At 35.7% G+C, this 144179-nt stretch overlaps 1 protein-coding gene and 1 pseudogene across 1 annotated transcript; one reads left to right on the top strand and one right to left on the bottom strand.

Moving 5' to 3' along the window:
- Positions 1-41305: 41305 nt before the first annotated feature.
- Positions 41306-100554, top strand: LOC148940915 (dynein axonemal intermediate chain 7 homolog). Its single transcript, XM_089105107.1, has 7 exons — positions 41306-41402; positions 44426-44579; positions 54058-54290; positions 56886-57133; positions 96220-96315; positions 98467-98688; positions 100423-100554. Exons 1-7 carry the CDS (start codon positions 41306-41308, stop codon positions 100552-100554), a joined length of 1182 nt encoding a protein of 393 aa, XP_088961233.1.
- A 13-nt stretch (positions 100555-100567) lies between these two features.
- LOC148940914 (UDP-N-acetylglucosamine transporter pseudogene) lies at positions 100568-101443 on the bottom strand (annotated as a pseudogene).
- Between the last annotated feature and the right edge of the window lie 42736 nt (positions 101444-144179).

The following is a 144179-nucleotide window of genomic DNA, read 5'->3' as shown; positions in this document are numbered from 1 at the left end:
AACTTAGTCTATCAATCCCCGTAATGATCTTTTAAAAGATACAAAAACTACTTATTTAACACAAAAATTCCGTTTTTAATGACCACCAAGTAAAGAAAAATCACACGGAGTTAGGCAACTGAGTCTCTCAAACCCCTTAAAGCTCTTTTAAAAGATACAAAAACTACTTATTTAACACAAAAATTTCGTTTTTAATGACCATCAAGTAAAGAAAAATCACACGGAATTAGGCAACTGAGTCTCTCAAACCCTGTAAAGCTCTTTTAAAAGATACAACAAATGACCACAATGTAAAGAAAAATCACATGGAATCCGGCAACTGAGTCTCTCAATCCCCGTAAAGCTCTTTTAAAAGATACAAAAACTACTTATTTAATACAAAAATTTAGTTTTTAATGACCATCAAGTAAAGAAAAATCACACGGAATTAGGCAACTGAGTCTCTCAAACCCTGTAAAGCTCTTTTAAAAGATACAAAACTACTTATTTAACACAAAAATTTCGTTTTTAATGACCATCAAGAAAAGAAAAATCACACAGAATTAGGCAACTGAGTCTCTCAAACCCAGTAAAGCTCTTTTAAAAGATAAAAAAACTACTTATTTAACACACAAATTTAGATTTTAATTACAATCAATTAAAGGAAAACCACACGGAATTAGGCATCTGAGTCTCTCAAACCCCTTAAAGCTCTTTTAAAAGACAAAAATACTAATTATTTAACACAAAAATTTCATTTTTACTGACAATCAAGTAAAGAAAAATCACAAAGAATTAGGCAACTGAGTCTCTCAAACCCATTAATGCTATTTTAAAATATAAAAAAACTAATTATTTAACAAAAAAATTTCGTTTTTATTTACCATCAAGTAAAGGAAAAACAAACGGAATTAGGCAACTGAGTCTCTAAAACCCCTTAAAGCTCTTTTAAAAGACACAAAAACTACTTATTTAAAAAAAAAATTTAGTTTTTAATGACCATCAAGTAAAGAAAAATCACACGGAATTAGGCAACTGAGTCTCTCAAACCTCTTAAAGCTATTTTAAAAGATATAAAAACTACTTATTTAAAACAAAAATTTCGTTTTTAATGACCATCAAGTAAAGAAAAATCACACTGAATTAGGCAACTGAGTCTCTCAAACCACTTAAAGCTCTTTTAAAAGATATAAAAACTACTTATTTTAAAACAAAATACAAGCAAGCAAATAACACGGGAATTCCTATACACGCAAGCAAATAACTGAGTTATTTTTACGTCACAATGTTTCAACTTAAAATCATTCTAATTATAGCATCCCATTTCTCATATTTTAATTACCTGTTACGCTTTCTTAACCATCGGAAGTTTAACCAACGTAAATTAAGTTATAGACAATACTGGTTTAATCTCTTGACAAAGAGTGTAATGACCTGTTTACCTACCAGAAAAACCTGTTTGGTACGGGGGTGTTGTAGAATAACATGGTATTTCCTATATGTCTGTTAGAATAACATGATATCTGCTATATGTCTGCGCAAATCCAGACGAGCAACTCTACTAATATGAAATTCCATATATGAAAGGGGCTGTCCCCTCCTCAACGCCTCGCTCTTTACGCTAAGGTTTTTCATCGTTTAAAAAAATAGAGTCGTGAGAAAGTCACACTTTAGCGTAAAGAGTGAGGCATTGAGGAGGGGACAGCCCCTTTCATATACGGAATCATTTCTGTTCGTTTTAAGTTTTAATGTTTCTCCTTACTTTCAGTTTAAAAAACTTGTTTTTTTATTTAATAGGGGGTAAGAGAGACTCTGCTTCCTGATTCCATGTTGGTTTTTTTCATTACTTGGCACTCATATAAAAACATGATTTTCTCTTAGATATTTGATTCTTGTATCCTTTAAATAAAGTTTACAGGATTTGAGACACTCTGTTCACTGATTCCATGTTTTTTTTTTATTTACTCGGCGTTCGCTAAAAAACGAAGATTTTTCCGTTAAATAAATAGTTCCATATTAAGTCATGGAATAATACATTGAATTCAACCATGAGCTCAACCAACTATTCGTTGATTTCCGTCAGGCATTTAACCTGATATGGCGCGAAGGACTCTGACAAATCCTCCTTCACTACGGGATCCCTTATTAGATAGTCCAAGTAATAAAGAGTCTGTACAACCAGTTCTGAGGCCAATTAATAACCATTGATGGGCTGTCAGAAGAGTTCACAACTTCGTCAGGGCTACTCCAGGGTTGGATCTTATTACCACATCCCTTCAACCTCTTTCTAAATGTCGTTCTGTCACTGATGTAGTCGGAATATGGTGCAACAATAGGGGGGCTGCTGATAGACCATCTTGCCTACGCTGATGATATTGTTGAGCTAGCCAACTCTACACAAGAACAGCAGGCACAAGCTGATAAACTCGATGACACCACAAAGCCGTTTGGTATGGAGATTAATTCTAGCAACACCAAAGTCATGGTAACCACGAGACGTAAACTAGACAACCTGCCCGTTATCATCATAGGTGGGAGACAGGTTGAAATAGTTGACCACTTCCTGTACCTTGATAGCTAATCTCCTCAGATAATTGCCATAGCTCTGACGTGAAACATCGACTTGCACTTGCTAGCTCTAGCTTCCGAAGACTAGCCAACCTCCGGAAAAGCAACCACCTAGCCAATAAACTCAAAATGCGCCTATTCAACATTTTAGTAATTCCCATAGTTATTTATGGATGCAAAACATGGACTCTGACAACCGAAGACGAAAGAAAAATTCTAGGTTTTGAGATGAGATGCCTCCGTCACATTGCTAGAATCAAATACACTGACCGAATCGCAAATGTGGAAGTACGCCAAAGGCTCAAGTCCACTGAAACTGTTCTAACTAAAATCAAGAAGCAACAACTGCGCTGGTTCGGCCACGTCAAGCGAGTGGAGCGAAGCTGACTCCCGAGAATCGCCCTTGAAGGATCCCTCCATGGCCTTCGTCCACGAGATAGACCACAAAAACGATGGATGGAGAACTTCCACTTCGACAATGTCAAGATAGCCCAGTTGTCAAGTATTGCACCAGATATAGCAACGTACCGAGCCCTTACGCGTGATCTAGAAAGAGGAGTGGCCCAAAACGTCCCACGAGGATGGCCGGGACCTAAGTAAGTAAGTAAACAAATAGTTCCATGTGTTCTTTTCTTTACTTGGGGTTCATTAAGAAAAAGAATCAACTGTTTCTGTTAATTAAAAAGTTTTTATATCTTTTAAATAGCTTTATGGGGTTTAAGAGACTCTTTTCCCTATTTACATGTGGGTTTTTTCCTTACTTGGCGTTCGTAAAAAAAAGCAATATTTTCTGTTAAGTAAATAATTATTGTATCCTTTAAAAGAGTTTTACGGGGTTTGAGAGACTCTGATCACTGATTCCATTCGGGTTTTTTCATTACTTGGCTTTTATTAAAAAACGAAGATTTTTTTGTCAAAAAAATAATTCTTGTATCTTTGAAAATAAATTTACAGGGTTTGGGAGACTCTGTTCCCGGATTTCATGTGTTTTTTCTCTTTACTTATCGTTCATTAAAAAAGCAAAGTTTTTTATTGTCACATTAATATTTTTGTATACTTTAAAATGTAATCAGATCAAAATTCAAAAACCGCTAATTGCTTTGTAAACTTCTTTTCCTTCCAATTTAAAAGTGCGTAAGTAAAACAGAACCACTTAATCTATTAATCTAAAATCATGAAACCCACAAAAGTCAATTAAAAATGTCCACTCTTGCAAATTAAAATAGCCATTAAAGAAACAATGTATCTTACCTGAAGAAACTTTGTAACACCTTTATTGCCCGGAGTGAATGTTCGACTGCAATAAACAGTAATCTGTCTTAAAGCAAAAAGAAAACGGTCACAATGGTATGAGAGAAATATCAGTTTAATTAAATGTGGCGCGACAGGCGGTCAACAATACAGCTTATATTTAGAAACCTTAATCACCAAACTGTCAAGAGAAGGTAGAATTTATTAGACAAAAAATAGCCGCGGGAGAAACAATGAATCAAATGTATTCAACTTGCATTGTCTGAAAAAAGTTTTATCTCAATAAACTATAAGTTATCTTGAAAGTTGGTGACATGAAGTTAGCAATAAATATAAAAGTATTAATTTGTTTGACAGGTGAAATTCCGAGAGGTCAGAATCATAGTAATTAATTACGCGGAATTTAAAGCTGTCGAATTATGTGTTTCTTAGTTCTATAGGAAATAGGGGTGTCACATCTCAAGTGACACCTTAATGTAACCCTAGGCAAATTCGAAAAGTATAGTAGTTAGGTTTAGCAGCTAAGGAGTGAGTCAATTTTTCAGTCTAGAGACAGTCAGTTAAGAGTTACAAGTGAGTAAATTCCCACTCTTATGTAAGTCCAGGACCAGTGTTTTCTGAAGACATTGAGAGTCTGACAAGTGTAACATCGTACTTTTAATTTGTATGGAACCCAGTTTGTATATGCTTGAAAGTTGCGATACGTTTAGTTACTATAGTGTTCTTACCAGTATATTGAAGTGCCCTTATATTTGACGTTCCTGAACAGTCCTGTACTAGTCAAGTGAGTAAAAATAAATCCATTACTTTCTTATTTGCGTCTGATTCATGTTAGTATTTCTCAGAAAGTTAGCCTTTTGTGTCTCCGAATCACTCTCTACGGAATCTGATCCTTATGATCTAATGCAGAGGTAATAAAGAGAAACGTATCAGTGCGGCGACCCTAGATGCTATAGCTATGCCTTGTGGTAAGGTTCTTTAACAGTAGAATCGAGAGTCATTCGAGAAGAATTTATATAGTAACAACCGTTAAAATTTTTCCCCCAACTCAACCTATTCAACCCCCGTTAGAACTGGCGCGGCACTGTTTAACAGAGAAAAGCACAAAGACTAACCATATCAAAAAAATTAAAGTATATACAATTTACTGAGAGACATTACGCATACATAGAGAAATTTCCATATTTTGTAAGCCAATAACCCTTAAGCTAAACACTAATATGGCATCCCTAAGAATATATTACATAGAAGACAAGTAGTAGGCCCTCCCCTTATAAATAAGAATAAAGTAAAAAAGTGTCAAATTTATAGTGTTATTTTATAACTTTATCTTAAACTTTCTCAAAATTTACCAATATGTTGGTTGATCACGGCGAACAATTGTTAAAGCAAAAACTTATTGCTAAATCAGTCAAAATTACCAAATCCCTCCACCCGTACGACGGAAATTCAGTTGTAGAAGAGTTTAATATTCAATTAGCTCAATTTGTAGAAATGACCAAAACGCAGCTAAAAAAAATGGTGGGTATGCTGCTCATGAGATTCAAAGGGCAAGCTCTAACCTTCCTGAAACAAATTGAGAACACTAAAGACGAGGATAATAATCTCCCATTAAAATCAATAGAAAAATTGCTAAAAGCGCTTTAAGACAGATTCGTTGAAACTAGTTCAACAAATAAACTAAAGCATGGAACCGTTTGTTTTGATCAACCACAAAATGTGAGGGAATATTTACATGACATGAGGGTCTCAACAGAGGCAAAATTTGGAAAAGGGCCTAGCAGTTTATATGATAAAATTATACTACATGCCTTCAAACAAGGGCTGAACCCGAAACTGTATAGCTTGTTAGTATTTATAAATATAGAAACGTTGGACCAGGCGGTTCAAAAAGTGGAAAAAATGGTAGAAATTGACGCGATTGTGGCACAACACAAAAAATTAGCAAAACATAACGTAGGAGAATCAACTCCAGGGCGATCACGGGAGGTTTCCCCCCATATCTTCTTAGGGGCAATTCACCAAAACAGAATCAAAATAGACCGCCTACCTCAACGAGACAGAGAACTGCACTTTTCGTACCTACCAATATGGCAAACTACGTAAACAGTTCACCGTTGATTATATGCTATACTTGTAATCGCCCCAGCAATATTGCTAGGGAGTTCTGTTCTAGAAACAGTTACAGCCCCGCAACCCACAATTTTAATAACCGTTGGTTCGGGAGAACGAACTTAAATGCCAATGTGACAGGAAGGTATAGAGGATTACTCCGCAACCCCTACAAACCCTCATATACACCAGGCCCTCCCCCCTACAGAAAAAATAATTACCGCTTCCCTTACCCAAATACTCGGCAAAGCACGTACTAGTATAGTCAGAGGACAGTATATCATACTAGATTTAATAGGAGTACAAGGAATAATAGCGGACATTTTTTGCTGTCAGTAATTTTCCCGTCGGTGCGAAAGGAACAAACGCCGCGAGCCGTAGGGACAAGAAATTCCAACACGCGGAACAATACTTAGCAATCTTGACAGTGAAACGCCAATCAGTTAGCTAGGGAAGTGTCCCCTGAACCCCTATTGAAGACACCAAAATACCATATTAATCCACAGGAAACGAATCAGGCCCCCAAAACAATTAACTGGGGTTCGGGGAGCCAGATTTTTTAGAGGTCCCAAACAGTAATAGTACCTACCTTAAGTGATGATAATAATGCGTTACCTTTATTTGATAATTTTGACGTCGCAAATATTCATTTTAAAGCACTGGTGGATTCCGTAGCCACAGTAAACATAATAAGCTCTAATGTGTTCAATAAGTTAACGGCAGATATTAAGCAAGGAAAGTGTTTTATTATCCCCAATTTAACTAGTGTCACGGGACATAAGTTAGAGGCAAAAGGCTCAATTCGCCTAGAAGTGACAAAAGATAATAGAATTTTTCCAACTAACTTAATAATATACAAGAATTTTCCTTATGAGGCCATAATAGGTGCTAATTTTTTAAAATCTAATAAAGTACTATTAGATGTAGCCAATGACAGACTTCTATATCCAGTCGATCCTTCTCCCCGACGAGTGGAGAAAGAAGACGCAAAAGTGAAGCGAATAAAGTCTTTTGTACCCCATTTCTCGTCTTGTAGGAGAGCAAACTCTAGTGACTCAATGGATTGAGTCCATAAAGGCAAAAATTGGAGAAATGACGAAATATAGGCAAAAAGAAACTAAGAAAATATCCGAATTATGGAAGTAGGTAATAAACCTCAACGCGGTTTACTCCCGACCAACTTAACTAGTGGAAGACTCGACGCAACAAAGCACCAATCTTAACTTAATAAAAAATAAGTTAAAAGAGAAATATTATGGGTTTACTGTACGAAAAACGAAAATTCCTCCCAAAACACTGCAAAGCGTCCAGATTTCACTAATGATTGAACCAGTAAATGATAAATCTGAAATTTGGTTTGCGTCTCCGTCAGAAGAAATCCCTGAGGACCTGTTATGTGAAGAAAAGCTCATATCCTATGAACAAGGGGAAGGTTTTATTTGGTTAACAAATACCCATGAAAATTATAAGATTACAATAAAAAGGGAACATGTCTCGTTAAAATACAAGCTATTTCTGAACGCAAATTAGACAGATGGAAAAATTACAAAAGATACTTAGTTAATAATATTAATACCCCAAGGGACAGGTACCCCCTAAAAAGGTCCTAATGCTTAGAAAAATTTAATCTAGACCAAATCCAAGGCTCAGAATTAAAAGGAAAATTATGTTAATTATTGTTGAATTTTAAAGATGTATTCTCCACTTCTCAGGAAGATATTGGATTAATATCATTCTATGAACACTTTATCCAAGCTACAGGATTGCCTGTGGCAAAACAGCCCTACCGTATTCCCTAACAGCACAAAAACTGGTTAAAGATTAAAATCCATGAATTAGAAACAAATAATAATATACGCATAAGTATAAGTCTGTATTCGGCTCCTATGATATTAGTTCCAAAAAAAACAATGATCTTAGACTCGTAGTTGATTATAGAACCCTAAATAAACAGGGAGTTAGTGATAAATTTCCCCTGCCGTGGAACGACGAATTCCTCGATTCTATCTCGAACAAAAATAAAATCTTTACCTCCTTGGATCTTACGCAAGGGTACCACAAAGTAAAGATAGCAGATGACGACATTTATAAAACGGCATTTTCTACAACTGAATGGGGTTCTTACAAATATTTAAGAATACCCTTCGGATTTAAAACAAGTTCAAGCCCATTATGTAGACCTCCTTTGCACTTGCTGCGAGGCTTAAACAATATCATTCACTTTATAGATGATGTAATATCTGTAGGAGAAAACGCGGAAGATCATTTAGCAACGTTAGCTAAAGTTTTGAGAAATTTAGAGAAGGCCACTTGAAATGCTAACGTGAAAAAGTAAATTTATTTCAGCCGAAAATCAAATTTTTGATGTAGTAGTGACCCAAGGTCAACTTTCCCCAGATCCGGAGTAGATAAAATGTGTAGAAAAATCTTTGACCCCCGCGGACATTAAAACAACTACGAGGAATCTTAGGTTTGTGTGGTTGCTTCATAAGATTCATACGCAATTACGCCCAGATTGTGAAACCCTTAACCGAATTAACCAAAGGGAACCCCTAAAATATTACCTGGTCTAAGGAAGCCCAAACTTCCTTAGATTGCTCAAAAAGGCACTTACCTCTGAACCAATATTATCATTGCCCGACTTCAAGGACGGACAATTTTTAGTCATGACAGACACCTCTTCAAAGGGTGTTGGGGCAATCCTTTCCCAAATAATAAATGATCAAGAGAGAGTTATATGCTATTCAAACAGAACCTTGTTGCAAGGTGAGAGCAACTATTCTGCCACGCAATTAGAATTACTGTCCGTGATTCACCACTTGGATAAATTTAGGCATTACTTAGTTGTTACATTTTTAGGCATTAAATTACCAAAATTCGCTCAGACCACAAAAGCTTACAATACTTACATTTGTTCAAAAATCCACAGGAATTATAGCTAGATTGATAATGAAAATCCAAGACCTAGATTATGAATTTGAATATTTGAAGGGTAAACAAAATGCCCGTTGCAATTATTTGAGTAGGTTCCCGAAAAATATCCTTTCAGATAACGAAGTTGAAGAAATATATGCAATCAACCCTAAACGTACACGCAAATACAAGAAGCATAAATCCAAGATTTAAATAAATGAAAACGAAAATAACCACTGTCCCTTGTCGTTAGCAAATATAAAAAGCAACCAAAATAAAGTGTAGCCCTTATAAATTATTTTGTGAATGACCATGGATTACTGGGTAAATTCAAATAGCTCAGAAAAGAAATAGATAATTTTAATTACGATTTAGACGAAGAAATCCTTTGCAGGATTGTCAAAAATGAAACTAATAGAAATCAAACTTCAATAATCCCCGTGTTACTCTGAAATTTTGTAATACCTACCTTCAAATTCGTTCATTTTGATAAAGGTGGACACTCAGGAATAACGAAAACTTTTCACAAATTAAAACATTATTTTTTCGTTCCGTCGGACTTGTCTAAACTTAAAGACTAAAAATGGGTGCGAATCATGCAACCTGAGAAAAATTCCCAAAACTTATCCCCAACCCCCAATGGGAAGAATCTCAATAGCAAGGTTCCCATTCGATATTATTTCTTTTGATTTATATGGAACTAGCGGAGGCTTGGCTGTTTCCAACAAAGGTCACACGTGTGTTCTCAGTGTAATTGACCATTTTTCAGAACTTACTTTTAAAAAAGGGTTAAAAATCAAAGCGCGTACGCCACAAGCAGGGCGTTGGCGAAATTATTTTTGAATTTTGGGATACTAAAAACGGTATTAAGCGATAATGGAAGCAGTTTTGTTTCCAAAGTAACCAAGGATTTAATGACCTTTCTTAACATAGACAAATTAGTATCATCCCCCTATCACCTAAAAGAAATTGGCAAAATAGAAAATCGCCACAAAATATTTTCGAATGTCTTGATTATTTATACAAAAGATAACAGGAACGACTGGAAGCCAATTCTTACCATATTTAACCAACATGATCAACACTGCGTACACAGAAATAACCAAAGAAAGTCCTTTTATTTATTATTCTGCCGTGACTTTAAAATACCTATGAAGAGATTATTGAATCAAGACAGTATTACAATAACACAGAAGATTAAAAACACTAATTTATAAATAGAATAAGAAAGACTTACAAGATAGTTAGGCAAGAACTAAAATAATCTAAAATGAACCAAGAACAGAAAACTTACCGAGCGTTAAGGGAGATATAAATTTTAAAGTAGGAGATTACGTGTACCTAAGAAACAAAGTAAAAGCCGAAGACAAAAAACTATCCAATAAACATACCGGTCCGTACAGAATAATAAAAATATACGATAATGGTTTTACTTTTAAAATGACGAGCCCCGCTACTGGGACAAATTATAAAGCACATGTTAGCTGGCTGAAACGATCTATGTTTCCAGAAAGATGGGTGTCGCAACCCACGACCACTGATTCATCAGACGTGGAAAACAATTCCCCTAAGTCGAGATTGGCAGAATTTAAAACCATTTAATTTCAAACAGGGCCGCTTTGAAAATGATAGTGATGAAGTGAACTTCTATGAATTCCTAGCCATGAAAAACCTAGTTGTCCCCAAAAGAACATCCAAAACACCATATAGGATACCGGCGTCAAGGCGCCCAAAAGGTCGTCCTCAGAAAGCTTGGAGGAATTAGATTATACACTTTCCCTAAAGACTCAATTTTTCCCAGATAGGATTTCTACCCCTCGTCCCCCAAAGAGATTCTCAGATGACATGGTGTCACCAGTGACCCTTATAGAGCGACCTCTGCCACTACAGAATGAATTAAATAGAGCCATAGAACCCCCGGTAACATAATACAGAAAATTTCTCCCAAGGACCTAAATAAGAAAAACCTAAGAGAAGCCATGGATATAATAAACTTTCCTATAAAAACAAGGCAAAGCACCTTGCCTTAGAGCCCACAAACCCCTGAAGACGTCAATCCAGGACGGTGCCACGATATAACCGTATCCAAAGTTAAGCCAAAGGAATGGACCACTTGGAGAGAAGCCATGGTGCGGAAAAAGCCCCATCCCCCGGAAGACATGGCATTTAAACAATGGAGGCACCCTGCAAAATCAATTGACTCTTCCCAAAGTTCCAAGAATCTTTCAACTCTCCCGAGTCAAGGGTTCATACAAGAGGAATCCGAAAATAAACCTTCCACTTTGAGAGGAGAAGAAATGTATGAAGGACAAGCAGGTGCCATTCCACCCCAAAATCCACCGCTAGAAGCCCTAATGACGAATCATCGGAGACCAGCTCTACAGGATATGACAGTGAATGAGGTCAGAAAGGACCCCAAGACAGAGGAAAATAAAAATCAAATTCAGCTGTGGCCCAGGCAAAGGAAGCTAAGCTAAAAGGTCAAAAATTCCTATTAAAACATTACAAAAAGTTTGATCTGATATTGTATCTTTTTCGACTATTAAAAAGGGCACTAGCCATTTCAATTTACAATCATATGAGCCCTTTTCGAAGTTTCTACGACAACGCTTTCTATAAAAACCTTGTATGCCCCAGGGGATAACTTACAACTCTTGCCCTGAGGGTTGTGGAGGGGGGAGGTTGTCATCCTCAAAGACCTAATTTCAAGAACTTTAAACTATGTATAACAAAATGGCTATCTCAAAATTTTGATTGGATGTGTTCGGGAAAAAGGTGGGCGTGAGAGGGGTGTTAGTTGCCCTCCAATCACTGTCGAATATTAAAAAGGGCACTAGCCCTTTGAATTTCCATTCGAATGAACCTATTTTGAAGTTTCTACGACAACGCTTTCAATAAAACCTTATATGCCCCAATGGCATAACTTACAACCCTTGCCCTGATTGCTCTGGGGAAGTGTTCTCCTCAAAAATATAATTTATATTTAGAAATAATTTACGCTGAACAAAATGGCAATCTCAAAATTTTGATTGAATGTGTTTGGGGAAATGGTTAGCGTGGAAGGGGCATTAGTTGCCTTCCAATCACTTTCGACTATTAAAAAGGGCATTAGCCGTTCCAATTTCCAATTGAGTGAGCCGTTTTCCAAGTTTCTACGACAATTCCTTTGATACGAAGTGCTCTGGTATGGAAAAAAAGAAAATAAACAATACATTATGCCAACATCGTTCTTTGCTTAGGCTGCGCAATTGCGCTTCTTATGAAAAGGTGGGTGTGAGAGGGGGGTTAGTTGCCCTCCAATCACTTTCAACTATTAAAAAGGGCACTAACCCTTTGAGTTTCCAATGGCATGAGCCTTTTCTGAAGTTTCTGCGACAACACTTCCTATGAAAACCATATATGACCGCAGGGCACAACTTACAACCCTTGCCCTGAAGCTTGTGGGAGAGAGTCTTCCCCAAAAACATAATTTCTATTTGGAAATCAACAATGCTTAAAAATGCCTATATCAAAATTTTGATTGGATGTGTTTCGGGAAATGGTGGGCGTGGAAGGGTTGCTAGTTGCTATCCAATAACTTTCGACTATTAAAAAGGGCACAAGCCACTTCGATTTACAATTGAATGAGCCTTTTCTAAGTTTCTATGACAACTTCTTCGAAGTGAAGTGCCCTGGTCTAAAGGAAAAAAAAATAAGTAATACAACGTGCCAACATCGTTCTTATATGCCCCGAGGGCATAACTTAAAACCCTTTCCCTGAGGGTTTTGGGGAATGACTTCCTCAAAAACATATTTTCTATCTGGAAATCAACTACGCTGAACAAAATGGATATCTCAAAATTTTGATTGGGTGAGTTTCGGGAAATGGTGTGCGTGGAAGGGATTTTTGTTGCCTTCCAATCCCTTTCGACTATTAAAAAAGGCACAAGCCACTCCAATTTCCAATTGACTGAGCCCTTTTTGAAGTTTCTACGACAACTTCTTCGATACGAAGTGCCCTGGTCTAAAGGAAAAAAAAAATACATTGTGCGAACATCGTTCTTATATGCCCCCAAGGCATAACTTAAAACCCTTGCCCTGAGGGTTGTGGTTGAGTGACCTCCTCAAAAACGTATTTTCTATCTGGAAATCATTTACGCGGAACAAAATGGCTATCTCAAAATTTTGGTTGGATGTGTTTGGGGAATGACGGGCTTTGGGGGGGGCTGGTTTCCTTCCAATCACTTTCGACTATTAAAAAGGGCTATAGCCGTTCCAATTTCAAGTCGAATGAGCCGTTTTCCATGTTTCTACGACAACTCCTTCGATACGAAGTGCCCTGGTATGAAAAAAAAAGAAAACAAAAAAATAATAGTACAATATGCCAACATCGTTCTTTGCTTAGGGAGCGCGATTGTGCTGCCTATGATACAAGAATTTTTAGTTAGCACTAAATTTTTTTTTCTAGTGAACGCAAAATAAAGAAAAAACACATGGATGACGAAACAGAGTCTCTCAAACCCCGTAAAGCTCTTTTAAAGGATACAAGTATTATTTATTTAACAAAAAAATCTTTGTTTTTTTAATGAACGCCAAGTAAAGAACAACACACCGCAAGGAATCAGGAAAGAGAGTTTCTTCAGCCCCGTAAAGTTCTTTTAAAGAACACAAGAATTATTTAGTTAACAGAAAATCTTCGTTTTTTAATGAACGTCATATCAAGAAAAAGAACACATGGATTGACAGAACAGAGTCTCTCAAACCCCTTAAAGCTCTTTTAATGGATACAAGAATTATTTATTTAACAAAAAATCTTTATTTTTTTTAATGAACGCTAAGTAAAGATTAAGACACTTAGAATCAGTGAACAGAGTTTCTCAGACCCTGTAAATTTCTTTTAAAGGATACAATAATTATTTATTTAGCAGTAAATCTTCGTTTTTAATGAATGCCAAGTAATGAAAAAAACCTCATGGAATCAGGGAGTAGAGTCTCTCAATCCCCGTAAAGTTCTTTTAAAGGATACAAAAATTATTTATTTAACAGAAAATCTTCGTTTCTCAATGAGTGACAAGTAAATAAAAAACCACATGGAATGAGAAAGCAAAGTCTCTCAATTCCCGTAAAGCTCTTTTAAACTGTACAACAGCTATTTATTTAATAAGAAAATTTTCGTTTTTTAATGAACGCCAAATAAAGAAAAAAACACATGGAATCTGGGAACAGAGTTTCTTAAACCCCATAAAGCTGTTTTAAAGGATACAACAATTATTTATTTAACAGAAAATCGTCGTTTTTTAATGAACGCCAAGCAAAGAAAAAATAATGCATGGAATCAGGGAACAGAGTTATTCCAGCCCCGTAATTTTCAGCACGCGGCGTTGAATTTCTTACAACAATTTCTACTAAGCTAAGGAAAGCACAGAAAAACCCAGTAGACAATTGGAAGCTAAGCCTAGCGATTGATGCGTAAGAGTTCATTCGAAAAGCTACTAATACTGAGTTAAAAAAAGCATTCAATCCGTTTCCAGTACCTCATAACCCCCTCCCCTCCCCCAAATCTTTGTTTGTGAAAAGTATTAAGATTTTCCACTCCTCTCCCTTCATTCAACCTAGAAAAGTTCGAGATATACACGTTTTGAAAAATTCTATACGTAGTGTCTTTATGGAGAATGCTTCAGAAATTTGAAATTAAACAAATCTAGTCCTACTGCTTTCGGTCCTAGGATTTCGTAGATCCTAAATTGAAAACAAAGGCAATTCTTACAAAGAGATATGTTTTGAAATTACATTTAAAAATGAGCATTTTAATAAGTCTTGACGAAATCGAAAGCATCCATTTATCAAAGAATTTGTAGCCTCTGTGTTAGTCATTAAATTAAAATTCAAGATTCTAGTTACTAGTTCTAATTACTAAGATTCTAGTTACTAGGGTTGCTTCTAAAGTAGATACATCTCACTGCGAACAATTCATTGCTATATTTTTCTATTTATATATATATATGTATATATATATATATATATATATATATATATATATATATATATATATATATATATATATATATATATATATATATATATATATATATATATATATATATATATATATATATATATATATATATATATATATATATATATATATATATATATATATATATATATATATATATATATATATATATATATATATATATATATATATATATATATATATATATATATATATATATATATATATATATATATATATATATATATATATATATATATATATATAATATATATACTTATATGTATATATACTGTAATATATATATATATATATATATATATATATATATATATATATATATATATATATATATATATATATATATATATATATATATATATATATATATATATATATATATATATATATATATATATATATATATACATATATATATATATATATATATATATATATATATATATCTCTACTCTCTCTCTCTCTCTCTCTCTCTCTCTCTCTCTCTCTCTCTCTCTCTCTCTCTCTCTCTCTCTCTCTCTCTCTCTCTCTCTCTCTCTCTCTCTCTCTCTCTCTCTCTCTCTCTCTCTCTCTCTCTCTCTCTCTCTCTCTCTCTCTCTCTCTCTCTCTCTCTCTCTCTCTCTCTCTCTCTCTCTCTCTCTCTCTCTCTCTCTCTCTCTCTCTCTCTCTCTCTCTCTCTCTCATCTCATCTCATCTCATCTCATCTCATCTCATCTCATCTCATCTCATCTCATCTCATCATCTCATCTCATCTCATCTCATCTCATCTCATCTCATCTCATCTCATCTCATCTCATCTCATCTCATCTCATCTCATCTCATCTATCTCTCTCTATATATATATATATATATATATCTATATATATATATATATATATATATATATATATATATATATATATATATATATATATATATATATATATATATATATATATATATATATATATATATATATATATATATATCTTCCTAACTGTTCAAATATAGTCTTGTATAAATAAAACAATGGAAAGAATTGTTGGGCTTTTCCTAAATCTAGTAAAATCTCATCAGAGTCAAATGACGATTGTATTTTATTTGACAAATTAGTTTAGAATATGTTTCGATTATTGATGCTATGGTCTCTGGTTTACTGTTCATTAAATATAAACTGTTCTTGTAACCAAAATTTTCAGATTGGAAAAACTTATAGAACTGTAATTCTCTATGTGAGCAAATTTTGTTGGTTCTTAGATTTTACAATTTGATATGAATGAGAATAGTTCATAATCTTCTGAAGATTAGCATTAGTCATGGTTGACAAAGGCTGCTCAAAGCTTTTGTCTTTTAGTGTATATTAAATAAAAAAAACAAGTTTTTTTAACTGAAAGTAAGGAACGACGTTAAAACTTAAAACGAACAGAAATTATTCTGTATGAAGGGGGCTGTCCCCTAATCAACACCTCGCTCTTTACGATAAAGTTTTTTTATTGTTTAACAAAAATAGATTTGTGAGAAAGTCAAACTTTAGCGTAAAGAGCGAGGTGTTGAGGAGGGGACAGCCCCTTTCATATACGGAATAATTTCTGTTCGTTTTTAGTTTTAACGTCGTTCTTTACTTTCAGTTAAAAAAACTTGTTTTTTTTATTTAATTTTTGAACGTTTTTGAATTAATGCAGGTTTTGATTTTGGCTCACCGTACATGAATAATTAAAACAAAATTTGCATATTATATTTGGTTAAATGGCTTTCTCGAAACTTGTTTAATTTTATTTACGAACGTTTTTATTAGTAATAAATATACGTAACTTAGAATTAACTTACGTAACGAACTTCTATATTCATAAATTTTTAACACGTATATTAGGGGGTTCGCCCCCTAGTCAATACCCTGCTCTTTAAACTATAGTTCGAATTTTTTTTTTCAGTTCTTTAAAAATGACCTCTTAATCACAATCAGTTGATCAGTTGAAAAACTTGTTTTTTTTTTATTTAATTGCTGATCTTTCTCTTTAATAATGCTGGGAAATCCGGCGCCCCCTTCATAGCAATGTCCCTTCCCCCATGCACACGTCCGTCCTGGCACGTTCCGTCCCGCTAGCCCCCCCCCCTCTCCTTCCACCCCCTAACACACAAAAATCTCCTCTGAAAAAGTCTGTATACTTCCCAATAACCAATACTATATGTTAACATTGAGTAAAGTTCATAACTTTCAGCCCTCCCCCTGGGGACTTTGGGGGATCAAGTCATCCTAAAAGACATTTTTATCATATTTTCGACCATGCTGAACAAAATGGCTATCACAAAATTTTGATCGGGTGACTTTGGGAAAAAAATGAGCGTGGGAGGGGGCCTAGTTGCCCTCCATTTTTTTGTTCACTTAAAAAGGACAATAGAAAATTTAATTTCCGTTCGAATGAGCCCTCCCACGATATTCTAGGACCACTGGGTCGATACAATCACCCATGGGAAAAAAAAAAACAAACAAACAAACAAACAAACAAACAAATAAACACGCATCCGTGATCTTTTCTTCTGGCAAAAAATGGAAAATTTCACATTTTTGTAGATAGGAGCTTGAAACCTCTACAGTAGGGTTCTATGATACGCTGAATATAATGGTGTGATTTTCATTAAGGTTCTATAACTGTTAGGGGGTCTTTCCCCTTTTTTCGAAAATCAGCCAAATTTTCTCAGGCACGTAACTTTTGATGGGTAAGATTAAACTTAATGAAACTTATATATTTGAAATCAGAATTAAAATCTGATTCTTTTGACGTATCTATTGGTATCAAAATCCCGTTTTTTAGAGTTTCGGTTACCATTGAGCCGGGTCGCTCCTTACTTACAGTTCGTTACCACGAACTGTTTGATTTTACCGTGAATGTCTGAAATCTGGTTAAGTCGACATTCACCGGTGAATGTCCAAAATTCCTTTTATTCTGCTTGGATTCAAATAGCTTTGCGAGTCAGCTTTTTCAGGCTTATGTAAGCTACGATGATAAAAGTTAAATTTGGGTTAGGTTAAATTATGTTAGCTTAGGTTAGGTAAGATTTGGTTATAAATATCAGAAGTGGGCTAAATACCTAAGCTAAACTAACCCAATCAAACTTAATCTAACCTAACCTGCCATCATCAAACCTTGCATTAAATTGAAAAAGTTGACTGGCAACACTGACTAAATCCAAAGAGAAAAAAGGTATTTCGGACATTTGCCGCTGAATGTTAACATTCATGAATTTCGGATGGTCACGACATTATATACATTATAAACAGAAAAAACGCCATTGTTTTTTGTTTTTTTTTTGTGGTAAAGATATGGTAGCCTTTCTCGTTTCTTCAAATGATTAACAAAACCTCTTGACTAAAAAAAGGTTCTTGAGCTGGCTTTGTAGGATCTGAGATCCAACCGTGGAGGAAGTATCTCCAGGTAACGATCATTATGTAGTGCTGCCTCAGATTTGGAGGATGTGAGTTCGATATATGAACTAAATATAAACTTTGGACGACAAAATGAGCCTGATATAAATGGAAACTGGATGTTTTATAGTAACCGAGAATTGTTCATTGTAATAAAAACAATTAATATACAACAAGAACGAGATGAGAGCTTTGGTTTAATTCTCTTTGTGTTATGAAATATTCAATGAGTATTGGCTTTGCTTGAAATGTCGTCGTAAGAAGTCACCCCCCTTACCAGAAGTTTGAATAGGATCCTCGGAATCGACGAATAAAAAAATTTAGAATATACATTCTAATTAAGTTCAAAACTGGGACCCCACATATCTTTGTGTTCCATGGAATGGTGATGCGTATTTTCTTTTCTATTTTTGAACCACGGACCCAATCATTCGGTTTTAGCAGGAAAGTTTTATTAAGCTGTTTGAAATCCATAAATAATTTTCTTCTAAGACATTCAGCTAAAACTGAATCGCGTCTACTAATACCCCTCCGTCAGTGTTAGATCTGCTGAGTATAAAATGTGCCACGTGTCCAAGTACACCTAATGTGAAAGGTAGGTATATATTATATATTTACCAGGATAGATGATATGATGATTTTAACGATTTATCTGTTTGAGTTGAAGTTGGCTGAGATATTATATTCGTTGGGTGGTATCTGTATTTTGTTTCGACTGGGTATCCACGTGTTAGCATTAAGATATATCTTAAGGCTTTTAAGCCATTGCTTAGCAATCTTCGAAGCATTGCCGAAGGCAACAGTCATTTTTGAACTTCCAATTTTGATCCACTGAATTTGGATATTAACAATAATAATAAGTTCTTTAGTATTACTGTGTGTTCTAATTTTATTTAGGGATTTCTTCCCCAATTAGAGCAACGAGTAATTCGGTGACACTATTAGATAAAAATAATTTATTCAACTAAAATCGACTGCATTATTATCCTGCATGTGCATGCCCTATCATTTTTGCCATTCACTCTTTTGAGTCAATTAAATAAAAAAAACAAGTTTTTTTAACTGAAAGTAAGGAACGACGTTAAAACTTAAAACGAACAGAAATTATTCCGTATATGAAGGGGGCTGTCCCCTCCTCAACGCCTCGCTCTTTATGCTAAAGTTTTTTTATTGTTTAAAAACATAGAGTTGTGAGAAAGTCAAACTTTAGCGTAAAGAGCGAGGCGTTGAGGAGGGGACAGCCCCTTTCATATACGGAATAATTTCTGTTCGTTTTAAGTTTTAACGTCGTTCCTTACTTTCAGTTAAAAAAACTTGTTTTTTTTATTTAATTTTTGAACGTTTTTGAATTAATGCAGGTTTTGATTTTGGCTCACCGTACATGAATAATTAAAACAAAATTTGCATATTATATTTGGTTAAATGGCTTTCTCGAAACTTGTTTAATTTTATTTACGAACGTTTTTATTAGTAATAAATATACGTAACTTAGAATTAACTTACGTAACGAACTTCTATATTCATAAAGTTTTAACACGTATATTAGGGGGTTCGCCCCCTAGTCAATACCCTGCTCTTTAAACTATAGTTCGAATTTTTTTTTCCAGTTCTTTAAAAATGACCTCTTAATCATAATCAGTTGATCAGTTGAAAAACTTGTTTTTTTTTTATTTAATTAATGATCTTTTTCTTTAATAATGCTGGGAAATCCGGCACCCCCTTCATAGCAATGTCCCTTCCCCCCTGAAAACTTCCTTCATGGAAAGATCCTTCCATAAAGCCCCCGACCCTCTCCTTCCCCCACCTACCAGAAAAAATCACCTCGGAAAAAGTCTGTATACTTCCCAATAACCAATACTATATGTTAACATTGAGTAAAGTTCATAACTTTCAGCCCTCCCCCTGGGGACTTCGGGGGATCAAGTCATCCTAAAAGACATTTTTATCATATTTTCGACCATGCTGAACAAAATGGCTATCTCAAAATTTTGATCGGGTGACTTTGGGAAAAAAATGAGCGTGGGAGGGGGCCTAGTCGCCCTCCATTTTTTTTGGTCACTTAAAAAGGGCACTAGAACTTTTAATTTGCGTTCCAATGATTCCTCCCACGATATTCTAGGACCGCTGGGTCGATACGATCACCCCTGGGGAAAAAAAAACAAACAAACAAACAAACAAACAAACAAATAAACACGCATCCGTGATCTTTCTTCTGGCAAAAAATGAAAAATTCCACATTTTTGTAGATAGGAGCTTGAAACCTCCACAGTAGGGTTCTCTGATATGCTGAATATGATGGTGTGATTTTCATTAAGGTTCTATAGCTTTTAGGGGGTCTTTCCCCCTTTTTTTGAAAATCAGCCAAATTTTCTCAGGCGCGTAACTTTTGATGGGTAGCACTAAACTTGATGAAAGTTATATATTTGAAATCAGCATTGAAATCTGATTCTTTTGATATATCTATTGGTATCAAAATACCCGTTTTCTAGAGTTTCGGTTACCATTGAGCCGGGTCGCTCCTTACTTGCAGTTCGGTACCACGAACTGTTTGAAACCAAAATTAATTTACAGCACTGATATATCATGGCAAAAGATTAAATCAAATTGTAGGATTGTGCCGATTATAAACTCTCTTGTTAGTCAGCTGATGATCTTAATTACCCGCCGATTGATTTCTCCTTTGGTGTTAATGTGGTTATTTTAGGTTTTGTACATAGAATTGCAGAACTGCGAAAACAAGATTCTTTGACACAGCCTAGAAGTTTCAGATTTCCATGTAAGTATGGTCTTTAGTACACTTTTTAAAAGTCAAAAGTGAGTAGATTAAATAATTAAAATTAAAAACAAATGTTTGTAGGATATGTCAGATTAACATTCTGCAGTGAACTTTGTCTATAATTAATCATCTTATTTTTCAGATTGTGGAAGAAGAGTTTTCAATTGGTTTAGGGGTCGAAAATTTTTTCAATGATGAAGCACAAATTCGACTTCATTCATTCAGAAGAATTGGAGTCTCTGTTAGGTTTCCGACATGTCTTGTTAACAAAAAGATTCCGTTTGTTCTTAGAATATTTTGGCAGAAGAGGTCTCACCAGTGGGATATGCCAAGGATAAATGAAGTTAAAACATGGCCTACGATTTCTCAATCAGGTAAGTTACTGGGAACTTGAACTATTGGCGTATTTTCTTCTTCTAACCGCAGCTTAAATTTTTTTTCTATTTTATTATCTCCACCCCCCCTCGTTCTCACAAGTTAAAAACCTTCTGTGATCAAGATACGGCTACATCGCCGATTTAAGCAACCAATGCGCACATTTTTGTTGTACGTTTATTCACCGAATATCTTTTCCCGACGGTTTGCCACACAAGCATATGTTTTGACCGCCTGTGACTACACCCCTTTCCAAGTAGTACTCTGTGGAAAAATATAGTTGCATTTATAAATTGCTTTTATTTTATAGTTATAATTTCTTGGATTTAATCATTCCCTGTGCACCATGGTCCTCCAACAACAAAGTAAGGTTTACGTCTGAGATTATACATAATCTTTTATGGTTTTGATTTAATGTAATTTTTTTGGTTTTTCTCGTTTTTTTTTTAAAATTTTGCCTCACCTCAAAAACCAATGGAATCCAAAAAAACACTAGCATGCCCACTGAATTTGCTCTTGTCTATATGCTGCGGTTTTGTTAACTGTTCAAAAATTAAATGATCTTATTATTATGAATTTTGGAATGACACAAAGTTAATAAAAAATGCAGAGTTTTAAGAATTACAGATGGTACTTTTTTGAGTCCTGACGCTTACCATTTACGACTCTGAAGCTTCTGCAAATCACAAAATAATGTTTAACTTCTTGGAGCATGTTCCAGCAATGCAATGATTACACGAATCTGCCAGGACGTCATAAAAAAACTAAAGTTAGCTGAAACTGTTTCGACAATTTAGAGCTAAATTCTCCCATGTGTTTTACTATATACAGTATGGTAGAACAATAAATAATCAGAAATGATATGACGTAACTTATCTTAATATTTTCTAATTTTTGTGAAATTATTAAGTTTAAGTATGTGCAAAAGTCATTTGTGTTTCACTGGTATCTATTCAGGCATCTATAGCTTTAATCCATACAATTTTAGGGTTACGATCTTACTAGCTCGTGAGGTTGATTTCACCTCTGTTATACTGAGGGCATGAAATGTTTAGCAGATACGTAATCTCCCAAATACGCTATTGCATACAAATAGGGACTTTCCCTTTTAGAAGTTTGTCTAAAACATAAGTTACGTACGTTTGTGAAAAAACATGTTATTTTGATTCTGACGGCGCAAATACTGCATCCTAATACAAAATCTTAGGTGAGAAAAGATTTGTAAATCAGTGTTGATATAGTCCAAAGCAATGGTATAACACCATAGAAGTGCATAGCAGGATGTACACAGAGTATAAAATAGTGATTTGAAAGCATCATTTATATTATATCCATTATAGGTTTTATGCATTAAAAGATTAATAGATTAGTATAATAAAAGATATTACAATATAACGGATTAAAAGTATAAACATTAAAAGGATTAATTTAAAAGGATAAGGTAAAGACTAAGATTAAAAGGATAAGTTTCCAGTTACAAAATTTTTGGTACTTTTGTCTTATAGCCACCACACTCAAGATCTTGTATCGCGAACATGAGACAATAACCGGTTTTCATGGTCTTTATACCAGACAATATTAGGTTCGACTCGGAGGGAAACTACATTGTATCTATTCTTTAATTAAATATCTATTTGGTATTTGGTTAAGTTAGCTTAGGTTACGTATTTAATATAATGCAGTCTGGGTGGCCCCCCTTCCATAATTCTTTGTTGTAGTTTTCATAATTTTGTTGATAAACTATTATATTTTCATCATATTTTGTTTTATTTCATTAGCGTTAACCAAACTTCACTTTTCGACAGTACTTGAGTGTGGTGGCTATAAAACACAAGTACTGAATTCTTATTAGGGGCGGCTAATAAGTCTTTCATCCAACGTTTAGGCAGGGAAAATAAAGCCCTGGCCCTGAATTGCCAGCCAGAGCATCGATTTTCTATTCTACCATAGGGCTATTTTGAACATAAAGAAAATAAATCATTTTTTGGACTTTTGTTAAGAGCTATTGGATTAGGGGAGAAAAAATTCCGGTATGGTTCAAAAAGGAGGAATGGATTCAATTTATATTGAATGATAGAAACTTTCGGGAAATGAAGATGCTGGAGTGGATGGTTGGTTTGGTACCAAAGATATCATTTTTTCATGTATTTATTTATTTTGGAGTTACTGATTTGTTTTGTTTTTGAACAAAACAAATATATTGAAGTGAATTAATATATTGGCCTTGGGCCCATGGCCTATGCACCTTTTTAGCATAAATCAATATTGTATATTATTATTCCATAGGACTATAGGAACTATCTGTTTGGTAAACTAATGTGCCTAGAACTGATAATTTGGTAAACTTACCAGCTTATCATAAGCAGCGCAAAGCACTGCCTAAATAAAGAACGATGTTGGCACAATGTATTATTTTTTTCCCTTTAGACCAGGGCACCTCGTATCGAAGGAGTTGTCCTAGAAACTTCAAAAAGGGCTCATTCAATTGGTTTGGAATGGCTAGTGCCCTTTTTAATAGTCGACAGTGATTGGAAGGCAATTAACACATTTTCCACGCCCACCATTTCCCCAAACACATCCAATCAAAATTTTGAGATTGCCAATTTTTTCAACACAATTGAAAGTTCTGGAAATCATGTCTTTGAGCAGGACACTCCCCCCACAGTCTTCAAGGCACTGGTTATAAGCAATGCCTTGGGACCATATAAGGTTTTTATTGAAAACTTTGTCGTAGAAGCTGGAAACAGGGCTCATTCGATTGGAAATTCAAAGCGCTAGTGCCCCTTTTAATAGTCGAAAGTGATTGGAGGGCAACTAACACCCCTCTCACGCCCAACTTTTTCCCAAACACATCCAATCAAAATTTTAGATAGCCATTTTGTTCAACTTAGTTAAGAGTTTCGGAAATTAGGTATTTAAGGATGACAACCCCTCCCCCACAGCCCTCAGAGCAAGGGTTGTAAGTCATGCCCTGGGGGCATATAAGGCTCATATAAAAAGCGTTGTCGTAGAAACTTCGAAAAGGGCTCATTCGAATGTAAATTGAAATGGTTAGTGCCCTTTTAATAGTTGAAAATGATTGGAGGGCAACTAACCCCCTCTCACGCCCACCATTTCCCCAAACGCATACAATGAAAATTTTGAGATAGCCATTTTTTCAATGTAGATGAAAGTTCTGGAAACTATGTCTTTGAGGATGACAACCCCCACCCCTCATAGCCCTCAGGGTAAGGGTTTTAAGTTATGCCCTGGGCCGTGGGGGCATATAAGGTTTTTATGAAAAGTGATGCTGCAGAAATTTAAAAATTGCTCATTTGATTGGAAATTGAAATGGCTAGTGCCCTTATAATAGTTGAAAATGATTGGAGGGTAACTAACCTCCTTCTCACGCCTATCATTTTCCCAAATATATCCAATCAAAGTTTTGATATAGCCGTTTTGTTCAACTTAGTTGAAAGTTTTGGAAATTAGATTATTGAGGATGACAACCCCCCACAGTCCCCAGGGCAAAGGTTGTAAGTTATGCCCTGGGGGCATATAATGTTTTTACAGAAAGCCATGTCATAAAGATTTCAAAAACGGCTGATTCGATTGGAAATTGAAAGGGCTATTGCCATTTTTAATTGTCGAAAGTAATCGGAGGGAGAATCCCCCCACGCCCATCATTTCTCCAAATACTCCTGATCCAAATTTTTATATGGCATTTTTGTTGAACCTAGGTGACAGGTCTGGAAATATCGTCTTTGAGGATGACAATCCTCCCCCCAAAGCCACCAGGAAACGGGTTATAATCTCTGCCCTTGGGGTAATTAAGGTTTTTACAGGAAGTTTTTTCGTAGTAGGTACAAAATGGCTCACTTGATTGGAAACTGAGAAGAATGGTGCTTTTTTTATTAGTAGAAAGTGATCAAAGGGCAAATGCCCCCGATGCCCATAATTTCCCCGAACACTTTCAATCAAAATTTTGAGCTAACGATTTTTTCCCCGCATCAGAAAGGTCTGGAAATTATGTCTTTGAGGATAACAAAACCCCCAGCCCTCAGGGTGACGGTTGTAAGTTACGCCTGGGGAAAAATAATGTTTTTTTTAGAAACCATGGTCATACAAACTTCGCAGGGGGCTCATTGGATTGGTAAGCAGACACTCTGGTGTTCTTTTTAAGAGTCAAAGTAATCTGAGGGTATCTACCCCCCCCCCCCCACACACACACACACAAACACAGGTCGTATTGTCCCAAAATGCATCTAATAGAAATTTTGAGATAGCTATTCTATTTAAAATGATCTAAATATCATATAACAAGGCCTTTGGGGTTGAAACAATCCCCAGAGATTAGGGTCAATGGTTTTAAGCTATACCCAGGGTATATTTAAGATCTTTATGGAAGGGATGGTTCTTTAAATTTGGAAGAGCCTCAGCCTTTCTCCCTGAAAAAGACTATGTCTATATAAAACGAACATAAATTAATTAAAATTTTTTTTTAACAAAACAAGTTCTTAAAAAAAGTAAAGAACTCCATTAAACCAAACTGAACAAAAAGGGAATCAAACAATCTAACAAGAATACAACTACAACAAATCAGTGTCAATAAATAAATGAAACCTAAAACAAACAGAAATTAAAATAAATAAGAGTCAAACTCAAAACGAGCAGAAATTCATATGAGTAGGGTTTTAAACCCCAAGCTTTCTAAAAGCCAGAATATAGTTTCTACTTTACTGAAAAAATTCCTTTAATTGTTTTCACTTTTCTAACTTAAAGAATCCAAAAATCTATTAAGATTTTAAGGAATAAATATCAGCATATGTAGCCTATATTAAACTGGCAATGCAGAATTTTTCAGTAAATTCATATGAATTTTTTCAGTAAAGTACAAATTATGTTCTGGCTTTTAGAAAGATTGGGGCTTAGAACACTACTCATATTAATTTCTGCTCGTTTTGAGTTTGAATCTTTTTTATTTTAATTTCTGTTTATTTTGGGTTTCATTTATTTATTGATACTGATTGGTGGTAGTTATGTTCTTGGTAGATTATTTTATTCTATTTTTGTTCATTTTTGTTTAATAGAGTTCTTTACTTTATTTTAAGAACTTATTTTGTTGAAAAAGTTTTTTAATTGATTTTGAAAAAGTTGATCACCAAGGGGAATGATTTTCTTAGAAACTTGTTTGATTTCAGGAGTATACATAACAAGAAAATCATAAATTTCGGGTCATATAGTAATGCTTAAGTTATTTCAAAAATATATATCAAACACAAAATATTTTAATTGTTAAGGTCGTTTGATAACCTTCAAGAGCCCGCCTTGAAGCTTTTATAGTTTGTATGGCCTGCAACTTGTTGCAAAGATCAGGAAGTTCCTTCACAGAAATCTAAACCAGGCATTTTTCAGTAACGAACAGACAGCTCAACAACAATTTTGTTTATTATGTTTAATTTTTTGAGATGTGCTTACTTATTTGTTGTTGTTTTTTTTTTTGTTCAGTGAGCCTTGATGAGATGATGAAAGTAATTTTGACGGAGAACCCACCAATAACACCAAAGCCAAAAGAGTCCTCTGGTAATGAGTTTTTCTACTTTATTATTCACTATTTTGAATTTTTGTTGAAAAAAAAGGAAATCAAAAACTAAATGGTTTTCAAATTTTATTTTACCAAAATATGCGTGTGTTACATCATTTTTGATTTGAAGATGTATTTTTTGTCCACGATCGTATTTTTTAATATTATCTTTCGTTACTTATAAAAATCAAGTAGATATAAAAATAGTTTTCAAACGAGCCTTTACACGTCTTTCTATGATATTTCAGTGTTCCTCTGGTGGTGACGAAAAAAAATTAAAGAAGGCCAACACAAAAAAGGGAGACTTACTACTTCCAAGCAAAAAAGTAATGTTTCTCGCCGCTGAACACGGGGGACCGTGATTCTCTCATATAGAGAATTTGGCTGTGGAGATTTTAATGATGCAGTTTTCTTTTTTGTACCTTTTTTGTGGAGTTTCAGGCTCTTTTTCGAAACTCCAATAAATTTGTTTTGCAATAAACTTCTACCATCGAGATTAATTGAAATTATTGGCATCACAACCGTGATTGCGATAAATGTCACACAGTGAATATCCGTTTGTTTTAATTTTAATGGTGTCCCTTACTTTGATTTGAAATACTTGGTGTTTTTTTTTTAAGTCACACCTGTGTCTTTCTAAAGTAAGATAGGGGGTTACAGCTCCTACAAGCTCCCAGTTCCTCCTGTTAAATTGTATATACTAATACTTGTAAATTGATTAGTAGTGACAAGGAGTGGTAGCGTAAAAATTGCCTTATTATTAACACAATTACTCTCGTATTTGATTATTTTTTATGTGATAACACGTGATTAAAGGGATTGAATGCATTTGAAAAAAAGTAAATTGTAAAAGATTAGCTAGGATGAGTTTGCAACTGATTTCAATTCGCAAATTAAAGAAAATCGTTGAGAAACTGTTTCCCCCTTGTCGTAATTGGAGTAGGTTTTCTCAGGCTCGTAACTCTTATTGCGTATTTTTAACCTTGAAATTTTTTATGTCATTGGAATTACAATACAAAGTTATTTTTCAATGTATATATTGCTGTCACTTGTTTGTCATTTTGTTTTGGTTGATGTATGCACGAGTCGCTCCTTACTTACAGTTTGCTGTATCATAACTGTTTAATATATACAAATTGAACTTAGACCCAATATAAACATTCAAACGTACCCCCTCCTCGGGGGTACGTTTATAATATATACAAATTGAACTTAGACCCAATATTCCCATTCAAACGTACCCCCCTCCTCAAACGTACCCATTCCCATTAATACTTACCCCCTCCTCGGAATTACCTGGCGACCTTCAAGATGCCCCTATACCTCTCCACCATTTGTGCCACTAGGCATAGGAATGTAATCTTTCACTTTTCCAAGAAAACGATTCTCTGGATAAGAAAAAAATGTATCACCCTGCACCACCCATATTCATAATCAATCTAAGCGAAGGTAGGTTAGAAATTAAATTATACCTCCTCCATAGACCCTTTTTTATATTTTCCTGAGTACTTACAGAAAATTAGAAGATGTAGGAGTAAAAGTAATTATTTTTAGGTATAAACCCCTTCTCCCACGTATTCAACGACCCACAAGCCCTTCTCCATAATAGCTGATACGAAATTACTCATAATTTTTTTGAAAATCAAATGAATTAACTTGATGCAACCTGACTCCTTAGATATGCGCAATTGTGCGGCTTTGCTGCATCTGAAAACTCGAAGCTCAATACATAGTTTTTGATAAGTATAAATCAATTGACAATCTCAGACTTTTCAATCGATAGCAAATTGCCATCTAGGGTCAAAATTGTAGTTCAGTACCACAAAATGACACCGAATATATATGGAAGAAAAATGGAAGCCTTGAAACGGGAGACAAGAAAAGGAATATAGAACACTGAATTACTTAAAACAAAGGCTGGCGATAGTCGTTTCTCTCCAAAGAGAGAATCGACATATTTTACACATATTCAATTATCATTTCAGAATTTTACAGAAGTAGTAATTCTTAGTGGTATTTCATAAAGTAATTTTGACCCTAAAATGGTGTTAATTCGAGAGCTTTGAATCCGAAATTTTTATGTTTTATTGTTAGAAATGCGTATGGATTTGCTAAGGCTGCAAAATTCTTAATTTTGCTCCAAGAATGTTCTAGAGTTCTAAAGTAGCCCATTCTCCTTGGAGATTTCAAATACAGTGTTGAATAAACCTTCATGATGGTGAGGCAACAATTGACCTGGTCCTATTCTTGCTCAAAATGGTCAAAATCACAAGCCGTCTTATGAGCGAGAATATGTGTTAAATAACTCTATTTGATGATCAATAATCGCTCAGATTGACTTTCCAGAAAAGGCTCTCCCTGAAGAGTCAACTCCATCGAGGTTAGCCTAAACCGCTTACACAGAAAAAAATGGCAGTCGCTGTGGTTGTTGGTACATCGTAGGTAGGTGATTAGAAAATAAAGCTTGTCATACAAAAACAAAAATAAATAGATTAATCGTCATTGGGACAACACACCACAGAGTCAGCTGCTTGTATTCTTGTATAATTTGAAAGAATTTTTTAATAAAAAAAAAAATAAGATTCCATACATAACAGTTGTTTATTTCAAGCCAAGCAAACAAAACAAGCAGTCAAAAAACGCAGTACAAAAGAACGAGAGAGAAAAAAAGGAAACATATCAGCATTATTAAAATGACAAGATAAATACAGAATGCTTCAACACTGAAGAATAATCTCATGTAGGCCTATACTATTTCGAACATTCATGTCTAGAAAGAGGGTGCCATAGAATAAAATGGGTTTTACAGGTTATTTTTCGAAATAAGTTTTAAAACGCTGTTACTTGGTTGGCTACTTTAAATTTATGGATTAATGCTAATTTTGGGATCCATGGGTGTAAGTGAAGTAAGGAATTCGCGAACATATCGAACGGAATGTTCTTTTATTTGCTTGTGTGAAAACGTTCCAAAAAATTGATGCTTATAGAAAATGTGGGAGGGCTTTTGAATTGTACAGTTTAACAATTTGCACAGTTTGTTCACCCATCATTGTTACATCCGAATCAATGTGGATGCACAATTTACCTTCTAATGCTTGCCTGTAGACATAATATTATATAATGTTATATAATATTATATAATAATCAAAATTAGCACGAGTGCGACCATCGATGTCAATTGTTTTGTCACTTCCATGAAGGAACTGACTTAATCAAACAGTTCGTGGTAACGAACTGTAAGTAAGGAGCGACCCGGCTCAATGGTAACCGAAACTCTAGAAAACTGGTTTTTGATACCAATAGATATATCAAAAGAATCAAATATCAATGCAGATATCAAATATATAATTTTCATTAAGTTTAGTGCCACTCATCAAAAGCTACGGCCCTGAGAAAATTTGGCTCATTTTCAAAAAAAGGGGGAAAGACCCCCTACAAGCTCTAGAACTTTAATGAAAATCCCACCATCATATTCAGCATATTAGAGACCCCTCCTGTGGAGGTTTTATGATTCTATCTACAAAAATGTGGAATTTTACATTTTTTGCCAGAAGAAAGATCACGGATGCGTGTTTATTTGTTTTTTTTTCCCCTAGGGGTGATCGTATCGACCCAGTGGTCCTAGAATATCGTGGGAGGGCTCATTGGAACGGAAATTAAAAGTTCTAGTTCCCTTTTCAAGTGACCAAAAAAATGGAGGGCAACTAGGCCCCCTCCCACGCTTATTTTTTTCCCAAAGTCACCCGATCAAAATTTTGAGATAGCCATTTTGTTCAGCATGGCCGAAAATATGATAAATATGTATTTTAGGGTGATTTAATCCCCCAAAGTTCCCAGAGGGAGGGCTAAAAGTTATGAACTTTACCCAATGTTAACATATAGTATTGGGTATTGGGAAGTATACAGAAGTTTTCTGGAGTTTTTTTTTGGGTTTGGGGTTGTTTTGGTTGGGTCGGTGGTTATGTTGGAGGATCTGTTCATGATGGAAGTTTTTATGGGGGAAGGGAAGTTGCCATAAAGGGAGCGCCAGACTTGCCAGCATTATTTATTGGTTATTGGGAAGTATACAACCATTTTCAGGAAGGATTTTTTTCTGGGGGGGGGGGTTAGAGGAGGGGGTTACTCTGGAGAATATTGCCGTGGATGATGTTTCTTTGGGGTAAGAGACATTTCTATGAAGGGGGCGCTGGATTTCCAAGCATTAGAAATTAAATCGATCATTAGACGATCAGAAATTAAATAAAATAAAACAAGTTTTTTCAACTGAAATGTAAGAAGGAATATTATAACTTAAAACGAACAGGAATTATGACTTATGTGAGGGGGCTCTCCCCAATGACAAGATCTCGCTATCATCGATATTTTTTTTTAGTGCTTTGAAAAGATCTATGTATTCTAATTAAACTGCCTGTTTGATTCAGGGGTTTGTGAATCAAATTTTTTTTTAAATTTTAACGTAAAGAGCGTGGTATTGACTAAGGGGAGAACCCCTTCATATACGTAATAACATATACGTAATAAAAAAACAATAAAAAAACAAGCGATACGGCTCAATAGTAATCGAAACTTTTAAAAACGGAATTTTGATGTCAATAAATGTATCAAAAGAATGTGTTTATAATGCTGATCCTAAATATATAAATTTTATTAAGTTTAGTATTACTCATCAAAGGCTACAGGCCTGAGAAAATTTACTCGATTTCTTAAAGAGGGGGGAAACATCCCCTACAAGTGAAAGAATTTTAATGGAAATCACACCGTCAGAATTCAGCGTATCAGAAAACCCTATTACATAGGTTTCAAGCTCATATCTGCAAAAATCTGCAACTTTGTATTTTTTGCCAGAAGAAAAATATACGAATATAGAAGTTAGTTACGTAAGTTAATTTGTAAAGACATCCATTTAGCAAAAGAAAAGTAAAATTTTTATGCAAATAAAAGCTGCATTAACTAAAAAACGATCAGAAATTAAATAAAAAAACAAGTTTTTTAAACTGAAAGTAAGGAGCGACATTAAAACTTAAAACGACCATAAGTTATTCCGTATATAAAAGGGGTTGTCCCCTCTTCAACGCCTCGCTCTTTACGCTAATTTTTTACTCTGTCTAACAACTTTATTTTTTAAAACAATAAAAAACTTTAGCATAAAGTGCAAAGCGTTGAGGAGGAGACAGCCCCTTTCATATACGGAATAATTTCTGTTCGTTTTAAGTTTTAATGTCGCTCCTTACTTTCAGTTTAAAAAACTTGTTTTTTTTATTTAATAGTATTAAGACTATAGTCTTCATCATGACTGTGTTTGTTATCTCTGTGGAGTGATGCCGAATTGATACTTTTATGTTGAAAAGTCTCATCGACATCTTACTTTCTGTTATTTCCTGTTGAGGCAGATATCTTGTCTTTGGTATATCTTCTTAAAACTTGACGTTTATTGAGAGTTGCCGCCTTTACACCCTGTTTGCGTCTGTTTTTCGCACTCAATTTTGCACCATACTTGTGTTTCTCATCTGGCTCATTTTTTGTCTGCTACTTATTCGGCTGGATTTTCCTAGTTTCCTTTCTCTCTAAGCTTCTTGCTTCGAACTTGTGAATCAGGAATGAATAGATCTGGTATATGCGTATCCGAAAAGTTATTTTTGAATCTATTTCCTTTACTAAGAGATCTACTTAGAAAAGCAACTAGATCCCAGAATTTGCAGTCGAATGATCCGTTTCTTAGCTAATTACGATCTATCGTTCTTTATTATGCAGTTAATATTAAATGTTTCCCATTAATGTTTCCCAGCCCTAATTGAAAATTTCGACTCTTAATAAGGGCACTAGAGTTCTAAATTTATCAATCAATTTTTTCAAATTATTTGTTGTTATATTCGTTCTTGGGTTTTTTCGTATACTCTTTTATCTGTGTTTTGTGTTTTTTTCTGTTCGCGTTTGTGTTTTCTCTATTGTTTCTTGTTATTTTTGCTCTTACGTTACTGTGTTTGTTTAAATCTTTTTTTTTTTGCCTGTATTTCCACTAGTCTCCACTGGTTCTGTGATTGTGACTGTCTCTGTGGCTGTGATCTGTCGTTTCTTGGTTCTTGTATCTATTCAAATTTTTATTTTTGTGTTAATCTTGTTTTTTGTTCCTCTACTCCTTCCCTTTTGTGCTACTTTTTTCGCATGTCTTATATTATTTATTGTTTTGTTTTTGTTATAAATGCAACGGGAAAAGATTTGCTACGGTAGAATTGGGTAACTTTGAACTAAAAATCGTGAAGAATTGAAGTTATATTGTGATATTTTTTTTTTAACTAGTATTTACTCAAAACTATTTTTGGAGTTTGGGGAGTACGTCATTCTGCGTCGAATGGTAAGTGTCCCAAACTGCTGGTCTTCATGTTGTGAAAGCTACACCAATCCTAAAATGCTGTTCAAAGTTACCTCTTGGGAGGCTTAACTTTGAAGACTAAGAAATTTGAAGGGTAACATTGAACAAGTGTTGTAGGAGTTTGAAGGCATATGACATCAAATTTAAAGTAAAAAAAACTCATTTATTGAGAGAACTACAATATTACTTCTAAAATAAAAAGGCGAAGAAAAAGTCAAATTAGTAAAGTATGAGATAACCAAAGTCATAATCAAATAAAAATTTTCTGCCGTGAGTGAGTCGAGGGGCTGGAAGATCTTCCACTACCTGGTCGGTAGGGATGGATGTTGTGTCTTTAACCATGGGAAAATAGATCCATCCTTGTTTTTTCGCAGGCATATCACGTATAGCAAGCCGTCAGAAGAAGGAGCATCTACCCCTAACACTACAAAATGCTAATAAATATGACCAATGAAGAACTTTGCAATGAACCAGCATCCATGCACGGTTTTGGTGGATAATTTGAACTCATATTGGCTGCTGGCTTGCTTGAAAAACTAGAAGGGCCAGCACTCGTCAACTCATCAACTTCCCTTTCAGAGTCACTCTCGCATCCGGATGCGTCAGTCATGTCAGACTCACTACATGAATCTTCTGCATCCCCAATGCTTTCCCTGGTGTGATGCTAAGACGTTTGCACGTGATATTCCTTACATATTTTTCAAATCTGCGGACTTGCAGGTCATCTAGTAAAACTTCACTGACGTTGTCCACAACCTCTTCTTGAGTTTGTTGGACGGGAAGAAGATGGTCTTGGATGACTCTGGAACGTGATAACCACCTGGCAAAGCCATTCTATAGAGTTTTCTTTCCATTTGATGCTAGACCCTCTAGAAGTAGCTTCAAAAGCTGGAGTTTTTTTGGAGTAGTTCGCTACGGTTCTCAATCGAAGCTCTTAACGATGTCAATTTAGAAAAGAATTAATAAAGTTTTGTTCAGGTATATTGTGCTTAAAGTAATTTATTGTTTTTCCAATTGATGCAAGATAACTTTTGACTATGAGTCTCAGCTCGAAACGATCAACAGGAAACCCCCACTCAGCACATGGGAAACGATAGCTTTTTCTTCGAGCCCTGCCAATACAGTTGGTCTTCCCACCTTTTTATTGAGCTTTTTGTTCGTTCGTTAAGAAAGAGTACCCAAAGTAATCCCGTATTTCCCTGAAGCCCTTCTCATTATTAGATCTCCTTTCTTTATTTCCTCCAGAGCATTTTCCATCATTTCCTCGTCATAACTGGTATACATTCTTGCATTTACTGGTATCGTATATGTTCTGGGCATCTGTATGAATTTTTGATTAAGACTCAATTTAAAACGAATGAAAAAAAAATACATAAGAAAATCCACAAGAATTTACAATCAAATGACTCTCCTAGACAGTTTTTATGACCATCGCTTCTCTACTAAGTGACTGAAAAAAGCAAATAAAAATAGTACAATGAAAGCTTGTGGTCTTTACAACAGGCAACGGTAGAGCGTTGTCGCTGATAGGCTCAGTTCCAAGGAATAACTTGTTTCTATTATATTTTTTCCATTTTGGGTGCCTGTAGGTAATTTCCCTTGCCCTGTAATTACTCTGCTAAATTGCGTGATAAACCACGGTCTGATAAATAAACTTCTTTAGTGATAAAGCAGAAGGTATGAGCATTATCTCAAAAAAATATTTTAAAAATACATCACATTTTAAATGTATCAAATTAAATTACAAAGGACCCAAACTAAACTGCCTTAAATTAATTTTTCATATTTTTCTGATGGCAAATCGTACTTTTCTTTTTCATATTTTACACTGTATGTAACTTTATAATCCTTTATCTCTTCTATCGATCAAATAACCCCTCCCCCCCCCCCCAAAAAAAAAAAAAATAAATAAAAGTAGGTCTAAAGGAATTAGGAAATGGCCAAAAATTTTAACAATAGCTGAAGAGATGAACTTGATTTGCGCCGTCCTAAGGATCAATAGAATAAAAAGGGTTTTCTGAAAGTCTGAACAACAGATTAAACCTCAATTCAATGCGAAATTAAACAATTGGCCAGTACAGAACACTGAAATCAATGTTAAAGTTAGACAAAGGTACCTTAAGATATGTTCAAAGCTATTCCGGAAAAAGAAAATATTTGCAGGTAACATTGAACACTGCTGCCATCTTAAATCCATGGAATAAGGAAATGATTTAACCTAAAAACCTAACCATTCGGCTCCTTGGCTATAGGAAAATGTAAAACTAAAGGCTTATGGTTCGTTTACACATTGCGGCAATTCATGCGGATTTAGCAATCCGTGCGAAAATTCCGTCCGTTTTTGTGCTAGAAAAAATCTCTAGCTTTCCGCAACGTTTTGGTCAAATCAGGACGGAATCTTGGCAAGATCTTTAAGGGAATAAAATCATGAGTATGGATTATCAAAAACAACACGATCTTATAACTTCGGTTCAAGGCTACACCCAGCTTCTATGATCCTGCGCACCTAGGCTATAAGAAAACTAAGAAAAACGGTGTCATTTGGCTCTCTATTGTTCAATAGCTTTCAGAAGAGGGTAAGAACATAGGTCATGTTGTTGCAATAAATTGAAATCTTTGCCTTAAAACGCAGCGTTATTTTAGCCATAGTTCGAACAGATACGGACAGATTTCCGCATGGACTTCCGCAATGTGTAAACGAACCATTAGTTTTGTTTATAAAGTAAAAAAGGGTGACTTATTTTTAGCACTTTTTGACAATTTTGGATAGCTCAAATTCTTTTAAGAATAAAAAGCTAATATTTTTTCTTAATCTGAATGCAATATTGCCAACTGATTAAGACGCTATCTATCAAAAATCCAGTTATCGATTGATTAAAGTATTGTCTTAAAGAGAGCGCACATTGTTCGTTACTGATTTTTTTTCAAAGTTATCCCGTTCTATGTTAATCTTTTTTTGTAGTTTTGTCATTTGTTGTTGTTTTCTGTTGCTAAAAAACCTTTATATGGGCCTTATTTGTTGGTGAAAATCTGTTTCTGAAATTTAAATTTTTGCACCACAATATTTATATAAGTTCTTCTAAGTTCAATTCTATCTTGAGGTGGAGGGAAAGAAACTTCAAGCAATCTTATCAGAACACATTTCAGGCTCTAGACAGGGTAAAATAGGATATATTGTTATTGAAGGGGGTGCAAGGGGGTGGAAAGAGCCCAAAAATGTCAATCTCTAGTTTGAAACCTAACGCTGCAACTCCTTAGGCCCAGAAAAATCTAATGGACAAAAAAATACCTTGGGAGGTCTTGGGAGGAATAGCTATTATTATTATTTCAATGGAAACTGAAAGAAGAGAAGATTCATAGGAAATGATAAAACAGTTCTCAAGAGAGTCTCCTTAGGTCTGTTAGGGCTCTTTGGGGGCTGGCTATCATTGCTATTTAAGTTCACCCAGGAAAAATCCTTTGGTGATAAATAAAAGTTCAAATAGGGATAAAATCCTTTTAATGGACAGTGATAGAAATTCACAAAAAAAACAGATATTTCGGTCACATATGCAGTGACCGTCATCAGTAGTAAAACTAAACTAAAACAAATTAAAATAAAAGTTTATATACGAAATCAAATAAAACTGCATATTAAAGTTTTATTTATACATATTAAACTACATAAATAAAGAGGCTAGCTTCCGCCTTTGCTTTGAAGAGAATTAGAGAATTAAACAATATGTAGCTTTATTTGATTTCGTATATAAACTTTTGTTTTAATTTGTTTTAGTTTAGTTTTATTACTGAAGTCGGTCACTGCATATGTGACCGAAATATCTGGTATTTTTGGTGAATTGCTATCACTTTGTATTAAAAGGATTTTATCCCTATTTTAACTTTTATTTATCGTCATCGAAAGGCAGTGTGGTCTCCGAAATTATCTAAATCCTTTAGTTTTTTCTTAGCAAGAAAGTAGTAAAGATTGAACCACGTTGTTTTTATTTTCTACCCAAGCTACTATTTTCGTAAGGATATGGGATAAATATATATAAAACGGATGAAATCTTTCGACTTTTTATTAGCTGGAACACAGTAAAGAACGGACAAAATTAAATCAGCCAGTATTGTCAATCAAATGTGACATCTTACTCAAGAGAAACAACTTTTTCACAAATGCAAAAGATATGTATGATACATCATATTGTATATGAAGATGTAGAGTTTATCAAGAATTGCATTTTACTTTAACATCATGCTATGTTTACTACGAAAAGTATTTATATATAAAAATTAGATTTAAAATTAGCCGTTAGACATCTCTCTATAATGTTTAAGTGCCCCACTAGCGGCGACAAAAAATAAGGAGACACATCTCTGTGTCCCTTGGTAAAAAGTTATTTTCCGTTTTGCTCGATGACAAAATCTTTTTAAATAGGATTTTTGATTAGGGTGTTTACAATGGTGCAATGTTCATTTCTATAGAACACCATGTTTTGTGGTTTCATTCTAGTTTTTAAAATCCCCCTAAATTTGTTCTTAGAACAAACTTTTGTTATTAAGATTAATCTAAATAATAATTACGATTCCTTGGAACTTTGGATGGTATCTCTACCTCACGTGACAGTTATTTGATGCACAGCAACATCTGCTGTTAGGAGACATACGATGACAAGCATCAAAATTAATCATAGATGGAAATTATGGACGACTGAATATGCAGTTTGGACGACTAAATTTTGTATGGTATTTCTACCGCACATGACAGTTATTTAAAGCACAGAAACATCTGCGGTTAGGATACATACGATGGCAAGTATTAAAATTTATCATAAGTGAAAATTATGGATGACTAAACATGCAGTTAGGAGACCAGTGACAGCAAGGATCACATTGAATACTACTACTACTACTAACAACTCACCGCAGCGCCAAGCCGTCTTAGGTCAACACAGCTTTTCACAGTTCTCCTCCATCCCAAGCTATTCAAAGCCTCCCTCTTTACTCCCTCCGAGGAAGTTCCTATTTCCTTTAAATGTTTCTTTATGACATCATCCCACCCCAAACGAGGACAATCTGCTTTCTTTTACCCCTAGACAGTTTTTTGAAAAGAACAATCTTCTGCAATCTGTCATTCTTCCTTCGCAGAACGTGCTATCCATCTCAACCTTTCTCCCGCTATAGCCCTAGAAAACGGGATTGAACCACACTTCTCGTACAGCCTTCTGTTTGAAATAGGTCTGTCATCCGGGTACCCAGAACAATCCGTAGACAATTTCTCAAAAATACATCTAGCAAATCTTCATCCGCTTTTCGAAGCACCTATGCTTCAGAGCCATATTTGACCACTTTCATCACTGTAGCTTCCAATATTCTAATCATGGTTTGCAGACTAACTTCCTATTCTTCCAAACTTATTTTTCAACTGTGAAAAAACATCCTGAGCAGTGGCTATTCTACTTTTAACATCTTCACTGCTCCCACCGTCTTTACTAATAATATTACCAAGGTAAGTGAATCTGCTGACCTGATCAATCGCATCATACCCACTGTCACCTTTTTATCTTCACTTATTTCTAGCCTTAGCAACAAAGTCTTAACATTAATCTTCAAACCTATTCTAGCACCCTGAACTCACAAAACCTCTATAAGATCATTCATTTTGCTCACAGTTTCATCTAGGATACTTAAATCATCAGCATAATCTAATTACAGGAGAGTTTTTTCGACCCATTTGATTCCGTGGTCTCCCATTGCCTTTCCTGTTATCCTTACGACAAAGTCCATTAAAATGATCCATATAAAGAGGGATAGAACACAATTCTGCTTAACTCCTGATTTAGTACAAAACCAGCTGCTAACCTCAGTCCCTATCTTAACCGCAGTAGTATTATTCTAGTTCATAGCACTAATCACTTTAATGTATTTGTCTGGTATACCATACAAGGATAAGACCTTCGCTAAAGCTCTTCTATCAACAGAATCAAATGCTTGCTCATGATCTATAAAACTGAGTTTCTCCTCCCCATTTGATTCCGGGGTCTCCCTTTGCCTTTCCTGTGCCCCTTAAGACAAAGTCCATCAAAATTATCCATATAAAGGGGGATAGAAAATAACCCTGCTTAACTCCTGATTTAATACGAAACCAGCTGCTAACCTCATATCCTACCTTAACCACAGCAGTGTTATTCTCATAGATAGCACTAATCACTTTAATGTATTTGTCTGGTATACCATACAAGGAAAAGACCTTCGTTAAGGCTCTTCTATCAACAGAATCAAACGCTTGCTCATTATCTATAAAAATTAGTAGGTGTTCGACAACTCAGGCACTTTTCAATTATTAACCTAACAGAGAGTTTGGTCGACAGATCCACTACCTTTTCTAAAATTTCTAAAACCACAATGTTCTCTTAAAAACTTGTCTGCGCCATCTCTACGTCTAAAAAGTATCATATTACTAAGTAATTTGCTACCTACAGACACCAGACTGATTCCTCGATAGTTACCACACTCACTCTTATCATCTTTCTTATGCAATGGTTTAATTAAGGTTTTCCTAAAATCACTAGGTACTTTTTCAAAAATCATATTCATAATCTTCAGTAATTTATTTCTAAACTCAGAGTCACCATATTTGATAAATTCATTTACTACACAATAAGTACCTGGCGCCTTATTATTTTTAATCCTTTTAGTGCTGTCACTAATTCTTCCTCGCAAAACAAATCTTCGATTCAATCACATTGAATTATAAACAAAATCTGCAGTTAGAAGAAAAGTAACATCGAGAATACCAATGAACCCAGGGAGAATATGAATCCTACAGATATGAGATTCTGTGAAGGATAAGCAGGAAGGATGAATTGACTCCACGTCAGAGTTTCATAATTCAATTGAAATTGCTGATTTGCCATCTAATGATTTAAAACTAAGGAAAAACACGATAATTATGCTAATATGTAATTTGAGAATCACTTACATAAAAGTATGCCAAGTGCCAGGGTTTTTGTTACTCTTTGTTACTATATAGCCTATATGTAACAAATTAGGTTTCGAAATGTCACCCACTCTTTCGGAGAAGAAACTGATTAAATCTGAAACTAAGTTAAATCTTCAAAAATAATGAAATCAGAAAATAGCCAAAACCTTGCCAGTGGTAAGTGAAACACCGATTAATGTGGGACCACTAAAACAGGATGTTTCTAATGAAGGTGATATTGTCTTATAGTTTCTACATCTTAAAGTGCGTCTTCAAACACGACCGCATCATATTTGGTGTGGTCAACTGTACCATATTTGCTATAATATCTCGGTACTGGTGCATTACACGTACTCTTTTATATACTCCTAAAGAAGTCAAGTTTGGTTAATGCTAGTGAAAAAAATTAAAATAGGATGAATATGTAATAGTCTAGAAACCAATTTGCGCTATATATTTGCAGATTAGGGGGGGGGGGGCAGTAAAGCATACCATATATTAAATACGTAACCTAACCTAGGTACATCCCCCCCTAAACCCCAGAAAACAACAGTTTAAATATCGTAAACGAAATGAAAATTACTCTTAGCATTCCAAATCTTCGTAGCGGTGTCTTGAAATAACCAGTCTGGTGGGTATCTGTCCTGGTATCTGTAGCATCTCCAGTTTGACATTCCATATACAGTATATAAAAGAGTACGTTTAATGCACTTGTATCAATATATCTAAAACCCCGTCTTAATTGATATAGTGGCTTGTCTTAATTGGCCAATAATAAAAGTAAAGATCATTCATTTTTTAGAAATAGCAGTGATAAGGTACATTACGCTTTCACTAAGAGCTGGCGTAATTGGTCCTCAAAATTTTTTTTATGTGGTTCCCCAGGTGAATAAAATTTGCTACCTTTGTTGCACCAATTAAGATCTGGGCCTTAGAATTTCCAGTTATCCTGTTATTTGATAGGCTATCTTGTTGTTGCGTTACCTGATATTCAATCCACGATTTTTCAGCATTGAACATGGAATTATTTCTATTGGTCGGTGGAGTTATAATCATCGATCTGTTTGAATTACCTGATCAGCCAAAAAGGAATAAATACTACACTGTGACTGTTGGTAAGTTTTCCATTGTTTGTAGTAAGTTGAAATGTATAGATAGAAAACAGAATTAGTAAATGAATATTTTACTAAAAAGGTGTGAATGAACTAATCAAACCTTAGGAGAGCTTCACTTAAGGTCTATAAATTTGGGTATTTTCTATACCAGAATAATTCGGGTATAAATTTGGGTATAGACTAGACCAATTTTTAGTGTTAAAATGGTTAATGGTAATTGTTAAATGGACTGTCACTGCTGGCATAACCTTCCTTGTTTGTATCTCAAGTTAAAAATGTGGATGAAAAACAAAATCCTATACTTGTTAAGAATCCGGTAAGTCCACGAGAAAGCACGCATCGAAAAAGACCGAGAGTTACATGAAAAATAGGCTTTCTCTGTCTTATGAGGTGTTGCTCACTCCGTGACAAAGATTTAAACTTTAGTTTTTTAGGGTTGAAGGGGCAAACAAAGGTACCTAGGTTGGGCTAGGTTAGGTTACATATTTAGTATATGCTATGCTTTATCTCCCCCCCCTTCTAATGTGCAAATATATGGCCCAAATTTGTTTATGAATTACTATATTTTCATACTAGTTTGTTTTATTTTATTAGCATTAACGAATCTTCACTTTTCACGTACTTACCATAAGTATAAATGAACTAATTAAAACTTATGAGTGCTTGACTTAAGGGTGATGAATTTGGGCATAAAACAAGGCAAAGTGTTTTTCTTAAAATAGCAGTCAGAGGTGTAGTTCATTTTGGTAAATACTACACTGTCGCTAATGGTAAGACCATCCTTGTTTGTATCTTCAATTTAAAAGGCGTGGATGAAAAAAAGAGCACTGAATTGAGTGTTAATAAACTAATCAAAGCTTGAGAGCGCTTTGATTACGGCTTAAGAATTTGGATAGAAGACGAAAAAGAAACTAATTTTTTCGAACTTATGTTCGAAAGAAAAATAAAAGAAATGTTCATCTGAGAAAAAATGAAAACAAAAACTTCGCATGTATTTGAAAGAAAAAACACTCGTCCATCTTTCGGTCTTTGAGGAGTCAGGAATCAATTTTACAATTGTTTAAAATTTGTCCCTTGGTGGTCTGAAATATAAGGCCCTTGAGAAGTCATAAAAAAAAGTTTCACAAGATTGAAGCATACACCTTTTAGTATAGAGACTAGAGATTATTATAAACTCCAGACCCTGAAATGTGTCAACGAAAACGAAAAACAATAACAAAAAAGAGAAATGATAGAGCGTATTGAAGTCACTGCCATGTAGGCATTAGCAGCGACGTTAATTTTATGAACATTGGTATGCAATAGAGACAATTCTTCCTATGCATCGTTGAACAAACTTTTCTGTCCTTGCAGCTTTTTATCTTACGTTAAAACCTCGAAAATTAGTAAGATTCGTGTATTTAGTTCTTTATCGGATTATTGTTTCTGGAATGAACGCCTTGTGTACGATTATTGTTGTTAGGTTCATTATTATTGTTATTGTTATGTTCATCATAATAATTATAATAATCATAATCAGGTTTGATCAGCGTAGATGAGAAATCTAATAACTATTCCCTTAGGGGAACATAACCCCCCTCCCCGACAGCCCGAGGGGAGAGGCCTGTAAGTTGTGAAAATTACCCATTGTTTACATGTAGAATGTGATATTGGGAAGTATAAAGAATTTTTTTGGGTGGGTGGACTTTGTGCTTCTGGTGGGTTCCCATGGGAGAATTTTCCGGGGGTGAGCTATCCACGGGAAATTTTAAACTTGGGGGATTGGACAGAATTCCTGTATGAAATTCTTTTTATTTGCCTTGCTAAATACCTTGCTCCTTATGCTAAAGTTGGACTATTTCTCCCTATTTTTAAGAACGGCCGTTAAATTTGACAAGGGACATTAATTTAGAACAGAAAGCTTCTTTAAAAGTGCTAAAAAGTTTAGGATAAAGAACAAGCTATTGAGGAGGAGGAACAACATTTCAATGTTGCTCCCTACTTATGGTTGAAAAAACTAGTGTACTGGTTCATTATGCGGGCACCGCTATATGCTGTATCAAGGAAACGAGAGACGAAACCCGCCAAACGGGTATTTCAATAGAGAAATGGACTGCAAAGCGTGGTTTTCATTGCGTTTACGATATTTAAACTGTTGTTTTTGGGGTTTGGGGAGAGGGAAAAAGGTACCTAGGTTAGGTTTGGTTACATGTTTAATATATGCTATGCTTTACCGCTGATGATTATTATTGTTATGTTGGGTTCATTCAGGCCTATATTTCATAGAGCCTGGTCTGTGTAGCTTTTCATTTAGCGCTGCCATTTAGCGTTTCTACGAAATTAAATTTTCATAAATATCCTTATGTTACATGCTGAATGAAGTGATACGAGTCTAATCGCTTATCTTATTTAAAATATTTGAAATTATTCAGTTTTTCATTGATATTTGCCTGTGTTAACCACATATTCCACTGTGCAACTTGTCAGGAGAGCCAAAAAACGGAAAAATCGGTCGGCTAAGGTTGCTCTGAAGGACGAGGCTAATGGGGATAAAGAAAATATATTCTAAACCAATTTTTATGCTCTTTTCAATGGTATAAATTAAATTCATCTACTACAAGCGAATTCAAAATTATTCCATTTTATGGTGCATGTCTCCTTTTTCATTAACAAAAAAGGAGACAAATACCAGGGGCCATGTTATAGCTGCGTAAAATAATCTTCTTCTGTCATTCTGAATTGGTACAAGACCTGGTGAAAAAGAGGCATGTGCCGCTTAGAGGTTTATATCTCTTTTTATCTTCGTAACCGTACAAGATAGGACAATTCTGACTACACCATTCGATTTCTCGAGCTTAGTTTACCAATGACACATACATAGCTCATTTTTGGCCAAAATACCATATGTCGCACTTTTAATTATCAGACCCGAAATGTTAAATGACAGAAACGGTTTTTCCTTTACGTAAGTTTTCTAGACTGTCAATCTTATTATTTTGAATGATGTATGGCTTAAAATACTGTAAATTCAATTTATCTTTCAGTTAAAGAAATGAATCGTCCAGTCAAGAGTAGTTTCTCGTCGGATTACACACCTCTCCCCCCACCAGACCCACGGGCAGATCCTGAAGACATAGAAAAGGAATTGAAACTTCATGAAAAGGAAATGGATCGTGTGCTAATATCAATTACTATCAAGTAAGGCAAAGCAATTTCCTACCCCATTGTTTAAACAAAACAAAAATTCAAATGAAAGTAAAGAGTTAAAACGATTCTGAAAAGGAACAGAAAGTTTTATAGTGCTCTAAAAGTATTTTTTGTTCCTATAGAACGGTCCTTGTAATTGAGCAGTTATTCTCACAGACAAACTTTAGCGTAAAGCTAGTGGGGGGAGAACCCTCATATCCGAAATAATTTCTTTTCGTTTTAAGTTTTAATGTCGCTCTTTACTTTCTGGTGAAAAAGAAACTATTTTTATTTGGTTCTTTTTTGTTGAATTTCTCATCTTTTTTAATAGCATACCTAAGGTTACCCTAAATGTAAAGAGGGCTACCATCCTCTCAAACACTACCCTTTAAACCAAAATTAAAATTTTTATACATATATGTTACCTTGAATGTCCGAAATTGGTGAATGTCGACATTCACCGGTGGATGTCTGAAATACCTTTTTTTTCTCCTTCGATTAAGTCACCGTTACCAGTCAGCTTTTTCAGTTTCATGTAAGGTTTGATGGTGACAAGTTAGGTTAAGTTAGGTTTTTAACCCATTTCTGTGTTTTTTAACCTAATTTAACTTAACCCAACCTAACCTAACGTTAACTTCGTCAAAGCTTGCAGAAGACTGAAAAAGCTGATTAGCAAAGCACTTGAATCCAAGCAGAGAAAAAGGAATTTCGGACATTCACAGGCCAAACCCCTTTTGGGGCAGTTCCATTCTTGTTTCCAATATTCTGTAATTTTCTTGTGCTAGTAAATTTTAATGAGCAATTTTTTAAGTTAAATCATTTTGCATATTACAAATCAGCAAGAATTATAGATTTTGTTGTCGCATATATTGTAATTAAGACTTGGTTGTTCATAGTTTTGAATTTTATTTAGAAGGATCGATCTATACTTTAAGTTTGTTAAGACAAGCGGTTTAATCCCAGGCTCTATTATTTATTAAGGTAAGGTAGATCTTTATTAATACAATAGCTATAATTTTAGCTAACACAGAGTAGAGCTCTAGTACAGTCAATATAAGGTTTGACCGCAAACAAATTGCAACAGAAATGATTTTTACACCATCTTGTAGAGAAAAAAAACTGTACAACATATCAAAAGCTGAGATACCTAGCGGGGTGCAAAATTAGTGTTTTTTAGCGTTTTGTGTTTTATTTTTCGTTTTTAAGCCTAAATTTTCGATTTTCTCAAGGCTTAGAGTTTACTTCATGGGAAACACATTTCTGATGTAGTTTTATGAGCTGAACTCGAATATTACATCAGATTTAAGATACGGTGAACCAAAAGTGTTTCACATTCATCACCATTCACGAAGTTCGCGATTCTATTATAACATAGTCGTTTGACCCCATTTCTTGAGTAGTTTTATGCGTTGAACTCGAATATCACATCAGATCAAGGATATGTTCAACCGACAGTGTTTCACATTCATCACCAAAAGGTTTCTTCAAAATAATCAATCATCTCTTAATGTATTAACTGACTAAAATCACAGGTAACAAAAATCACATTGGTAAAAAGCAGGCAACTTTTCAAATGACTTGCGACATTAATCACTGGCAGTGTAGTTTGAAACTTCGTCGTCGGGATCGTCGATGAGATCTTCTGATTTGGGAGAATTATCACATTCTGCTCCCTGACAAGTTTTGCACGCGAGAGTGCAAGACATACCGTTTCTGACACAAGTGCACCGAGCAGAGGTGCAGTTTGAACGGCAGGAACACTTAACAATCTTAAGAAGTTGGGGAGGTGCTGGGGGTAGGTCCGTCATCACAGGGTATAATGTACCATTTCGGTCCTTCCAGCCCCACTCTTGAGGGTCCTATTCTAGATTACGGTCGTCATTCCAGGCGTGTTCCTGAAAGTAAACTCTATAGCTGTGAAATGCTGCAGAGTTTGATGTGGGAGGTAGCTGCTCTGGGTGAACAAAAGCCGGTGCTGTGACGAGCTTTCTTTCGAAGAGCTGCTTTCGAAGCTCGTTCAGATTTCCCCCCTTCTTTCCACCATATATTATAAGAAGTGCGTCTTCTCCGGGTTCCTTGACTTCGATTTTTGTTGCTGCCTTCTTCATAAAGACCTTGGCAGATGCTCGAAAACTTTCGTCTTCTATCACTTTTTTCAGGGTAAGACCTTTTCCGATGTTGTGGACACTTGATGTAGAATCACACCCAAGGAATGCATGGGCAAAGAGGATCAGACCACATACTTCTTGGCCTAATCTTTTTTTCATTTCATGAACACCTTCGCTCTTTATTTTTCTTTGGCTCTGGGGCGAAGTACACCTTGTTAGTGGAGACATCACAGTGGTAGCAGTGAAGGACCAGAAGATCAGTATCTTCTCCAATAACTGCAGTTACCTTCTGTTTAGCTGATTCGATAGCAGCTTTTACAATAGGCACGTCTGCATCACTGGGGGCTTGGACTACAAAATAGCCTTTTTGCCGGAGATGAACTGCAAGCGCACTAATGAATCCTGACTTGTTTTTCTTGTTCCCGAGAAATTCTTCTTTCTTCACTTTCAGACGTATGTCATTCGTGAAGAAAACATCGCGACCAATCGTTTGATTACGATACGAATGGGCCATATCTTTGATGGAAGGTCCACTATCATACCCATCGAAAACTACAGTTCCACCAGGGTACTTCCACGAAATATACAGGGAGTAGCTCTGTATGAGACCCGCATACGTGTCATTTTTTATCCCTGGAACTGGGTGCAATAGAGATTCGCCGTCAAGTACGTTGTGTGTCCCGTCGTTCAGCACACACGGACTTTCTTCGAGTTTTCATGCAAGTGCAATGGCCTTGGCGAATTCGGCCTTGTTCGGCACTCTTGGCATAAATGAGCTGTCAAACAGAACAGCGGGATACGAACAAAGTTCATACCGGAAGTACTCTGATTCAGGAAGTCTTGTCCTTTTGGCTAACGCAATGAAGCGTTGGAATAGCAAAGCTGGATCCAGTCGCTTGCAATCTCCTCCAGCTGTTTGCTTTGTTGTTATCTAGACTGCCTGTTCCTTTCTTCGGCAGACAAAATCCTTCGCCACTTTTCAAGTCATAGCATCAAGGATTTTTAGCCCGACAGCCTTCGCACAGTCAACGTTTGCAGATTCATATGCAGTCACACCGGTAGCAATGCTTCTAAGCTGGGTATCCCCTCCGAATGGTGAGCCATTTTCAAAGTACGGGACCATCGCCTGCGTATCCTTGAAGTCTCGTTCTTGTCTGGGGCCTGCGTTCTCCTTGTGCTGCTCGCTTGTCCCATAGAGAATTTGCGTCAGATCTTCCATTAGGAGGTTAACAGCAGAGCAGGTTGGGCGTGCTAAAACCCACAGCGACCTCTGGGTTTCGGTCATGCCCGTACCACTAGTCAGTCCGCCTGCTGTTTTCAACGAGCGCATAAGCTCTTGTTCAATAACTAGATCCGTCGACAAGCCAGCCCAATAGCGATTAGATCATCTGACGACGTGCATTCCTTGTTGGAATGAACTATGAACAGTAGGATGGGTTTCTTCAAGCTTCACCATCTTCTGAAGGTATATTCGGCAGGATTTGGCATAGTTGTTGTGACCACAGGCCGCAAGAAAAGGTAGCATTTCAGACACAGACTTTAGGTGTAAGTCACAAAGTCCCATCCGCTCAGCTTTGATGAAAGAACTAAGTATCCCAACCATATTCATAAGCTGAAACCACAGCTTTGAAGTTCTGTGCTGAGACAGATCAAGTATCTTCTGGTCGACGAAACCTTTGATCCGCTTGAGTGCAGGATTTTCTTCAACCTCCGTCATTGTTGCCTCTCCATTCATTAGCTTGATGTATAGTGTTTTAAGGTCTGCAACTTCTTTGGTGCCTAACTTTGTTTCAGGTTCTGAACAGGGATCATCGTCAAATAACTCGGAGAGCAGCACGGCATGGAGAGCACTATCAACTAGCAAGAGACCTCGAACAGCTCGTGAAATAGCCTTTCCACTTAGGAGATGGGGAACAGTGTTTGGGGCATATACAAGTTCCAGGACTTCGCGGAGACCGGATCCTTCCATTGTGTATCCTATGCATCCAATAAAGCTCATGGTTTTGTGAAACCCACCGAGTTTCAGAAGTACTGCTGAGAGCTCACTTCCTGGTTCAGAAGCCTCAACCATTTTCATAGCTTTCCACCACAATGGCTGATCGAAGGTCATGACTGGGGCGAATCCATGGCGTTTAGCTTGGTCTGCGATGAACATCAAGGTAGAGTATACACAGGTGTCATCACTGGCAGACAGGTCAATCATTGAGAGAAACATTACAGACGCTTTCCCCGGATGGTTTCCAACCATGACAGTCTGATATGTCCCAGTCCATCCCGACCTTGGAGTCTTCAGATACCACGACGAAAGCCAGAGAGTATCGAGGCTAGCACTGGGATCCAGTGCAGTAAAGTCAGGAATACGAACGTATCTGATTTTTGAAAGAACACTGTCGTCACATCTGACATGAAACACACGGAAATATGGCCACGAAATACGAATTTCTTGTTTGGTGATGAATGTGAAACACTAACGGTGGGACATAACTTGAATCTGATGTGATATTCGAATTAAGCACACAAAACTAGTTCAGAAACATGTCTCCTATTAATTAAATGCTAAGATCTAGGTTTACGGAAAGTTTCCGCTAAAAGCAGCAAAAGAAAAAAAAACGGAAAACGCTAAAAAACACTCATTTTGCACCCCACTGGGTTTCTCAACTTTTGACATGTTGTACTGTTTTTTTTTCTCTACAAGATGGTGTAAAAAACATTTCTGTTGCAATTTGTTTGCGGTCGAGTCCTATTTGACGCTAGATTGACTGTACTACTCGATGTGTTGGCTTTTTACACTAAACATAAAGATATAATTGTTGCTTTAATCCAATAAATTTTCAGAAAAAATAACAACAGATAAAAAAAACAAGCCGCAAAAGGCAAAAAAAGAAGCAGACGAAAGAACCGAAAAAAAAAGAGTAGAGGCGATCCCAGCGCAAGTGTAAGCCGAACCAAGATTAAAAATGAATCTAACATTCGTAAGTCCCCACATCTTGACAAGGAATAACCTCAAAACATTTTTTTTTTATTGATAAACGATTCTTAGGAGTTACTTCAGCCTGGTCAAATTTATTTGCAGTATAGGGGATCTGGTACCTTAATGAAATCTAGCCCCTTCTGAGTTAAGTAGTAAAATGATGAAGCTTCTTGGAGCGAGCATGGACAAAAAACCCTGGCAATAGCCTTATCATAAGAAGAGTTTTTTGGAGATTGAATGTAAAACCCACATTAATGTTTGTAATTCTTTTAGTTTTTTTAGATTAAGAATATCCATAAATAAAAAGAGGATATGGGTTTCTGATAGATGTTGTAGTTTTGAAGGGCAAGGAATAAAAGAGCCAAGAATTAATACTTCCTTACTCTGGATTATCTGCAGTGGTTGTAAATGAACCGTAAACATGTTGAAGTGAATTATAGGACAACATTTAAGACAAATTTTAAGAATGGAAAATGGAAACACTCGGTTTAATCTATAAAGGCATCCAAATTAGAAGCAAGTTTCAGATGCAAACAATCAGAGGGTTTGCGAAACGACAAAACAACATCTACAATGATCCCGTGGTATCTAAATGACTTAACCGTTTTTATCCTATTTTGACCCAAGATTAGTTCCTCTATTCTAATCTTATCCAGTGACTGTTTTGAGTGCCCAGATATCATGAACTGAGTTTCGGTAAGTTTGAAGCCAAATAAATACAAGAAAAAAACATAGTAAGAGAATTCACTATTTTCATCACATTTCGAACAAGCAAGAAAGAAGTTGAAGCTTTTACTGTCACTGCAGCATCATCTGCAAAAAAAGCTAAGGTGGCATTAGCAGGTAAAGATCTTAGTAAATCATTACTGTAAATCAGGAATAATAAGGTCCCCAGTACTGGTACCGCAGGGACACCAATAATTATCCAGAGAGCTAGGGACTGATACGTGACCATTTACATCTACTTTAACTTTTCGGCCATGTAAGTAGTGATTTAGCATGATCTGTAAACATGGCCAAGATCGGGTCATTTGCGACTAGATATTTGCTTGAAAAAATGTATTATAAACTTATTCAATTTCATGTGTGAAATGAATTTTAATAGATTGAAATATCGGTTGAAAGTATCTGTTTATGTCTTATATCCATACTATGTTATACACAAAAACTGTGACACGCCTTATGTCATAAAATAGGTATTTTCAGTCAGCTAACGGTAAGGTCTAACTAGCTAGTTCTAACTAGTTCGGAATAAAAAAAATTCACTAGCAACCCTACAGTTTTTTATCGCTTCAACCCGTTACCACAACAAGCTTTGAACATAGATCCTTTGTAGGCACAAGCAAATATCATCACCGTCGTGTGGCAACTAAGACTAAATTATCCTGTGTTTCTGTTTTTACCACAGAGTATGTTTTACCATACTTGCCGCTTTCAAAGGAGAGAATTAACAATACTGCGATACCCTACGATGAATTCCCGGCAACAGGCAGGCTTGAATCTCAGTCTTCAAGTCTCAAGGCGAGGCTGCATTCACTACGCTGTTGCTAGGTAATGAAGACCTTGGTACTTGCTGGTACGAAACTGGACCATTATGCGCACCCTAATGGCATGGTTATATGATTTTTGGACTATTGGTAACAAAATGGCTATCTCCCAATTTCAACTGAAAGCGCTTAAGGAAAAGAGGATGTAAGGGAGGGAGGCTAGCTGCTCTCCATCATTTTCGACTCTTAAAAGGAACTAGAACTATACATTTCAAATCAAATGAACCTTTTCTGAAGTTAACGCGACCACCCCTTCCATAAAAAACCTTATATGCCCCTGGGGCATAAATTACAACCCTTACCCCAGACTCTGGGGGATTCTATCCACCTCAAAGGCCACCCTAAAGGCATTGTTATATGACTTTTGGACTATTGATGAAAAAACGGCTATCTCACAATTTTAATTGAACGCGTTTAGGGAATAGAGGACGTCAGGGAGGGAGGCTAGTTGCTCTCCATCATTTTTGACTCTTAAAAAGGAACTAGAACTATACATTTCAAATTAAATGAACCTTTTCTAAAAGTCACAGGACCACCCCTTCCATAAGAACCTTATATGCCCCTGGGGCATAAATTACAATACTTACCCCCAGACTCTGGGGGATTCTATCCACCTCAAATACCTTATTATATGATCTTTGGACTATTTTTAAACAAATGGTTATTAGAAAATTTTCATCGGATGCATTTGTGGAAAATACGACGTAGGGGCGAACAGTTGCCCCTTATAACTTTGACTATTAAAAAGGGAACTAGAACATCTGATTTCCAATCAAATGAGCCCCCTCCGGAGTTTATACGACCATCCTTTCCATAAAACATAATATGCCCTCGGGGAATAACTTAAAACCCTTACTTTTAGTGCTGTGGGGCGGGGGGCTGTCATCCTCAAAGACATAATTTCTGGATCTTTCAACTACGCTGAACAAAATGGTAATTTCAAAATTTTGATTAGATGTGTTTTGGAAATTTATTGGCATAGGCGGGAGCTTGTTACCCTCCAATGGTCATCTCAAAATTTCTATCAGATGCATTTCAGGCAAAAAGAGGTGTGGGAGGGGGAGGGGTATCCGCCTTCCGATCAATTTGAATCTTAAAAAGGGTAGTAAAACTTGTGATAATAAATTCAATGAGCCCCTTCCAAAGTTTATACGACCGCCCTTTCTGTAAAAAATTTATCTGTCCCCAGGGCATAACTTACAACCCTTGCCCTGAGGGCTGACGGGGGGTTTCATCCTCAAAGGCATAATTTCCGGATCTTTTAACAACGCTAAACAAAATGGCTGTCTCAATATTATCATTTGGTGTGTTTCGGGAAATGGTGGGCGTGGGAGTGGGGTTAGTTGCCCTCTAGTCACTTTCGACTATTAAAAGAGGCACTAGTCCCTTCAATTTCTAATCAAATGAGCCTTTTTAGAAGTTTTTTACGACAACAAATGGTCATCTCGAAATTTCTATCAGATGCATTCAGGAAAATACAAGGTGTGAGAGGGGGGTATCCACCTTCCAATCACTTTGAATCTTAAAAAGAGTACCAGAAATGCTGATTATCAATCCAATGAGCCCCCTCGGAAGCTTACACGACTACCCTTTCTAAAAAAAATTATATGCCCCCAGGGCATAACTTACAACCCTTGTCCTGAGGACTGTTGGGGGTTGTCATCTTCAAACACATAATGTCCGAACATTTAAACTAAGCTGGACAAAATAGTTATCTCAAAAGTTTGATTGAATTTATTTGGGGAAATTGTGGGTGTGGGAGGTGAGTTAGTTGCCGTATAATCCCTTTCGACTATTTAAATGGGCGCTATCGCCTTCAATTTTCAATCGAATGAGCCTTTTTAGAAATTTCTACAACAACAAATGGCCACCTCAAAATTTCTATCAGATGCGTTTCGGAAAAATGCGAGGTGTGGGGTATCCACCCTCCGATTACTCTGAATCTTAAAGAGGGCAATAGAACTTTTGATTAGCAATCGAATGATCCCCCTCCGAAGTTTATATGATCACTGTTTCTAAATAAACCTTAATTGCCCCCAGGGCAAAACTTACAACCCTTGCCCTGAGGGCTGTGGGGGGGGGGGGGGTTCATCAACAAAGACATAATTTCCGGCATTTTCGACAACGTTGAACAAAATTGCTGTCTCACAATTTTGTTTGGATGTTTTTGAGGAAATGGTGGGCGTGGGAGGGGGATTCGTTTCTATCCACTCACTTTTGACTATCTAAAAGGCCACTAGATCTTTCAATTTCCAATAGAATGAGCCCTTTTCGAAGTTTCTACGACAAATCCTTTGATACGAAGTGCCCTGGTCTAAAAAAAAAAAAAAAAAATACATTGTGTCCACATCGCTCTTTACTTAGGCAGCGCTATTAGGCTGTCTATGATTCCCAAGGTGTAACACATGCCCCGCTTGTTGGATGTGGAATTGTTTTGGGTGGTCATGGGTAGCACCCTTCGACTGACTATACTTTAGAGCCTTAATTTTGACAAAAAATTATTTGTTGTGAACGAAATTAAATTCGAATGCATTTTAAAAGCAGAACAGATGCATGATAGTAATGCAATGACGTTATACATTGTATAAAAGATATTGTATTCAAACAATATTTTTCATTGACATAAAATATGCTTAGAGGACGACGCAAGAAAGATACCAAGTTAATGACCTTATAAGCCTCCTTCAGGTTAACAACTTAAAATTTTTAATAACAAAATTTATATATCACGAGATTTATAAAAATCAGAATTTTAGAAATACCTAGGTAGCGCATGGCCCTAAATTAGTTAAGAGCCACTGCAATATCACAATATTGCAGTGGCTAGATAACAAGGCTCTCTTAATTTATTTTTTTCTGCCCAGACTATCAAAATCAATCCTATGGCTAGAGGCACCAAAGATTGTCCAATGGGATTTTGTAGAAAAGGCATGGAAAATGACTGGGGTCTGGGACACAAGGTTTAAGGAATCTGATGGTGGAAGTGCAGCAAGCGTCACATTTAGATTGGAAAAGGGGGCAGTCATACAAGCTGCCGTTCAGAGACGCACTAACTTGCCTCTAACGTCTTGGACTTTAAAGCCGATCGCTCCTAAGAGTAAGTTATGCTTCCAGTATATTTTCTTCAGCTGAAACCCATTACTATTACAAAATAGCCATTGAATAGAATTATTGTTTCGAGTTTTAGCCCGCTAGAACTCAATAACAGTAAACCATTGCAAGTGCACACACTTATTTTTTTCTAATTCTTACTTACAAATAAACGGTATTGTCATGTAATTTGAATTGTTTCAAAGCAGAGGTCATCAATGAGCAAAATCGTGGGCTGACTAAAAAGGCTACAAAATAACCAAAACTCGTAGAAAACTGAAAAAATCATATACAATCCAAATTATTTATCAGTACTTTCCAAGCTATTACCAACTATCATTTGAGTTTTTTATGATATATACCACTCAGAGAGGCTGATGTCATCTTCCGGTAGGAATGGATTAAATCTTCAGGAAAGAATCGATTAGTCGATAATCGATTAAATTGAATCGATATTACAGGCAACATTGCTGAAAAAAGTGCTCAACTTGCCGGTGTTCGGCATAAGACAGATAATAAATAGTTGCCAGTGACATTGGAGCCTCATTCATATTGTGCGCAAAAATATATTTTTGTTGCTACTCAAGAAATAGGGATTATCAGCTTCAATGTACCAAGGACAGTGAAAATCAAACCAGATTAGTTAAGTGGAAACTTGTACAACCATATTTATCTAAAGATATTGGCAAGAATTCAACCTTTAAACCTATTGTTTCTCAATTTTGAATTACCATCAAAAAATGGGTTGCATTTAGTCCGAAAAAAATATTCCTCGCATATATACATGGCATAACATTTTATATGTTAATTAGTATATTTCAAACAAATTTCCGTAAAAAAAAATTACAATGCAAACAGTAATGCAAAAGTAATTTAATCCCTAATGAAGAAGATTTCCAAGTAATAGCATTTAGTTTTTGGTATTAGTTGGTGCCAAACGGAAAAAAAGGAACATGGGTGAAGTATTAGCAAAATAATAAGTCAAAAATCTCTGTAACAAATAGCTTATAAAGCTATAGCCTTCCTTTGACGGTGTATTCGCATTTGAGAAACATTAATTTCAACTTTTATGAATGAAAACCGTTGCCAAGCTTAAATAATAAGCTTTGTTTATTTATTTACACGGTTCAACACCGATTTTTATCGCAACACCGATAAAAATGTAGTACAGTTATAAAAAATTTGTAGCTTTGAAATAACCAAAAGAAGAATACAAGAAAATCGGTGTTTTCAGGCATGAATAGACTAAAGATATGTTATAGGTAAGACAACATTTTTCTAGTAAGACAACTCTATTTTTCTAGATCATGATGACCTCGTTAGACTAACCGTTTAGGGTCACCCCCGAAACAAAACTATAGTTTTATATTTGTTTTCCGTTTAATTAATGAAAACATAAGACACGCGTTATTTGGGTTTTAACTGTTCAGAATAAATTTAATTTTCAAAACTAGTATTTTTGTGGAAAAATACATTTAGAAAAAACAGCATCCGATTCTAGTGGAAAAACCTATAGTTGTAGAAATTTTTAATCTTGTTATGGTTATTCGCTTTTATGCGTGACGCTGGGTCTTTTCTTTATTTTGATAATTTTGGTTTCCACTTTTTTATTTCTCTGAGTTTATGTTTCGATCCTAAATCTTAAACTGACCTTTTTATTTTTGATCGAGAAATTTGCTTTGAAACTAGGAAAATTCCTGAAAATAAACTTATATCCTAAATATTCCATTTCCTGTAAAATTATGAAAAATTAGATGTGATCTTTCATTTTTGGTACAGCAATAAGTGCTTTTAGATATTTGAAAAAATCGTTTATTTCAATCTTGCTAATCTTTGTTTTTTTTTTCAAGTACAAAATTTTTACCTTAAATTAGGTAATTTTTTTTTTTTTTTTTTTTTTTTTTTTTTTTACTTTATATATAAATGGATTTATCCACATTTGAAAATTTATTTGCTCGTAAGGAAAAAAAAATGTATAATTTCTGCTATAATCACACTTATCAATAAAACAGAAAAAAGACTTACTATAGTCAAAGATTGGCGAGGGAATTGGGAGAGAGGCTTTTGAAAAATGCCTTTTTTGGCATTTTCATTAAAATTTGAAAATGCGACCCTCCCCCCCCCCCCCAGATTTTGAAAAAAAAAATTTTAATTGTTATTAAAAATAAAAGAAAAATCTTGTCTTTTGATATAATTTTGTGAATTGGTGCCCCTGGCTTCAGTCTTACGTTTTTGATCATGTGCATAATCTGGTGAGTTGGACTATATTCAGCGTTCGTGCCTAATTCTTATGACCGAGCAATGAGACTGAAGATCAGCATTTAAGACTGATGGTAATGAGAGTAGAGATAAACTGTTGGAAATTAGGAAACGATGGGTGCCTAGAAAGACAGTTTCTCTATGTGGTTGCTGAAAATATAATATAATGTTTATATAATCTACACAGGCCAAGTCATCGCCAGTTACGTCTCTAGTTTTTATAGCACAAGTGTGACCTTAGAATCAATAAAGAGGATTCACTAAAATTTCTTGGTTTTCTTTTTATCGACGGGTGGCTTGTAACTATTGTGTAGGGTTTCTAACAAATTTAAAATCAATTTAGCGCAGGCAAAGAGAACAGACAAAGACGGAAAAGATGAAAAAGAAGATGGGGAAGCCGAAGATGACGCACCTAAGAAATGGATGGGAGGAGGTGGAGGGGCCTTTGGTGATGAAATGATAGGAATGAGTAGTGACTCCGAAGATGAAGAAGAAGAGGTACCAATTGATGAAGAGGAACTTCAAAATGGCCCTCCTGCTGCGTATCTTAGCATTATAGGTGCAGTAGTTACGCTGGATATAGATATCGAGGTAATTCTATTAAATAATTCTTTTAGTTTAGTAAAGACAATTTCAACCTTTCAGAAGCAAATCTGACCAAGTCATACTTTTCTGCTTTTCAAAAAAATTTCCGAAAAATTACTTTATTGACACTTAGCAATATACATTCGTAATTATATACATAAACACAAGGATTAATGCTGCAACTGACAGGGGCAGATCCAGGATTTTTATGAAGGGGGGGGCAAAATATGTTGATTCGAAAAAAAAATTTTAGGGGGCGCAAAACAGGTTGATCCGATAAACTTGCGTCAGGAGCAGGTTTAATTAACACAAACTTGAGTTAATTAAGTAAATTACACTACTTTGGACTAGGCTAGGGGGTGCACCCTCCCCCCCCAGGATCTTCCACTGGCGACTGAATACAAATGAATGTGAATTTTCAGTTTAATATACATATACTGATATTTAGTAATCAAAATGTTAATATTGTTTGATTTATTAAAGTTATAAAAGTAAAAACATTTATTTTTTTCAGTAAAGTTCAAATTATGTTCTGGCCTTGGGAAGGCACAGGGGTTTTGAGCCCAACTCGTGTTAATTTCTCCTCGTTTTGAGTTTGACTCGGTTAATTATTGTAATTTCTGTTCTTTTTGAGTTTCATTTATTTATCGATGCTAATTTGTGGTAGTTTCACGCTTAGTAGATTATTTGATTTTATTTTTGCTCATTTTTGGTTTAATGGAGTTCTTTACTTTCCTTTGAAAAACTTATTTTGTGGAAAAAGTTTTTTTAATTAGTTTTTGTTCGTTTTATATTGACATAGTCTTTTCAGGGAAAAAGAAAATAATACTTTAAATCTTTTTGTTTTTTTTAATACTTTATAGTTTGGCCTGCTATTTGAGTGCTGGAGAGAAATTTTCAGCAATTTTTAACAACGTACACCCTTTTAAAAATCTGGACACAAATAGTAGTGTTTAATTTAGTTTCATACCTCCTCTATTTGATCTGAAATGGAAAACTTGATACCATTCGCAAAAGAAATCTGTTTACTTTCTTTGGTAGCTTGGATACACTTACGCTATTTTGATTTGGTTAAATTTTAAGAACAGAAGTAGCCCCAAAAGTTTGAACCTAATACCCTCAGTCGTTCCTGGGATACTGCTGAGATGCCTTACTGGGAATTAGCATTAACACAGTGCATTTTGATGTAATCTTAAGGCAACATTTAGTTTTGAAACATAATGGGCAAATGGGAGGGTGGGGGTGGGAGAGGGATTAGTGGCCCTCCGATCCCTTTCGACTATTAAAAAGGGAATAAACCCTTTCTATTTTCAGCCGAATAAGCCCTTTCGAAGTTCCTGCGACAACTCTTTCGATACGAAGTGCCCTGGTCTAAACAAAAAATAATAATAATAATAATGCATTGCACCAACATCGATCTTTAGTATAAAAATATCAAGCCTTCCAATCACTTTCGACTATTAAAAAGAGCAAAAGGCTTTTCGATTTCCAATCGAATGAGCCCCTTTTGAGTTTCTACGACAACGCTTTCTACCTTATATGCCCCCAGGGCATAAATTACAACCATTACCCTAAGGGCTGAGAGAGGGGTTGCCATCCTTAAAGACCTAATTTCCAGAACTTTCAACTATGTTAAACAAAATGGTTATCTCCAAATTTTGATTGGATGTGTTTGGGAAAATGATGGGCGTGAGAGGGGCGTTAGTTGCTCTCCAATCACTTTCAACTATTAAAAAGACACTATCCCTTTCAATTTCCAATAAAATAAGCCCTTTTAAAGTTTCTACGACAACGGTTTCAATAAAAACCTTATTTGCCCCCTGGGCATAACTTCCAACCCTTGCCCTGAGAGCTAGGGGGGGCTTCATCCTCAAAGACATAATTTCCTGAGCTGTTTACTACGTTGAACAAATTCGTTATCTGAAAATTTTGAGTGGATGTGTTTGGGGGAATGGTGGGCGTGAGAGAGGGGTTATTTACCCTCCAATCAATTTTGACTATTAAAAAGGGCACTAGTCCTCTCAATTTCCAATTGAATGAGCCCCTTTTGAAGTTTCCACGACAACGCTATCTATAAAAACCTAATATGTCCCCAGGGAATAACTTACAACCTTTGCCTTGGGGACTCTGGGGGGTTTGTCATCCTCAAATACATAATTTCCATAAGTTTCAAGTACGTTGAACAAAATGGCTATCTCAAAAATTTGATTGGATGTATTTGGGGAAAAGGTGGGCGTGAGAGGGGGGTTAGTTGCCCTCCAATCACTTTCGAGCACTAGAAACGGCACTAGCCCTTTGAATTTCCGGGGACTAGTGGTAATTGTAGTAGCAGTGGTAGCATACAAATATTATACCTTATAATAAAAACCTTATATGCCCCCAGGGCATAAGTTGCAACCCTTGCCCTGAGGGTTTCGGGGGGGGGGGCGTCATCCTCAAATACCTAATTTTCAGAATTTTGAACTGCGTTAAACAAAATGGTCATCTCTAAACTTTGATTGAATGTGTTAGGGAAAATGGTGGGCGTGAGAAGGGGGCTAATTACTCTCCACTAACGTTCGACTATCAAAAAGGGCACTAGCCCGTTCAATTTCCAATCAAATGAGCCCTTTTTGAAATTTCTACAACATCTTTTTATAAATCATACATATACATCTACAACAACATCTACATACAACATGTTATATACAAATAACATCTACAACAGCTTTATATACCCCCAGGACATAACTTACAACCCTTACACTGAGGACTCTGAGGGGGTTTATCGTCCTAAAAGACCAAATTTCCAGAACTTTCAACTACATTGAACAAAATGGAAATGTCAAAATTTTGATTGGAAGTGTTTGGGGAAATGGTGGGCGTGAGAGGGGGGTTAGTTGCCCTTCATTCCCTTTCGACTATTAAAATGGGCACTAGCACTTTTAATTTCCAATTGAATTAGCCCTTTTTGAAGTTTCTACAACATCGCTTTCTTTAAAAATCCTATATGCCCCCAGGGCATAACTTACAACCCTTGCCCTAAGGGCTGTTGGAGGGAGGGGTTTTCATCGTTAAAGACGTAATTATCAAAACTTTCAACTACGTTGAATAAAATGGCTATCTAAAACTTTTTAATTGAATGTGTTTGGGGAAACGGTGGGTATGAGAGGGGGTTAGTTGCCCTCAAATCACTTTTTACAATTAAAAAGGTCACTAGCCCTTTGAATTTCCAATCAAATGAGCCCTTTTTCAAGTTTCTACGACAAAGATTTCAATAAAAACCTTATATGCCCCCTGGGTATAATTAATAACCCTTGACCTGAATACTGTGGGGGAAGTGGCCTGCTCAAAGGTGTAATTTCCAGAACTTGCGACTGCGTGGAACAAAATGGCTATCTCAAAATTTTGATTGGATGTATTTGGGGAATTGGTGGGCGTGGAAGGAGTGTTAGTTGCCTTCCAATCTCTTTTGACTATTAAAAAGGGCATTAGCCATTTTAATTTCCAACCGAATGAGCTTTTTGAAGTTTATACGACAACGCTTTCTATAAAAAACATAAGTTACAACCCTTGATCTGAAGGCTGTGGGGGGAGGAGGTTGTCATCCTCGAAGACCTAATTTCCAAAACTTTCAACTACTTTGAACAAAATGGCTATCTGGAAATTTTGATTGGATGTGTTTGGGGAAAAGGTGGGGTAAGTACCGCTGGCACCACTTATTGGATGTTTAATGTGCGGGGGTCACCACTTTTAAAGTCAAAAATGGCGCAAAGAGTTGCTATGCCACTTACTGGAGGGGGAGATCCCTCGTCGGCCCCAAATTAGTGGGATTTTCGCGGTTACTCCAACGGTTCCGTATATACCAACGTGATTGGATGGTCTATGGCCACATTTAAAGCCAAAGTTTACCGATAAGATTTCTAACTATCTCTTTTAGACTCGACCTAAGCTGAAAAGTTAAAGGAGTACATAGTAAAAAAAAGCTTACTGTAATCACTACACGTTGTATAAAAGAACTGAACTAAAAAGGACTCTTTCTCCCAGCCCGCTAGCCGCGTGCTGCGGCAGGGGTTACGAGGGTGGTAAATGAATCTTTCCAGCCAATCCTAGGACTTACTAATTTACTGGTCAACCTCCCTAACTGCGCAATTCTTTACCTCGTGGTCTAATAAGCACGTACGCAATTAAGAGGACACAAAATGGCGTCACAAAATAAAAGGAAAATTATTAATTCTAACTCGGGGAAGGAAAATAATTAAGGGGCCAAAAGAAAGGAATCTAGGAGGGACATGTATCTGAACAAACTGGGATCAATGGTTCCAACACCTCCCTCCTAAGATAAATGGCCCGCATCTCCGGTGGATTGGCTGGAAACTCAGACATAACATAAGTATCACCAAACTTAAAATCACTACACTTGTTTATCTTCTCTTCTACCAATGCCTGTGCTTCCTCCGCTTGGCTCTGGATCGGTCGTCCTCGACAAGTCTTCTACTGTAGGACCACCATGGTCTAGATCGTCTAACATCCGAATTTGGTTTTCAAAGTTGACGTCCCCAAGATTCGTAGAAATTTATTGTGCACAGCAGAATTAAAAATAAAAATTTTATTTCTCTCGCGAATTTACATTTGAGAGGAGCAGAGAATCAGTTTCTGGCACTTATGATGATGCCAGCCATCGTGGAAAATTGGCTGCACTAGCCTCTTAATTTACATATGTGGAAACGACCCCGCATCTCCATCAAAAAGTAAATTGCCCCTTGGCATAATTTCAAATAATCTAAGGCCGAAAATACAAAGGCCTGTGAAAACGATAAGGGTACTGGAAATGAAGTAAAATTTTTCGCGAACCATGGATCGCCTTTTTTCTGGGTTCCCTCCCCTGGGATAATTAAATGCAGAATATCCGTTTATGCTGATTGAAAATGAAATTTGAATACAACTCCCACTGAATACAATTTGCCGGAAATAATTGTCGGTTCCCATGAAGAATAACAACTATGATTAGGGTTACTGGACAAAGGTTTGGGTGAAGTATGAAGTGACTGGGAGAGAGTATCCCCCAAGGACTCCAGATCAGAGAGGCAAAATCTCGGTAAAGGGATCACAACTTGTCCGCCAGTTGTGCATTGAGGAAAATGGCTATCTTTTGCGACTTCCCGCAGGGATCTTCCCCAAGGGATTCCTCCCCCTCATAGAGGAACAAACCCTCTTTTGAGTTGATCAGACCAATATTAGATTCCTTTCCAAATCTTTCCAATCTGATTCGACATTCCATATCTCCCATCTTTCCCCCAACCTGTTGTAGGTCATTCATCTCTATTTTGTAACCATCTTGTTTTATTCCCCATGGGTCTTTGACCTCTTTCCCCCTTATTATCTATGTTTTCAAGGCACAGCCCATCCAACATTTTATTTTTCTCCCTATTATTTATTTTAGCTAGGCACAGCCCAGATAATTTTTATTTTTCGCCACTACAGGCTGAATCTCCAAATTTTGTCTTTTTTTTGCACTCCTCTTTTCATCTCTACTTTTCTCAATTTTGTCATTCGCGCAAAATAATAAATCATTGTTAAAATTGATTTGGACTCCAGTGTCCATTATCTTTGACTGCATTACTTCATTGTAGCTCCGTTTAATATCTCTTTTCTCCCTCTTAGTTTTCTTTTGTTTTGTACTAGCATTAAATAAATTGTCATGAAATCTGAATTGGACTCCAGTGTCCATCCTTGACTGCATTTGTTCATTGTATCTCTGTTTAATATTTTTTTTTCTCTCTTAAAGTCTTCTTTATTCTTACCGCAGCAACAAATATTTTGTCCTCAAATGGGAACTGAACTCCGACATTTGGTTTTTCATATTCTACTAAAATTTCTCGAGCTCCGAGGAAAAGTGCGTACAATAAATTTCGTCTCATTTTTCTCTGGTACATTCAGCGTTTCATTTTGGCCAGTACTTGCTGTCGTCTCATATTCATTAAAAGTATTCTCAAGTTTTCTATTATTTGCAAATTTTCCCAAAAGATCATTCTCGCGCGTCTTTTTTTCAGTATTTTGTGGTCTTTTTACTTCCGCATCCCCTTTTTGTGGATTATCAACATTTTGAACCCAAGTATCAAGTATTTCGTTTTTCCAACAGGGTGGCACAGCCTCCCAATTTGTTGTATGGGCCGGTCCACGTCCTTGTCCCTGAAGTAGCATATTCTTCCGTCGTAGTGTCATTTTGTAATTTTTCCTCTGTTAAAGAAGTCGCTTCTAACGATAGGAGATTTCCGATATCTCCAAAGTCTCCTCCTACTAAAACATCCACTGCTAGAGTGGGTACTAAGCCTACTTTCATCGGTTTTCTCTGGACCGTACCGTCCTTCTTTGCAATTTCTATTCTTACCCAAGCAGACGGGCATGGGTGCTTGTCCCCATAATAACATAATGTTGTAATCTTATTTTTATGGTCTATCTCTGTTCTATTAATTAGGTCAGTTCGCACATAAGTTTGATCGGTGCAAGAATCAATTGCCATTTCAACTAATTCCCTGTTCAATTTTCCGTATATCTTATGCGACTCTGCAAACGCGTAATTTGTTTCCCTATTAGTAGTTTCTTGCAAAATGCATCGTGGTACCACAGTTATAGCAAGTTAATTCTCCTTGCGCTGTGTTATAGTGCCTATTTTTGTTATACTCTTTATTTTGAAATATATCTGTCTCCTCAATTTCCACTCTTATGTCGGTCAATCAATTCACCGATTCTGCCATTTCTTTGCGTGTTTTTGGGTTCTTCTTCCTCAAGTAAATTTTCAATTCTCTGTGGCTGTTTTCAAAAATTTGTTACACTGCTGTTTTATCTACCACTTCTGTCATATTTTTCTTATATCTCTTCCGGGTCTTCATACATTCTATAATTTTCTAACTCTAGCCATTTTAAACACATGTCTTTCAATTTGTACCCGAATTCTTTATATGTTTCGTTGTCTCGTTTTCTTTCGCTTCTAAACATTCTTTGAAAGTGCTCGGGGGATAGTTGAAATTTATCAAAAATGGATTTTTTAGTCTTTCAAAATCTTTTGAGTATTTCATTGGTAATGCTTTATATGCAAGTTGTGCTTTGTAGTTAAGGAGGGGCTGTATTCTTGTTACCCAATTTTCTCTCGGCAACCCGTTTAATTCCGCCGTTTTTTTTAAAAATTATATATGTATAAATTTAAATCTTCATTTTATTTCATTGGTTGAAGGTTTACTGCCTTAATTATCGCTATTGTAGACGATTTATTAGGCTCTGGGGAATTCCTCCCGGCAATCATTTCCATTATGCATTTTCTTTCCTCTCTGTCTGCCTCCTACTTTTTTTCTTTGGCTACTCTATCTCTTTCTCTTTGTTCTCTATCTTCCTTCTCTTTTCGTACTCTGTCTAATCTTTCATTCTCTATGAAATTTAAAAGTTGTTGCGTCATATCTATTTGAGTGCTTTTTCGTGAGCTCCTGCTGAAAATTGAACTTCTACTACTCCTGCTACTTGGCCTACACTGAATCTCACTGTCTTTATATTCTCTTAATTCATTTTCTGACTCTGTTCATTCTCTATCCGTATTTTCTTTTACTCGTAACTCCCCTTCATTTGGCACAGCCTCTGAGGGGTTAGTTCGTTTTGTTTTTTCACATATCCTTCCTAAGTTTTTTTCGTACCCTCTCATTTTACCGCGTCGACTTATTTTTGATTATTTTATTTTTTATTAAATTAGTGAATCTTGGTAAGTTCAGAAATTGTCACGCAAAAATTATGGTATGTAATTACTATTATGAATTGTCAGCTATGTTCAATAAGACTGAACAATTTTTCAAATCACCGGAATGTCTAGACTTCACTAGGGAATAATGACTTCTTTCACAGCAAGCAGTTTTACGCGAGTGAATTATATCTCCGAAAAACGAATTAACAGGGGTTGGACCAGAAAATAATTAGAAAAACCGCGCGAATATTCCACTAGTGAATTAGCTGGACTAAACTCAAACAGGGGAACTACCCTGTAAAACAAATCACGCATCCCTTCTGGATACTCGTATTCCAAATATAATCTCCTCCTGGGCAGATTATTCAATAGGACAGGTGCCTTCCACCTTCCTTTTCCAATGTGCGCACAAACTGACGAATTCTCCTACTTTGCCGTCCTAAATACTCTTATAACCTTCGTCACTGAAGATTATACCTAAGTCCGCCAATTCACTCAAATAATAACCCAACTTCCAACGTTTTCCTATCTGTCCTTAAACCCTGTAATACTTTTCAATACGGAGATTTTCCCACTGTAAACTCAACTCATTAATTTCACGTTATTCTTTTTTATATTTGTCTAACAAGGCACACAGCCCATTATAGACCTTCTCATTAATTAATTCTGTATTTTTTTATCTCTCTCTATATAATCATATAGGCCACTCTAGGCCAAATTAACCCGTCTCTTCGAAAACGTAGAATTCTTTTACTACCAGTGTTGTTGATAGCTCTTTTTCTTGCTGCCACCACTTATTGGAGTGTAAGTACCGCTGGCACCACTTATTGGAGGTCTAACGTACGAAGTCACCACTTTTAAAGGCAAAAATGGCGCAAAGAGTTGCTATGCCACTTACTGGAGGGGGAGATCCCTCGTCGGCCCCAAATTAGTGGGATTTCCGCGGTTACTCCAACGGTTCCGTATATACCAACGTGATCGGATGGTCTATGGCCACATTTAAAGCCAAAGTTTACCGGTAAGATTTCTAACTATCTCTTTTAGATTCGGCGAAAGCTGAAAAGTTAAAAGAGTACATAGTAAAAAAAAAGCTTACTGTAACCACTACACGTTGTATAAAAGAACTGATTTCAAAAGGACTCTTTCTTCCAGCCCGCTAGCCGCGTGCTGCGGCAGGGGTTACGAGGGTGGTAAATGAATCTTTCCAGCCAAACCTAGGACTTACTAATTTACTGGTCAACCTCCCTAACTGCGCAATTCTTTACCTCGTGGTCTATTAAGCACGTACGCAGTTAAGAGGACCCAAAATGGCGTCACAAAATAAAAGAAAAATTAATATTTATTACTCAGGGAAGGAAAATAATTAAGGGGCCAAAAGAAAGGAATCTGGGAGGGACATTTATCTGAACAAACTGGGACCAAGGGTTCCAACACCTCCCTCCTAAGATAAATGGCCCGCATCTCCGGTGGATTGGCTGGAAACTCAGACATAACATAAATATCACCAAACTTAAAATCACTACACTTGTTTATCTTCTCTTCCACCAATGCCTGTGCTTCCTCCGCTTGGCTCTGGATCGGTTGTCCTCGACAAGTCTTCTACTGTAGGACCACTATGGTCTAGATCGTCTAACATCCGAATTTGGTTTTCAAAGTTGACGTCCCCAAGATTCGTAGAAATTTATTTTGCACAGCAGAATCAAAAACAAAAATTTTCTTGCTCTCACGAATTTACATTTGAGAGGAGCAGAGAATCAGTTTCTGGCACATGTGATGATGCCAGCCATCGTGAAAAATTGGCTGCACTAGCCTCTTAATTTCCATCTGTGGAAACAACCCCACATCTCAATCAAAAAGTAAACTGCCCCTTGGCATAATTTCAAATAATCTAAGGCCGAAAATACAAAGGCCTGTGAAAACGATAGGGCTACTGGAAATGAAGTAAAATTTTTCGTGAACCATGAATCGCCTTTTTTCTGGGTTCCCTCCCCTGGGATAATTAGCTGAAGAATATACGTTGATGCTGATTGAAAATGAAATTTGGATACATCTCCCACTGAATACAATTTGCCGGAAATAATTGTCGGTTCCCATGAAGAATAACAACTATGAATAGGGTTACTGGACAAGGGTTTGGGTGAAGTATGAAGTGACTTGGAGAGAGTATCCCCCAAGGACTCCAGATCAGAGAGGCAAAATCTCGGTAAAGGGATCACAACTTGTCCGCCAGTTGTGCATTGAGGAAAATGGCTATCTTTTGCGACTTCCCGCAGGGGATCTTCCCCAAGGGATTCCTCCCCCTCATAAAGGAACAAACCCTCTTTTGAGTTGATCAGACCAATATCAGATTCCTTCCCAAATCTTTCCAATCCGATTCGACATTCCATATCTCCCAACTTTCCCCTAACCCGTTGTAGGTCATTCATCTCTCTTTTGTAACCATCTTGTTTTATTCCTCATGGGTCTTTGACCTCTTTCCCCCTTATTATCTATGTTTTCAAGGCATAGCCCGTCCAACATTTTATTTTTCTCCCTATTATTTATTTTAGCTAGGCACAGCCCAGATAATTTTTATTTTTCGCCACTACAGGCTGAATCTCCAAATTTTGTCTTTTTTTTGCACTCCTCTTTTCATCTCTACTTTTCTCAATTTTGTCATTTGCGCAAAATAATAAATCATTGTTTAAATTGATTTGGACTCCAGTGTCCATTATCTTTGACTGCATTACTTCATTGTAGCTCCGTTTAATATCTCTTTTCTCCCTCTTAGTTTTCTTTTGTCTTGTACTAGCATTAAATAAATTGTCATGAAATCTGAATTGGACTCCAGTGTCCATCCTTGACTGCATTTGTTCATTGTATCTCTGTTTAATATTTTTTTTTCTCTCTTAAAGTCTTCTTTATTCTTACCGCAGCAACAAATATTTTGTCCTCAAATGGGAACTGAACTCCGACATTTGGTTTTTCATATTCTACTAAAATTTCTCGAGCTCCGAGGAAAAGTGCGTACAATAAATTTCGTCTCATTTTTCTCTGGTACATTCAGCGTTTCATTTTGGCCAGTACTTGCTCTCGTCTCATATTCATTAAAAGTATTCTCAAGTTTTCTATTATTTGCAAATTTTCCCAAAAGATCATTCTCGCGCGTCTTTTTTTCAGTATTTTGTGGTCTTTTTACTTCCGCATCCCCTTTTTGTAGATTATCAACATTTTGAACCCGAGTATCAAGTATTTCGTTTTTCCAACAGGGCGGCACAGCCTCCCAATTTGTTGTATGGGCCGGTCCACGTCCTTGTCCCTGAAGTAGCATATTCTTCCGTCGTAGTGTCATTTTGTAATTTTTCCTCTGTTAAAGAAGTCGCTTCTAACGATAGGAGATTTCCGATATCTCCAAAGTCTCCTCCTACTAAAACATCCACTGCTAGAGTGGGTACTAAGCCTACCTTTATCGTTTTTCTCTGGACCGTACCGTCCTTCTTTGCAATTTTTATTCTTACCCAAGCAGATGGGCATGAGTGCTTGTCTCCATAATAACATAATTTTGTAATTTTATTTTTATGGTCTATCTCTGTTCTATTAATTAGGTCAGTTCGCACATAAGTTTGATCGGTGCAAGAATCAATTGCCATTTCAACTAAGTCCCTGTTCAATTTTCCGTATATCTTATGCGACTCTGCAAACGCGTAATTTGTTTCCCTATTAGTAGTTTCTTGCAAAATGCATCGTGGTACCACAGTTATAGCAAGTTAATTCTCCTTGCGCTGTGTTATAGTGCCTATTTTTGTTATACTCTTTATTTTGAAATATGTCTGTCTCCTCAGTTTCTTCTCTTATTTCGGTCTACCTATTTGCCATTTCCGCCATTTCTTCGCTTGTTTTTGTGTTCTTTTCTTTCAAATATATTTTCAACTCTCTGTGGCTATTTTCTAAAAATTGTTCCACTACTGTTTTATTTACCACTTCCGTCAATTTTTCTTATATCTCTTCCGGGTCTTCATACATTCTATAATTTTCTACCTCTAGCCATTTTAAACACATGTCTTTCAATTTGTACCCGAATTCTTTATATGTTTCGTTGTCTCGTTTTCTTTCGCTTCTAGACATTCTTTGAAAGTGCTCGGGGGAGAGTTGAAATTTATCAAAAATGGATTTTTTTTAGTCTTTCAAAATCTTTTGAGTATTTCATTGGTAATGCTTTATATGCAAATTGTGATTTGTAGTTAAGGAGGGGCTGTATCCTTGTCACCCAATTTTCTCTCGGCAACCCGTTTAATTCCGCCGTTTTTTTTCAAAATTGTATATGTATAAATGTACATCTTCATTTTCTTTCATTGGTTGAAGGTTTACTGCCTGCATTATCTCTATTGTAGACGATTTCTGAGGCTCTTGGTAATTTCTCCCTGCAATCATTTCCATTATGTATTTTCTTTCCTCTTTGTCTGCCTCCTCCTTTTTTTCTCTGGCTATTCTATCTCTTTCTCTTTGTTCTCTATCTTCCGTTCTCTTTTCGTACTCTGTCTAATCTTTCATTCTCTATGAAATTTAAAAGTTGTTGTGTCATATCTATTTGAGTGCTTTTTCGTGAGCTCCTGCTGGAAATTGAACTTCTACTACTCCTGCTACTTGGCCTACTCTGAATCTCACTGTCTTTATATTCTCTTAATTCGTTTTCTGAGTCTGCTCGTTCTTTATCCGCATTTTCTTTTATTCGTAACTCCCCTTCATTTGGCACAGCCTCTGAGGGGTTAGTTCGTTTTGTTTTTTCACATATCCTTCCTAAGTATTTTTTTCGTACCCCCTCATTTTACCGCGTATACTTCTCTCTGATTATATTATCTCTTATTCAATTAGTCAATCTTGGTAAGTTCAAAAACTGTCACGCAAAAATTATGGTACGCAATTACTATTGTCAATTATCAGCTCCGTGTAATGAGATTCAACAATTTTTCAAATAACCGGAATGTCTAGAATTCACTAGGGAATAATGACTTCTTTCACAGCAAGCAGTTTTACGCGAGTGAATTATATCTCTGAAAAACGAATTAACAGGGGTTGGACGAGAAAATAATCAGAAAAACCGCGCGAATATTCCACTAGTGGATTAGCTGGACTAAACTCAAACAGGGGAACTACCCTGTAAAACAAATCACATATCCCTCCTGGATACTCGTATTCCAAATATAATCTCCTCCTGGGCAGATTATTCCATAGGACAGGTGCCTCCCACCTTCCTTTTTCAATGTGCGCACAAACTGACAAATTCTCCTACTTCGCCGTCCTCAATACTCTTATAACCTTCGTCACTGAAGATTATACCTAAGTCCGCCAATTCACTCAAATAATAACCCAACTTCCAACGTTTTCCTATCTGTCCTTAAACCCTGTAATACTTTTCAATACGGAGATTTTCCCACTGTAAACTCAACTCATTAATTTCACGTTATTCTTTTTTATATTTGTCTAACAAGGCACACAGCCCATTATAGACCTTCTCATTAATTAATTCTGTATTTTTTTATCTCTCTCTATATAATCATATAGGCCACTCTAGGCCAAATTAACCCGTCTCTTCGAAAACGTAGATTTCTTTTACTACCAGTATTGTTGATAGCTCTTTTTCTTGCTGCCACCACTTATTGGAGTGTAAGTACCGCTGGAACCACTTATTGGATGTTTAATGTGCGGAAGTCACCACTTTTAAAGGCAAAAATTGCGCAAAGAGTTGCTATGCCACTTACTGTAGGGGGAGATCCCTCGTCGGCCCCAAATTAGTGGGATTTCCGCGGTTACTCCAACGGTTCCGTATATACCAACGTGATCGGATTGTCTATGGCCACATTTAAAGCCAAAGTTTACCGATAAGATTTCTAACTATCTCTTTTAGACTCGACCTAAGCTGAAAAGTTAAAAGAGTACATAGTAAAAAAAAAGCTTACTGTAACCACTACACGTTGTATAAAAGAACTGATTTCAAAAGGACTCTTTCTCCCAGCCCGCTAGCCGCGTGCTGCGGCAGGGGTTACGAGGGTGGTAAATGAATCTTTCCAGCCAATCCTAGGACTTACTAATTTACTGGTCAACCTCCCTAACTGCGCAATTCTTTACCTCGTGGTCTATTAAGCACGTACGCAGTTAAGAGGACCCAAAATGGCGTCACAAAATAAAAGGAAAATTAATATTTATTACTCAGGGAAGGAAAATAATTAAGGGGCCAAAAGAAAGGAATCTGGGAGGGACATTTATCTAAACAAACTGGGACCAAGGGTTCCAACAGTGGGCGTGAGAGGGGGGTTAGTTGCCTTCCAGTCGCTTTTGACTGTTAAAAAGGGCACTAGCCCTTTGAATTTCCAATTGAATGAGCCCTTTATGGCCCCAGGGCGCAACTTACAACCCTTACCCTGAGGGCTGTGGGGGAGTATCCTCCTCAAAAACATAATTTCTATCTGGAAATCCACTACACTGAACAAAATGGCTATCTCAAAGATTTGATTGGATGTGTTTTGAGAAATGGTGGGCGTGAAAGGGGTTTTAGGTGCCTTCCAATCACTTTCGACTATTAAACAGGGCACAAGCCACTCCAATTTCCAATTGAATGAGTCCTTTTTGAAGTTTCTACGACAACTCCTTCGATACGAAATGCCCTGGTCGAATACCAAAAAAAAATAATAAATAATACATTATGCCAACATCGTTCTTTACTGAGGCAGCGCGATTGCACTGCCTATTATGTCCATTTAGACCTCACCTTGTTTCTTGTACATAAAACAAAATCCTCATTTTTAGCCCCATAATATTTTTACTTCCCCTATATAATTGAGAAGTTACCTGGGTGAATCTTCTTCCCATATTTCTGTTTTTCTTAGATAAACCTTTTTTATACTGTATTCAACCTTTTTTTTATTGACCTCTTCAAGTTTTTCGTACTTTTATATTTAATAAATTATTTCATTTTTAACGCGTTTTTAAGATATCTTGTTATTTTTTTTGTTCTATTTTTATAGAACTTCTCGAGCTCCCTTAGAGACTGTGACAATTTTTTGGAAACAAATATTGTTTTATCTTTTGGCAACTAAATTATTTTTCAGTCAACTTGAGCAATTCCTAACTAAAACGCAGGGAAGAACCTTCTCCATACTTAAGCACATAAATAAAGAAAACAATTGCTCCAAAGAGCCAATCAAGATTCGGCAAACTTATTTGGTCGAATTGGTAGACTATCTGTCCAGTGATGGTTCTAAGTCTGGGCAGGGGGCAAGTCCCCCCATTTTTTATGACATTTTACATTAAATTCCTTTTATATTAAATCTTTACACTCTTATGGTATACCTTGCCCCTCCAGATTATGAGGTCTAAAACCGCTACTTTATCGGTGCAGGCCATTCTACTCAAAAAATTATACCAAAACGCGTAATTTTTTTTACTATTTTTGACACTTTACGTTGGCGTTATGAAGAGAAATGTATTAAAAAAACAAGTTGTTGATATGAGCATTATTTTTTAAATAAGCCCTTAAACAGCTTTCTACAATGATTCACTACCCCACTAACGTCAAAGAAAAAAAAGTGACATCCGAGATACATAGGCTAAATAATGATTGTATTTTTTTAATTAAGGTTGACAAACATAGTTTAAGAGGTTTTGACCAAGATGATTCCAATGAAATAGTTTTTATCTGGAACTGTCTCCATTTTTGATGGGCTTCAAGTTTATCTTCGAAATTCCCTGAAATTTGCTTGAATACAATTCCTAAATCATCTTCAAATGAACACTTTAATTCTTTTTAAATTCATTTAAACGTTGGGTCACTCTAAAAGTGGTTAGGGCTTTACTATTTTTGCAACCATGATGCAATGAAGAACGCCCTCCATTCTTCAATGCATGAGCAGAGAAACTATGGCTCGTCATGCATCTGGTCCAGTAAAATCAAAACGAAGGAAAATATTCTTTAAAACCTTTGTTGGTATTTCTTCTGGGATTTGCATAGATTAGCCTTAGAAATGTTAGTTTGCAGTATTAATGACTGCCCTAAGAATATTCGCTATTAGAGAAATCACTGTGGAAAAGACGGGTCATCAATCGAATTGTCAGGAAAACAGCTGTTCACCGAAAGAATTACCCGGAACAATTCTTGGCAAATCTGTTACAAAAATATTTCAAATACAATTTCTTGAGACGACTAAATTTACCAATTTGAATACAAACTCAGTGATAGTTCTAGAAAAGCTGACAAGGAAACGATAAAAAATTCTTGCCCCATGGTTCAAGCAAGTAAAATTAAATTATAAGGTTTTGGGACTGTAATGTTAGTGAAGAATGACGCCTAAAAAATAGATGCAATTTCGTATATAAGCAAAATTCATGTGAATAGTTTAATCAATATAGGTTTGAGAAAGGATCATCTAAATTGAAAAGATGAATGCTCAAATCAAACAGTTCGTGGTAATGATCTGTAAGTAAGGAGTGACGCGGCTCAATAGTAACCGAAACTCTAAAAACCGGAAGTTTATATCAATAGATACATCAAAAGAATTAACTTATTATGCTGATTTCAAATATATATCATTCATTAAGTTTAGTGTTACCCATCAAAAGCTACGAGCCTGAAAAAATTTGCCTGATTTTCTAAAACGGGGAAAACACTACCTAAAGTCATGAAATCTTATAGAAAATCACGTAATCAGATTCAGCATATTCAGGAATTACTGTAGAAGTTTCAAGCTGCCATCTGCCAAAATATGGAATTTAGTTTTTTTTTTGCCAGAAGAAAGATCACGGATGCGATAATTCGTTTTTGTTTGTTTAGTTGTTTTTTTTGGGGGGGGGGGGTTGCTTATTTGTTTCCCCCAGTGATGATTGCATCCAACCAATAATCCTATAATATTGGGAAAGGGCTCATTTGAACGGAAATTAAAGGTGCTAGTGCTCTTTTTAAGTGACCAAAAAGATTGATGGGCAACTAGCCCCTTCTCCTCCCCGTTTTTTCCTCAAATTCGGCCGATAAAAATTTTTAGATAGCCATTTTGTTCAACATAGTTGAAAAGACCAATAAATATACCTTTGGAGATAACATGACCCCTTAATTTGCTCATTGTTTATGTATAGTATTTGTTATTGGGCAGTATGCATACATTCTCCGGGAGGGGGGGGGTGAATTTTTCACAGGTAAAATTTTTCATGGGGAGGAAAGTTTCTGGAGGGTGAGCTTTCCAGGAAAAGTTTTCCATTGGGGGAATTTGACAATAGTCCTGTACGAATTCTATTTATTAGTCTTACTTTCTATTTTCAGACTCAATTTTACATGTAGAGATGTTAAGGGTAATTGTCCGGGGGAAATTTTTTATCGGGTAGGAGTTGTCTAAGTTATATTTCCATAGGGGGAAGGGTTCACGGGAAAATTTCGTCATGGGTAGTTATCCACGGGATAAATTCTCCAGAGGGAATTTTCTGTGGGAGCAACTTTCTACTAGGGGGGTGGGGTATTTGCAGGAAAACTTTTCCACAGAGGAGGGGATTTCCGGCATGATTTTAACAATAATTTTTTCAGAGGGAAGGTTTTTTTAAATGAAAAATGTGCTAAGATAATTTTTCACCCGGAACCATCCGCAAGGAATTTTTCGGGGAGAATTCTCAGCTAGAGTCTCGGAGAAATATTCCTGGTGGAAGAAGGTGGTGGTTTTATTTTACGCGAGTAAACTTTCCAAGGAGATATTTCCCGTGGGGAGAAGGAATTTTCTATTGAAGGAGGAGCCAGATTTCCCGGAATTGTTTAAAAACGATCAGACTATAAATTAAAAAAAAGTTTTTTTCAGCTGAAAGTAAGGAGCAACACCAAAATTTAAAACGAACAGAAATTATTATGTACATGAGGGGGCTGCCCCTCCTCAGTACCTCGGCCTTTACGCTAAAGTCTGACTTTTTGTCCCAATTCCTTAAGAACGACTCCTGAAACACAAAGGCTGTTTAATTAGAATAATAAGCTTTTTTAAATGTTCTGAAAAAACTTGTTACAATATGAGGGGGCAGCTCCCTTATAAGCGAAACAATTCCTGTTCACTTTAATTTTTGATGTTGCTATTTACTTTCAGTGGAAAAAAACTTGTCATTTAATTTGTTGATAGGAACAGAAGTATAATAAGGGAACATCATAAGGAGTCTCAACTTGTGAAATTTTTTGTTTTAATCAGTTTTTTTTAAGAAATAGCTATTAAACTAATCAAAACCAATAAATGTTATCTGAAGTAGGTTATTAAAAGTCTTAGACCCATCAACTACTTAACTATAATAGCTTGGATGATCCCTCCCTCTTCTAAATAGGTGAAAAGTGAAGCTCACTTTTATGGATTTTGATGTAGCTAAGGTTTTTCTATGGCTGATTAATTGCAAATTTTGTTATAACAAGCTTGGGACATCTAAATGTTTTTCATAGGGACGGTTATGAAAATGGCATGTTTTTGGAAATTAATTGAAAATCCGAGTAATTATATTATAGAATTGATGTTATTTTTTATATACTTTTTTGTCGTAAACTGATATGAATTGAAATGTAGTATCCCCCTAGGCACTTTAAGGACATGCCCTCCCTTTTTCCCAGGACATGCCCTCCCTTTTCCCTTAGAATTTCTAGGACATGCCCTCTGACGTCACGGCAGCCGTAGGAAAATTATCATTAGAGTTCTAGGACATGTCCTCTCATGTCACTGCATCCCTGTTTCTAGCGGTCAGTTATTTCTACCGGAGCCTTGTTTCTAGGCAAAATTCCCCTCTACATGTCCAAACATGCCTCTCCAGGTGACAACACTCCTCATGATGTTTTTCCAGACGTTTATACGAAATCATGTCCAAACATGCCTCCCCAGGTGGTAGAAACCATTTTTATTCATCGAGAGTCAGTTTTTCCTGGAAGTGGGACAGTCAACCTCAAAATGGATGCTTATCAATTATCGAATGTTGAAAGTGTTGATGAAACGGGACCTAGAGGACCTAGGGACCTAAGGTGGCGGTGGAAATTACAAAAGGTTCTTGACTAACCCTAGAATGGGACAAAATGGATAATGGATATGTTTTAACAATGAGCAAATTCAAGTCCGAAGAACAATTATGCTTTGCTATCGAAATATATTGAAGAGAACAATATATGGAAAACGGTTAGCCTGTAAGTAGAAAGCATCAATGGAATTCTATAGAAGCTATAGGAAAACATTTTTATAGAAGCCTTATACCTTTTAAAGAGAGTGAGTATCCTCCTCACATGGCCTTCCATTTCTACAAGACATATAGGAATTCCCATGCTATGTGCTTGAAACTGTACACCTTTTCAAAGAGAGTGAGTATCCTCTCACACCTATGTTCCTTGGTACCTTTCCCAGCAAAATGATCAAACACGTCTTCAGCAAATTCGTTCATCATAACGTGTTTTTTTAACCAAAAACTAGAAATTGTCAGACGGGTTTCTGAGGCAACACCTAATAGTTTCTTGGGAATGTCTCGTTGCTAATTACAAAATCGGATGCTACACTCAGAATTGTTTTATTGACATATGCTGTTAAAAGCTAACTCTATTTGCAAAAATGGATAAGGGATTCGCGAATTGGACTGTACGAACAATCCTATTTGAATAATAGGGAACAAACAGAGCTAGATAACATTTGCGAATTGAATCATACGAAGGTGGAGAAAAAGGGTTAAACTAATTAGCAGTTAAGGTAATCCCGAAGGGCTTGTTAACTCAGACAATTTGCTATAAATTTGGGACAACATCAATCTATGAAAATGGCTAATGATGATAGAATGACATTGTGAGTTGACCTAGCTTTACCTCTCCGATGTATTCTGTATAATACACAAGTGATGTTTGAACAGTGTTATCAATTTAAAATAGGTTCTAACGTTATAGTATACTAAAAAGTTGACAATAAGAGAGATTTAGATGGCAAGAAAAGAATTTTAATAATTAAATTCAGAACAATCCATAGAAATCCTTGCAAATCAAGTAGTAAGGTGTATGTGAGTACGAACCGTCAAGGATCATAAGCACCAACGACCCTAACCACCAGAGGCCTCAACCCCCAAAGGTAACCTATCCCCAAACTCCAAGGGGGCCCCCGCCCCTCCAACTTTTTGCCCCCCCCCCCATTTTTTTTATTGTTTTTTTTTAGTTTTTTAAACTTTTTTTTATTATTTTTTAACATGATATATTTTTTCAACTTTTTTTTAAATCTCTTAGAATGAGATGTAACATACATAAAAGATAAGAAAATCACATTTAATATTTTCCAAATTCAAAATAAGAATAATATAGAAATGTCAGTCGCAACTTTTACTATTAGAAAAGTACTGTTTGTAGTAGCACTTTTTTTATTGGACTAATTTTTTTTTGGAATTCGAAATTATTCAACTTTTTTTTTACACGTATCTTATAATGACATGAAATATGCTTATGGCTCTAACAATTGTACTCTATGCTTGCTCAGAGACACGATGCGGCTTTCCCAATGGTACTCTATGTTCGTTTACTGACACTACCTAGTTTACTGGATGTATTAAATCAGTATTTTTTACACAGTGGAACAATAAACACAACTCATATCTCTAAGAAGTGAAGATGAAGCATTTTAAGAAAGTATGTTCACGTGATAGTGTTATTGTAGCATTGAATGCTGACAAGGAGAAGTATTTAAACTATGAAATAAGTGCAAGTGGTAGCACCATCCGAAACGTATGCGTGCAAAACATGACATTAGGAATTAAATTTCTTTGGAGTACCAAAAAAATTCAACTCTTATGATGGTGGATATGCGAGATTGAGATCTCCGGAGATGATTGCACTCAAAGAGAATGCCAACATAAAAATAATAGTTGATGAAGAAGGGCATCTTCTTGCTAGTGCTTGTGGTAACATGTTACCCAGTGTTAAACCATATCGTACAGCTTTCGGGTATTAATATTCAAATGAAAGCAAAGACGAAAAGAAAGGCCTACTCTTCTACTAATATCATAAACCATATCTTGTCTACGTGCCGGAACTGATACCTGTGTAAAAATAGTGTTATAATAGACAGTGAAGTTGTCAGAAAAATAAATAGGGTATTGGCAGAAAATATTACTAAAAAATATAAAGATGAATCGGTGAAAAAAAGTACCATTAAACGTTACTACCATTGATCAAACAGTCAATGAACCAAATAACACCAAAGACGAAAAGCATATTGAGCCTGTCGATGACACATCTGTAAAAATTGTGTATGACTCAAAATGGAATAATTATTATTCTACTGATTACAAACTAAGAGAAGACAACAGCTAAAGTATCAAGAGAGAACATGGTGAGCCATTTTATGGAACAGATTCAAAATTTCCAAAGTTGTTCATTGTTATTAATAATGTATAATGATAATATGTTTTTTGTATTAATATTCTACATGACATTATTTCATTAAAAATATGTTATGCATTACAATGTTGTGTTCATTATTTTTAGAGTAAGGCAGCAAATCAAACGTTTAGAATGTCTATTAAAACATCGGAGATCTAAGAAAAGGAATTTGCATACATCATATGTCGGATAGATAGGTTAACATAGAGAAAATCTAAGTATAAGAATGAATAAATTCTCTATCAACATCTATTGACAGATACTTGGGATAGCTTTGACGGAATCTAAGTATTAGAGTGAATAAATTAATTATCAATGTCTTTTGACAGATACGTTTGATAACACTGACATAATTTAAGTATCAAATTGAACAAATTCTGTATTAAAATTCTTTATCGATATCATTTGTCGGGTACGTCAGATAACATTGAACAAATATATATATTAGAATGAATAGATTCTTTATCATCAGCCGTTGTCGGATTTGTCATTATGAAAAAATTATAAGTAAGTAACAAACTCTTTCTTTAATTCACCTCTTGCATACACAATACAGAAATTATAAAAAAAATAATTGCAATTTCCAGACTTCATTTGCATGCAATAGATACCGAGAGTTCTATGACTCCTCCCCACAATGCATTCTAAGGGTTTTATGACTCCTCTCCACAATGAATTCAGATGGCTTTAGGACTCCCCCTAGCCATTACTAAATTCAACCTTGAGCGAAGGTATAAAAGCTTGATGATGTACTTCTCTGCGTAACAACTACATTAATAGCTTCCAAGGTGATAGGACTGTATGACACAGAACTTATCGGTTTAAAAAAATAATCATTTGATGTTATATTTTAATTTCCAATATTATTATTGTCTATAGAACTCGTAAAAATAAACTGCTGTCATTAGATAGTAGACTATAATATGTTTGATTAGGACAAAAGCTTATAGAGTGCTACATTACATTACATGAGCAGACTGGGATTCTAGTATAGAGTGATTACGGCACTTAATAATAGTGGTCAGGAACTGAAAAATGTTCAGGAGGAAGTCAGTGAAATTTGCACCTTATTCGGGGTTGAAGCACTCTATGTGAAGGGTAATGTACCTACAGATAAAGTTTTAATTCAAAAGTGTGACCCTAGGGTTCCACTTTTTAATCTACAAGAATTTAAGTGTCCTAAATTTGAAGGGGCTTATCACCCTCCTGAAGATAAGGTTAGGTTCTTCGCGCAGTGGATACCTAAGGACATACCTGTTCGCGATTAATGCATGAGACACGGTGAACTTTAAGTACTATTTTTATGTTAATATGTATTTTTTCTCAGAAAATCTATTATTGTGTTTAAAAGAAATAAATATTTTTAAGCTTAACCCGTCTTTTTTCTGTAGAACAATTCCATGCATCTCAATAAATTATGAACTACTTGTGAGCAACTGTTTTTTTCTTGAGCTCACCACTTGAATACATAATTCAGAAACTCTATTCAAGAAATTATGAAAAAATTGTAAGTAAGTAGCAAATTCTTTCTTGAATCCCACAGGCATACAAAAACACATATAAATGAATGGATTCAGGCATACAAACCGACAGAGACAGGCACTACGATAAGCAAACACCCGCCCAGACACATAGTCAGAGGAAGTGATGGAGACAAAAACACATATAAATATAAGGCTTCTGACATACAAACCGACAAAGACCGGCATTGAGATAGGCAAACATCCGCCCAGACACATAAGCAGAGGAAGTGAGAGAGACAAAAAACACGTATAAATGTAAGGATTCAGGCATAAACACCGACAGAGACAGGTACTGAGATAAGCAAACACCCGCCCAGACACATAAGCAGAGGAAGTGAAAGAGACAAAAACACATAAATATATAGATTCTGATATACAAATCGACAAAGACAGTCACTGAGATAAGCAAACATCCGCCCAGACACATAGGAAAGGATAGAAAGAGATACAAACACACATGCAAATATATTGATTCAGGCATACAAAACGAAAAAGACAAGCGTTGAGATAGGCAATCAACCAACCAGACCCACAAGCAGAGGAAGTGAGGGAGACAAAAACACATATAAATGTATGGATTCTGAAATAAAAACCAACAAAGACAGGTATTGAGATAGGCAAACATCCGCCCAGACACATAAGTAGAGGAAGTGAGGGAGACAAAAACACATATAAATGTAAGGATTCTGACCCATAAACCAACAAAGACAGGCATTGAGATAGACAAACAACCGCCCAGACACATAGGCAAGGACAGCGAGAGAGACAAAAACACACATAAATATATGGATTCAGGCATACAAACCGACAGAGACAGGCACTGAGATAAACAAACACCTGCCCAGACACATAAGCAGAGGAAGTGAGAGAGACAAAAACACATATAAATATAAGGATTCTGACATACAAAGCAACAATCACAGGCATTGAGATAGCCAAACATCCGTCCAGACACATAGTCAAGGAGAGAGAGGGAGACAAAAACACACATAAATATATAGATTCATACACACAAAGGAACAATCACATGCAGTTAGATAGTCGAAGACCCGCCCAGACACATAAGCAAAGGAAGCGAAAGAAACAAAAACACATATACATTACATTGGATATTATACAAGGATTGACAATGACAGCCACTGAGATAAGCAAAAATCCAGCATGATACTTAGGCACGGAGAGTGAGAGAGACAAAAACACATGGAAATATATTGATTCAGGCATACAAACTGACAGAGACAGGCATTGAGATAGGCAAACACCCGCCCAAACACATAAGCAGAGGAAGTGAGGGAGACAAAAAACACATGTAAACATATGGATTCTGAAATACAAACTGACAAAGACCGGCATTGAGATAGGCAAACATCCGCCCAGACACATAAGTATAGGAAGTGAGAGAGACAAAAACAACTATAAATATATAGATTCTGACATACAAATCGACAAAACAGGCATTGAGATAAGCAAACATCCACCCAGACACATAGGCAAGGAGAGTGAGAGAGACAAAAACACATGCAAATACATTGATTCAGGTATACGAACTGACAGAGACAGGCATTGAGATAGGCAAACATCCGCCCATACGCATAAGAAGAGGAAGTGCGGGAAACAAAAACACGTATAAATATATGGATTCTGACATACAAACCGACAATGAGATAGGCAACCATCCACCCAATCACATAAGCAGAGGAAGTGGGAGAGATAAAAACACACATAAATGTAAGGATTTTGATACACAAACCAACAAAGACAGGCATTGGGATGGGCAAACACCCGCCCAGACACATAAGCAGAGGAAGTGAGGGAGACAAAAACACATATAAATATATAGATTCAGGCATATAAACCGACAGAGACAGGCACTGAGATAGGCCAACACCCCCCCAGTCACATAAGCAGAGGAAGTGAGAGAGACAAAAACACATATAAATGTAAGGATTCTGACATACAAAGCAACAATCACAGGCGTTGAGATAGGCAAACATCCACCCAGACACATAAGCAGAGGAAGTAAGAGAGACAAAACACTAATAAATAAATAGATTCTCACATACAAACCGACAGAGACAGACACTGAGATAAGCAAACATCCGCCCAGACACATAGGCCCAGAGAGTGAGAGAGACAAAAACACATGCAAATATATAGATTCAGACATACAAACCAACAATGACAGGTATTGAGATAGGCAAACACCCGCCCAGACATATAAGCAGAGGAAGTGAGAGAGACAAAAATACATATAAATAAATGGATTCTGACATACAAACCAACAATGAAAGCTATTGAGATAGGCAAACTCTCGCTCAGACGCACAGTTATAGTGAGAGAGATATCTAAAAAGTTGGGTTGATCTAGGTTCACTTAGAGTGGCGCGCCACTCTAAGTTGAAAAAATATGTCCTGTTAAAAAAATAATAAAAAAAAGTTTAAAAAAAACTTAAAAAAAAAAATATAAAAAATGGGGGGGGGCAAAAAGTCGGAGGGGAGGTGGCCCCCTTGGAGTTTGGGTATAGGTTACCTTTGACGGCTGAGGCTTCCGGTGGTTAGGGTCGTTGGTGCTTATGATCCTTGATGGTTCATACTCACATACACCTTACTACTTGATTTGCAAGAATTTCTATGGATTGTTCTGAATTTCATTATTAAAATTCTTTTCTTCCCATCTACATCTCTCTTAGTATCAACTTTTTAGTATACTATAGCGTTAGACCCTCTTAAATTGACAACACTGTTCAAACATCACTTGTGATCACCTTAACAAGCCCTTTGGGGTTACCTTAACTGCTAATCAGTTTAACCCTTTTTCTCCACCTTCATATGATCCAATTCGCAAATGTTATCTAGCTCTGTTTTTTCCCTATTAATCAAATAAGATTGTTCGTACAGTCCAATTTACGAATCCCTTATCCCTTTTTGCAAATAGAGTTAGCTTTTGACAGCATATGTCAATCAAACAATTCTGAGTGTAGCATCCGATTTTTTAATTAGCAACGAGACATTCCTAAGAAACTAGTCTCGAGTTAAGGCAATTGTCCAAAAAATAGGTGTTGTCTCAGAAACCCGTCTGACAATTTCTAGTTTTGGGTTTAAAAAAAAAAAACACGTTATAATGAACGAAGTTGCTAAAGACGTGTTTGATCACTTTGCTTGGAAAGGTACCAAGGAACAAAGGTGTGAGAGGATACTCACTCTCTTTGAAAAGGTGTAGAGCTTCAAGGAAATAGCATGGGAATTCCTATATGTCTTGTAGAAATGGAAGGCCATGTGGGGGGGGGGGGGGGTACTCACTCTCTTTGAAAAGTTGTAGAGCTTCTATAGAAATGTTTTCCTATAGCTTCTATAGAATTCCATAGATGCATTCTACTTCTGTATTTGATAGTGAGACTGTTAAAATGGCTAGATTTGAGAATCAGAAAATCTTACGTAATCTAGTAGAATTGGAAAAATGGTTAGTTTTCGATGATGACTTTCTGGATTTATCTCTTCAAAGAAAAATATTTCCGCTAGAAATTTTTAACGATACAATGAAAACCGATTCTCCATCTTTGAACTATTGTATGAAGCTTTATCGTCGTGTTCCCCAGCAGCTTTTACCCAATTTATAGATTTATTAATTGAGACAAAACAAAACGATATTATGGTTTTGCTCTTATCCACTATTTAAACTGCCATTTTGTGAACCCACTTCTCCGTGGAGACATTTTTATTGACCCCGAGTCAGTTTCTTTTTTGAATTGAGAGTGTCAACATCGAAAAATGTTTTACACATATCCATTATGTTTGTATACTATGGGCAGTTGGTCATTATGTGAGAATTGTACTTTTGCTGATGACTATAATGAAAAGTGTAAATTATGCAATCCGTGTAAATTGCATAGAGGATATCCAGTACAAACAAAAGACTGTAATTCCTGTCTTGAAATGATTTGTGACTCTCATAATAGAGGATTCTTATGCTCCAATTGTCACTATGTTAATTGCGATCAATGGGAAAATACTTAACCTAGCATGATTGCGAAAAACCCTAAGTGTGAATTAAGTTTATTTTGAAGAGATTGGTATCGTCGTGGCTTTAAATTTTTTGAGAAGAAGAACCTGGTCTGTGCTTCAATTGCTTGAATAATAAAAGTGTCTGGCTTTTACGACATCGTTGTGAAGATACTGGTTAATTTGAATATAAACCTACATACTTTTATTCGGCCATTGCAGAAATTGATTCTTCACATGAGAGTTTTGTTTGTGACGTTGCTTCAAATAAGCAAATTGAAACACGTGAATTTTATAATATGAATAAGAGTAGTATTATTGGCTTTACAAAGAGATTTAATAAAATTGTACTATATTGTAGAAAATGTAACTCTGGCTTTGCACGTCACATAAGTTACATTATATAGTTGAAAATGCGACCCTAAATTTGCATGTCAAGATGAATACAGGCTAAGTCCTGATGAACTCCTACCACTTAACATTTCTGATGATTAACTATACATAGAAATAGAATACTAAAAAGGACACAGGTTTTTGTATGTATACAAATTTTATTAATAAGTTAATTCACATACATATTTAAAGTATTTCACCTTCAGGGCAGCGAAATTTATATTATATAGATTGGAAAGAGTATTTTCAACTAGAAAGTCGTTCAATCGAGGATTGTCTTCATAAATCTTGATGAATTCCATGCAAGTATGCCCGCGACTTCAAAAAATGAGATATAATAGGACATGAAAACTACAGCTTTTTTTCGATAGATCTTGTACCCGCTTCCGAATTTGAATAATAGATTTTCCGCTCTGCTTAAGAATTTTTTTAATGTGAGCTGTGTAAAATGTATATGGTAGGCCAAGCAGATCAAAAATTCTACATTGCTTCTTGTTTGAAAGATACATAACCAATCTCCCGTCTTTACCGTTGATGGACTGCTATTAACAATGATAATGGTATTGTCAACATGTTGAATATGCTCCAGGAAATCTGAAGGTATTCAATAGGAATTATATTTGGACATGTAGGGGTCCATATTGAATACACTGATTATTTAGATTCGTGTTCATGGGGCCAGGTTTAACAAAACACTGCCATTAGGGGTAATGTCCCAATAGGTTTCAAATTCATTTAGCGAGATTAATGCAATACTTTCCTCCAATGGTTTGTCAAAGATACACTCTAACCGCACATTACCCGTTCCGACAATACTCATATATCGAGTACCCGACCCATCCAATACAATAATGCCATGAGTTTTCGCAAACATTTCTTCACTTATACCATTTTAGAATAATTGAAAATCGCGATCTAGGATTGCATTGTCAATTCATAGAGGGTCCTGTAGGACTTATCAAAGGACAAATTGAAGAGTGGAATTACTTTTACTTTACATACAAGCGATGAAGTTCCAAACAGTTCAAGTTTTTGTGGGGAATCTTTCCATGACCCAACAGCGATAGCACTTTTTACAAAAGCCAATGAAAATTTTGAAGGAATTTAGCTATTGATAAATGATGAATCGATATAGGTACGCGCACCTGTAGAAATATGGTGCTGATTCGTGATTGTATGAGGAATGAGCAATTAGATATTGTTTCCAGCACCTCTTAATCTCTCAATTGCCAAAGGAACAGAACTCATATCCTGTTTTTTTCATACATGGAGTATTGCCGACGTGAAAGAGACTGTTACATCGGATGGAGCATCCAGTACTTTTTGCATAATATAATTGGATGTTGTGAGTTGTATTTTTATATCAATCTTTACATTAGGTGGCAACCATTGAGGTATATTAAATATTTCATGATTTAGTTTCCCAACTAAATGTTAATCTTTAATTTTAACATATCTAAGAATATTAGCAGTGTCAGTATCTGTTTTATATTCATAACCCAGTGCTTGTCCCCACAAATGTTTATAAGACATTGTACTCATCAACATGAATTGTATATAATTGTACAATTTGAAAGATTATTGCTTGTGCTCACCAATGTTCCATTTATATAGACACTTATTTGTCGAAATAAATTGTGTAGTACACAATTTCCTTAGTAAAGCCCCTTGGCTGTAACTGGTTTTTCATTGTTAGATCTCTTAACAATGACATTTAAATCTATAAATTTAGAATTCAAATTTATGAAATAATCTTCATTAGAATAAAATTGAAAATGAATATTTTCAGAGAGCGATTATTGCGGATAAAATTGTTCATAGTATCCATGTTTTACACTGACATTTTCTGCGTTGAAACGATTTAGTGATGAGGTGACTGAAGGGTGAGAATCTTTACGTGGTAGATATGCCATTTTTAATTGGAAAAGAAATATTTTTTGGATCTTTTTATTTTCTGTGGTGCTATACGCTTCCGGGCTGATTTGAGACTGATGAGTGATGAGGCCTTTCGCGGCCTCTTTAAACCTTTTCCACGTTTTTTCAATCGCTCACCAAGGGATCGCGCCCTCGACCTGAGATTTAGCGAAACACTTTCTTGAATATCTTTCCCAGAGCGCCAATCATGTAATGTAGAGGACGCAAAATCCGTTGCAACCGGTGCAATATATTTTTTAGCAAAGGGTAGTGCAGAGCGAAACAGCTTAGTAAACCAAAAGCCGAAACCATACCTGGACATTGACGAACGACCCCTGTAATAGCCCATTCCATGTCCCAACCTACGTGGTCCAAAGTAGCAACATAGCAATAAATATAAAGACATACAAACTGAGTTCTATTAATGGGTCGAAAATGACATGTAATTACAGTCAAACCTTTCTTTATTGCTAGAGGATCACCCAATTTACTTCATAATGTTAACTGACAGAGCTCCAAATACGAAGTATTGAACAAAGGATGCGTAAAGAAATATACAGCTGTCCGAAGAGAAGGCGGGTGGATAATCTGCAAAAATGATTCATGCCACTAGCGCTTCCTGCACTCTTACCATGCATTACATTATGTTTAAAACCAAGAATTTCTCCTAGATTATCGTTGAGAATAACCTTTTCACTGTCATAGGTGAACTAATGTAGATTTTACCCTCTTCCTTTGAATATTTGAATTGAAAGGCACTATTTTTAGGATATGAAATTTTAGCGATAAGCACGACACAATTCGTTCATAGTCCCAAACTCTTAATATGATAATTTGATAAAGGGTGTTCAAACGAAATCATATTTTCAACTACATGTTGATCCTTAATGATTGGCCAATCGAGTGGTCTAATTTTTAAATAATATGTACAATCCTTTCTTAGTATATCATATGTATTTTTAAGAATACCATCTACAAGGGCAACTTCATACTTTCCCTCAAATATAATGGCAGGGGAGAGTTTTCTTGCGAAAATTGCTCGTTTTATTCAAATTGTCATATCAAGGATCGGAAACATTAGATATGAATGTCAAATAAAAACCTTCAGACATTGTGAACGTCTTCATCGGGTATCCACGAATCTAAATCAGAGTGGCACCCAAGCCAGCGATCAAGCAACTGTCGCTTATCCTGGCGAGTACGAGTATTTACTACGTTTTCAGTTTTATAGATTTCACTATTTCCAACTTTTTGTAATTCATAGTCATAAAAAGCGCCAAGAATCTTTTCATCTTTCATACCACGAAGACGATACGGTATAGATTCAGTGTCTAAACCTTTTGACAAATAATTTCCCTTTTGACAAATAGTTTCCCTTTTCAAAAATATATCTTGTGCGATTGATTCGAAAAGTATCAAAAACATTAAATTTTTTCTTCCCCACCTTTTTGCTAAATATTGTTTAAGGAATTGTTTATTGTCACTATGATGAACTTTAATAGGGGTAGCATTAAACAAGGATGGATGAGAACGTTGATTATAAATCAGCATAGTTTTATCTAAATCATGAATAAAAGCAGTCGTATTTTTCAATGTACAAAACCTTGAAATTAAAAGTCGAGTTGTTCGTATCAAATGTTCAGCCAATGCCGCCTTAATGGCGCATAGTCGCAATGCAGCCAATTCGACTGTGACTATGATTGAGCACTGTGCCATATTTCAACAAAACCCTTTTTACATATGGATTAACAAATTCCCTTCCATGGTCTGTTTTAATTTTTTTTTTATATGAATCGTATTCAAAGATGGATTCAAGGGCTTTAGCAACTTCATTGCCTCTTTTTGACTGCAATGGAACTGCATATGCAAAGCGACTAAAATACTTATTGCAAGTAAAATATACTTGTAGGGTTTATTATGTGGTCTTTGAATCATGTCTAGAGTCAAAATATCTGCTTGTAATGTTTGCAGATGGTAAAAAGATTAAGTTTTTCGATAGTGATACCATAAACTCTATGATTTCGATGAAGAGTACAACTGGGTTCCTTTCGAAAAAACTCTTTTGCTAGGTTCTTTTTCATTCCAGTAACCTTAGCAAGTGTACTGGGAGAACTTAAAATCCCTGGTTCTCCGATATTTTCATAAACACCTTTCAAAACTTGATCCATTTTGAACTTAAACGTGGTGTGAACCGTCCGCTACCTTTTGCATAATACCGGGTGAGTCAATGCGTCTTCGCTTTTGTCTATCGCCCGTTGTCATCGAATCAATGTTTCCACTGGGTGTACTATTATATTCCGAAAAAGATTTAAAATCATCGTCTTCAACCGTTAATGTTGTTGATGGACTATTTTCTTTTAATTTCTGTAAAATTTGCTTATTGGCAATAAGACTTTTAGGAAAATTACTATCAATATGATTATCATATTGATAGCCATATAAATGGCTATCGATGGAATCGACTCTTTTACGATTTGAAATCAGATCCAATAACAAATCAATTAAATTGTAACTCTTGCCCTGGATTATAACTTCATTCTTTTTCTCGTCAATTTGTTAATTTTCAGCAAGGAAGGCCAAGAGTCTTTTATTCATGATAGGATGGAGGCAACAAGTCTACAACACTTGTTAATAAATCTTCTTTTTTCAAAGTGTCAAAACTTTCACTACTTTCAGAAGGTTGATGAATGACATTTACTTTGAGTGGTTTTTAACGATTAGGTTTAGCTTTGTTGATACGTCGACGGGCATTTTGAGTAAAATTAATTTTTAGTCATTGGCAATTTTTTCATTGTTAATAAATTTATCAAGATTATCTTCAGAGTGCTCTTTTCGTGAAAGAACAAGTTCAAATTGTGGCAATTTATAGGGTTTAGCCATTTCTAGATAATAGTGTTTACAAGTCTGGTGATTATCAGTAGTGACAATGAAAAGAAATTACCACCTGCTTTAACAAGACGTTTTCTTTTACAATTAGCTTTCAAGCTAGAGCACGTACCAGTGAGCGATGTTGCTTTGTCTGTTGCTTAACACCATCTCACAGTTGAACATTACCTACAGTTAAATTTAAACAAAGCTTGGATAAGAGATTCATAAATTCCTTGTCAATACTATGTTTGAGTATTGCTTTCCGAAGTCGAAGTTTTGAATTGGCTAGCACGGAAAATAAATGTCGCTTTCCAAGTAGCTCCTTCAACGACATGATAACGGGCCGGCAACCATTACGGACGGAAGGTCCCCAGGGCCGGTGTGGTAACAATAATAGGCACTTTAAAATAAACACTTGAATATTACCGCTTTGCGCAACGAAAAAAAAATAAAACACTTGGAGAAAAAGGAAGTGCTGAGCTGGCGACGGACAAAATGACCCTGCTCCCCCTAAAGACAACCCCCCTCCCCAAAACTATATATCTTTCTCTAGACTGAGTTACTTTCTAAAATCTACATGTTCAACTCGATCTTAAGTCAGGTAGTGGCCATGGAGTATTACATTCACACCGCTCTTGAGTGCATAGACTTTGTCCAATATGGTCGACATGGCATTTTTTTCAACCCGAACTGTATAGTTTTTATATTTTAAAGAGTGAATGGCCATGACACGCGCTCTTGGAACTAAATTATTGTCTATACAGTTCCTATAATTACTCATGGTGAAATTTTCTTTTACATAGTGCGAGGACACCCCCTTGCAGACGTTTTTGGTAGTCTGATTGTGCGTTTCCACGCAGTAAACCTTCGGACCGGGAAATACCTCATGCGATACCAAATCCCTCCCCATCTCTGATTATAATTGAAGCAATTGATTAGGGTTATGGCGTTTCACCAGTCCCGGATAGAGGGACTCATCCCAGTTTGTATAATCCATCCGAGAGCTAATGTACTCTCCGTTTTCCAAATAGTGTAACAGATTATCTGTTTTAATTTTCAACAGGAGTGAATCGGTGTCTCCATAATACACCTGAACTTGTCTCATCCCCGGCCATTAAAGCTTACACGCATTGCAATAAAATTCCAACATGAGTTTTTCCAAAATTTCTAAAATGGCGCTGCCAGCGGCAATGTTTTATTTAATACTGCATTTATTTTCGCACGGGTATATGCCCTTACACGGTAATAGATCATACAGTTCCTCATCTGGAAAGTGCTTTTTGAGGAGGGGGAAGCTGTTAAAATCTTCACTTTTCTGTACTTGAATGATTTGATTTAAAGATTTGGGGAAAAAACTAAAGAAATCAAGAAAACGGATTCTATTCAAGAACGTTTTACCATTATCCATTGCTTGTCCTTTAAATTCTAAGACTAGCAACTTTTCAGATGATTTTGGTATGATGTTATATGAAAAATAACCATCTACCCATGCACCATCTACAACTTCAGCTTTCTGCGATCGTGCCAACGCTGGTAATATGAATTTCAAATCGTAGTTGGAATTGTCCATATAAACCGGTAGAAAGTATTGTTGTCTAACATTTACATTGCACGATTTATAAGCAACCCACCGAAAGTTACTTCCCCTAGATGAAATTTCTTGCCTTAAATGATCATGGTCCCTGGCTTTCGTATCCCCTCATTCATTTTCTTTTTATATACCCAACAAATGTCTAGATTTTGAATAACCAACTCATCTTCTGGTGATAGATTCATTGGATAATGTGTATAGCACAACCTTGAAATTGCCTTATTTGCTGTTTTAATAAGAGCAACCATAGCTGTACCAACACAATGCTTTCCACCCAACCGCTCGATAAAATCTACCAATTGCATGGTATTACTTTAATTTCTTCGCGCATGCGCAAAACAGATTGCTATGGCTTCGTGTTTCGAAGCACGATTCAAGTTTGACGGATCGGACACATCTGTGAGCGCAGCCTCAATGTCCATTCATATCTTGTTGCTCTGCAACAGCATGTTCTGAAAGCCTTGAACCGCAAGGTGGCATTGAACCCTGAAACAGTTTCCACAGATTGGTACCCATGACGCTTGCAGTGTCTCAAATGATTATTTAATTTTAATTTGGTAATAAAAGCTGACAGACCCATTGGACAGTAACAGCACGTTGTTTGACTCTCACCCTAACTTAAAACTCTCCTAAGATGTAGTATAGGAAAAGAGTGCCCAATTGATTCAGGATCTTTGGCAGGTTCGTAGAAAAGCCATACCCAGTGTTTCACTGATTCAATGGACGGTGCTCTTACGGAATATATTACCTCCTTTATATTACTAAGTTCCCCATCTTCATATTCCTGTTCAAATTGTAAAACTGTAACCTCAACTTTTTAATTTTCATTTGCCCTTTAAAAAATGTAAATCCCTTTTAGTGTAACTGGATACTGTCCCTTTAAACAATTAAAATCTAATTTTGGAAATTCAGAACCCTCACCAGTGCCAATAATTTCCCAATCATCCAACATTGTCTTAGCGGCACCAATCTTCCGGGGTTTATGTCCTGCCGCAAGGACTGAATATTTAAAACACTCCAAGCCCGTATCGAAAGAGAATTGTTGTACAAGCTGACACCTCTTTAAATTTGCACTATATTAAAAAACATTCCCCCTCCCACCTCATAAAACAAATTTTTTTTAAGTTTAATTATGTTAACCTCCTATTTTTCTATAAATAAAACTACAAACCCACTCCCGTTCTTATTATACCCCTTCATCCTATTAAACATTCCACCCACCCAATCTGAAAATAAACCCTCAAAATTATGCAAGTCCAGATGCAGCATCTGAATTCTTGTCTGTATGTGACACGGATGCAACTGACCCAAACCTGCATTTTTTAAAAATGATTTTAAACGCGCTGGATGCTTTTATACCGCTTGCCCTCCCGCCTCCCGCATATGGTTTTTGAGAAGTGCCCGAATCATGCTGACATAGGAGTCTGGGGTGTCTATAGGATGCGTGTGAATACTACCACTTGATGGGGAATTGAGCTAAGTTTGGATAGCCAAACTTAGCCCCATACACGTGAATGTTGCGCCAAGCGGTATCAGATACATACAGTTGCGGCCATACTGGAGGAGAGCCAGCTCCACTCTGTTTCCCCATATCACTCTCACTGTGAGGGGCAGGTACTACGTCTTCCAGTACCTTCTCGACCTCGCTAGGTGGCAGTTTTTCTAATAAATTGTCCAAAAATTCACTGCTGAGGTGGAGATCCCCCACAAGACTGTCTAAATAAATGTCGGGGAACTCTAAACTAGCCGGAATCGCCTTTGCACTTAAACCCCCTTCATGTTCACTTTCATATACACTGTCACGAAATTGAGAGGGTGACAGCTATATATTTTCCTGCAATATCACTGTGTGAACCTACAAGAATAATAAGAGCATCAGCTCATTAGAACAGTTGGCCCTATGAAAAAGAGAGAACGAATATAGAAGTCATATTAGTCACTAGAGTGTATCATTGTAAAATGAAAGGGTACCATGAGCCCTTGAACTCATTGAACCCCCACAACTCATTGGAATGTATCATTGTATCATGAAGCATTGAAAGGTACCTCCGTTCTTTAACCCCCCCCCCCATGTCCACACTACTGATAAACGCTTTTGAATGTATTTAATAATAGTCTTGCAAAACTTACGGAAGGGGGAACTGTATTATGCACATCCTCGTCCCTTGCAGCTATTTTATGTGCTGTCCTCCGTTGGTACAGCTTTTAGAAGCTCGCTCAATACATTGTCCATTAATTGATTGAAATCGGGATGAAACAAATTAGGTATAAATAGAGCTAACAGGAGGAGGGGGGTCATATATCCCTAAACTCTTCGAGTCATATTCTTAGCTATATTCTGAAAAGGAATGTCCTCATTTCCCCCAGGGGGGTCCTCTTATATCTACCCTGTTATTAGGAGCCCTGAAATAACTTTCTTAGCGAATAACCCCTCCCAAAAGCTAGCGAGTATGCACTTTAAAGTTTGAAAAGTCGAAAGGCATGTAACCTGGAAATGCAAGAGTAGCAAATAAAAGAATTTATAACAGATTAAAAGCTAGCAAGGGTAGAAAAGGTGAATAAATGTCATTATCTCTGTAGGATGAGTTTATTAAACTAAGGGGAGAGGGGTACGTGTAATTTGAAAAGTCAAAGATATCTAAAAAACAGAAAAAAAAATTAATGTTTCTGATAGGTAAAAAATAGCTTTTTTGACCTAAAAATGATGAAAAAACAGCCCTATTTAGAGGGGGTATGGAACCTGAAAAGTCATAGGTAGACATTTAAAAGAATAGAAAACTGCACTCAAGCCCAGAAAGAGGCTGGGAAATGCCTTTAGTAGGAAGAGAATATAAAGTTATAAGAAAATAGTTCAAAAATAGACTTTATTAGACTGAAGAGCAGGCTTATTTTACTTATTTCCGAGGGAGCAGAATCTTTAAAACTAACGGGACGTAAATAAGCTGAAAAGTCAAAAGTATGCACTTAAAGCCTGAAAAAATTACATTATTTGTAGGTATTTCTGTGGGAGCCTGAGTATGTAAAACTAAGGGAAGGGGGACACTGAAAAGAATAAAAAAACTCCATTCAAGGTCTGAAAGAGGTGGGGAAATGCCTCTAGTAGACTAAGAACTTAGGTTGAAAGAAAGGATTAGAACAGGAATATCTTGAAAAAAAGTAAACTAGCTAGAAACTAGCTTGGAAAAAGTGTCAATAAATATACTTACCTCTTCAGATTCTGCTAACATTGGGTCTTGGGTGCTGGATGATCCTGAGAGCGCATAATGACTGGTAACATTACGGGGTTTTACAGTCGGAACTTGTGTAGGCGGGTTATCGACGTAATGCTCTTGCAAAGATGGGACTGTAGCTCGCTGGGCGGGAGCTTGCATACGCTGCACAGCAGGTCAATGGGCAGGAGCTTGCATATGTCTCACAGCTCGTGCAGATGGTCCTGGGATGTCATGAGGGTGCATAGATGAGACTGCATTTCTCCTGCGAGGTTTTAGGGACGTAAAAGAACCAGCCATCTCTTACCTCTGCACAGGACTTGGGGCTGGTGCTCCTAGCTCTCTTACTTGGAGGGGGAGAGAGGGGAAGAGAAGTCAAAATTTACTATAAAATAGCATCCTCCTTCTATAGAAGAAAACACAATATGCTTTAAATTAGTGTCCCCTTCTAGAAACCCCCTACAATGGTCAAAGAAAACAGAATCCTTTTTCTTCCTATAAATATTTAAAGTTTGTCCAGAAACCCTCTTAAGCTTTTAAATAGGCCCCCCCCCCTTGTCAAGAAAGCAAAAATTAAAATTTGGGAGGAATAAGCTAGGCTTAGAAATCAACTTATCAAACAATAAGCAACAGTAATCGTCCCTTTATACACAGATATCTAAAGCTTTAAAAAAAAGTAAAATAAATCGGACGCTATAGAGAAAATGGTAGACAATAATTTGTCTTTAGGCTAGGCTTGCATGTGACCCTATTAAAGGGGGGGACACACAGTGTTCTTGTTTGACCATTTAGAAAAATATCCCCTCCCCCTCAGCTATGCATCTATTTTAAATATAACGCAAATTTTTTATTTAACTATTTTACGCAGAGATTTAACTAAATCTATTATTTCTCTTCATAAAAGAAGTATTTGCCTTCATCAAAGCCAGTTGGAAATAGACCATCCCCCTCATAAGGTATAATTGACGAGAAAGGCAAGCCTTCCCCTTTGTTAATAATAAATGTCTTTCTTTAGAGTGCCAGAGACACTCTAAAGTCTAATTTTACCACCACCCCACCCCCCTAAATTAAATTCATTGCATTCTAGCCTTCTATATCAAAGTCAGAAACCTTAGTTTTCACGTCCCCCCCCCACACAAAAAAAACAAAAGAAACTTTATTATCTCCATAATACGCATAAGTAAGACTAGAAATCTACTAGAAAAAAAGAATAAATCTGAATAGGCAGGGAATAATGGCTTTCATTTCCTCCAAGATAAGCCCTTTCAAAAAGTACCTAAAAATGTCAACTCTAAAGGCTGTTAGCATCCCTTCCTTATGCGCAGTTTCCAGGGCCAAAAATATCATATAAAAATGCCTCTATTATTCAATAATTTTGCAGAAAATAGAGCCTCTTTCAGACAACCTAGAATTATGTAAATGGTTCAATATCCATAGGACATAATTGCCGACCACCCTTTCTGAGTGTCATTTCTTAAAAGACACCCTTTTCTACATTGGGACGTATTGACACATGTTTCTGTTTAAACCACAAAGAGAAGCATCAAATTTAATAGTTTCATGGTTTTAAACGCGTTAAGAGGTGAGATTGCAGAAAAGCACTTTTTTGGGTAAAAGAATAATTCTTTTTGAAAAGATGAATTGTTTTCAAATGAAGGGAGGGGTAGGGTTATTAGACGGTAAAAAGAAGGTATTTTATGCTTTAAAACGAGTATAAACAAAGCAAAATGTAAGATTTTTATTGGTGGGGGAAGGGGCTATACTAGAGAGAAGGACACTTACTTCATTGTAGGAATTATCCATTATTTCAGATACTTGTGACGTCTTTAACGGGTTATATGAGACTGATGAGTAATTGTCCTCACTCTGGGTATTTATAGAGTTCCCAGAACACATAGGGATCTTCTAAGGGGACACCTGGAAAAGCCTCTAAGACTTTTTAATAGAAAAGCAACGTGGGGGAGTCTTGCTAGTTGGTAGGCATGTTTGGAGATGATCTCGTATAAGTGTCTGGAAAAACATCGTGGGGGAGAGTTTTCACCTGGGGAGGTATGTTTGAACATAGATAGACAAATTGCATTTAATTGTATTTCATGACATGTGGAGGGGAATTCTGCCTAGAAACAAGGCTCCGGTAGAAACAACTGACCGCTAGAAACAGGGATGCAGTGACTTCAGAGGACATGTCCTATAAATCTAGTGGTAATTTCTCTATGGCTGCCGTGACGTCAGAGGGAATATCCTAGAAATTCTTTGGGAAAAGGGAGGGCATGTCCTGGGAAAAAGGGAGGGCATGTCCTTAACGTTCCTAGGGGGATACTACTTTGAAATATACCTAAACCACCTTAATACGGCCTTAATCTTAGTTCATTTGCAATTCATTGTTAAGCATTATCTTATTTTAGGAATATCATAAAAACATCAAAGCACTATTATAATTATATAAATGTTAAACCGAAAATACCACAGAAATACAAACTTTGCACAATACTGTTTCTTCTTATTTTCAATTTTAGGGTAATGAAACTTGTTTAAGAAATGCTAAAAATGGGCCAGACATTATACTCGAAGACCTGTTCATGAAGAAAATGACTGCGTCACAATTGATAGAGGTAAGCAAATATAAATATGTTTCGAGGGCTATTTAATTTAACACACAGCTACTTAACAATAATATGACCATATAGGGGTTTTCATTGCTCTTTGTAACATCTTAATTCTGTGAAATCGTGTTGAGCCTGTCCTTTTTTGTCAAAACCGAAGTTGAATCACATAATTCATATGCAGTGGTTTTCGTTCCCTTGTCGATTGGTGACCTACAAATATTGTGCATCCTTATATGGCTCGTAGAAATTTAATTAATCGATGGGCCTCCTTTCCCGTCCACTTTGTGGCATGAGGAAGGGAATCAGACTCCAAGATCTATTTTGCTAAGCGGAGATGAATCCAGTATGCTTCCACAAGTGTATTTTGTTGTGTGTATAGCCTATGTGTTGACGTTGCTCTTCACTTTCGTTTATTAGTTTTTTTTTAGTCTATTCGCTTTTATCTATTCGTTTTAATAACATATGCAGTTATTTTTAACCCCTACATAACTCTATTTTTACCCCTTTGTAATGTCATTTTATTAACATTTTAATTGATCCAGGGTATAAGGGACAGGGCGATTTATTGGTATTAGCATGTGAAAAAATGCTCTAATCATGGGACTGCTACTACTACTAACAACTCAATGCAGCACCAGGCCAACTGAGGCCAACACAGCTACGCATGCTCCTCCTTTATCCCAATCTATTTCAAACCTTCCTTTTTCTACCCTCTCATGAAGTCTTAAATCTTACTTTTTAAACTGAAAGGGAGGCATGATTAATCTTTAAAAAATCGTGAAAACTGTACAAGTTCGTTTTTTATTGTTTCAAACTGTATATCACATTTTTTTTAATACTTACTATAAATAGTAAAATAAAAAAATATTTCTAATTTTTTTTCTCATAAAAATTGGTTTCATTTCTTTTTATGCTGCACTTGGATGTCCCCACCCCCCTAAATATCCATATTTCTCCTACAATTTTTATATTTTACCTTAAAATTGATCAGTTTTGGTGCTATATTTAAAGCTTGTTTCCCTCCTCGACCAGAATGAAATATGAAATCTAAGTGTAAATAAAAACCGATTTCCAGATCACCAATGTCTAATAAATGTTGCATGACTTAAACTATTAAAGTCAAATATAACTTAAAGCCTTTAAAATCAGATTAGCTTAAAAAGCACAAAAATGGCGATATCTAAGTGGACTATAGTTATAATGACTGGAATGTGGAGAAATTTTACGGAGGCCTATGCTATCCAGCATTCCTAATCAAAGAAAAAGTAGTAGTGGGATCACACAAATAAGATTCCCAGTCACTTAATCTCCTTGCGCCTAAAAGTATTGACATCGTAAATCTAAAATTGGCTCTTTGTGACCTCGGTTGGGCCACTGCGAATATAAATTCGAGACCTTTAAGAAATTTAAGGTATGTTTAAACTAGAGATAATTCTGGATGACAAGGGATAAATGGGATTGTTATTTTGGGGCTCAGGAAAAGCGATGAAGCATTGTCAGTAGCATAGTAATACCTCTGTACACAAGGGCACTAGTGGTATCACTATTGATTAAAACAGCCACGCAAGGAAAATATCAGCAAATAGTTCAGATGGAAGAAACCTGGGAGAAAATCTTCGATGATGCACTACCTCCACTCTCCTGTTCCTTCCAAGAACAAAAATGTAAAGTCATAAGGGTTAATTTTTTTGTCTATAAAACATCAACGGTTATTTAAATCGAAGAAAAAAAGCAGGGCAAAACTTTGGACCCAAGTTAAAAAAAAAAAAAATTGGAACTCAAAATTATTTATACAATACAATTTACGAAGAGCACAAATAACACCGTATATGCAGGAATATTTAATTTATTGGATTTTCTAGGGTGCCTGGACAAGCAAGTTGCTAACCCTATTCTAGATTCTTTTGTGTTCCAAAATCGGAAAGCTGCTGCCTTGATTTTAGGGAGCATCGGCCCTGGTGACCAGAACTCTAATTTAGTAAGATCAATAGTCCTTAAAATGATATAAGAAGCTAGTTAAAAAATGTCGGTACTTACTGGGGTGTTGTGCCTTTGGTGATTGACGGTCAATTCTTAAAACCAAAAGTGTTGCATTTCTGTAATTGTTGGGCATATACAAAACGTAAATTTAATTAATTTGCTACACCTTATTTACAGACTCTCAGATCTAGGGGTTTGGAGATCGCACCAAGTCCAGCAGTACGACGAAGCATGGATGAACTCCCCAAAAAATACTGTTCAGTGGAGCTTCACTCTTATAAAGGGATAGCTCTAGCTGCTGCTTCAAGAAGATTCACTTTTGTATGGTCAAGATGGAACTTCAATGCTGGCAATAGGAATATGGTGCTTCAAGTGCAAGGCCCTGAGGGCTTAAAAGGGGTAAGTCATGTGCATATGTCTTCGATAGCCTGGATTGAAAAGCAGATATTATGTCTGCCATAATAAATTAAGCATGGCCTTAAGTTTGCAACAAATAAGATAAATTAAATAACACAAATTAAGTAGAAAAATTAGGTTGCAAGAAGTTTTTCTCTCTGAAAAAGCACTCTCTAAAAGTTTCACTGACGTCATTATTGATGTTTGCACTGTTGTTACCTTGTTTTTGTTTTATTTTTTGTCATTTAAACGAGGTGAACTGACTTGGCTGATACATAATGAAATCATTGACATAACCAGTTATAACACTGTCAGTCATATATACTCATGTCATGTGTTGTTTTCTCTTTCTTCAGTTATTTCATTTGAATAATTCGAAATTATTTTTACCGTTCCTGAATCAGCTTCAAACAGGAATTTTCTATCACTTTACAGTTTTTTTGTTTTTTTTGGAAAAGTCTTTTTTAAATTATCGTTTACTATGGGCTGACATTTGTTCTTTACTGGGCTGTAGCGATCGTTTCAACCATGATGAAGCAAACTAACATGACTAATGAATAATCATATCATTTTCAAATAAAATAATTTGAGAAAAAATAATAGAAGAAAATTTAGGGAAATGAATCAATTTTACATTACAAAGAAATAAACAAATATTGTTCGAATCTGTAATGCATTTTGCATCGATACTAAGAAAAATATATATCATTGAATAGTTTTATACTTTATGTTTTTAGCGCTTTTCCTCTTAATCATGGATCGTGATACTAGCATCACAAATCATGAATTCATGAATCATGATATTAGCTAAAAGTAGAGGATTCTTATGACTGTTATTTGGTAATCAAGACAAGCCACTATACAGACTAAAATGGGGCTTTAAAAGGTTCGCTGAAAACCTTCTGAATCTGTGTATTAGTGAAACTCTGTAAAAAGTGACAGTAGTTTTTGTTACAAGTTTTTGTCAAATGTTTCTTCTGGCATTCTATAAATTCTTTAGGGTCTCATTTAGTGACTTTAGGGTCTTTTTAGGGTCTCACCAGTGACTCATGAAATTCTGTAAAATGTCTGACTTGTAAAATGGTACCATCCATAGAGAGAAAATGTTCACCCGAAAGCTCTAATTATTCATACCGTATTTATTTCTGTTTATTTTTGGTTTCATCTATTCATTCGTAGAAATCTCTGTTTGCTGTAAGCTTGACTTATAATGCGTAGGACTTTATTTATGGTCGTTTCACTCATTACAATCACTCTTTAATTTTCTTTGAAAAGCGTTTCTTGGACAAAGCCTTTTCTTAATTCATAATGAAAAGAATCGTTCTTGATATTTAGAAAAAAGTTCATAATTGCACGAACTAGGTTTTTAGTGAAATCTTTAGAATTATGGCCCCTACAAAGATAGCCTCCCTAAAACCTAGAACGTTAAACTTCACTGTCTTTTTTTTGCAGATCAAAAGAAAATGCAAAAAAAAACACAGATCAAAAAGAATAGGGAGCACAACTCAAAACAATATATAGAAAATGGCTCAAGAAATCACCTTTAGCAACAGCATACCACCAAGTAAAGAAAAACCTAGGGCAAGGCTCATTCAAGAGGAAATTTAAAGTTCTAATGTCATGTTTAAGAGCCAAAATGTCTAACAAAATTACCACTAGAAAAACAGAAATAAAAAAGATTACCCAATATGGTAATGAATTTAGCAATATTAAGCTATGTTGATTTTATTAATTTAGGCGCGATGTAATCCTTGCTTTGGTATAAAAGGGCAGAATACTAGACTATGCTTCCTCCCCTCTCTTCTGACGCTGTGTCACTTTGTGTCTCTTTACGGAGCTAAAGAACTAGGAGTTTCTTTACGGGGTTAAAAGGGCTAAAATACTAGACTATACCTCCTCCCCTCTCTTCTGATGCTGTTTCACTTTGAGTCTCTTTACTCCTCTTTGGCATATCCATATAAAGGAAGGTTGATATAATAACCAAAACTGCTCCAATAATAAACTGGACAGTCCAATGAATATCAAACACATATATCGCAACAGCGGAAGATAAAATGGCAGCAATTGATGCTCCAATGGTCCTCCAAATATTATCAGCATATTTCAGAACTGCTGGTATAAGCAAACCTACCATAACTTGAAGACATACAATACCCCAAACAAACCAATCATACCCAAAAAAGAAACCTTTGCCAAATATTGGCTTCCAGTCAAAGATGAAGCAGACGATCAATGAGATGAATGAAGACAAAATGCTGAACTGCATATTGATAAAGAATATTGAAGAGCCAGGATCTTTGAGGATTTTCTCAACATAAACACCAGCAAATCTGGATATGATGCAGGCAACAACAACGGCAACAAAACCGATCGCTGTGTTTTTACCGTTCTTAGCTAATTCATCGGTGTTTGATTTTAGTGCTAGTTGTGCCAGAATAACTCCGATCACAAGAATGATGAGAGCTATCCATTGTCTAATCGATAGTTTCCGCTTCAGGTACAAAACCGTAAACACAGCCGCAACAAAAATTTTCATCTGATACGTAATCTGATAAGTGACAACATCAAGATTCGTTATTCCCAAGTAAAATAGATTGTTAACAATAACGGATATAAATGCGGGAAGGCATAATTTTAACAGATCAATTGGTTTTTTTATTATTTTCTCGTTGATAGTCCGTCCAAATCCGACTATATTAAACTTTTCTAGAACCAATACGACCAAGAAACATACAGCAGCTTTTATAAATTCTGTCATTACAACAACTGTCGCGGAAAAAAACTGGTCACTTTCTCGGAATCTTACATACTGGACACCAATTGTAACAGAGGATTTTACAATTACAAAAAGAATTATAGAGAAAATTTTTAAATACGCTTCCAGATACAAACAAACACTCATTTTACAGATCATTTTAAAAATAAAATGCATAACAGTTAGGTAACAAATCTTGTTTTTTTTTAATCCCCCAAATTTTCAACTTTTAAGTCTCGAAATTTATGTGTCTTGCTCATGAAAATTTAAATCTTAATAATTTTATTGCTCTTTCTGAATAGTAAATTAATTTAAAAAAACAACATTTTTTACAGGAATTTGGATTTTTCAAAATTTTTGGGATTATCCTTTCAATATATTTTAGAGCTTCAATGCCATACAAAGTAAGCAATAAAACATGCACTCTTCTATATCCAAAATGAAGTGCATACTAAGAAATAGTTTCTAAAGTTATCATCGCATCGATTTCCTTGGCATCCTAGAAGTAATTGCTTTTTATTACAAAATTTTCAAGTTTTTCAAAATCTAAGCAAATTTTCCGTACCAAATTTTCGTGAAATTATACCGTATAACCTGACTTTGAAGCATAGAAATTTCGATTGTTGTTAATGGCCCACTCGATACCAACGCAACTTTGCATATTCATAATCCACATGCTTGAATTCTGAATCCTGGATCCTAATTACCTTCCTGGTACCACTAACTGCGATAATGCCAAGGGTATTCCAAAAACACGTGAGATTTCTCTCAACAAGGTAGTGGCAACAGTTTTCTATGACTGTAAAGGAGTTGTATTTGTGAACTTTTCATAGGGCTGAAGGAAATTGTGAGCCCCAGCTTTTCCACTTGAGAAATGGCACCAAAAGTACCATTTTTAGTTGCAGATGTTGGAAGTTATAAAAAACATGGTTAGTAAGGGAATTAAGATTTTACAAAATCACTAGGGGACGAAATTAATTACCAGACCAAGACGAATTGCTTCAATGATAGCTAACAAAACGATTACTTTGTAACAAAATAATTAACTTTATTGTCATATTTATTGTTTTTTATCCAGTTGCTTTGGTGTTCTCATCGAAGCAACTCTAAAAGCTTCTGTGACCTATGTGGATCAGTTGCAACAATTGTATTTTTATTAATATTTGTGGTGATTTTATTTGTTTTTAGTTTATTCTAGTTTTGATCTCTGTTCCTTCTTTGCTGAAGACGCCTCGTTTACATACAGGCGAAAAATCCGCGTCATTTTAGTTTTTTATCTTTTCTCTCTACTGGTCACAGTCTCGTTTGTTTGTTTTTCATTGAATTTTCTTTTCTCTCTTTTTTGCTCTTTCTCTTTTTCAAAATCCCCGTAAATTTGTTTTTTCAATACACTTTTACGTGTAAGATTAACCGAAATAAAAATTGTCATTTCTGAATCAGTGTCAGATGGCAATTTTTTCTCATCAGGCAGTTTTTTTTTCAAAACGAGATTTTCAACTTTTGGTTACCATGGGCTTTGTTTCGCCTTTTACTAGGTTGCAGCTACTGCTGCAACCATGATGGCACTTACAGATGGTAGCATTAAAAAAAACACGTAGATATGAGCAATAGCTTTTAAATGATGAAATTAAACATTTCTCTATGATGCTACGGCTCTCTCCTGTGGTGGCACAGTGGGTTTGGCCTTAGCTTGGTAATACGAGACCCAACGATTGAATCTTGCCGTAACAACACACTGCAAAGCCGACCCAGGGACCTCGTTAATGCGATTTGTTCTACGATGGTGTGGTAGCCTGCTAGCCCTCCTAATGTTGCAGTAGCCTTGTGGTGAGCAGATGATTTATGAAACTTAAAAAGGGGGCTGGAGGTGGAGTATAAGAAAGGGATGATTTTAAATCTACAGTTAATGGTTTTGGACCATAAAAATTACAATGGTGCCGATTTATACTTCAAAGCTTTACCACTTGAGAAATGGCAGCAAAAGTGCACTTTTTAGTGCCATATGGCACTTGCCGATGGCAGAATTGATAAAAAGTACGTAGTTACGATCAATAGCTTTTTAATTATTCCTCAAATATTTCTCTATGATGTTCTGGTAACCCGCTAGCCCTGATAGAGAAAAATACAAAAAAGTGAATTTCCTTGTTGCTAAAGATGGACGTCTTTGATTCTCCTGTTAAAGATTTTTGATCATTCTGATTCTAATGGTGTACTTTTCATTTATATATGACGTTATTTTTGAGGGGTTTCAGGCTTTTCTTTGAAATCACAATAAATTTGTTTTCGCAATAAACTTTTACTTTTGTGATTAACCGAAACAATAGTTACCATTCCTGAATCAGTGTCAGATGTCGATTTTTTTTTTCGTCAGGGATTTTTTTTCAAAATGCATTTTTTAAATTTTGGATATATTGCCTGTGATTTGAACTTTACTAGGTTACAACTAGTGCTGCAACCATGATAATTTCACAGCGAATGTTGTTACAGAGCACATTTAGATGTTACGGTGTCTGGCGTCATTTGAAATTCAATTAATATGATTGATACATAATGTTTATTGATGGATTGGTAGAAGAGCAAAAACACCATTACCTTGAAATTAGTATGCTTATCAGCTCCCAGAGGGTTGCCCACTCTTGAAAATCATATACAATAAATGGCACATGCCAAGCTTGTAGAACTGTGCCGGGTGTTGTCGGGAGTTTGCCAAGGTTGGAGAGACTGTGCCAAGTGTGGAGGAACTCTGCGGCACATGTAGCGTTCAAAGATGAACACCAGGTGGAAAGAAGTAGGCAACCCTCATTTGTCTCTGGGACAGATAAAAAGTAGAAGTAAGCAGAAACAGTGTTAAAATCGATCGTCAGTGTTAATATCAGTGGTGGATCCAGGGGGGCGAGGGGGCTTTCCTCCCAGCGGAGTCTAAAGTAGTGTAATTTACTTAATTAACACAAGTTTGCAGTTATTAAACTTGCTCATAAAGCAAGTTTATCGGATCAACCTATTTTGCCCCCCCCTAAAAAAGATTTAGGATCAACCTATTTTGCGCCCCTCCCCCTAAAGAAAATCCTGGATCAACCCCTGGTTATTATTGGTGAATTGCCAAACCAGGTCTCGCCCTTGAAGGGAGTCTGAAAAATAGATACCGTCGTTTATAATTTAGTCTAATGCCGCATAATTATGATCCCACTGATCTTGATTAAACTCCTTTGCTATTATTTTACGGTTTATTTGATGCTCATTTGCTTGCGTTTATTTATTTTAAATTTATTACGACTATGGGATTTATATCATACGACAGGAAAAGACATATATTGTAAAGTTATGAATTTTTAAAGACTGAAGGTTTAGAATGAAAACACTGCAATGGAATATGCACAGATGGTGCAAGAGCGACGACGGGCAAAAACATTGGTTATAAATCATTTTTTCAAGCTACTCATTATGACCATATAGCTTTTACTCACTGCCTTATTCAGCAAGAGGCCCTTGCAACCAAAAAATTGGCACCATAATAGAACGATGTGCTTCAGAATGCTGTTGAGATTATGAATCCGGGTTGCAGCGGTAGCTAGCAACCTAGTAAGGGATCCTTTCCAATGTTAAGAAATATAAAAACCCATAGCTCCTAAAAAAAAAGGTCAGATCAAAACAAAAAGTACAGCATTACAACGCCTTGTCCAAAACCCCTGTATAGGAAACTTTCTGTCATTTGGCTTGAACAGCAAGGGAAATATATTGGCTTGAAAATGAAAAAAAGTGGCGGCTACTACAACATTCTGCCTAAACGGCATATTTTTTTCTTTCTTCTTTCTTTTCCACAGATAGCTTGGCACTGGAACATCGTAGAGAGTTGTTCAATAGCTCATTTTAAAGGAAATTAATTGAGTTAAAAATCTTTTGCAGCTAAAATAAATTGTTTCTAAGAGAGAATAAATTTTTCAATTAAAAACTGCATTTTTGATGTCTTTTCATACTGCAGTCTTTTCAAAGATATTTGATTTCTGTACAAAAATCATAATTGCATACGAGCCGTAAGATTTAAACCCACGCCTCCGAAGAGACTGGTGGCTAACACCAGCGCCTTGGACCACTCGGCCACGCTGCCTCTCATAACTATATATGTGAATCCGGGTTGCAGCAGTAGCTAGCAACCTAGTAAGAGACGGACAGTCCAATGCTAAGAAGTATAAAAACCCAGAACTCCTAAAAATAGAGTCAGATCAAAACAAAAGTATATCATTATACCCACCTTGTCTGAAACTTGACTTTGACTTACTTGACTTATGTCTCCTGCCGGGCGCAGCTCGGCGTAGAGAGTGACGTCTGCCTCCTCCATCTACTTCGGTCCATGGCAAGCGTTTGCACATCGCTCAACCTGATATTTGCCATCGTTAGGAACTTGGACAGGCTGTCAGACCATCGTTTCTTCGGTCGGCCGGAAGGTCGCTTCCAACCGGCTTTGACAGGGTCGAAGTCATGGATTGTTTTCGCAGGTATGTGTGGAGGCATTCGAAGTAGGTGTCCGAACAATTGCAGTGTTCGCTCGGCTGCTTGGGTCGAAAACCGAGACTGCTTGGCGAGCTGCAGCAGCTTCTCATTACTGACGAAGTCGAACCATCTTAGACCTTCGATCCTCCTCAGGCTCTTCGACTGAAAGACATCAATTTCCTTGAGGGTTGCGGCTGAAGCTTGCCATACCTCAGTTCCATAGAGCATCACAGAGCCAACGAGGGCGTTAAAAATCTGCAGTTTCGTTGTGCGACTGATATTTGGTTTTCGCCAGAGGTGACGGTTCAGTCATAGTCCGGGTCGCAGCGGTAGCTAGCATCCTAGTAAGAGACGATCACGTCCAATGTTAAGAAATATAAAAACCCATAGTTCCTAAGAAAGGAGTCAGATCAAAACAAAAAGTACACCATTAGAACCGCCTTGTCCGAAGCCCCTGTATAGGAAACCTTCTGTCCCTTGGTTTGAACAGCAAGGGAAATATATTGGCTTGAAAATCAAGAAAAGTGGCAGCTACTACAACATTCTGTCTAAACGGCATATTTTTTTCTTTTTTCTTTCTTGTTTTCCACAGATAGCTTGGCACTGGAACATCGTAGAGAGTTGTTTAATGGCTCATTTTAAAGGAAATTAAGTGGGTTAAAAATCTTTTGTAACTAAAATACATTTTTTCTAAGAGATAATAAATTTTTCAATTAGTTTGATGTCTTTTCATACTGCGGTCTTTTCAAAGATATTTGATTTTTGTACGTAAATCATAATCGTATACCATTATGTCAACAAATAGCAATATGTGATGTAAAACGTGGCATGACGTAATATCTAAAATCTATTGTGTACTAATAACCATATATGACGTAATAAGTGATATGCCGTACAAATTGAAAAAATAAATTTTTATTTTATTTTCGTTTTCAGTTCAGAATCGCTAAAGTTATAAACTGCAAAAATATTTATGGTATCTGAGCAATAGTTTTAATCTTTTAATTTAGACTAGAAAAATACCTGATAATTTTTTGTTAGGTTCTTGGTACTTGATACGTGACTTAAACATTCAACTAAAAGTTAGATAATGGTTTTATCAAAGCAATCTAAACACAAGTTAAAAAACAGTACTACAAAAAAAAACAGAGATAGAATCTCGAAAAGAAAAAAGAAAAGGTATTCAACCGACCAGTCATATTGAGAAGTAATAATTGATAGTGACAAACAGCGTTATTATAATAATACATATAGGATCAATATAGTTCTTTATAAATCAAACAGTTCGCGGTAACGAACTGTATTGCGAGAGCGACTCGTCTCAATAGTAACCGAAACTCTAAAAAATGGAATTTTAATATTAATAGATAGGTCAAAAGAATTAGATTTTTATGCTGATTTTAATTATATCAGTTTCATCAACTTTACTCATATCCATCAAAAGTTAAGAGCCTGAGAAAATTTGTCTTATTTTCAAAAAAAGGGAAGTCAAAGAATTTTACATAAAGGATCGATATGGTATATTAAAAAGCAAAAAATGATACATAACGGGTCAATACAGTTCATTATATACGGGTCAGATCAAAAGTCAGATCAAAACAAAAAGTACGCCATTAGAACCGTCATGTCTTAAACCCCTGTATAGGAAACTTTCTGTCATTTGGCTTGAACAGCAAGGGAAATAAATTGGCTTGAAAATCAAGAAAAGTGGCAGATACTACAGCATTCTGCCTAAACGGCATCTTTTTTTCTGTCTTTCTTTTCCACAGATACCTTGGCACTGGAACATCGTAGAGAATTGTTCAATGTCTCATTTTAAAAAAATTTCTAAACCTAGTGCCACTTGTACTTAATTTTTTTTTAAATAGAATCAATTTTTTACAAAAAAACTAAATTTTTTATGTACAATATTGATTAATGACGTCATAGTCGTTGGATGTAGTTAGTACATAAAGGCTCGATCATCGAATAAAGCTGAAACTAAGTAAAGGACAGTTATGCCTCCATATGTTCACAGTGATGTCTAATATTTCCCATTACATCTGTAAACTGTTCCACAGTTGGCGGTCCATACCTTGGAAAATTTTCATTGAACATGCAACATTTCTTTTGGATATTACTATGAAGTTTTGCGAAAGCATTTCCAGCTGACTTTTCAATCAAATCCGCTCTTTCAGAGAGAATTTTAATCTTGTAATTTTGAATATTTTTCGTAATCCAGGTAAAACATTCATAGAACGTTTCTCAATTTACAAAGATCAGCCTGCATTGTTGCCATCTTTTTACAGTAAAGAACGAACTTCAGTCCATAGTAACTAAAATAAGATTATAATTTAAGAATCAAGCAAGTAATTTGTTAGCTTTTGTATAAAATACTTGAAAGCGGTTAGATTCCAACTCATACCTCCAAAGAGACTGATGGCTAACACTAGTGCCTTAGACTGCTCTGCCATGCTGCCTCACATGATTATGTGAATATTACACATAGTGCCAAATAATGATTACACAGTATCATATTTTTAGCATTATCCGAGTTGCAGTGGTAGCTATCAAACTAGTAAAACACGGAATAGTATTAAAAAATGGAATTTCAATATCAATAGATATATCAATAGAATCGGATTTTTATGCTGATTTAAATAAAAATTATCAAGGTTACTCTTACCGATCAAGAGTTACGAGCCTGAGTAAATTTGCTTTATTTTCAGAAAAAAGGGAAAAACATCCTTTAAAAGTCATATAATCTTCATGAAAAGCACACCATCAGATTCAGTGTATCAGAAAACCTTACTGTAGAGGTTTCAAGCTCCGATCTGCAAAAATTTAGAATTTAGTATTTTTCACCAGAAGAAAGGATCAATACAGTAAGTTGAAATTTTATTAGTATCATCAATATCATGGTTTTGTTTATAAGTAGAGATGACCCTAAAGGTCGTGACAGTACACCAAATATGGGCATAGAATACTGACAGTACACCAAATATGGGCATAGAGTCATTAGGGAGAACACGTGGTTAATGGGGTCAATGACCTCTTTTTCCAAGGTGTGTCAACAACAACAACATCGACATTGACATTCGCTGAGAACGTGCACTTACAACAACAACATCGACCTTGGAACACCTGTGCGGTCGACCTTAATTCACCTATCGTGAATCAATAATTCCCCTTAGAAACAACAAATTAATTCCCATTTCTTGACAGATCAATCAACCAATGACATCATCTATCAGACTTTTAAAATTTTCGCATAGAAACGATTCTCCAGGAAAAGATCCAAGTCAATAATGTCTTTGCCTCGGAAACAACTCTTTTGGTCGAACTCCAAAGGATATTAATAGCCAAAGGCCATGGAAACAATTCCCCAAGAAACATCTTAGCAATGAATTGTTTTAGCGTGGGAATCAGGTTTCTTATTAATTTGAAATGCATTAGCGCAGAGATGCCAAAAACAAAAGGAACACGCTGAATTACGTTTAGGGATTATTTGGGTGAAACTGTTTTAGACAGGTTACGGAACTATTTCGGCGAAACAGTTAGAGACATTTTAAAAGATGATTTTTGAAGAGATTTTAGAAGAGAATTTAATGGTGAAACTCTGTGGTCGTTATAATACACAATTTTCATTTGAACAGTGTTGTGAGGTCCTCTAACCCAACCCCAAAGGGTTCCAATCCTCCTACCCCAACCCCGAAGGAAGCCCCCGGTCCTCAAAGGCCCCCAAGCTCCCAAAGGGCCACCGGCGCCCCCAAAGGCCCACCCAGACCCCCAAAGGCCACCCCGGGCCCCCCAAAGTTCCATCGAGCTCCCAAAGGACCAACGGGGTCCCAAAGGTCCTCCACCGGTCCCCAAATGTCCCCCAGGCCCCCAACTGCCCCCCCCGGCCCCCCAAAGGCCCCCCCTGTGCCCCAAAGGCCCTCCCTATGCCCCAAAGGCCCTCCCCCGGTCCCCAAAGGTCCCCCGGGCTCCCAAGAGACCACTCAATCCTCAAGGGCCCCATGATCCCCAAAGGCCCTCCCTGTGCCCCAAAGGTCCCCCCGGTCCCCATACATGCACACAAACACTTACACACGCACAAAAACTTACACACACACACACAAAAAATTACACACACACACGAAAAATTACATACACACACGAAAAATTACACACACACGCCAAAACTTACACACACACACACAAAAACTTACACAAACACACACAAACAAAACTTACACACATGTACACTAAAACTTACATGCACATAAAAACTTACATGCACACAAAAACTTACACACACACACACAAAAACTTACACACACACACACAAACTAAAAATAACACAAACACGCCAAAAATTACACACACACAAAAACTTACACACACACACACACACACAAAAACTTACACATGAACACAAAAAAAACTCACACACACACACACACAAACTTACACACACACACACACACACACACAAAACTTACACACACACATTGAAAACTTACACACACACGCCAAAACTTAAACACACACACACAAAAACTTACACACACACACACACACACACAAACTTATACACACACACAGAAAAAAAAACTTACACACACAAAAACTTACACACACACACACACACACACAAACAGAAACACACACACACAAAAATAACATAAACACAAAAAATCTTACACACAAAAAAACAAAAACACAAACACAAAAAACAAAACACACACACGCAAATAATAACAAGCACAAAAAAACTTACATTCACACAAAAACTTACACACACACAAAAACTTACACACACGCACAAAAACTCACACACACACACAAAAACTTACACACACACACACAAGAAAACTTACACACACACGCAAAAACTAACACACACGCACAAAATCTTACACACACACACACAAAAACTAACACACACACACACACAAAAAAACTAACAAAATCACACGAAAACTAAAAATAACTCAAAAACTAACATTAAAAAAAAACCTTACACACACACACACACACCAAAAACCCATACACATACACCCACAAGAACACACACACACACAAGCCAACACTTACGCACACAAAAAAACTTACACACACACACACACAAAAGTTAGAAAAAATACAGAATATTCCTTTATTAACTCAGCAAAACGGCTCAAAATTAAGAATACATACACATTTTTAAATTTATAAGGGTGAATGTTTTTACTCTTAGCAATTATATTTCGTAAACACAGAAAAGCTTTAATTTTTGAAAAATGTTAATTTTCGTCAACTTATTAAATTCTTTTAATGTCTTATACATAAACATTTTTATCAATATAAAGGGTAAATGTTTCTTTTTTTATCCATCATAAAGCGTAAACACACAAAAGAAAGAAGAATGGCAAAATGTTCAGTTTGAACAAAAGAAAAATGGCTAAAAATGACGAATGAATAACCATTTTAAACTCTATAAGTGTCTATGTTGGTAATTTGAGCAAGTATGTTTAGTAATCTCTAAATAGATATAGAAAATACAAAATTTTCCTTTATTACATCTGAAATACTGACAAAAATGAAGAATTCATAAACAATTACAACCATCTATGGGTAATTGTTTTAAATATGAGCCATTCTGTTGCGAAAACACACAAAAGTTAGAAAAAATACAAAATATTCCTTTATTACCTCTGCTATATGGGTAAAAATGAAGAATTCATACACATTTTCACCTAGCTAAGGGTAACTGTTTTAAATATGAGCCATTCTGTTGCGAAAACACACAAAAGTTAGAAAAAATACAAAATATTCCTTTATTACCTCTGCAAAACGGCTAAAAATGAATAATACATACACATTTTCAACTAGCTAAGGGTAATTGTATTAAATATAATCCAGTCTTTTGATAAATAAATAAAAAGTTAGAAAAAATTCAAAATATTCCATTATTACCTATTAAAAACTGATGAATATTAAGAATTAATACACATTTTCAACTATCTAAGGGTAAGTGTTTTAAATATGAGCCATTATCTTGCAAAAACACACAACATTTAAAGTAAATACGAAATGTTTATTTTTTACCTCTGCAATATGGCAAAAAAAGAAGAATTCATACAGATCTTCAACTAGCTAAAGGGTAAATGTTTTAAATATGAGCTATTCTATTGCATAAACACACAAAAGTTAGAAAAAATGCAAAATATTCCTTTATTACCTCTGCAATATTGCTAAAAATTAATTATTAAGAAACATTTTAAACTAGGTAAAGGGTAAATGTTTTAAATATGAGCCAATCTATTGCGTAAACGAACAAAAGTTAGAAAAAATGCAATAAGATACTTTTTTACCTCTTAATAACGGCTAAAAATTAAGACGTCATAAACATATTCTACTAGCTAAAGGTTAAATCTTTTGACTATGAGCCATTCTATTGCATACACGCACAAAAGTATGAAAAAATGCAAAATTTTAATTTATGATCGCTGCAAAACGGCCAAAAATGAAGAATTCATACACATTTTCAACTAGCTAAGGGTGAATGTTTTAAATATGAGCCAGTCTATTGCGAAAACACACAAAAGTTAGAAAAAATACAAAATATTCCTTTCTTACCTCTGAAAAACGGCTAAAAATGAAGAATTCATACAAATTTTCAACTAGCTAAAGGTTAAATGTTTTAAATATCAGACAATCTAAATCGAAAACACACAAAAGTTAGAAAAAATAAAAAATTTTCCTTAATTACCTCTGCAAAACGACTAAAAATGAAGAATTCATACACATTTTAAACTAGCTAAGGGTAAGTGTTTTAAGTATGATCCATTATGTTGCGAAAACACACAAAAGTTAGAAAAAATACAAAATATTCCTTTATTACCTCTGCAAAACGGCTAAAAATGAGGAATTCATACACATTTTCAACTAGCTAAGGGTAAGGGTTTTAAATATGAGCCATTCTGTTGCGAAAACACACAAAAATTAGAAAAAATACAAAATATTCCTTTATTACCTCTGCAAAACGGCTAAAAATGAAGAATTCATACACATTTTCAACTAGCTAAGGGTAAATGTTTTAAATATGAGCCATTCTATTGCGAAAACACACAAAAGTTAGAAAAAATACAAAATGTTCCTTTATTACCTCTGCAATACGGGTAAAAATGAAGAATTCATACACATTTTCAACTAGCTAAAGGGTAAATGTTTTAAATATGAGCCATCCTATTGCAAAAACACACAAAAGTTAGAAAAAATGCAAAATATTCCTTTATTACCTCTGAAAAACGGCTAAAAATGAATAATTCATACACATTTTCAACTAGCTAAGTGTAAATGTTTTAAATATGAGCCATTCTATTGCATAAAAACACAAAAGTTAGAAAAAATGCAAAATGTTCCTTTATTACCTCTGCAATATAGCTATAATGGTATAATTCCTTCACATCTTTAACTTGCTAAAGGGTAAATGTTTTAAATATGAGCAATTCTATTGCATAAACACACAAAAGTTAGAAAAAATGAAAAATGTTCCTTTATTACCTCTGCAAAACGGCTAAAAATGAAGAATTCATACACATTTTCAACTAGCTAAGGGTAAGTGTTTTAAATATGAGCCATTCTGTTGCGAAAACACACAAAAGTTAGAAAAAATACAAAATATTCCTTTATTACCTCTGCAAAACGGCTAAAAATGAAGAGTTCATACACATTTTCAACTAGCTAAGGGTAAGTGTTTTAAATATGAGACATTCTGCTGCGAAAACACACAAAAGAAAGAAAAATTACAAAATATACCTTTATTACATCTGCAATACGGCTAAAAATGAAGAGTTCATACACATTTTCAACTAGCTAAGGGTAAGTGTTTTAAATATGAGCCATTCTGTTGCGAAAACACACAAAAGTTAGAAAAAATACGAAATATTCCTTTATTACCTCTGCAATAAGGGTAAAAATGAAGAGCTCATACACATTTTCAACTAGCTAAGGGTAAGTGTTTTAAATATGAGCCATTCTGTTGCGAAAACACACAAAAGTTAGAAAAAATACGAAATATTCCTTTATTACCTCTGCAAAACGGCTAAAAATGAAGAATTCATACACATTTTCAACTAGCTAAGGGTAAGTGTTTTAAATATGAGCCAATCTGTTGCGAAAACACACAAAAGTTAGAAAAAATACAAACTATTCCTTTATTACCTCTGCAAAACGGCTAAAAATGAAGAATTCATACACATTTTCAACTAGCTAAGTGTAAGTTTTTTAAATATGAGCCATTCTGCTGCGAAAACACACAAAACTTAGAAAAAATAAAAAATAATCCTTTATTAACTCTGCAAAACGGCAAAAAATGAAGAATACAAACATATTTTAAACTAGCTATGGGTAAGTGTTTTAACTATGAGCCATTCTGTTGCGAAAACACAAAAAATTTAGAAAAAATACAAAATGTTCCTTTATTACCTCTGCAAAACGGCTAAAAATGAAGAATTCGTACAGATTTTCAACTAGCTAAGGGTAAGTGTTTTAAATATGAGCCATTCTGTTGCGAAAACACACAAACGTTAGAAAAAATACAAAATAATACTTTATTAAATCTTAAAAACTGATAAAAATCAATTATTAATAAATATATTAAACAATCGAAGTGTCAGTGTGTTAAATATGAGACATTCTGTTGCGAAAATACACAAAAGTTAGAAAAAATACAACCTGACCCCCCCTAATTGAAGGATATGAATTAGAACCATGGGAAAGTAATTTCATCGTATTTTGCATTTCCCACAAGAGGACACTTTTCGAGTAAAAGTAAAGAGCTACCAGACTAAACCAAAGATATGATGAAATAATAACGAATAATTGTTCAAACTTAAATTTTCTGTATTACGGGAATAGTTTATTTTCGAACCATTATATCTACCAAAGGTTCAATACCTGAGTTAAACTAAGAGGTTTCAATTTCAGGAAAAAATTCCATTTTGAAAACATTTGACAATTTACCAAATTTAAAGTTTTGTTTAGTTTCAAAATGTTTTCTGTTACTCATCTTCTTTTAATCATTCACAAACAATACTATAGAAAACCACTTCCCACGGTTTATTGATTTTAAATTATTAAGAAGGCTATTATTTCATTGAAATATACATTTTACATTTTTAATTTTCATGCTTTTGATATGTATCTTGTCCCTTTGGTGTAAATTGCAGCTGAAGGCTTATTTCATCATATTTTCCTTATTTTCGTTGGAAAACACACTGAAAAGACATATTATTGAACTCACATCAAACATTGCCGGGCTTGCATTTGAAGAACCTTCCATTATTTTCTATCTTGTCCTCTATTTCAGCATATACTGACTTTTAAAGTTTTTCAACGCTCTTAAATATACTAACCTAACGGTTATTTATTTACGAAATTGTGAAAACTGTTGATTTAGAACAATAATTACCTTTCTATATATCAATTAACACTCACTAGAATTGCCACTTTTCACTCGCGGAGAATGGTTTCAAAACAATACTTCTTACATCACATAGACTAAATGTGTCAAACGAAACATCTTCAATGCAGATTAATTAATTGTTACGTTCGATTTTGTTTTGGGTATAGGAGAGCATCAATGGGAAGTGAGAATTTCTGTAAAACTATCAAAGATTGATTAGGTGTATGGTTAGGCTAGGTTAGATTATGTTAGGTTAGGTTAATTTAGGGTAGACTAGCTTAGCCTACGTACGAGAAAGAAAAGTTCTTAGGTGTGGAGCTCCCCCACCGCCTCAACCATCGCTCTTGAAATCCCTGGAATTAGGTTAGAGACAGAGAAAAAGTTATGTTTTTGTTTAGATTAGGTTAGATTAGTTTCTGTTAAAATAAGTTAGGGGATAATAGATTAGAATCAGGAGCCCGCCCTCCCCACCTCCCTCCACCCGCGCTCTGGAAAAATCTGGAATTAGGGGCGAGTCCTACAAAAAGTTGTGGGGCTGGTTAGGTTAGGTTAGAGGCTGTTAGGTTAGGTTAATGAACAGCAGCAACTTGTGGAAACGATTTGTATTTTGGGGGCGGGGCTCCAGCCCCCCATAACCAACAGTTATGGGTCTGGGTCGGGTCGGGGAGGTTATGTTAGGTTAGGTTAATTTTAGGGTAGTCTAGCGTAGTCTACGTACGCCCCCCCACCCCCGGGGGCCCCGGGGACTGAGAGCATACCATGGGTGGGACCCCCACCACCACGGTTAGGTTACCTAACATTTCAAGGTGACCCCCCCCCCCACCCCGGGGCCAGGGGACAGAAAGCCGGACACGGGTAGGACCCTCACCACCAAGGTCAGGTTAGGTTAGATTAGGTTAAGTTACCTAAAATTTATAGGTTAACTTACATCAGGTTAAGTGGCGCCCCACTTAACCTGATGTAAATTACACAATTAGTGACACAATTAGTCTATGCGATGTAAGAAGTATTGTTTTGAAACCATTCTCCGCGAGTGAAAAGTGGCAATTCTAGTGAGTGTTAATTGATATATAGAAAGGTAATTATTGTTCTAAATCAACAGTTTGCACAATTTTGTAAATAAATAACCGTTATGTTAGTATGTTTAAGAGTGTTGAAAAGCTTTAAAAGTCAGTATATGCTGAAATAGAGGACAAGATAGAAAATAATGGAAGGTTTTTCAAATGCAAGCCCGGCAATGTTTGATGTGAGTTCAATAAAATGTCTTTTCAGTGTGTTTTCCATCGAAAATAAGGAAAATATGATGAAATAAGCCTTCAGATGCAATTTACACCAAAAGGGCAAGATACTTATCAAGAGAATGTAAATTAAAAATGTAAAATGTATATTTCAATGAAATAATATCCCTATTAATAATTTAAAATCAATAAAACTTGGGAAGTGGTTTTCTATAGTATTGTTTGTGAATGATTAAAAGAAGATGAGTGACAGAAAACATTTTGAAACTAAACAAAACTTTAAATTTGGTAAATTGTCAAATATTGTCAAAATGTAATTTTTTCCTGAAATTGAAACCTCTTAGTTTAACTCAGGTATTGAACCTTTGGTAGATATAATGGTTCGAAAATAAACTATTCCCGTAATACAGAAAATTTAAGTTTGAACAATTATTCGTTATTATTTCATCATATCTTTGGTTTAGTCTGGTAGCTCTTTACTTTTACTCGAAAAGTGTCCTCTTGTGGGAAATGCAAAATACGATGAAATTACTTTCCCAGGGTTCTAATTCATATCCTTCAATTAGGGGGGTCAGGTTGAATTTTTTCTAACTTTTGTGTGTTTTCGCAACAGAATGGTTCATATTTAAAATACTTACCCTTAGCTAGTTGAAAATGTGTATGAATTTTTCATTTTTTGCCGTATTGCAGAGGTAATAAAGGAATATTTCGTATTTTTTCTAAATGTTGTGTGTTTTCGCAACAGAATGGCTCATATTTAAAACACTTACCCTTAGCTAGTTGAAAATGTGTATGAATTCTTCATTTTTAGCCGTTTTGCCGAGGTCATAAAGTAACATTTTGTATTTTTTCTAACTTTTGTGTGTTTTCGCAACAGAATGGCTCATATTTAAAACACTTACCCTTAGCTAGTTGAAAATGTGTATGAATTCTTCATTTTTAGCCGTTTTGCAGAGGTAATAAAGGAATATTTTGTATTTTTTCTAACTTTTGTGTGTTTTCGCAACAGAATGTATAATATATAAACCACTGACCCATATCTATATGACAATGTGTATGAAATCTTCATTTTTACACGTTATGAATAGGTAATAAATGAATATTTTGTATTTTTTCTAACTTTTGAGTGTTTTAGAAACAGAATGGCTCATATTAAAAACATTTACCCTAACCTAGTTGAAAATGTGTATGAATACTTCATTTTTAGACGTATTGCAGAGGTAATAAAGGAATATTTTGCATTTTTTCTAACTTTTGTGTGTTTTCGCAACAGAATGACTCATATTTAAAACAGTTACCCTTAGCTAGTTGAAAATGTGTATGAATTCTTCAATTTTACCCATTTATCAGAGTTAATAAAGGACTACTTTGTATTTTTTCTAAGTTTTGTGTGTTTTCGCAATATAATTGATCATAATTAAAACACTTACCCTTAGCTAGTTGATAATTTTTATTAATTCTTCATTTTCATCCGTATTGAAGATTTAGTAAAGAAATATTTTGCAATTTTTTAATCTTTTGTGTGTTTTCGCAATAGAATGGATCATATTCAAAACATTTACCCTTTAGCTAGTTGAAATTGTGTATTAATTCTTCATTTTTAGCCGTAATGCAGAGGTAAAAAATTAATATTTTTTATTTTTTCTAACTTTTGTGTGTTTTCGCAACAGAATGGCTCATATTTAAAACACTTACCCTTAGCTAGGTGATAATGTGTATGAATTCTTAATTTTTAGCCGTATTGCAGAGGTAATAAATGAACATTTTGCATTTTTTCAAACTTTTGTGTGTTTACACAATATAATGGCTCATTTTAAAAACATTTACCCTTAGCTAGTTGAAAATGTGTAAGAATTCTTCATTTTTAGCCGTATTGCAGAGGTAATAAAGGAATATTTTGTATTTTTCTAACTTTTGTGTGTGTGTGTGTGTGTAAGTTTTTGTATGTGTGTAAGTTTTGGTGTGTGTGTGTGAGTTTTCGTGTGTGTGTGTGTGTAAGTTTTGTGTGTGTGTGTGTGTGTAAGTTTTTGTGTGCATGTAAGTTTTTGTGTGCATGTAAGTTTTAGTCTGCATGTGTAAGTTTTTGTGTGTTTGTGTGTGTAAGTTTTTGTGTGTGGGTGTAAGTTTTTGTGTGTGTGTTTAAGTTTTGGTGTGTGTGTGTAAGTTTTTGTGTGTGTGTGTAAGTTTTTGTGTGTGTGTGTGAGTTTTTTTGTGTGTGTGTAAGTTTTTGTGTGTTTGTAATTTTTTGTGTGAATGTAAGTTTTTGTGTGAATGTAAGTTTTTGAGTGTGGGTGTAAGTTTTTGTGTGTGTGTGTGTAAGTTTTTGGGTGTGTAAGCTTTGGTGTGTGGATGTAAGTTTTTTGTGTGTGTGTGTATGTTTGTGTGTGTGTGTGTGTGTGTGTATGTGTGTCTGTTTGTTAGTTTTTTGTGTGTGTGTGTGTATAAGTTTGTGTGTGTGTGTGTGTGTGTGTGTGTAATTCTTTTTGTCTTTTTTTTTTGGCGTTTGTTGGTTTTTTTTCGTGTTGGTGTGTGTATGTTTTGTGTTTGTGTGTATGTGTTTGTTTAAGTTTTTGTGCGTGTGTGTGTGAGTTTTTTTTTTGTTCATCTGTAAGTTTTTGTGTGTGTGTGTGTGTAAGTTTTTGTGTGTGTGTAAGTTTTTGCGTGTGTGTGTGTGTTTTAGTGTGTGTGTGTGTGTAAGTTTTGTGTTTGTGTGTGTTTAATTTTTTGTGTGCATTTTAGTTTTTGTCTGCATGTAATTTTTCGTGTGCATGTGTAAGTTTTTGTGTGTGTGTGTGTGTGTGTAGTTTGTGTGTGTGTGTGTGTTAGTTTTGGCGTGTGTGTGTAAGTTTTGTGTGTGTGTGTGTGTAAGTTTTCGTGTGTGTGTGTAAGTTTTTGTGTGTGTGTGTGTAAGTTTTTGTGTGTGTGTAAGTTTTTGTGTGCATGTATGGGGACCGGGGGAGGGGGACCTTTGGGGCACAGGGAGGACCTTTGGGGATCCAGGGGCCCTTGAGGATTGAGTGGTCTTTTGGGAGCCCAGGGGACCTTTGGGGACCGGGGGAGGGCCTTTGGGGCATAGGGAGGGCCTTTGGGGCACAGGGAGGGCCTTTGGGGGTCCGGGGGGGGGGTCAGTTGGGGGCCTGGGGGACATTTGGGGACCGGTGGAGGGCCTTTGGGACCCCGTTGGTCCTTTGGGAGCTCGATGGGCCTTTGGGGGGCCCGGGGATGGCCTTTGGGGGTCTGGGTGGGCCTTTGGGGGCGCCGGTGGCCCTGTGGGAGCGTGGGGGGCCTTTGAGGACCGGGGGCTTCCTTTGGGGTTGGGGTAGGAGGATTGGAACCCTTTGGGGCTGGGTTAGAGGACCTCACAACACTGTTCAAATGAAAATTGTGTATTATAACGACCACAGAGTTTCACCATTAAATTCTCTTCTAAAATCTCTTCAAAAATCATCTTTTAAAATGTCTCTAACTGTTTCGCCGAAATAGTTCCATAACCTGTCTAAAACAGTTTTGCCCAAATAATCCCTAAACGTAATTCAGCGTGTTCCTTTTGTTTTTGGCATCTCTGCGCTAATGCATTTCAAATTAATAAGAAACCTGATTCCCGCGCTAAAACAATTCATCGCTAAGATGTTTCTTGGAGAATTGTTTTCATGGCCATTGGCTATTAATATCCTTTGGAGTTCGACCAAAAGAGTTGTTTCCGAGGCAAAGACATTAATAACTTGGATCTATTCCTGGAGAATCGTTTCTATGCGAAAATTTTTAAAGTCTGACAGATGATGTCATTGGTTGATTTATCTGTCAAGAAATGGGAATTAATTTGTTGTTTCTAAGGGGAATTATTGATTCAAGATAGGTGAATTGAGGTCGACAGCACAGGTGTTCCAAGGTCGATGTTGTCGTTGTTGTAAGTGCATGCTCTCAGCGAATGTCAAGGTCGATGTTGTTGTTGTTGACACACCTTGGAAAAAGAGGTCATTGACCCCATTAACCACGTGTTCTCCCTAATGACTCTATGCCCATATTTGGTGTACTGTCAGTATTCTATGCCCATATTTGGTGTACTGTCACGACCTTTAGGGTCATCTCTACTTTTATAGCTGAATAAAAACTTAAAGAAATCGACCCCGGGTGGCCTTGCACCATCTACCTTTCGATTAACGCCCGATTGTGCAAGCCACTTGCATTATGATGCCATTAATTACAGTTGTAAAATTAACAATACGTTGCATAATGGATCGATATAGTTCATTATTAATGGGAAATATGTAAGTTTCATCGGATATAGCTGAAACCTAGTAAAGAACGAACCACGGCACATAGTAACTAAAAGTTAAGATAGCAAAAACATCGTCTCTTGCTACTCCAACTAATAAAAGGCCGTAGGCTTTTTCCTGTTTGTAATCAAACAGTTCGTGGTAATGCAGGATCCAACGGTAGCTAGCAACCTAGTAAGAGACGATCATGTCCAATGTCAAGAAATATTATAACCCAGTACTCCTAAAAATAGAGTCATATAAAAAAAATACACCATTAGAACCGCCTTGCCCGAAACCACGACAAATAAAAAACTATATAAGAAATTTTCTGTCCCTTGGCTTAAAAAGCAAAAAATCAGGAAAAGTGGCAGCTACTACAATATTCTGCCTAAACAGAATTCGGCCTAAACAGCATCTGTTTTTACTCTCTTTTTCCTTTTCCACAGATAGCTTTTCTTTTTCACAGATAGCTTGGTACTGAAACATCGTAGAGAATTGTTCAATGGCTTATTTTAAGTAAATTCATGGGGTTAAGAACCTATTGTAATTAAAAAAAAACTTTTTTTAAATAGAATCATTTCCTACGCCAAAAACTGCATATTTCATGTTAAATAATGATCAATGACATCATAACGTGCAGTGCTTAGAGTTACAGGACTGACAAGTAGTTAATGAATATACACACAATAACATATGACGTATAAACATCATGCCATCTATTTCCAGTAGAAGAATAGTTCTGTCGATTTTGAATTGTAGGAATTGGGAACGAACACATGAACCAAACCTGCTGCCACTGCGATTAGCTCAAAGGCGATTAACTAAACCCAAAGGTGCAGACACTTACGCGAACATTTGCATCTAAAACTAAGCCAACAGTTGCAGACAATTAAGCCAACAGTTGCAAGTAAAACTAAGCCATTAATTGTGGGCAAAGCTAGCCAAAAGCTGTAGACAATTAAGCCAACATTTGCTGACAATTAAGCAAACAGTTGTAAGTAAAACTAAACCATTAGCTGCGGGTACAAATAAACCAAAAGCTGCAGACAATTAAGCCAATAGTTGCCTCTAAAACTAAGCCAATAGCTGCAAACAATTAAACCAACAGTTTAAAAAAGTAAATTTTTGCTTTACTTTGCAGATTTCGGCTTGACATAGGAGCCTTAGACTTGAAATAATAGTAAAATTATAAAAGACTTAGGTTAGGTTAGGTTTGGCTCAATATAGCAGATTTATCCTTGATATAGTAGATTCAGGTTTTACTTAGGACATTTAAGCTCGACATATTAAATTTTGGCTTCACATAACAGATTTAGGCTTGATGTAGTAGACTTAGGTTTGGCAAAGTATTTTTAAGCTCTAAATCTTAGTTTTATGCTTGACATAGTAGATTTAGAATCAATATAGCAGCTTTTGGATGAATAAAATAGATTTTGGTTTGACATAGTTGATTTAGTCTTGATATTGTAGATTTAGTCTTGAGATAGTAGATTTTGGCCTTAACTAGTAGATTTAAGCCTGACGTAGTAGATTTGGACTTGATGTAGTAAATTTAGGCTTGACATGGTAAATTGAGATTTGATATAGCAGATTCAGGCTTGATATAGTAGATTCAGGCATGACATATTAAACCTAGACTTTATATAATAGATTTAATCTTGATATAGTACACCTAGGCTTGAAATAATATTTTTAAGCTCTACGTATTATTCTTAAGCTAGACGTAGCTGTCTTTTTCTTGACATAGTATTCTTGAGCTTAGCATACTAACCTTAAGCTTGGCATAATAAAAATAGGCTTGACATAGTAACTATAGGCAGTCATTGTTATTATAATAGTCATAGTCATTGTCATTATCATTGTACTATTCATAGTCGTAGTCGTAGTTGTAGTCATAATCGTAGTCATAGTTGTAGTAATAGTCATAGTCATAGCGGTAGTCATAGTCATAGTCAAACACACAAAAACACACACACAGGCTTAGGCACAGGCAATCATAGTCATAGTTATTGTCATTGTCACACACACACGCACAAACACACACATAAACATACACAAAGGCAGAGGCACAGGCACAGTCACGGGCATATGCACACGCAAAGGGTCAGTAACAGGCAGTGGCGCAGGCACAGGCAAAGTCACAAGCGCAAGTGCAGGCACAGGTGCAAGAACAGAAGCAGGCGAACGCAAAGGCACAGGCACAAACACAGGCACACACACGCACACAAACACAGACATAGGCACAGGCGCAGGCACAAGCACAGGCAAAGGTATAGGCTCAGGCACAGGCACAGGAAAAGGCATAGTTACAGGCCCAGGCACATTCGCAGGCACAGGCACACCCACAGGCACACACACACCCACACAAACACACACACAAGCACAGCCACAAGCACAGGCACGGGCACAGGCACAGACATAGGCACAGTCACGGGAAAAAAAATATTCACAGGCACAGGCACAGTCACAGCCACAGGAACAGGCGCCGGCACATGCAGAGGCACAGCCATATCTGTAGGCACAGGCACAGGCAGAGTCAAAGGCAAAGACACACACACAGGGACAAACACATAGGAACAAAAACACACACACACATAGTCACTATGACTTTAGTCATAGTTTTATGACTTAGTTGTAGTTGTGGCTGCAGTCAAGTCATAGTCATGAAACCTAGTAAAGAACAAACCATGGCATAGTTACTAAAACTTTACCAAGTGCTGTGATTTGTCCTTTGCTAGGTTGCACGTACCCCTACAACATTGATGGTTGCAACATCTGGTTATGAAAACACCTATATAGGAAAATTTATGCCCCTTGGCATAAACAGCAAGGGAAATATATTGGCTTGAAAATCAGGAAAAGTGGCAGCTACTACAGCATTCTGCCTAAACGGCATCTTTTTTTCCACAGATACCTTGGCACTGAAACATCGTAGAGAGTTGTTCAATGGCTAATTTTAAAGGATTTAATCGGGTTAAGAACCTTTTGTAATTAACACAACTTATTTAAAAATAGAATCATTTTTTTACGAAGAACTGCATGTTTCATGTTAAAGATTGATCAATGACGTCAGGATCGTGGGTTGTAGCCAGGTCGTTTCTTACTATTCCCATTAAGAAAAAGTCATAGGCTTTTTCCTGTTTGTAATTTCACATCAAACAAAGAACAGATCAGATCAGACCAAGAACAGATCAGATCAGACCAATAACAGACCAGATAAGACCAAGAACAGTTCAGATCAGACCGAGAACAGATCAGATCAGACAGAGAACAGATCATACATAAAGGATCGATCACGTCCATTAGTCAAAATTATTTATAGTTTTAAGTAAAAAACGTGCAGTACTTAGAGTTACAGGACTGACAAGTAGAATATACCGACAATAGCATGTGACGTATAAACATCATGCCATCTATTGCCTGTGTCTGTGTTTGATTGTGTGTGCATTTGTGTGTGTGCCTTTGTGTGAGCCTGGACATGTATATGTGCCTGCACCTGTGCCTGTGCTTGGGATTGTACCTGTGCCTGCACCTCTGCTTGTGACTGTGCCTATGCCTGTGCCTTTGCCGGCACCTTTACCTGTGCCTGCGCCTGTGCCTGTGCCCGTGACTGTGCCTTTGAACATGAAACGTGCAGTTCTTCGTAAAAAAATGATTCTAGTTTAAAAATAAGTGGGGTTAATTACAAAAGGTTCTTAACCCGATTGAATCCTTTAAAATTAGCCATTGGACATTTCTCTACGATGTTTCAGTGCCAAGGTATCTGTGGAAAAAAAGATGTCGTTTAGGCAGAATGCTGTAGTAGCTGCCACTTTTCCTGATTTTCAAGCCAATATATTTCCCTTACTGTTCATGCCAAGAGGCATAAATTTTCCTATATAAGGGTTTTCATAACCAGATGTTGCAACTGTGAGAATGTGGGAAAGCCATCATAACCAGACTAAATTGTAAAAATAGCAAAGTATGACTTTTTAGTAATTATATAGGTAACGAAGTATTAATTTTCTTTGTGTAAGGAAGGAAAACAAACAACGCTACATTTGAATAAGAATACCCTTGATCCATCAAGGAACATAAAATGCAAATACCGGACCGCCGTTTTAAACTCGAGGGGTCAACGACAAGAAATATTACGCGATATATATCACATGACAAAACAGGGTTTTTTCTTGAACAAAGAACTATTATTAGGATTACATCAAAACTGGTCTCTGGCCAATGAGATAAAAGAAGAACAAAATAAGACAAAACTTGAAATAGGGATACGGGGACGGAAACAAGGTAGTCTTTTTTGGATCAAACAAGGAGTAAGTGTTTTACTTTATAATTACGATAAACTACCACTGTCTGTCTGAATTCCCCTTGGAGACAAAAGTTTTAAGATAAAATTAAAATAAGAAGAAAACCTCTAAAGATTTCTGTCATTTGGAGATAACTTTAATACATATATGGGAGAAAATAATAACAACTAGTGCTGAAATCTACATTTACTATAAAGTTGGTGATTTTGGGTTTATAGTTCAGTAGTATTTCCACTTAGACAAGGCTTGAGCTATTTTGACAAACCAGCATTTTAAGGTTAAAATAAGTTAAATAAAATTTCTTCCCAGAAATTTAAGCTTTGAATAACTGAGGGTTCAAAGAAGGAAGGAACCTTAACCAAGAAGAGAACGCTAGGAGAGCCATTTGTGCTTCTCCTTTTCAGCCTAGAGTCACTTGGAGCTGAGCTTGACTTTATAAAGACCTTATATCCGAAAATTGGAATTATCGGACAATAACATTACTTGCCCCCCCCCCCTTTGTGCAATTTTCAGACGTTTATACGAAGAGGAACAACGTTCCCTTTTTAATCATTCTTTCATTTCGTTAAACCCGTACTGCATGTTTATACAAAGGTGACCTTAATATTTATACATGTAGGTTAGGGGAAAAGAGAACAATATTGTCAGCTTAAGAATTTCCAAACCTTTATGTCCATATATTTTCAATTAAGTTTTCCCTGCTAAAGTTAAAGCTTAATAAAGGTCCAAGGAATACACAACCCTTTTCAAGAAATAATAAGAGAATCTCTTGGTTTGGGTTAATGAAAATTGAATTAAAATCAAGTACGGTTATTCTTAGCTTAGCTCAACGATATTTTGAACTAAGGGATTTTAATAACCCAGAACTCAAGCCTTGACTAGTTGTTCAAGTGTAACCTTTTTAAATAGAAACATTCGATAGCCTAGAATTAACTTAATCCTTTTCTTTTCGGTAAACATTGGTGGATTGAACAAGTAGATCATTAGACCTTAGACCTAGAACAAGCTTAGAAGGATTCAACATAATCAGGATTAGAATACTTTTCTTTTTATCTTCTTTTGTAATAAAAATCAGTTGTCACTGAATTCTGAGAACCGATTTCTTACCCAAGCCTCAATTTGTATCACGCTACTAAATTTATTAGCCCTGTTAGTAGGGGCAATTTTACACAACCATCAAGGTTGCAGGGGTAGCTGCAACCTAGCAAAGGACAAATCACAACACTTGGTGAAGTTTTAGTCACTACGCCATGGTTTATTCTTTACTAGGTTTCATGACTATGACTTGACTACAACCACAACTACAACTAAGTAATAAAACTATGACTAAAGTCTCCTATGTGTTTTATGTGTTTGTGCCTGTGTGTGTGTCTGTGCCTTTGACTCTGTCTGTGCCTGTACCTTTGCCTGCAGATATGCCTGTGCCTCTGCAAGTGCCTGCGCCTGTTCTTGTGTCTGTGACTGTGCCTGTGAATATGTTTGTTCCCGTGACTGTGGCTATGTCTGTGCCTGTGCCTGTACCTGTGCTTGTGGCTGTGCTTGTGTGTGTGTATTTGTGTGGGTGTGTGTGTGCCTGTGGGTGTGCCTGTGCCTGCGACTGTGCCTGGGCCCGTGACTGTGCCTGTACCTTTGCCTGTGCCTGTGCCTGAGTCTGAGCGTGTGCCTGTGCTTGTGCCTGCGCCTGTGCATGTGCCTGTGTCTGTCTTTGTGTGCATGTATGTGTGTACCTGTGTTTGTGCCTGTGCCTTTGCGTTTGCCTGCTTCTGTTCTTGCACCTGTGCCTGCACTTGTGCTTGTGACTGTGCCTGTGCCTCTGCCTGTTACTGTCCCTGTGCGTGTGCATATGCCCGTGACTGTGCCTGTGCCTGTGCCTTTGTGTATGTTTGTGTGTGTGTTTGTTCGTGTGCTTGTGTGTGTGTTTGTGCGTGTGTTTGTTTGTTTTGTGTGTGTTTGACAATGACAATAACTATGACAATGACAATAAGTCTACTACATCAAGCCTAAATCTGTTATGTGAAGCCAAAATTTAATATGTCAAGCTTAAATGTCCTAAGTAAAACCTGAATCTACTATATCAAGGATAAATCTGCTATATTGAGCAGATTTACTATTATTTCAAGTGTAAGGCTCCTATGTCAAACCAAAATCTGCAAAGTAAAGCAAAAATTTACTATGTTAAACTGTTGGTTTAATTGTTTGCAGCTATTGGCTTAGTTTTAGAGGCAATTATTGGCCCAATTGTCTGTAGCTTTTGGTTTATTTGTACCAGCAGCTAATGGCTTAGTTTTACTTGCAACTGTTGGCTTAATTGTCAGCAAATGTTGGCTTAATTGTCAGCAACTGTTGGCTTATTTTTAGATGCAAATGTTCGCGTAAGTGTCTCCACCTTTGGGTTTAGTTGTACCCGCAGCTAATGGTTTAGCTTTACTTGCAACTGTTGCCTTAACTGTCTGTAGCTGGTCCCTTAATTAATTCAATATAATCAAAATATAACCAGTTTTAAGACATATTTTCTTAGACTTCATTGATGATGTCCACCGTGAGTACCACTGAGCTAAATCGCAGTGACAGTAGGTTTGGTTCATATATTCAGTCCTAATTCCAACAATTCAAAATCGACAGAACTATTCTTCTACTGGAAATAGATGGCATGATGTTTATACGCCATATATTATTGTGTGTATATTCATTAACTACTTGTCAGTCCTGTAACTCTAAGCACTGCACGGTCTGATCTAAGTTGTTCTCGGTCTGGTCTGATCTGTTATCGGTCTGATCTGTTATCGGTCTGATCTGATCTGATCTGTTCTTTTTTATATGAAATTACAAACAGGAATAAACCTATGGCTTGTTATCAGATGTTGCAACCATCATGGTAGCAGGGGTAGCTACAACCTAGTAAAGGATGAACCACAGCACTTAGAAAAGTTTCTAGTTACTATGCTATGGTTTGTTCTATACTAGGTTTCAGCTATCTCTACAACAATGATACCGATGAAAGTTAACAAATCCCCAGGTTTAATGAACTAAATCTAGCTTTTATCTAATGACACCAGTTGCAACTGGGGTTCGTCCTATGCTATATCCTCATTGAACAACTCTATACGATGTTTCAGTGCCAAGCTATCTGTGGAAAAGGAAAGAGAGAGTAAAAACAGATACTGTTTAGGCAGAATTCTGTTTAGGCAGAATGCCGTAGTAGCTGCCACTTTTCTTGATTTTTTGCTTTTTAAGCCAAAGGACAGAAAATTTCTTATATAGTTCTTTATTTTTCGTGGTTTCGGGCAAGACGCTTCTAATGGTGTATTTTTTTTTATCTGACTCAATTTTTAGGAGTTATTGGTTATAACATTTCTTGACATTGGACATGATTGTCTCTTACTAAGTTGCTAGCTACCGCTTTGTCTCCGATTACCACGAACTGTTTGAGTACAAACAGGAAAAAGCCTACGGCTTTTTATTAGTTGGAGTAGCAAGAGACAATGTTTTTGCTATCTTAACTTTTAGTTACTATGTGCCGTGGTTTGTTCTTTACTAGGTTACAGCTACATCCAATGAAACTTACACAGTCCCGATTTATAATGAACTGTATCGATCCTTTATGCAACATATTGTTAATTTTACAACTGTAATTAATGGCATCATAATGCAAGTGGCTTGCACAATCGGGTGTTAATCGAAAGGTAGATGGTGCAAGGCCACCCGGGGTCGATTTCTTTAAGTTTTTAATTCAGATATAAATAAAACCATGATATCAATGATACTTACAAAATTTCAACTTACTGTATCGATCCTTTCTTCTGGTGAAAAATACTAAATTCTAAATTTTTGTAGATAGGAGCTTGATACCTCTATAGTAAGGTTTTCTGATACGCTGAATCTTATGGTGTGCTTTTCATGAAGATCATATGTCTTTTAGGGGATGTTTTTCCCTTTTTCTGAAAATAAGGCAAGTTTTCTAGGCTCGTTACTTTTGATGGGTAAGAGTAACCTTGATGAAATTTATTTTAATTCAGAATAAAAATCTGATTCTATTGATACATCTATTGATATTAAAATTCCGTTTTTTAATACTATTGAGACGGGTCGCTCTCACAATACAACTGATGAAACTTACAGAGTCCCCATTTACAATGAACTGTATAGATCCTTTATGTAATTTAAATTATAACTACTTGACTAACACTATTCATGAAGAACTATATCGATCCTTTATGTAAAAAAAAACTATGACGACATTCATTATTTATCTAGTAAGGTTTCAGACAAGGTGGTTCTAATCATGTACTTTTGTTTTGATCTGATTCTCTTTTTAGGAGTTCTGGGTTTTATATTTCTTAGAATTGGACTGATCGTCTCTTACTAGGTTGCTAGCTACTGCTGCAACCCGGATTCACATATATAGTTACGAGAGGCAGCGTGGCCGAGTTTTCCAAGGCACAGATGTTTGCCACCAGTCTCTTGGGAGGCGTGGGTTCAAATGTTACCGCTGGTATACGATTATGATTTATGTACAAAAATCAAATATCTTTGAAAAGACTGCAGTATGAAAAGACATAAAAAATGCAGTTTTTAGTGGAAATCTTATTCTCTTTTAGAAATAATTTGTTTTATTTACAAAAGATTTTTAACCCAATTAATTTCCTTTAAAATGAGCCATAGAACAACTCTCTGCGATGTTCCAGTGGCAAGCTATCAGTGGAAAAAAATATGCCGTTTAGGCATTTATTTTGTGCCTAACTATTGTTAGGTATAACATACCTAACAAATATATGTATAGGTATGCCTAACGTACACTATTGTTAAGTGGCATATAAAATTTTTTATAGGGAAGAGGTCGTTCTTTATTATAGCTAACTAGTTCCAATGTACACAATGGTTTGATATTCCAATGATAGTCTTTTAATGTCTTTTCAACACATTGTAAATAGTAACCTTTGATTGCTGTAAGCATCATCTATATAAGGGTTTCCTATAACACTTCAGTTACTATAGACTGAAGATCGTTCTTTAATGTATCACTGTGAATATATGGAGGCATAATTGTCCTTTACTTATTTTTAGCTTAAATTCGATGACCGAGCCTTTATGTAATGGTAGCAACTTTTTTCTTATATATTTTTCCGTAATCTTCATCATTGTGATAACGCTCCTTGATCTTTTGTCTAGCCTGCTCAATTATTGCTTCTCTATAAAATTTATCCTTTTGATAATGCTCCTTGATGTTTTGTTTGGCTGTCTCAATTTTCGCATGTCTATAATCTTCATCATTGTGATAACGCTCCTTGACGTTTTGTTTGGCTGTCTCAATTTTCGCATGTCTATAATCTTCATCATTGTGATAACGCTCCTTGATGTTTTGTTTGGCTGTCTCAATTTTCGTATGTCTAAAATCTTCATCATTGTGATACCACATCTTGCTGTTTTGTTTGATTACTTCTCGATACGCCTGGTCGGTTGAATACCTTTGCTTTTTTCGTTTCGAGATACTATCTCTGTTTTTTTTGTAGTACTGTTTTTTAACTTGCGTGTAGCTTCCTTTGATCTAACCATTATGTATTCATGAATGAGACCATTTACAGTTTTGACGTTTCTTATATAGTAATTATGACGTCACGGCGTAATGATTTTATTTCTTGACGTCATGGCGCAAAGGTATTATTTCATGACGTCTTCAAAAACAAAAATATAATTTCGTGTTTTTCTATTCACCTCATAGCTCTAATATAAAACTATGATGACATTCATTATTTATCTAGTAGGGTTTCAGACAAGGTAGTTCTTAATGATGTACTTTTGTTTTGATCTGACTCTATTTTTAGGAGTTTTGGGTTTTTATATTTCTTAGCATTGGACTGATCGTCTCTTACTAGGTTACTAGCTACTGCTGCAACCCAAATTCACATATATATTTATTTATGAGAGGCAGCCTGGCCGAGTGGTCCAAGGCACTGGTGTTAGCCACCAGTCTCTTCAGAGGCGTGGGTTCAAATCTTACCGCTAGTATTATGTTTGAAAGACTGCAGTGTGAAAAGACATCAAAAATGTAGTTTTTGGTGGAATAATTTATTTTCTTTGAGAAATAATTTATTTTAGTTACTATAGATTTGTAACCCAATTAATTTTCTTTAAAATGATTCATTGAACAACTATCTACGATGTTCCAGTGCCAAGCTATCTCTGGAAATAAAGAAAATAAAAAAAATATCCCGTTTAGGCAGAATGTTGTAGTAGCTGCCACTTTTCTTGATTTTCAAGCCAATATATTTCCCTTGCTGTTCAAGCCAAGGGACAGAAAGTTTACTATACAGGGGTTTCGGATAAGGCGGTTCTAATGGTGTACTTTTTGTTTTGATCTGACTCCTTTTTTAGGAGCTATGGGTTTTTATATTTCTTAACATTGGACGTGATCGTCTCTTACTAGGTTGCTAGCTACCGCTGCAACCCGGATACTGTTTTTTTAACTTGCGTGTAGCTTGCTTTGATAAAACCATTATCTAACTTTTAGTTGAATGTTTAAGTCACGTATCAAGTACCAAGAACCTAACAAAAAATTAAGCTAATTTTAAAATTTTAAGGTATTTTTCTAGTCTAAATTAGAAGATTAAAACTATTGCTCAGATACCATAAATATTTTTACAGTTTATATCTTTAGCTATTCTGTACTGAAACGAAAATAAAATAAAAATTGATTTTTCAATTTTTACGTTACGTCACTCATTACGTCATATACGGTTATTAGTACACAATAGGTTTTAGATATTACGTCATGTCACTTTTTACGTCATATATGGTTATTAGTAGAAGTTATACGATTATGATTTATGTACAAAAATCAAATATCTTTGAAAAGACTGCAGTATGAAAAGACATCAAAAATGCAGTTTTTAATTAAAAAATTTATTCTCTCTTAGAAATAATTTATTTTAGTTACAAAATATTTTTAACCCAATTAATTTCCTTTAAAATGAGCCATTGAACAACTCTCTACGATGTTCCAGTGCCAAACTATCAGTGGAAAACAAGAAAGAAAAAAGAAAAAAATATGCCGTTTAGGCAGAATCCCTTGCTGTTCAAGCCAAGGGACAGAAAGTTTCCTATACAGGGGTTTCGGACAAGGCGGTTCTAATGGTTTACTTTTTGTTTTGATCTGCTAGCTACCGCTGCAACCCTGAAAAATTGGCAACAATGCAGGCTGATCTTTGTAAATTGAGAAACATTTTATGAATGTTTTACCTGGATTACGAAAAATATTCAAAATTACAAGAATAAAATTCTCTCTGAAAGAGCAGATTTTGTTGAAAAGTCGGCTAGAAATGCTTTCGCAAAACTTCATAGTAATATCCAAAAGAATTTTTGCATGTTTAATGAAAAGCTTCCAAGGTATGGACCGCAAACTGTGGAACAGTTTACAGATGTAATCGGAAATATTAGAGATTACTGTGCATATATGGAGGCATAACTATCCTTTACTTAGTTTCAGCTTTATTCGATGATAGCCTTTATGTACTAACTAAATCCAACGACTATGACGTCATTGATCAATTTTTGTACATAAAAAATTAAGTTTTTCGTACAAAATAGATTCTGTTTTTAATAATAATTAAGTACAAGTGGCACTAGATCTAGAGATTTCCTTTAAAATGAGCCATTGAACAATTCTCTACGATTTTCCAGTGCCAAGCTATCTGCGGAAAAGAAAGACAGAAAAAAGATCCCGTTTAGGCAGAATGCTCTAGTAGCTACCAATTTTCTTGGTTTTCAAGCCAATATATTTCCTTTGCTGTTCAAGCCAAATGACAGAAAGTTTCCTATACAGGGGTTTGAAACATGGCGGTTCTAATGGCGTATTTTTTTTTTATCTGACTTTTTTTTAGGAGTTATGAGTTTTTATATTTCTTAACATTGGACGTGATCGTCTCTTACTAGGTTGCTAGCTACCAATGCAACCCGTATGTTCTTTGCCAGGTTTCAGCTATGCCCGATGAAACTTACATAAGTCCTATATATAATGAACTGTATTGACCCGTTATGTATCATTTTTTGCTTTTTAATATACCATATCGATCCTTTATGTAAAATTCTATGACTTCCCTTTTTTTGAAAATAAGACAAATTTTCTCAGGCTCTTAACTTTTGATGGAATTGAGTAAAGTTGATGAAACTCATATAATTAAAATCAGCATAAAAAACTAATTATTTTGATCTATCTATTAATATTAAAATTCCGTTATTTAGAGTTTCGGTTACTATTGACGAGTCGCTCTTACTATACAGTTCGTTACCGCGAACTGTTGTATTTATAAAGAACTATATCGATCCTTTATATATCATTACAATAACGCTGTTTGTCACTATCAATTATTACTTCTCGATACGACTGGTCGGTTGAATACCTTTGCTTTTTTCTTTTCAAGATGCTATCTCTGTTTTTTGTTGTTTTTTTTGTAACACTGTTTTTTTTAACTTGCTTGTAGCTTGCTTTGATAAAACCATTATCTAACTTTTAGTTGAATGTTTAAGTCACGCATCAGATACCAAGAACCTAACAAAAAATTAAACTAATTTTAAAATTTTCAGGTATTTTTCTAGTCTAAATTAAAGGATTAAAACTATTGCTCAGATACCATAAATATTTTTGCACTTTATAACTTTAGCGATTCTGTACTGAAAACGAAAATAAAATAAAAATTGATTTTTTTCAATTTTTACGTCACGTCGCTCATTACGTCATATATAGTTATTAGTACACAATAGGTTTTAGATATTACGTCATGTCACTTTTTACGTCATATATGGCTATTAGTAGACATAATGGTATACGATTATGATTTATGTACAAAAATCAAATATCTTTGAAAAGACTGCAGTATGAAAAGACATCAAAAATGCAGTTTTTAATGGAAAAATTTATTATCTCTTAGAAATAATTTATTTTAGTTACAAATGATTTTTAACACAATTAATTTCCTTTAAAATGAGCCACAACTCTCTGCGATGTTCCAGTGCCAAGCTATCTGTGGAAAACAAGAAAGAAAAAAGAAAAAAATATGCCGTTTAGGCAGAATGTTGTAGTAGCTGCCACTTTTCTTGATTTTCAAGCCAATATATTTCCCTTGCTGTTCAAGCCAAGGGACAGAAAGTTTCCTATGCAGGGGTTTCGGACAAGGCGGTTCTAATGGTGTACTTTTTGTTACCCCCTCTCCCGACAACCCCTGTTTTCACCAAACGCATCTGATTGAAATTATGAGATAGCCATTTTGTTCAATATAGTTCAAAGTACATATAGCAAGGCCTCTAAGGTTGACACAACCCCCCTCCAGAGCCCTGAGGCAAGGGTTGTAAGTTATTTCCCTGAGGCATATAAGGTTTTTATGGAATGGGTTGTCATAGAAACATCAGATGGGGCTCATTTGATTTGAAATTGGAAGTTATACGGCCCTTTTTAAGAGTCAAAAGTGATTTGAAGGCAACAAGCCCCCCCCCCCGAACACCCGCCATTTCCCAGAAAAAGATCCAAAAAAAATTTTGAAACATTTATTGTTTTCAGCATTGTTGAAAGGCTCAGAAATGATACATTAGTAGCAAGTGTTGTAAGTTAGGCAATTTGTTCATTGTTTACATATAGTATATGTTATTGAGAAAGGTCTTCATGTTTGACTTCTACTTTCCCAAAATACATAGGGCATTCAGGTGAGTCTTTAAGGGATTTGGTATATTTTTTTCCCTGTGACCACACTGCCTTTTCTATGACGAAATAATTAAGAGTTCCAAATAGGGATAGGTCCTTTTATTAGACAGCAAAACAAAAATATAAACAAAGGCTCTAAATATTTCGATGACACAGTCGATCATCATCATCAGTAGAGTTACTAACGTATCAAAATTAAAACAAACTGTGTTTATACTAAACAAAATAATCACTTCAGGGTCAAAGCAATTTACCATTGCATTGACTTTAAAAGTTCACTAGCTGTTCTTGAGTTTTGTAAAACTGCGTTAAATAAAGGTGGTAGAATTTTCTTCAAAATTGTAGGTCAAAGTAAGTTACCGTTCCGTTGACTTAAAAAGTTCACTAACTGTTCTTGAATTCTGTAATACTGCGTTGAATATTCTTCTAATTACAAAGGAAATAATGTTGAATTTATAGGTGCTAAATTTAGCACTTATATATTCAGTATTATTTCATTTTTACTGCTACTACTGCTACTATTATTATTACTGCTAGTACTACTACTGCTACTAAACCTTGGACTACAACTATTAATTCTGCTGCTACTGCTACTATTGCTAATATTAGCACTGATAAATTCAGCATTATTCCATTTTTACTACTACTACTGCTACCATTATTATTAATGCTAGTACTACTATTTCTACTAAACCTTGGACTACTACTTTTAATTCTACTGCTACTGCTACTATTGCTAATACTAGAACTATGGGTGCTACTTCTACTGTTGCTAAACCTTAAGGTATTAAGGCGAAAATTTTGGGAAATGTCGAAATTGTATTGAACTAAACCGAAACACACTATGCCCCCATACGTTGTCAGGAGGACGTATTAGCAATGCTGCAATAACGGTTTATGGCATGGGCGTAGGGGGGGGGTGGGCTGGAGGGGCGGCTGCCCCCCCTAGACTTTGAAATTTCCATTAAATATGGCTGAAAAGCAGATGGTTTGGAAAAAGCAGTTGATAAAGCTCCATCACACTATCGACTGCCCCCCCCTAGACAATATCTGCCCCCCCTAGATAATATGCTGCCTACGCCCATGGTTGATGGTATTAAGCTGAAACTTTAATCGTGTGGTGAAGAGGATGTTGAAGAAAACCAAAGGTGCTATGTGACTACTGCTACTAATGCTACTACAGCTAATAACTATTGCTACTACACAAGTTAAGGGTATTAAGGCGAAGCTTTCAAGGAAATATTTAGGCGGATGTTGAACTAAATCAAAGCAAACTATGATCATGCAGATTGGCAAAAGGGTGACAAAGCAATATCTCAATAACGGCTTACATTATTAAGTTAGACCTTTCAGGGCAATTTGCGACGGATTTTGAACAAGCCAGATGACACTATGTATGTACTATTAATACTATTTATAAGGTTACTGTAAGTGATAATACTAAGGATATTAAGTTGAAACTCTTAGGGAACTTTTAGGGGGAGTTTCAATTGCCAAAAAAAAACTAAATGCATGCAGGTTTTAAAAGGGCATATAAGCAATATAATAAGCAGTGTTGCTCTATCATAGCTATTAATATGATTGAAACTTTAAAGGAACTAATTCTACTGGAAATTAAAAGTACTAGTGCCCTTTCTAAGAGTCAAAAGATATTGGAGGACAGTCAGCCCTCCTCTTTAGCCCATAGTTTTCCAAATACTTCCAATCAAAATTTTTGACAGCCATTTCGTTCAGCATAGCTGAACAGTCTAGTAATTATATATCTAGGATTATTGGGTAGGTCAACCCCCACTGTTATGCAATTTCCCTATTATGCTAAAAAACAAAATGTTGCTTTTAAATTAATTCAAAACGGTGTCAGTATTCTGGTTGCCAATAAGACATCTCAGCAATATCCCAGTAACGAATGAGGGTATTAAGTTCAAGCTTTCGGGTTACTTCTATTATTGCTTCTGCTCTTAAAATTCAACTAAATCAAAAGAGTATAAGTGTATCCAGGCTGTCAAAGAGCTTAGTTTGAATTTTTTTGGGAATGGTATTAAGTTTCATTTTTCAGGTCAATTAGAGGAGGTATTAAACTAAAATAAAAAATACTATTTGTGTCAAGATTTTCAAAAGGGTGTATGTTGTTAAAAATTGGTGACAAAAATTTCTCCAGCAAACAAACAGCAGGCCAAAATATAAATTCTGACAAGGGAACTGAAAATACTTACATATTATTAAATTATTTATATATAATTTATATATTGGTATCATATATATTTTCTTTTTCCTTAAAAAAGACTGTGTCATTATAAAACGAACAGAAATTAATTTAAAAAACTTTTTTTACAAATAAGTTTTTCAAAAAAAAGGAAAGAACTACATTAAACCAAAAACAAGCAAAAATATTGTCACTTTGACAAAGTATTAGAACTAAAACAGGGCCCGAGTTTTGCTTTTGAATCTACCCTCTCCTGATAGGTGACGACTGCTTGCACAAAATGATCAATCCCGGAAAATATGAAGCAAATAAAAAAAAAACACTATGGTTAAGTTTAGACGCTGTTGGGCTTAGGACTGTTTTATTATTCGTTTTAATTTTAGCCTTCTCATTTTAGGTTTAATTTTAGCTTTCTCATTATATATATATATATATATATATATATATATATATATATATATATATATATATATATATATATATATATATATATATATATATATATATATATATATATATATATATATATATATATATATATATATATATATATATATATATATATAGTTTGAATTTTTTTGGGAATGGTATTAAGTTTCATTTTTCAGGTCAATTAGAGGAGGTATTAAACTAAAATAAAGAATACTATTTGTGTCAAGATTTTCAAAAGGGTGTATGTTGTTAAAAATTGGTGACAAAAATTTCTCCAGCAAACAAACAGCAGGCCAAAATATAAATTCTTACAAGGGAACTGAAAATACTTATATATTATTAAATTATTTATATATAATTTATATATTGGTATCATATATATTTTCAGGTCAATTAGAGGAGTCAATTTTCAGGTCAATATATATATATATATATATATATATATATATATATATATATATATATATATATATATATATATATATAAATATATATATATATATATATATATATATATATATATATATATATATATATATATATATATATATATATATATATATATATATATATATATATATATATATATATATATATATATATTGGATAATATAAAACCAATATATATGATTAGTTTCTTGGTACTTTTCTGCAAAGCCGTTTCCAAGGTGGGGGGGGGGTGTTAGGGGGTTTGAACCCCACCCCCTCCCGACATATTTGTCTGACGCGTACAAACTTAAAAAAAATTATCAAATAAAACAATTTATTAGTTTTTTTAAGGGGTTTTCGCGTAGACCCCCCCCCCCAAAAAAAAAAAAATTTGTAAAACACCCCGCGAAAAAAACCTGGATACGGCCCTGTCTGTCTGTTACAGAACCTATGTACATAGAAGCTAAGTAGAAGTAGAATCTGTTTCTCCGGCGCTCATTCCTAATGAAATATTACAAAATATGATGGAAATATAATACTTTATTAACAAATTTGAGCTATATATTTGCACATAGGGAGGGGGGAGGGTAAAGTATAGCGTAAAGTATAAATTTTGTATGTACAATTATTCTGCATAATATGAAGTGATAATTGTTTTCTAACTTCACGATATCCCAATACTTTACCCCCACCTCCCCTAATGTGTGACTATATAGCCCAAATTATATATTTCCCCCATCTATTCTGTCACTTGTCTTTGTTTGTCTCACACTGAGCTGAAAAAAACTAACGAAGAAACCAGTTCTAAATAGCTTCTATATACATAGGCGCTATAACAGACAGGTATCAGTTTCTTCTACAATTTACTATCTATAAAACTTCTTTTTTGAATTATTTTTTATTGTTTTGTTTACAATTAAAATTGGTTAGTTTTTCAAACATAGAATCAGCTTATAAGGTTACTTCGTTTTTATCATAAACTCCATTTCTCATCAAAATTCCACTAAGAATTTTTAGGCTATACTTCAAGGAAGATTCTTGGAACAAAGAGCATTTATCAAAGGCCCTTTTCCATCCGCTGAACCTCTCTCCCTTGTCTGCAGATAAACGCATAAGTTTGATTTTCAGCGATAGGTATGTACACTGAAAATATTTCTGCAGTAATATAGCAGCTGTTACAATCCAGCACCCTTGTATTGGGTACTGCAGCATTGGTTTAAATGTACTCCTCAGAAGGAAAAATACTCCTCAAAAGGAAAGATGCTCTTGCACTGCTCAAAATGAAATTAGGTCTGAAATCGTTTTTCTTGTTGTTTCAGCTAAGACAAAAAAGTTTTGTTTTTTTCAGGGACAACATCAGCTGATACACATATCCCCAGAACAGTGCAAGTACTTGGCCTGCACAGAAGTCAGTCAGGCTCTGGATTTAGAAACTAAACTAGAAAAAACAGAGGTACAGAGTTTTTTCCAAGCAGAAAATATAATCTAAGTAAATTATTACAATGACTATAGCATTCCCATTAAAAGAAGTATTTTGAGTGGCATGTATTTAAAAAAAAAATTATGAAAATATTAGACGGAAAGGGTTAACCGAGATTTTTGTGACTTACCTTAGCCTCTGTAACCATTCCGGTGAAAAATAAGTATGGAACTCGTAAGCTATGAAAATTGGACTTTTGCAAGTTATACAAAACTTGCCTTACCAGTTTCCAAACTTGCGTTACCAGAAAATTGAACGTTACGAGTTTCATTTAGCGGCATATAATTCAAACCGACCAACATGCTTCCTTTTCCTTCAGTAGATTGCTATTAGTAAACTGTAACTAGCCGTTTGTTTTGCATGCTATTTACCTGTCTGACTAGATGGATTCAGGTTCTCAATCGAAATTCAGCGTTTTATTCAGTATTGTTTTCTTAGAGTAGGGCAACAGGTATTTACGTTCCATGTTATCATAAATTTCAATGAAGAACTGGAACTTTTCACAGATGTCTTGACATTCATGAATTTTGTCATTGCTAGCGTGAGTCATACTTGATCTCGTGGGTCTTGCTGGTATTACGTGATACATAAAGCTTAACGTGAGCTGCTGACATTTGCTAGCGAAAAAACACTCTGCAATATGAAAACAATATCATGTTCTTATTTAATATAATATAATAAAATAGTTTAATGTATATAATGATATAATATAATTATTATTATTATTGATTTATTACCCGTCAAAAAAAGATACAAAAGACGGAGTATCACAAAAAAAAAAAAAATCGAACAAATTACAAAGACGAGAAACATAAACTCAAAACTCAATTATACTCTGAACTGCAGGTACGTAACATATTTTACTTTTAAAACTTCTAAGCGCTGAACAGACATAAGCAATAGTAGGGAGGCTCTTTCGACTACTAAACTAACGTGATTTATGCATGATTTCATGGTTTTTCTCACTGAGAATGAAAAAACATGGTTTTTCTCACTGAGAATGAAAAAACATGCTTTTCTCCCTGATGATGGATGTAGACATCTGTTTGTTGGATGTTTCTTGGATGATTATGCGTGCTGGTCAATTTTTCTCACTGTTTGATGGATGTAAACATAAGTTCAACGACAATTGATGGATGTAGACATCTGTTTATTGTTTGATGGTTATGTGTGTTGGTCAATTTATTTGTTGTTTTCTTGGATGTCAACATAAGTCCAACAACAACTTGGATGTCAACAACAATTGCTTTTGTTTTCTTGGATTTAAACATAAGTTCACATCAACAATTGCTGGATGTTTCTTAGATGTCAACATCCGGTTGGAATACTATGATAAGAAGGTGACATCATCAGATAAGGAAATTATTTTCTTGAATGTCAACATCCGGCTGGAATACTATGATAACAAGGTGACATCCTCAGATAAAGAAATTATTTAGTTGAATGTCAACATCCGGTTGGAATACTATGATACAAGGTGACATCATCAGATAAGGAAATTTCAATATTGCAATATTCTTATCCAAGAGCTGAAAATACATACAGGAAAAGATAACTGATTGACACAATTTCTCCATGAGACAAGATAAATTTCAAAGAAGAAACAAAAATTGTAAGCCATCTGAGGGAGTGCTAACTCCTATTAAGAGATACATATTGTTTTTTATTTGGGCCATTCTCGACTGTGTTCGGTATAATGCACAACTACCATTTGAACAGTGTTCTAAGGTCCCCTACCCCAACTCCAAAGGGCCTCCCGGGCCCCAAAGACGCCTGGGCCCCCAAAGGCCCCCGGGCCCCCAAATGCCCCCGGGCCCCCAAAGGCTCTTGGGCCCCCGAAAGGGCCCCCAAATGCCCCCTGGATCCCCAAATGTCCCCTGGACCCCCAAAGATCCCCTCGGACCCCTAGGCCCAAAAGAGCCCCACTCCGAGCCCCCGGGCCTCCAAATGCCCCCTCTCCCACTCCTATTCCTCCCCCTCTCCCTCCTCCCCTACCCTCCTATCCTCCACCTCCCCTACAAATCCACTCCCCTCCCCCCTCTCCCCAATTTTTAAATACTTTTTTGCGCACATGTGTTTTGATGTTTCAAAGTTGATTTTGGATCTTTTTAATTGAAATGCAAGAGTTGAATTATTTCAGTAGTATTTTGTCGTGGTTTACCATGTTACTGTTACATTCTTTCGATGTTTCAAAGTTCATTTTAGATCCTTTTCGTTGAAATGCAAGAGTTGGAATATTTCAGTAGTGTTTTCTCATGGTTTACCATGTCACTGTTACATTCTCTTGATGTTTCAAAGTTCATTTTGGATATTTTTTCTATTGAAATGCAAGAGTTGGAATATTTCACTAGTATTTTTTCGTGGTTTACCATGTCACTGTTACAATTTCTTGACGTTTCAAAGTTCATTTTGGATTTTTTTTTCGTTGAAATGCAAGAGTTGGAATATTTCAGTGGTGTTTTGTCATGGTTTACCATGTCACTGTTAAATTCTCTTGATGTTTCAAAGTTCATTTTGAATCTTTTTCGTTGAAATGCAAGAGTTGGATTATTTCAGTAATGTTTTTTGTGGTTTACCATGTCACTGTTACATTCTCTTGACGTTTCAAAGTTCATTTTGGATATTTTTCGTTGAAATGCAAGAGTTGGAATATTTCAGTAGTTTTTTGTCGTGGTTTACCTTGTCATTGTTACATTCTCTTGTATGATACCAACGTGACATCATCAAATAAGAAATTTATTTTCTTGAATGTCAACATCCGGTTGGAATACTATAATAACAAGGTGACATCATCAGATATGGAAATTTCAATATTGGAATATTCTTACCCGAGAGTTGAAAATAAAGACAGGAAAAAATAACTGATTGACACAATTTCTCCATGAGACAATACAAATTTAAAAGCAGAAAAGAAAATGGTAAACCATCTGAGGGAGTGCTAACTCCTATTAAGAGGTACATAGAATATAACAGTGACATGGTAAACTGTGAGAAAACACTACTGAAATAATCCAAGTCATGTATTTCAACGAAAAGGATCCTAAATGAACTTTGAAAAATCAAGAGAATGTAACAGTGACAAGGTAAACCACGACAAAACACTACTGAAATATTCCAACTCTTGCATTTCAACGAAAAATATCCTAAATGAACTTTGAAGCGTCATGAGAATGTAACAGTGAAATGGTAAACCACGACAAAACACTACTGAAATAATCAAACTCTTGCATTTCAACGGAAAAGATTCAAAATGATCTTTGAAGCATCAAGAGAATTTAACTGTGAGAAGGTAAACAATGAGAAAACACTACTGAAATATTCCAACACTTACATTTCAACGAAAAAAAAATCCAAAATGAACTTTGAAACGTAAAGAGAATGTAACAAAGAAAAGGTAAATCACAAAAAAACACTACGGAAATATTCCAACTCTTGCATTTCAACGAACTGGATCCAAAATGAACTTTGAAACATCAAGAGAATGTAACAGTGACAAGGTAAACAACGAGAAAACACTACTGAAATAATCCAACTCTTGCATTTCAACGAAAAAGATTAGAAATGAATTTTGATTCATCATGAGAATGTAACAGTGACATGGTAAACAACGATAAAACACTATTAAAATAATCCAACTCTTGCATTTCAACGAAAAAGATCCAAAATGAACTTTGAAATATCAAGAGAATGTAACAGTAACATGGTAAACCACGACAAAACACTACTGGAATAAACCAACTCTTGCATTTCAACGAAAAAGGTCCAAAATGAACTTTGAAACATCAAGAGAATGTAACAGTGACATGGTAAACCACGACAATACACTACTGAAATAATCCAACTCATGCATTTCAACGAAAAGGATCTAAAATGAACTTTAAAACATCAAGAGAATGTAACAGTGACAAAGTAAACAACCAGAAAACACACTAGTGAAATAATCCAACTCTTGCATTTCAACGAACAACATCTAAAGTGAACTTTGAAACGTCAAGAGAATGTAACAGTAACAAGGTAAACCACGAGAAAACACTACTGAAATACTCCAACTCTTGCATTTCAACGAAGCAAAAATCCATATGAACTTTGAAACATCAAGAGAATGTAACAGTGACATGGTAAACCACGACGAATCACTACTGAAATAATTCAACTCTTGCATTTCAACGAAAAGGATCAAAAATGAACTTTGAAACGTCAAGAGAATGTAACAGTGATATGGTAAACCACGAGAAAACACTGCTGAAACATTCCAACTCTTGCATTTCACCGGTAAAGGTCCAAAATGAACTTTGAAACATCAAGAGAATGAAACAGTGACATGGTAAACCATGACAAAACACTACTGAAATAATCCAACTCATGCATTTCAACGAAAAAGATCCAAAATGAACTTTGAAACATCAAGAGAATGTAACAGTGACATGGTAAACCACGACAAAACACTACTGAAATAATCCAACTCTTGCATTTCAACGAAAAAGGTCCAAAATGAACTTTGAAACATCAAGAGAACGTAACAGTGACATGGTAAACCACGACAAAACACTACTGAAATAATCCAACTCTTGCATTTCAACGAAAAGAATCTAAAATGAACTTTGAAACATCAAGAGAATGTAACAGTGACAAAGTAAACAACCAGAAAACAAACTAGTGAAATAATCCAACTCTTGCATTTCAAAGAAAAACATCTAAAGTGAACTTTGAAACAACAATAGAATATAACAGTGACATGGTAAACTGCGAGAAAACACTACTGAAATAATCCAAGTCATGCATTTCAACAAAAAGGATCCTAAATGA

This window comes from Artemia sp. Qi Xiang Cuo, chromosome 19, assembly GCF_049724085.1.
Source record: "Artemia sp. Qi Xiang Cuo chromosome 19, ASM4972408v1, whole genome shotgun sequence".
NCBI lineage: Eukaryota > Metazoa > Arthropoda > Branchiopoda > Anostraca > Artemiidae > Artemia > Artemia sp. Qi Xiang Cuo.
The sequence above is the reverse complement of the archived record's forward strand: the minus strand, read 5'-3'. Positions and strand labels throughout refer to the sequence as shown.

What these genes read in the sequence shown, in the direction of transcription:
- LOC148940915 (XM_089105107.1), top strand. Translation starts at nt 41,306, where the DNA reads ATGGAATTATTTCTATTGGTCGGTGGAGTTATAATCATCGATCTGTTT. An exon ending in CTAATATCAATTACTATCAA is followed by an intron (nt 44,580 to 54,057) that starts GTAAGGCAAAGC and finishes TTTTCTGCCCAG; the next exon opens with ACTATCAAAATCAATCCTAT. An exon ending in CTGCGTCACAATTGATAGAG is followed by an intron (nt 96,316 to 98,466) that starts GTAAGCAAATAT and finishes CCTTATTTACAG; the next exon opens with ACTCTCAGATCTAGGGGTTT.